Raw genomic sequence first — 122,600 nt, forward strand, 5'->3', positions numbered from 1 at the left:
CAGCATCCCATGCTAAACCTGGTGCTGTATAATACCAGGCAGAGTTAGGTTATAGTTTGTTAAGCATACATTACGGAAGGTCTCAAATACATCTGCCAGAAGCAATACATCTGACGTGAGATACAGATTGTGATAGTCTCTCATTGTCTTACATTCAAACTCTTTCCAGACCTGTTGTGCGTGTACATAGTCGTCGTCCGAAATGTCATCTCCACTCAGCTTCTAGAATTCTTCCTTTGGAGGTAACTGCGTTTCAGCCAACTTTTCAAGACCATCGACGTAATCATATGGATAGACACCCTTACGTTTTAGCAAACTCAACTGCTTACCTTTATATTTACTTTCCAAGTTTACAAATTGATCTTTTTGAAGGTAACCGACCAGTTTATCTAGACTAGAAGCCATGAACTTGAAGCTGTCAATAAACCGCAGCTCATGTTTACTTCATTTTCTTCCCCCTTTTTGTCAGTATAATGGTCAATTACATAATGTTTGGTGAATGAGATGTATTTTTCTTCGTTGTTAGGGATGCAGTTAATATTACCCTCGGATTTGCCTAAGTTCTTAATGAATAGGTGGGAGTCATACCCACTCAGGTTGTGAAAAACAACGGGGGGAAAACTTATGTTTTCGGTACTTGAGGTTGCAATCGTTGTGAGCAGCTCCTCTGTACTTACCAGAAAAATGGCAGTGATCTCTTACCTTCTTATCATTTTTATCAAAAACTCCTTGACATATCCAGCATACTGTTTCCTTTCGAAATCTCTGCTGTTTTTTGGAGATGATCATCTTAGCACGTCCACATTTTGTGTAGATGTCTTTAATGCTTTGTTCCAGGCTGTCAACAAAGATCTGAGATACATCCTCATCTTCAGTTTGCTTCGTGTAAATGACAGGATTTTGCATGATGTTAATCCGTTTGTAAACCTCATCATCAAAGCATTTGATGTAGTAACACAACCCACTAGGTGTATGCTTTTGATACTGTTTGGTGTAAGAATCGTAGGGGTGGGGTTGGGCAGTATCCAACTTTTGTGTGAAGCTTTTAAAGTCAGCATACACAATAAAGGGCACTCTCATTGACTTGAAAAAGTGTTTAAAATTTAAGGTTGATCCTTTTTTTGGCATTTCAATCTTTACAGCTTCATTGGAGTCGCGGTACTCTTTATGCTTACTTAAGAAATCCTCTGAGATGAATGAGTTAAGGCAACGGAGACAGTAATGTCTTGTATGTTCGTTTTTACTCGATTGAGCGGACATCAATCTGCTCATGCTCTTAATGAGACAGTAGTGTTGTTTTTCCCCATCATCTATAAGTAAAAGGTTAACGCAAGTGTTATGCTCATGCTTGCTAACTCTAAGAGGATAGACGTCTCCATTTTCATAGCCGTAGACATTGACAGAGATGGTGGCATTTTGTCTTTCAAACCTATCTATCGCCTTTAGGGTAACCGGATACTCAATACCATTCATATCTAAGAGATCTTTATGATCCTTTAGTGATTTATCGATACGTTCTGCATGCTTTGCGATGGGATACCATGTTCGTGGTAGCCTTTTTCGATGCAAGCTTTTGGGGGAGTCGAATATAAGAGTTACCTCGCAGTGGTTCATACTTGACTGTATGAATCTCCAGGCTGATGATATCTTTGAACATCCAATTACTACCATCTCTTTGAAAGTTTGATATTGCTTCCATAATCCTATCAGTCATTGTGGTATACAGATCGCTCACATCTGTTCCTTCTAGATTAACCTCAATATTAGAGTGAAATGATGCAGGCTCTGATATAACATCACCTGTTAGTATACTAGTTCTCTATTACTTTAATTATTGTCATACGGTTCGCGGAAATAAGTCTAACAACATCGGGTCTTACAGTATCTAAAACTGTTTGTGGAATGTAACCGCTTCTTCCCTCAATCTTCTTAAAGCCGACCTACTTTCCTTAACTTCGAAAGGTTTCACTTTCTTGTATGTCTTTTTCAAATGCTCTTTGACCTTATCCAATGTTTGGCTGAAGGTTTGCGGCTCAACATAATGATTAAGCCATTCAGTAAATTGTGTTGCCTTGTTTTTGATAAACTGAGGCGTCACACGTGTTGCTGCGTTTTGGTAAACTGAGGTGTTACACCCAATACAGCATTCAAAGCTGTATTACCGATTCTCTTGAACATATCCATTTTTATTAGAGATATATTTTTTCTTTAAGTCATTTTCATAAAATTCAATTTTTTCATAAACTCATCAAGATTGGCATGAAGTGCTCCGCATTACATATGATGAATATATTACATCATATGTAAATAACCTATCCTGATTTGGCACGAAGTGGCACGAAGTCTTTATCCTCCCCCTCCTCAACTTTAACTAGGTACTTTTTATTCCAAACCCTATTATTCCAAAATGTTATTGTTCTTGGTGACTTTTTGATGAAACGAGCTGCCTTGTAGATGGATGGAAATTTATACTCCTTATCTAATGTGACATCCGTTAATGTCACATGCTTCGGGTTGTTTCTGATTGTCTTTAGTTGCGTCTGCAACTCCATAACCTCCTCAGGTAGAAGACCTCTTTTTTCCAACAGCTCTATCAATTGAGGTTTGTTACAGCGAAAGTAGCCTTCTATTTTGTTGTCTTTCAAGATCTGTCTTAATACTGATAGTTTGGTTGCCATTTTATATCTAAAATACATTTTCTTTAAGTCATTTTCAAGATTTTTTTTGGTTAGGCAAGCTCCCTTAATAGATAACACTCATCTTCTCTCCGTCTGACTGAAATGATAGCATCTTATCCGAGATGACTAGAGCAAATGCTTGTGTATCCGCGGGTACATTTGCATTGAACTGCGCTTTGACCTTGATGTCTGTCACAGAGGTTTTTAGCCTCTCACTCTGCTTGCTCACATCAAACAAAAAGAGTGGGTATAACTCCTTGTAATCGCTCGGAGTGATGTTCGGATTACTCAACAACTCATCCATGTGAAAAAAACTTGGATCTGAATACCGCAGCGTCACCATATACCCGACTAAACTGTTGCTTAATAAATGAAATATTGTAGTCAATAGCGGGGTATCTAGTTTCATTTAACGTGACGTGCATGTTACTCACACTAACGTTGTCAAAGATAGCCAGATTCTTCACCTGATTGTCATCTTTTTCAGTCTGGAATCAAACAATAATCCAACGAGGTTTTTCTGGTGAAGACTTGACACCCAGTCTCCAGGTAAAGCTGGTGCTCTGAGGGACGGTGATGTTTTCACATTGTCTCATTCGGTAACCAACCTTAGATTGAATCGTCTTGTATAGCTGAAACTTTTTAGCATCAGCTGGTAGCACGTGTGGCATAAGCCATGAAAGCTTATCAAGAGTTACTTTACCAGCCCCCGCATCTGCTACGCGGAATATTACATCATTATTACCCTTTCTGGTGAGGGTCAACGTTTGCCTCATCCCATACAGGATTTTATTGTAATCCTCACAAAATCCGAAGATATGCTTGAGAGGTATCCTGAAACTAAAGGTTCCTTTAGGATTTGGAGATTTAATGATGTACAGTTGTCGAATACCAAACCCCATATCATTTTTAACAGTGTCTTCAATATTGTCATCTAGAGCAGCCGCCGTGTTTTTAAACCACAGCTGATTTAACCCCTGACTTTTGCTAAAGTCATCGGGATATTTTAACAAACCTAACATGGTAGTCCCCTGTCCCGGAAAATTGATAGATTCAATCTCTTGCGAAGAGATCTGATATTTGATGTTACTAAATACATAATTGCATTGTTTGTTAGAGAAACGACATCGCCATTACCATATGCTGTGCCATTAACATCAGCCTTTGTGAGTCTACCTTCGACAAGGAGATAAGACTCATTCGGATGTGTGAATATATCTTGCGTCTCGATACTGATTCTGATCTCACCACCTTCTCTAGCAATACCTAAGCTGACATCTCCTATAGCTTTTGCTCCTGTAGATGAAAACACTCTTGAAAGCATACTCGCAACAGAATCAAGGATTCCGGAGCCGCCAATAACATACCGACGTTTAAATCCGCGATTTTTAATAATCATGATGCTGTTTTATAGTTGTGAAAAAATCTTTTTAAATGTATCATTGTTTACTACTTTTTGACCCTTCAACTGATTTAAAATTAATACTATCTCATCTTTTACTCCGGTATTTTCCGCCTTCATGCTTGCCAACAGTAGTTCAACCCGGTCTAGTATTACGTCTGTGGATGATGGTTTTCCCACCTCTTCCCCAAACTGTTGGTGCTGCAATCGATCTTCCCAAATATCTTTCAAGAGAATTTTCCACTTCCAACTCTTACTCGCTTTTGGTTGATTAACAATAGGGTTATTTCCTCTGTGTAATGTGTTCGTGTTGTACATTATATCAGCATACGTATCATAGTCTTGATATGTGTAAACCTTAACATCTGGCACTTTACTTATCAATACTTTCCATAGACCGGGTGTTCCATCATACTCTTTATCTCCAATAACTATACTGTCATCGACTATCGTTATAGGTTTATCACCAATGAAAAAGATTCCATGTTTATCATATATCCCATACGTCTTGTCAACACCATCCTTTGATGCAAACTTTCTCAAGTACTGTTCCGCAATAGGACCAATAAAGCTGGTTCTTGAGTTTGAGAGACTTCAGGCTCCAGCATCTTGATACTTGGAAACTGAGGAAATGATAAGGACTCGTTCCTCGCTTTCGCAGTTGGAATCTCTTCAACTCCCTTTTTAATAGGTTTAAGCTCACTAAGAATATCCTCCGTCATCTCCCGCTGAGTCGATGTCACGGGTTTAAAAAACTTTGAGAGTTCACCTTGCATATTTCGTTTATCTACACGCTCGGTGATATTGTTTTGCTGAATGTTTCGTTTGGTTTTTAGATACTCTTGAACAATAAAGTCCCTCTTCTTCGGGTCTGTTATTTTTAGAAACGACATTTTTTATAGGGCTAGATTTTTTTTCATCACGCTTTTCATCACGCTTTTCATCACGTTTTTCATCACGTTTTTCATCACGCTTTTCATCACGCTTTTCATCACGTTTTTCATCACTCTTTATTGTTTGCACTCTGATTCTTTTCAAACATTTTACGAAAAGACCTTCTCGCTTCTAATAATGTGTTTTTTTATCTCGGAATCCATGGTTGTCTTACTGCTACGTCTCAATCCTTCTTTCATCTCCCTAAACTTTCTCAGCTCACGGTGAACTCTTCATCATATATATAATAGCTTTAGAGATGTGTTCTTCGATCGTGTTTAGTTTTGATTCCGCCATTATTTGAATCTGTAAATGCTTTTCTGCTTTTAATGACAGTTTCTTACTTATAAAACCTCCAACGATGCTAAGTAATCCTATACCTGTAGCAGTGGCTTCCATAACAATTACCGCAGGAGTAGCAATAACGGTTGAAAGTAGACCTACCCCACCTATACCAAGACCCATATTTACGGTTATGAGACCTGTATCAATTATCTGTATGATGTTGCTTGCGCTGTGATACTTTTTACTTAGAGCTTGTTGCTTATCACGCTCATCCTCAAGCAGTCTTTGAATTTCACTAATTTTCTGTAATCGATATCCTTGTCCTTTATCTAGTGTATGTGCAGAAACTATTACCGAGCCCGCGAGGCTTAAGGGCTCGTCCCTCGCTACCGAGCACTCGAGGCTTACACCAACATTATCGAGTGATTGATACAGTTTGTTGTTCTTTTGCTCTATTTCCATATTTTTAATATGGATATATTTTTTTTAACCCGCTTGTGGGGCGCAGCCGCACCCTTGTGGGGCGCAGCCGCACCCTTGCGAGGGACGAGCCCTTGCCATCATCGTTCGTGGGGTGCAGCTGCACCCTTGCCCTCCAAGACAGAGATCCTATTTTTTAACTCCTCCATGCACCGTCTGAGCTCAGTATATGAATCTGTATCCAGAGCATCCGTATACTTGTTAGCAGCATCTCTAACAGCTAAATCCGTAGCCTCATAATCTTTTCTAACGTCTTCAAGTTCAGTATCTACATACCTTTTAACCTTTTCATCACGATTATTCGCATATTTTTTAGCACGTTGAAAGATATCATCAGCATCATACGTATATTTTTCAAGGGTGGTATCTACTCCAGTAAGGATGTTTTGAAGTTGAAGTATTTTTTTACCGATAGAATCATCAAGAACACTAAGACTATTATTTACATACTTTTTAGTTGATGCATCTTGATCAGCACTCGGGTCAACTAAATTCAGAATTTTATTTGTGCTCATATTAATAGGACCGGTTGCCGTACTTGTCCCATCCCTTCTTAAATTTTTTTTGTTTATGTAAGTAACTGAAACTCCAGAGTCTTCTGTAGGCCTATCCCTACTACTACTACCAAATTTATCAACAGGCATTTTTATAATGTAGTTTTTTTTTAAATCAGATTGTTGATAAGGTTTTGCAAGCTGTCTCCATCTGACAATAGTTTCAAAACATACAAGCATAGATGCCCACATATAACTGTTCCAGCCTTTTGAACTTGATGAATGTTGTATGTAATTGGCATTCGGGTGCTTTGCATCAATTATTTTATCAACTCAGTAGGTGGTTGTAAACCATAGCTATCAAAATAGAGCTTGTTTTTTTCATCTGTCCACCACGCAACCCAATGTGTACCACCACCAGTCCTAGTTCCATGTTGATCATTTAGGTTGTCGTTGTCATCCAGGTTGAGTATACCACACTCCTTTTTTGTCCAAGCCCCTGGCGAGGCTTTAGACGACCATCCAACTCATTGCGCATAAACACCCCTTTAAAATGTGGTATTTTTAATAACTCCACGGCATCTATCAATTCTAGATTGCTTAATGGTTTGTTTGGTAAGACCTTGTCAACTGATATGTTCATTTTATAAAAACTATATTTTTGTTAAAATTATGTCAGAAAGGTCACTTCGTTCCACCCATGAATTAAAAGACTCTGGATAACCGAGCCACTTTACAAGAGCCATTTTACCCTTGTTTTGTATCACCCTCTCAATTCTAAAAATCTCTTGGTCAGTCTTTTGAAGCTCCTGCTCGTAAAATGTACCTTGAATTTCTTCTTTGTTGTAGTCTTTAATTTTGTATGTTATAGGGTTGGTATACTGAATCTCTGATACTGTAAACACCTCCTCAGTCCATCTCGGTGTGTAACCCTTTTCAAACGTTTTCTTTTTCTTGGTAATCCTAACCCTATCACCAACAGCAAATTTTGGTTTTGAGCTTGTTGGCATCGGTGCTTTGGAGTCGCTGACGCAACTTTTACGTTCGGTAAGCCTCGCCAGGGGCTTGGTATACAGATTTTTAATTTTTTATACACACGATTCTCATTCTTTTTCATACTAGCTTCTACAGGAGTCATCTCTATCGAAGAATGCTTTGTGTCGTTATATTGATCTACAAGATCATTCAATATATCAATGTACTTGTTGGTAGAATTAGCGCTAAAGTACTTCCACATTTTCTCCTTCATTGTTCTGTTCCATCTTTCAACCACAGATGAATTCTCTTCATTTTCCGTACTGTAGACCTCAACAAAGTTTTGTACATCCTTGTTATAGAACTCTTTACCCTTGTCCACCCACATTTTCTTCGGTTTCCGCTCCTTTAAGATCTGTTTCAATGCATCTGCAACAGACTTCCCAGTCTTATCTTTTAGCGGTATCATCCAACCATACTTTGAGAAGACGTCAATTACAGTCAGTAGGTACTTGACGTTTTTGTTTTCCCTGGAAAAGCTCTGCATGTCTACTTAATCAGCGGCCCAAATTTCATCTTCACTCTTAACGTAGACTCTTCTTTTTTGAAACGTTGTATTGACTGGCTTGTATAGTTCGTTAGCTAATTGGTTAGTCCAAACTATTTGGGCTTTTTTTAAGTTGTTTAACACCCATCCCAAAGTTCATCTTAGTTCCAATTATTTTTTGGACGATGCTTTATAAATTCAATATTAGATTATCGGCTAATCCCAACACCCTTAAATCCAAACTCACGCTGGAAAACAACTACCAGGTTGATTTTACAGTAGAAAACTCTCTCAGAACTGTTTTAGGGTTTGACAGTAAAATTTACACTGATGTCTACAACGAGTCTGAACATGTGGTCAACATCTTATCTCTCAACAGCATATTAGTCAACACAAATATAACTGCAGGCTCGATTTTAAACGGATTATCGTCACCTATAATATATAGCTTTTTTCCCAACGTCTCACCCGGATATTAAATCATTTAAAACCCAAAATACCTAGTCTATCTTCCTATTACGATGGACACAATCAATAGTATGGAAACAGTGTTAACTGATCAAGACGGAAAACAGCGTAATCTTCGAGGAGAACACGGATTACATAGTTGACTATACGATTTCATATTCGAGAGGCTTAGGAGGTCGCAGAGCTCCCTTAAGGGCTCGTCCCTCGCTACCGAGCCCCTGGCGAGACTTAAAAAAAATAATGTTGTATTAAAAATGAATTATACGAACGTAAAAGTGTCAATTTCGGACGGACAAAAGGAAAAGCTCAAATCAGCTCTTCAATCTGGAGAAGCTGTTTCCATAAGATTAAGTCATCACGACCTTAATGGGGAAGATGTTCTTGCACTAACAAAAGCTCAAGTCACTAAATTGACAAAAGCATATCAAAATGGAAAAGGGGTAACAATCAAAATGAGTAAGACTCAAATCAGACATAATCTTAAAGAGGTTTTTTTTTTTCTTCCTATGCTTGCAGGATTAGCAGCTACAGTAGCACCCATTTTATTCAAAACAGTTCTTCCAGCTTTACACAAGTACGGGTGTGTCAAAGTTAATGGGTAATGGACTATACCTTAAAAAGGGTGGATGTTTTTGTCAGGTTGAGACGGATGGTAAGGGGTTATATTTAGGACAAGCAAGCGGTTCTAATTTTCAAGCGGTAGGGGACGGCTTGTACTTAAAAAAAGAGGGTGTGACTTTTGATGGGCGAGGGTTATTGCTTGGTAAAAACAGCCCCTTTAAAAGTATCCCGATCTTAGGAATGCTTTTGTAAGGGAGCTCTACACTAATGTATTTAAAAAAAACACTATTTAAAGAGCAGATACGAAAAATGAATGTAATACGCAGCCACGGTCATGAAATATTCACGGAGGAGGTAAACAAGATAGCATTGAGCGCAAACGATGACAAGCGGGTCATTCAGGAGGATGGGGTGCACACGCTGGCCTATAGACACTGGCGCTTGAGGCTTAAGGTAGCTCTGCGACCTCCTATCGGGCTCGCACGCTTGCCTGACCGTTTAGAATTACGGGGGCGAATTTAGGTAGAATCATACATTGATGTAACCGTTACCTTGAAACGATGGTCATTTTTTCGATTCCTCAATGGAGAATCGAACGATTTTCATGTTTTTCATGTTTTTTCATATGTTTTCAGATTTTTGTCCCAGAACCGGCAATATACTACTACTTCTGCCGTTCCTCAATTTGTATTTCAGTTGTAGATAAACGACTTCCCACATTTCGTTTGACGGTCTGTAACACCTCAAAGACAACTCTGAAGCGCTGTACAATAAAAACAGTTGTGATATTATTCCTACAGACATTGATACCACATTTGGTAAGGATTTGATGGTAAATGCTCAGAGAGCGGACAGACTGTTCTAAGTCAAATTTTTACATTTTATTGGCCATGGCTTTGGAATAAATAATGGAAACTGGGTCAAGATATTATGCCAATTACCATATTCACTTTATTTGGTAAAGATGAGAAGAACTTAATTTAAAGAGCGGCTACGAAAGTATGACGCCGCAAGCGACGACGACTGACGACGACGCCGGATATACTCACACCATAAAGAGATTATACCAGGGAATGAATATATTTCCTATTTCTGTTTTTAGTCATTGAATAAACAATCGATTTTACACATAGAACTATTTAAAAAAAATATCGATTTCCATATCATAAAAAAGTATCTATTTGCGGAATATTGAACATGTTATTGTCTGCATTATATTTTTCTCATTTCTGCGGATAGGGGACACATAAAACGTCAATGTATTATGAATACCAGACAATGTACATAACGATACATGAGACTTTACCAAACTCCACATTATAAAAGCATGAATACTTTACGCATAATTCAAATCCACCTATTGGTTGCGTGTTTGACGCGCCCCATGCACCAGCACGTGCAAACCGTAATTGCATCGTTTTCGTTATAAAACACGCATGGACTTTAACTGTGATCAGTTGTATGTGGTCTGTGTGCAAGTATGTATTGCCAGTTTATGTCGTCTGTGTGCCAGTATATGTATATGTCGCCTGTGTGCCAGTATTTGTCGTCTGTGTGCAAGTATATGTTGCTATGTGCCAATATATGTCGCCTGTGTGCCAGTATATGTCGCCTGTGTGCCAGTATATGTCGCCTATGTGCCAGAATATGTCGCCTGTGTGCCAGTATTTGTCATCTGTGTGCCAGTTTATGTCGCCCGTGTGCCAGTTTATGTCATAGGTGTGCCAGTATATGTCGCCTGTGTGCCAGTATATGTTATCTGTATGCCAGTATATGGATATGTCGCATGTGTGCTATTAAATGTAGTCTGAGTACCGATGTATGTCATCTGTGTGCCAGTTTATGTCGCCCGTGTGCCAGTTTATGTCATCTGTGTGCCAGTATATGTCGCCTGTGTGCCAGTTTATGCCATTTGTATGCCAGTATATGTATATGTCGCATGTGTGCTTTTAAATGTCGCCTGTGTGCCAGTGTATGTCATGTGTGCCAGTTTATATCGTCTGTGTGCCAGTGTGTCGCCCGTGTGGCAGTTTGTGTCATCTGTGTGCCAGTTTGTGTCTTCGACTGTGTGCCATTTTTTGTCATCTGTGTGTCAGTTTATGTCATAAGTGTGCCAGTTTATGTCACCCGTGTGCCAGTTAACGGCATATGCCAGTTTTTGTCATCGGTGTGCCAGTTTATGCCATAGGTGTGACAGTTTATGTCACATGTGTGTCAGTTTATGCCATATGTGTGCCAGTTTATGTCGCCCGTGTGCCAGTTAATGCCATCTGTGTGCCAGTATATGTCGCCTGTGTGCCAGTTTATGCCATATGTGTGCCAGTTTATGTCGCCCGTGTGCCAGTTAATGTCATCTGTGTGCCAGTTTATGTCGCCCGTGTGCAATTTTATGTCGCCTGTGTGCCAGTTAATATCATCTGTGTGCCGGTTTATGTCGTCTGTGTGGCAGTATATGTCGCCCGTGTGCCAGTATATATCGTCCGTGTGCCAGTATATGTCGTCTGTGTGCCAGTTTATGTCGCCTGTGTGCCAGTATATGTCGCCCGTGTGCCAGTAAATGTCGTCTGTGTGCCAGTTTATGTCGTCTGTGTGCCAGTTTATGTCATCCGTGTGCCAGTTTATGTCGCCTGTGTGCCAGTGTGTGTCATTCGTGTGCTAGTATATGTCGTCTGTGTGCCAGTCATCTGCGTGCCAGTATATGTCGCCTGTGTGCCAGTATATGTCGCCTGAGTAACATAACATAACATAACATAACATAACATAATGTTTATTGTAGTACAAGGCAAGTATATGAGTATCACGTTCTGTACTTTAAACACTATAGGACTCGGCAATAAGCAAAAACGCCTACATGTATTTAAATATCTAGAGTCGAAAAATTATGATATAATCTTTTTACAAGAAACCCATTCAACAAGTCAATCTTGGAATAGAGAATGGACGGGTTTTTCATATTTTAGTGAAAATAAATCTAATAAGGAAGGCGTTGCCTTCCTTGTAAATAAAAAATCCAATGTTAAATGCTTAAACTCTTATGAGTTAGTAGCTGGTCGGCTAATTACCTTAAACATACAAGTTAATAATAAAGATATTACTTTAGTTAATGTTTATGGGCCAAATGATGACAAAACAACGCTATTCGACAGATTAGAAATGTTTGTCGCTGACAATATTGAACAAAATATAATAATTGGAGGTGACTTCAACACTGTGCTTAACCCTTCCATTGACAAAAAGAATGGTAGGACGGACACAAATAAAAAATGTAAAGCAACACTTAACAAAATAATATCTGATTATAATTAAATTGATATTTGGCGCAAAAACAATCCAAATTTACACCAATATACTTGGCATTTTAATACAAAACCAGTCATATTCTCTCGTCTAGATTATTTTCTCATTTCTGATTACTTATGCAATACAATACCTAAAAGTAGTATTAAACCAGGATTTAAAACAGACCATTCAACAGTAATACTAAATCTTAACACACATGAGCAAATTAGAGGACCAGGCTACTTCAAAATCAACAACAGCATTATTAATGACACTGAATATCAACATCAGATAAAAAATGCAATAGGGGAAATTATAGAAATAAACATTAACTGTAACCCAAATACACTATGGGAACTAATTAAAGGGACTATAAGAAACATTTCAATCAAGTATTCAACTAATCTTAACAAAGAAAAAGTAAAAAAAGAAAACGATTTAATCGAAAGAATCAATAAACTAAAAGAAAACACACAATTTAGTAATAATGACAATCAGATAGAAGAAATAAGTCTTCTTAAACAAGAATTGGATATAATAACTACAGAAAAAGTTAATGGAATTATATTAAGGTCAAAAGCACAACATGTAGAATATAATGAAAAAAACAGTAAATATTTTGCAAGTCTTGAAAAACGCCACTATGAACAAAAAACAATTACTAAGCTCAAATCGAACCAAACCATAATTACAAACATAAAAGATATCTTAAATGAGCAACGAAATTTTTATGAAAGTTTATACAAAAAAACAAACACAAACTAACAGTAATATAAACTTTTTTGGTGTTCCTTCAACAAAATTAAGCAATGAAGAGAAAATAAAATGTGAAGGTTTACTAACTGAATCCGAGTGTACAGATTCTCTTAAAGAAATGAAACTAAATAAAAGCCCTGGTTCAGATGGGTTAACAGTTGAATTTTATAATGTATTTTGGGATATCTTAAAGGAACATTTCGTTAAATCAATCAATTTCTCATTCCATAACCAATCTCTAACTGAATTACAAAAAACAAGGTCTAATTTCCCTTATACCTAAGCTAGGTAAGGACCTCGAAATACTTTCGAACTGGCGTCTAATTAGTCTACTTAACATAGATTATAAAATTGCAACTAAGGCAATTGCAAACAGAATTAAGAAAATAAAAACTACATTAATATCACCAAATCAAACTGGATTTATCAAGGGAAGGTATATTGGTGAAAATATAAGGTTAATACAAGAAGTCATTGGACATCTGAATAACTCTAACAAGGCAGGGTTACTCATTTTTGTCGATTTTGAAAAAGCTTTTGATAGCATTGATCACAATTTCATAATTAAATGTTTAAATCATTTTAATTTTGGAGATGAACTTATGAAATGGATAAAGCTGTTTTATACTGATATTAAAGGAATCATTCTAAATAATGGTCACCTTTCTAACAGTTTTGCAATAGAACGAGGTGTACGACAAGGATATCCGTTGTCTTCCTTCATTTTTCTTTTATGTATCGAAATACTTTCAAATTATATTGACTCATGTCCTGAAATTGAAGGAATTAAAGTAAAAACACTCATATTAAACAAACACTATTTGCCGACGATGCTACATTTTTTAATAATGGAAGTGAATTATCATATAAAAAACTTATATATTCAATCCAGGAGTATGGTGCAACATCAGGCTTAAAAATTAATTACTCGAAAACGTTAGTTCTCCAAGTAGGCAGCTTAAAATAAAATAAAATAAATTTTAGTGAAAGGAGTCGATTCACATGGACATCCAGATCAGCGAAAACATTAGGAATTACATTTTCAAATGACTTCATCTTTTTCAAACAATAATATCATACCTAAAATACAGCAGTCCAAAAAATGTCTTAAACAGTGGCAACACAGAAAATTAAACTTGCTAGGAAAGGTCTCTGTAATTAAAACGTTCGCACTTCCAAAATTAGTGTTTCCATTTACTGTGCTACCAAATCCTCCAGGTCAACTAATAGAAGAAATAATAAAATGTATTTTTGCCTCCTTATGGGATAACAAACCGGATAAAATAAAGCGAGAACAATTATATCATACCCGAGAAAATGGTGGATTGAACCTTCCAAATTTAAAAACATTTCTACATGCCATAAAAGCAAGCTGGATAAAACGATTTATCGATGAAAAAAATCATGGTAAATGGAAAACATTCTTTTCTTATGTATTAGATAAAAACGGAGGGAACATTATATTTGAATGTAGTCTGGATGAAAACGATATAAAGGGTATATGTGGTCATAACGAATGTATTCATGACATCCTTAAATCTTGGAACATACTTAAACCAAAACAAGAACAAGTTGATATCAGAAAATTCATCATATGGAACAACTCAGAAATTAAATGCAATAATAAGACTATATATTATAAAGAATGGCATAAGAAGGGAATATTGTACCTAGAACACATATTTGACTTCAGGAAAAAGAAATACTACTCATTTGATAATATGCAATTTTTATACCAAATTCCTAATGGTGATTATTTAATTTATCAGCAACTAATCCACAGTATACCACACTATATGAAATCAAATCTTCAGTGTTCAGATATCACGATTCCAGCTGCATATACATCGATCCTTGAAAAAATAAAATCCAGAAAGAAAATATCTAAATTCCTGTATAATACACATACCAAAAATAACTTTTTAGAACTTAAGCACAAACAGAAGTGGGAAAGCTCTGTAAATAAGGTTTTAGTCTGGAAAGAAATTTACACAATGCCATACATTGCAACAATTGATACATGTATACAAGCTTTTCAATTTAAGCTAATAAACAGAATCATACCTACAAACGAATATTTACTCAAATGCAAATTATCTAACACTAGCTTATGCGACATGTGTTCTAGCAATATAGAAACTATTAATCACTTATTCTGGGAGTGCCATATCATACAAGACCTATGGAATAACATGAAGACCTATCTCCAAACAAGAGGTATATTTATTGAACTCAACCTGGTTAACGTTCTATTTGGAACAAATGTAAGTAGTAAATATAGCAGTATTAACTTCATTATTCTACTCATGAAATATTACATATTTTGTTCAAAATACCGACAAGTAATTCCAAACTTTTCTCATTTTGAAAAAAATACTTGCACATACGCATTCAAATTGAACGTGAAATAGCTATCATGAAAAACAAACTTAATGTCCATACAAATAAATGGGCATTTTTATCGTAAAACATCAAATTTGGAATATCAGTATGTCTCTCAAAAACGTATTTTTTTCAATTTGTCTTAGTATTTTTCTTTTTATATATTTTTTTTCGCACACCCTCTTTCTTTTAACAAAAAACCATTACAATACAATATCGAACAGAACTTTGTTGTTGTTTGTTACGTTATAAACTCTACAACATGTTTTTGAAAATATCTAGTATATGATTACTATAGTTAGTTCTGTATTGATATTGTTTTGTTGATATTAAGTGAATAAAAAAAAGTATATGTCGTCTGTGTGTCAGTATATGTCATCTGTGTTCCAGTATATGTCGTCTGTGTGCCAGTATATGTCGTCTGTGTGCCAGTATATGTCGTCTGTGTGCCAGTATATATCATCTGTGTGTCAGTATATGTCGTCTGTGTGTCAGTATATGTCGTCTGTGTGCCAGTATATGTCGTCTGTGTGCCAGTTTATGTCGTCTGTGTGCCAGTATATGTCGTCTGTGTGTCAGTATATATCATCTGTGTGTCAGTATATGTCGTCTGTGTGCCAGTATATGTGTCAGTATATGTCGTCTGTGTGTCAGTATATATCATCTGTGTGTCAGTATATGTCGTCTGTGTGCCAGTATATGTCGTCTGTGTGTCAGTATATATCATCTGTGTGTCAGTATATGTCGTCTGTGTGTCAGTATATTTCATCTGTGTGTCAGTATATGTCGTCTGTGTGTCAGTATATATCATCTGTGTGTCAGTATATGTCGTCTGTGTGTCAGTATATGTCGTCTGTGTGCCAGTATATATCATCTGTGTGCCCGTATATGTCGTCTGTGTGCCAGTATATATCATCTGTGTGTCAGTATATGTCGTCTGTGTGCCAGTATACGTCATCTGTGTGTCAGTATATGTCGTCTGTGTACTAATTTATGTCATCTGTGCGCCAGTGTATGACTTGTGATATCTCTTGATCCCGGATGTTCCGTGTTTGTACGGGTAAGGTGTGACTGTAGCTTTATGCTGATACTTAACCTAGAACGTTAAACCTGCGGTCACAATAATGTATAGAAAAGTCGGAAAGCAGAAAGAACCCCCGCCTGGACTCGAACCCGCACTCCCCGGCGCAGGAGTTATAGTTGTACTCATGGTTGACTTTTTACGCCATGAAGGCGGTGTGTGTCATTTGAAAATAATGTTTCATTGGAAGGCATTCTGGACAATTCCGAACGGAAAACAGGTGTGATGATTTTTGTTTGTTTTATTGCGTGATGACTAAAAAGCTTACACCGATCTGAGAAATCCTGATGAACAGACGTATAACTGCATTGTAGCACAATGTGCAGGTATTTGTCCACTCCATCACATCTGTGACTAAGTAAATTATCTATTTTGTGTTTGTCCCGTTGTCTTCACGACCGATATGGCTGTCAGATAGGGCGGCGATATCAACACTTATGTTCGTAATTGGGTAGAAACTTACGGACTAGCACCTGGTACCGAATCTTTGTTTTATCACAAATTATTAACTTGAATACATCCGTACAACTAGCAAGACATTTTAAGATCCACGCTTGTATTAAAGTTATCTATGGATTTATTAAAAGTGCTTTCACGTAAGGACAACACTATTTATATTTCTAGTGTTAATTCCAAATGTTCGTGGAAAACATGACATGTGACACACTGCTTGAGGATTTGGTTTATTTTCGGTTTCTTCTCAAACAGATTCAAAATGTGCAGCAGAAACATATTCATCAACATCCCTTAAGTTGTACTAAGGCTTAACTGGTTTATTGTTACGGTTCATTAATGTTTGGGCAGTGTACGATATTATGTTTCATACAATTCTGGTACAGTAATAACTGTTAGAAGCTAACGTATGTTAGACTGGACTATGAAAAGTCTTCAATTTGTGTGTGTCACCGTGCTACTTGGATGTTACGTCGCGTGTCGTGGTTACAAGATTGGACTACTGTTGCCGGCCAAGACCCCGTTCCCGGGGTTCCCCGATATCTCGACTTCCGGAGGGGCCGTCGTTCTCGCTCTGGAGGAGGCACGTGCTAGATATGGTCTGGTAAGCCTTTCACAATGTTTTTATTTCAAGAAAATTAATATGTCAAACATGATAATAATGGTTCTTCAATATGTTGTAAACATGCAGCACATGTTCACCAACAGAAACTTAAAGGAAAACAATGCGAATAAGACTTAGATAATATGACATGACATAATTATAAATACTTAAAAAGGTAGCCATGCCTATTTATGTAATTGTCCAAGGTCAAAGTTACGTTAAGTACAGGGAAGTCGAACTAGTATGGATTGAAGGAAAACAAACACCGCCTGTGCCCTTCTGTATTGGACAATCAGCTCCTGTTCTCTTTGTTCTCCGCGTGTAGCGTACATATGACTATGTTTTCTGTGTGCAGCGTACATATGACTATGTTTTCTGTGTGCAGCGTACATGACTTTGTTTTCCGTGTGTAGCTTACATACGACTATATTCTCCTGGTGTAGCGTACATATGACTACATAATATGACCATGTTCTCTGTGTGCAGCGTAAATATGACCATGTTCTCTGTGTGCAGCGTACATATTACAAATTATATTTACTGTGTGAAGCGTACATTTGACTATGTTCTCTGTATGTAGCGTACATATGACTATATTATCCTCACTACTGTGTTTAAAGCGCTTCACGGACAGGCCCCTACTTACATACGCAACATGCTAGACATTTATATCCCATCCAGACAACTTAGGTCCCAAAATGATTGTTTAACACTGGTTGTACCGCGTAGTAGGACTGTGACTTATGGTGATCGGCAGCCCCTAAACTCTGGAATGCCCTACCTAGAACACTTAGAAGCTGTGAAACTCTGCCAGTGTTTAAAAGAGCACTTAAAACTCACTTTTTTAAGAAGTTTTATCTGGACTAATTACTTTGATAACCTTGTCGCTTTAGAGTCTTGAGTCTTATCTGTATCTTATTTTTATGTGTGTCTTTTTAACTCTTATTTTACATTTGAATTAAATCTGTGACTTGAGTAATATTGATGTTTTAATTTTTTTAAATATTTTTATTTTTATCTTTTTAAATATTGTAACATTCTAGTAATTCTGTACAGTACTTTTGAACGTGTTAATGTACATGAAAAAAGTGCTTGAGAAGTCTGGTAAATAATAAATAATAATAATATTATCTGTGTGTAGCGTACATATGACAATATTCTCCGTGTGTAGCGTACATAAGACTATATTATCTGTGTGTAGCGTACATATTACTATGTTCTCCGTGTGCAACGTACATATGACTATATTCTCCGTGTGTAGCATGCATATGACTATATTCTCTGTGTGAAGCGTACATATGACTATGTTCTCTGTGTGTTGCGTAATATGACTATATTCTCCGTGTGTAGCCTACATATGACTTTGTTCTCTGTGTGTAGCGTATATATGAATATGTTCTCTGTGTAGCGTGCATATGACTATGTTCTCCGTGTGTAGCGTATATATGAATATGTTCTCTGTGTGTAGCGTACATGTGACTATGTTTTCTGTGTGTAGCGTACATATGACTATGTTATCTGTGTGAAGCGTACATATGACTTTGTTCTCCGTGTGTAGCGTATATATGACTTTGTTTTCTGTGTGTAGCATGCATATGACTATGTTAGCAGTGTGTAGCGTATATATGACTTTGTTTTCTGTGTGTACCATACATATGACTATGTTCTCTGTGTGTAGCATACACATGACTATGTTCTCCGTGTGTAGCGTATATATGACTATGTTCTCCGTGTGTAGCTTATATATGACTATGTTCTCCGTGTGTAGCGTATAAATGACTATGTTCTCCGTGTGTAGCGTATACTAGTATATGACTATGTTCTCCGTGTGTAACGTATATATGACTTTGTTCTCCGTGTGTAGCGTTTATATGACTTTGTTCTCCGTGTGTAGCGTGCATATGACTTTGTTCTCCGTGTAGCACACATATGACTATGTTCTATGTGTGAAGCATACATATGACTATGTTATGTGTGTGTAAAGTACCTATGACTATGTTCTCCGTGTGTAGCGTAATATTACTTTGTTCTATGTGTGTAGCGTACATATGACTATGTTCTCCGTGTGTAGGGTATATATGACTTTGTTCTCTTTGTGTAGCGTACATATGACTATGATCTTCTTGTGTAGCGTATATATGACTATGTTTTCTGTGTGTAGCGTACATATGACTATGTTCTCCGTGTGTTGCGTAATATTACTATGTGCTCCGTGTGTAGCGTACATATGACTATGTTCTCCGTGTGTAGCGTACATATGACTATGTGCTCCGTTTGTAGCGTAAATATGACTATATTATTCGTGTGAAGCGTACATATGACTATGTTGTGTGTCACGGTAGCATACATATGACTTGTTCTCCGTGTCACGGTAGCGTACATATGACTATGTTCTCCGTGTGTAGCGTACATATGACTATGTTCTCCGTATGTAGCGTACATATGACTATGTTCTCTGTGTCACGGTAGCGTACATATGACTATGTTCTCCGTGTCACGGTAGCGTACATATGACTATGTTCTCTGTGTGTAGCGTACATATGACTATGTTCTCCGTATGTAGCGTACATATGACTATGTTCTCTGCGTGTAGCGTACATATGACTATGTTCTCTGTGTCACGGTAGCGTACATATGACTATGTTCTCCGTGTGCAGCGTACATATGACTATATTCTCCGTGTGTAGCGTACATATGACTATATTCTCCGTGTGTAGCGTACATATGACTATGTTCTCCGTGTGTAGCGTACATATGACTATATTCTCCGTGTGTAGCGTTCATATGACTATGTTATCCGTGTGTAGCGTACATATGACTATGTTCTCTGCGTGTAGCGTACATATGACTATGTTCTCCGTGTGTAGGGTATATATGACTTTGTTCTCTTTGTGTAGCGTACATATGACTATGATCTTCGTGTGTAGCGTCTATATGACTATGTTCTCTGTGTGTAGCGTACATATGACTATGTTCTCCGTGTTTTGCGTAATATTACTATGTGCTCCGTGTGTAGCGTACATATGACTATGTTCTCCGTGTGTAGCGTACATATGACTATGTGCTCCGTTTGTAGCGTAAATATGACTATATTATTCGTGTGAAGCGTACATATGACTATGTTGTGTGTCACGGTAGCATACATATGACTATGTTCTCCGTGTCACGGTAGCGTACATATGACTATGTTCTCCGTGTGTAGCGTACATATGACTATGTTCTCCGTATGTAGCGTACATATGACTATGTTCTCTGTGTCACGGTAGCGTACATATGACTATGTTCTCCGTGTCACGGTAGCGTACATATGACTTTGTTCTCTGTGTGTAGCGTACATATGACTATGTTCTCCGTATGTAGCGTACATATGACTATGTTCTCTGCGTGTAGCGTACATATGACTATGTTCTCTGTGTCACGGTAGCGTACATATGACTATGTTCTCCGTGTGCAGCGTACATATGACTATATTCTCCGTGTGTAGCGTACATATGACTATGTTATCCGTGTGTAGCGTACATATGGCTATGTTCTCCGTGTGTAGCGTACATATGACTATATTCTCCGTGTGTAGCGTACATATGACTATGTTCTCCGTGTGTAGCGTACATATGACTATATTCTCCGTGTGTAGCGTACATATGACTATGTTATCCGTGTGAAGCGTACATATGACTATGTTCTCTGCGTGTAGCGTACATATGACTATGTTCTCTGTGTCACGGTAGCGTACATATGACTATGTTCTCCGTGTGTAGCGTACATATGACTATATTCTCCGTGTGTAGCGTACATATGACTATGTTATCCGTGTGTAGCGTACATATGACTATGTTCTCCGTGTGTAGCGTACACATGACTATGTTCTCTGTATACAGAATGTGAGTGTGGTGTACAAGGACAGTGAGTACTCGGAGAGCAGGTCCATCGTGGTGGGCTACGACTTGGGCAAGAACGACAACGTGCACGTGCTTGTGGGACCAGCATGCGCTAAATGTAAGCACCGATTCAGTTTTAGAATTATGGTTGATCGTTCGATTGCTTTAAACTTTATTTATGATATCTGTTTGAATACACATACTACATAATCTTGGAAAACCAAACATATTGTTGCCAGCCGCTTTAAAGTTTAAGAAATGAAAAAAAAATCGGTTTAAGCAGAAAATATAATTGTGTTTGATTTTGATATTTATATATACATGTATTCACAATTTGAAGGTGAAGATAAATTACATTGTATTTATTTTCTGCACGTCTCAATATTTACATTAAATAACTCGCATCCGGGACAAAGATCGCTCTCTGTCATTTACGTCTGCCAATTTCAATATCTTGTTTAGATATTTTGTGACAATTCGTCTTTTTAAAATCAGCTGGATACAAAAAAAGTTCTTGTTACGACAATCTTCATTTTATAAGCACATAAAGCTGACAGACGTACACCATGGACACATTGTTGATATATATGGACGCCGCCTAATTCCTTCATTTGTCCAGCTTTTGAAAAACAATTTACATTAGATTTGTCTAAGTGGCGCATTTATCTTCATCTGACTGATCATGCCTCAATTGACTGATAACAATCGTATGATGTTAAATCTCTATTTATTTTGACAAACTTGCCAAATATCAAGTTATGAAGTTTCTGACAGCTCTATTCAAGTTTTTACTGAAAATCCTTCTATATTAGGACGTATGGACGACGACACACTGAGATCATGGCCGTGCAGTGCTCAATTCACGAATTGTTCATAAAAGCCATTAAACCTCTTCTAAACAAAGGAAAACGTAACTGATTTAAATTTGCCCGAATACCTTCCGACAGGCATGGAGCTGACGTCTACTCTGATGTTTCGTTTCAACCCGACCGTTCCAACATTAACGTGGCTGCCTCTCGCCGAGAAGACGTCATATCCGCAGAACAACTCGACGGCAATCAGCACGTACATGTCACTTGACAGGATAACGGCCGCTCTCGTGGCCACCTTCAGACACTTTAAATGGCATAAACTGGGTACGCTCAACCTACCTATTTCATGTTGCATTATGTCGCAATCCATTTGTAGCAGGTCATTTTTATATGGACTTTAACGTGGTCAAATTTCACTGTTTTCTTTCTCTTCTTTTTCACTTTCACAGTGAATATAAATCAAACATCAAATCAAAAATAATGTCTTACAACAGTTAACGAATCAAGCTCAAACTTGAATAATGTCACTTAACGACATATCAAGCAATGCAAATGCAATGACCTTTGAGCTTAAACGGAAAAGTGTTTTAAAGTGATACTCGTACCTAAAATCAGTACATTCACATGTATAACAAACAGAAATTTTGAGCGATAAACCTTTAACTAATTAGTAAATAATGCATTTATGGAATATATTAATTACTGATAACAAGATTGTAAGGCTGTGTTTAATCGATCAAAACGGACAAATATCAAATGACTGGTGGGTCCTAAAAGATTTACAGTGATCAACTGTTGTCTCATGAGGAAGAAATAACACGTTTCTGCACCGTCCTTTTAAATCTAACACGGTGTCCTTCACAAAACCCATTGTTTTCGATATGTATTCATCCTTTTCGGTAAACTAAAACAAATGTTTTAATGATGGTACTGAATACTTGCGAGTAAGAGTGCATCTTCAAATTTAATAAAAATTACAATGTTGGTCAACAGATAACGTATGGAATGTGTTGTTTCTTTTGAGCTGGCATTCACTGATGATATTATTTTAAGGGTTTATTATTTTTTCTAGTTTCAATTGAAGGGAGGTAATTTAACATGTATATACTTTGACGCTATTTTTTTGTCCAACTACACCTGTGTTTATAGAAAGGCCAAACAATTTGACTATTTTGTACATGAATGTATTTTCTTATAATCTTATAAGAGGAAAATGTTTATGAATTGAACGAAAATCCTGTTCTGTACATAAAGGGTAATACCTCATTATACTTGTTGGAAATACGCCTAGAAGTGTAATGTATGCTATATATATACATATACGGTGTGTCATCTTCATCATTGAGATGGATTTTCTATTTTTATTTTCAAATATATTGAAATTTGAGAACTGATATATAAACGGTGTGTCATCTTCATCATTGAGATGGATTTTTTATTTTCATCTTCAAATATATTGAATTTTGAAAACTATCCATCGGAAATGTTGTTAAGTGTATTTTTACAATAATAAGTAAATCTTTGTAAATGTTTAAAATCATCTGTTTCTACGTGATGCCAGCTGTAATTTCGGCCGCTAAGGAACCGTGCTCCGAACTAGTGGACATGGTGAATAGCGTCTTCCCAAACATGGATCTGCTCACCACGCGTGTCAAACTCCTCCAGGCGCTTGTCCACAAACATCTCACAGACGCCCTCACCGAAATCAGGGACCATGCCAGAGGTAAATGTGTTATACAATATTAATATATAAGCTTAAGGGTTTGCGCACATATCCCTGAGAAAAATCAACAACAAAATAAATATACTGCAAGTAATTAAGGGACATATTTATTCGAAGGAAAGCGCTTCTGTGTTACAGGACAATACGAAGAATGACTCAAATACAGTCTGTGTCCACGATAATGTTTCAGTTGTGCTGGTTTGCCTTCCACCGACGGCCCTGTGGCAACTGCTGGTGGTGGCGGACGAACTAGGGATGTCAGCGAAAGAGTACGTCTTCCTGTACATCCGGTGGGGAGCCTCGCCCGCCACTGGGCTGCTGGAGCACACGACTGCTTTGGACGCCGGTAAAAGCAATCCATGTATTACAAGTTTTAGTATCACGTTAACGCATTATATTTATAAGTGCATAAATTAATAAATAATTTGAATATTAATTAAAAGGAATCATAATATCCAGTCGATTTAACTTTTTCAGTGGAAGTTTCCCGAGTGCTCTCGCCCCTCCTGCAAGTATCTGTGTTTGCCGTTGATAACGACCGTTTAAAGAACTTTACAGCCGCCTTGGCAGCTGCTTCGCTTCCTGAACTGCCCGGTACACCCAGCAATCAGGTTTGAGACACAATTATATAGGTGTTTGTTATCAACAAAGAGGAGATAAAATCTTTCCGTTTTCAGGGACAGTTAAAGATGCACTCTTAGTCACAAATAAAATTTACCATACTTATTAAAACTGTTTTAATATTCCAAAAAGGATGAATAAATGTAAAAAACAATGGTTCTTATGAAGGATACCGAGTTAACTTAGACAGAAATTAGCATAAAAAACGGTATTTCAACATTATGAGACTATAGTACACGCCGGGTAATCATTGGAGCCATGACATTTTGTTATGTGTTGAAAATGCTCCAACGCGTCTTCCGTTGTAGTATCAATGAGTGGAATATGGATGTAGACAGTGAGTTTGATTTCTTATTTTTCATTTTTAGAGGTTAATACGATTAAATTTAAAAATTTGGAGAATGTAGTTCCACATAGGAATGGCAATTCGTTTCCTACTAAATTACTATTCATGAGCACCACAACCTATTCATTGGCACCACAACGTTCAGAAAACCGAGCATAGTGCAGCAAATATAACAAATTAAGTTCTAAAATTTGTAACGCGGCAACCTTTTGACAATAAAAAAGCCACACACATGTAAAGAAAATGCTTAAACCTAAGGTACGAGAACAATTCTCACGAAAATCCAGATGTTTACGTTGTCAACACTAACGTCTAGCAAGTTATGCAAGTTCTAGACGATCAGATATTAAATTTTATTCAGGACTTTCACATTTAGAACAACTCATGGCCATTCCTATGTGGAACTACATTCTCCAAATTTTTAAATTTAATCGTATAAACCTCTAAAAATGAAAACTAAGAAGCCATACTCACTGTTTACATCCATATTCAACTCATTGGCACTATAACGGAAGACGCGTTGGAGCATTTTCAACTCATAACAAAATGTTATGGCTCCAATGATTACCCGGCGTGTCTTAATATTTTTGCGCTTTCAGTTTTTGAATAAACGGTTACAATCTTGTTATCAGTAATTGATATTTTCCATAAAAGCATTATTTAGTAAGTATTTATGGTTCATCACTCAAAATGTATGTTTGTTATACATCTGTATGTATTGATTTTGAATAATAGTGTTACTTTAAGCTACTAATGATACAATAATTGTGGTAAAATGTGATGTAAGTTAGTTTCGTAAACAACTTAAAATGGAATGGGATTTTTTGTGTGTTTTTTTACATACATGCTGAAACATATAACGGATAATTGTTTGTTTCAGTATAATATCGTAATATATTTCACAGAGTGGGCACCAAAACAATCGTTCACGAGTGGCGTAGACACGAATGAAATACTCACCTTTGGTTTTCAACCGAGTGCGGGCTCAAAATTCAAAATAATGATCAATATCAAATTGATATTTTCACTGTTTAAAACAATAAATTATTAATCTTACTTTACTGATGAATCTCTATAAACCACCGGAAGGCATAATAAATACATATATTATGTTACACGAATGGTCAGCCAACACAGACTTAATTAAATCAGTTTAATGTATTTGGTAATGAATTACCAGAAATGTGATATTCAATTTATATCACTTTCAACGCTTTAAAATTATGACGATACGTCGAATATGTAGAGGATATTTGTTTATTTCAGTGTAAGATTGTATTTTATTTCACGAGTGTCACGAGTGTCATATAAACTATAGTTCTTCTATGATCACGAGCTGATATAGCTGATGACGTAGCTGCAAATTTTCTACTTCCGGATTTTTGAGAAAAAGTTCTCTGATATTCTTTTTTTTATAGTTTATTATTTGCTCTTTTTTAAGTGGGAAAATTTTATGAACATTAATCATGAAGTTTTATTAGTGCATCTATGTTCCAAAAATAACGAAAGCAATTTTATATTAAACAGGGCATGAATGCATAACCAATTTACTACGCCGCCATTTATTGAATGACAATTTGAAAAGTCAAACGTGTAAGGAAAATAATTGCGGATAATCATTGGATGTATAACAGTTTCCGTAGTTTTAGAGTGTGTTTCATGATACATGGGTGATCAGTCATCTCATTGTTACTGACAAACAGTTCAAAATATAATTGAACGATAATTTAGCAATCTATTCATGTCCGAGCAATTGTTTTCGTCCGTAATCCGTTTGGCATGAAAGCAAATGTTCGAACATTCAGGAAATCATTTGAAAAACGGGATTACCGTTTCTTTATTTAAAGGTATGTAACATCTATTTAAATTTCATATTATTTTTCGTTGGCAACAATTTCTGATTCAAGGTTTTGTTGTGATGAAGGGGAAGTAACGACAATGAATTTTCAAAAGTAAATTTTAAAGTTTATATTTTCACTCCCTATTTTGCAGTGAAAATATCAGATTGATATATTCACTGTTGTTATTTCACTGATAAAACTCTATTTCATCGAAAAAGATGAAATAATATATAACCCTACCAGTTGTTATATATGTTATGCTTTTCGATGAAATAAGGGGTTTAATCAGTGAAATAACAAGAGTGCAAGTTTGATATTTTCACTGCAAACAAGGGAGTGACGAAACATCAACTTCGAGTACTTCTTTTGAAATCTGTTGTAGTGATCTCCTCTTCAACCAAAATTAATTCACCTTAGATCAAGTGAATTTTCAAATTTTTTTTATATAAAACAAGTTGCCCATGTTTAAATAATTTAAAGATATTGATGGAAATAAACATCTAAATTTGGTCAATATATTCATGTCATGTACAATTAAAAGAGAGCATTCGTGCATTAACTGTTATTATTTGGATCATAAATCCATTTATAAAAGTTTATTGATGAATGTTTATAAACTGTTGACACTGGAACACGAGTAATTAATAAACTTTAAAACTCATCTTGGAGAACTATTTCTGTACAAACTGGCGTATGAACTACAGTTTACATGATCGCAGATCAGAACTTCACGAGAAGGGATCCCACGAATGGGTCGCAAAAGTGTTTCCAAAAGTGTTAATTTAGAAAAAATAAATTGAAATACCAAATATTTCCGAAAAAACATGAAATAAACTGAAAACTTGATGATTCAACGTAAGATCGTGTTTCATTTCACTCGAGGTCATGGAACAACTATATTTTGTTCGCCAGTCGTTAAAAGGTGACACTCGTGAAATGAAATACGATAATACAATGAAAACCACACGAACAAGCACAGTAGTCGTAAATTTTAAAAAAAATGCCTAAAGCACAGCGCAAGGGCAAAAGCGACAATGAACTAGAAACACAAACGTATAAACATAATATAACATATACTGTTAATATATTTAATGAGGCTTATACAGAAATGAGCAAATGCCCCCTATTTCGTGACGGCAACGTCATTTATTATAAAAAAAGTTATTAAGATATTTCCCCGTGTCCTGCAGACGGACGAGTTCTCCGTGTCGCTTTACGAGACGGTGCTGCTGGCTGCCGACATGCTTCACACGGCCAACATCACTTCAAGTAGCCCCTTAGCGACGCCGTCTCATGCCTTCAACTTCACACTTCTGAAGAGAAATTATACGAGTAAGAGTTTCTTGTGAACGCGTCAGTTTTGCATGTTCGCCATTCTAATAGCCATGCACTATCGATCATCATTTGCTGCACGCTGACTGATCAGGATCATTGATTTATTTCAGCAATGTTCGGTGAAAAAATAGTTTCCACTAGCGGTAAAATATCCCGGTCCATCGTGATAAAACACTACCAAGATGGCGACTTCTTCACCGTTGGTCACGTGGCCGGCAATTACCATCCAGCTGCCCAGATCCGGTGGCCGGGTGGGAACGTACCACCGGATTCCCCGCAATGCGGCTGGCAGGGGGAACTCTGTGACCGGGAAGGTATGTCATTTGCTAAATAACTTAATCGTTTGCATGCTCGTGATGCTGCATGAGGCAGAATTGAAAGCTTGAGAGTCTATACAATATCGTAAAAAATAAAAAAAAATAAGCAAAGTTCTTGGACCTGCATGATCTAACACGAGCACAAGTCAATTTATGATAAAATGAAAACATTCTTCCAACCCCCAACTAGGCACATTTAGTACGTACGTTTTTATGTTGACAGTAAACACCAGTTCTACTTCCCCTGTCATCATCGGAACCTGTGTAGCTGTTGTCATACTGGGAGTGGTCGGAGTGGTGGTCTTCATCGTGTACAGGTTAGTGAAAAGAAGTGTCGACTCTCTTGTCATACACAGCTTGCCAGCTCTTAATATTCTTCATCAATATTTCCACCACCACGTTCAACGAGCTATATGCATTCATGCATGTTTACAGGAAGTCTCGCTTGGAAAAAGATCTGCTAAGTACGGGCTGGAAGGTGAACGCAGCCGATATTCGTGTCCGCCGCACCCGTCATGCCGCCCACAATCCACTCCTGGACCGCGACACCAACGCCAATCCGCGCGCGAAACTAGTCCGCATGGTAGCGAACGTTTCTCTTAACATTCCTGAGCATTACACTGAAGTACAATTGTAGTTGTAGCAATAGAACCCTAAGGTCTTTTCTTTTTCTTATTAGTTTTAACTTCTTACTCAGTGACCGCTTTTTGTCCCTTCTGTAGGAGACGAGAGGGACGCTGGGACTAGGGTCCACCAGCAGTATCGACAAGACGCTTCTGTTTGCACCGGTCGGCAGCTACAAGGTATACCACAAATAGTAAAATCAAAATTTATAAATTTGACGTGGATATTTCGGCTAAATATCTAATATTTACTCAAAGTGTCACTTACATTTATTATAATGTAAGCCTTTAATATTTAAAGATAAATAAATTATCAAAAACCCCGCCAAAATATCCCTAATATGTGATGTATGTATATGTACATAAATCTTTTATTTTTGGATCATATAAGTCAATCGATGATTATGTATTAAATAACAATAAAAAAATCATGAACCTTTAATGTGCGCCTTTAATGCCCAAATGTTTTTATCAGGGCTCAATCGTGGCATTGAAAACCCTGCGGAGACGGTCCATACAACTCACACGGGAAACCCTCAGAGACTTCAATGCGGTAAGTATGCAAGATAAACGCTGAGAAATTTCGCTGTCTCGTATTTGTATATCTATCTGAATTTGAAGTATTTAATATGTTTTCGTGTTAAGCTGCGTGAGTTGACGCACGACAACCTGAACCCTTTTATCGGCGCGAGCATGGAGCCGGGGCAGTCGTACGTGCTAATGAAGTACTGCTCCAAGGGAAGCCTACAGGTGCGTGCCACCTTATAAAGTATGTGTAATAAATGTATCGATCTTCGCAGTTGTCAGTAAAACTGAAGTCTCCGCGCCTCGTTGGTTCTTTATTTTGACTTATTGCCCTGGAAAATTGACGTATTTTTAGTTTTAAACTAATAAAAAAAATTGCTTTTAGGATGTGCTAGAAAACGACGACATTAAGCTGGATAGCATGTTTAAAATGTCGTTTCTGATGGATCTTATCAGGGTATGTAAGACTTTTTAAAATTATTTTGAAACATACAAGCAATACAGTGCCGATTGTTTTAGATATAATTTCAAGTTAACAAAAAATAACTCTTCAGTTTATATTTATAATATCTTTAAAGTTTCATTCTGTAGGGAATGGATTTCCTGCACAAGAGCGTAGTTCGTTCTCATGGCAATTTGAAGTCGAGCAACTGCGTGATAGACAGCCGCTGGGTTCTGAAACTGACGGACTATGGAGCCCTGTGTTGCTCACAAGAGGATGAGGTCTGTACTTCCTCCGGCTCTGACGTGGATCAGGATATCGACGTTTATGCAAGTAAGTTAATTATGTGAGAAAAAGAGTACATGTATGTCCTTATCAGTATATTGTTGTTATAATTGTAGCATGAACGCGCTGTCTAATACTAAATACACCCCTTAAACAAATTTAATGTTAGCCATTTAATAGTAAACTTTTAAGAAAAATATCTAACTTAATGATTTGAAGGTTTAAAGAGTTAGAAATGTTTTGTAATCATGCCATAACTCCTCCGCTTTTATTAGCGCGACGTTTACTTTAGTCAACATGTAGCCAATGTGCGCAGACAGACCTTTACAAACTCTAACAACAGCAACAACAACAAAACCAACTCAATTAAGCCAGACAAACGCCCCAAAAGCTCAGTGGTAGATCGCCCTCAGCGATGGCAGAAGGGGTCCCGGGTTCAATCCCGACCACACCTTACCGAAATATACCAGCAGGGCCTTTGCCTGACGTGTGACATAAGGGTGAGTACTGGGAAATTTGGAGTATTCAGTACTGGCTAAAACTCAGGAACATCCCCCCGTAGCGGTCCTTACACCGGGAACGTCTCCCCCCGTAGCGGTCCTTACACCGGGAACTCAGGACCCCCCCCCCCCCCCCGTAGCGGTCCTTACACCGGGAACGTTAAAGAATTCGAAAAGCGCAAGGGTATCCCATCCGGGTATCCTTGTATCTCATTCTGTTTCGAAAATTGGAAATTGCGGAAACTTCTGTTACGCGCATCAAACAGAACAGCGAAAGAGAAACCAGCAGCCCACTATTAACAGCAGTACAAATAATTTGAAAATTGGTTACCCGGAATAAAACAACAACAACAATAATCTCAAAAAGTTAACAAATTATCTTTATTGATCATGGTATCTATAAATGTCCACCATAATTTTTTGGGGGATAACATGGAGTTATGTTGCCTAATTGTGTGATGGCCGTCAACAAATTTTTGATGTATGAAATGAATTGAATGAAGGGAATAGTTGTTATTTGTGAAAATCCAAACTTGCTCTAAAACTTTAACCTTACACAATGTGCCCTAAAATTATCCCTTAAGTCCCAAGTCAATCAGGGGCCATACTTTTTATTTAGGATGATAACGAGTTATGGAACCTAATTGTGTGGTGGCCCAAAGCATCTGTGTGGAGTATGAAGTGAATTTAATGCACAGCATTGGAGTTATAAGTGAAACTGCCAACTAGCCCTAAAACTTTGACCGGACGCCGACGCAGACGCGGATGCAAACACCGATACTACTCTGCTGGCGGCAAACTACTGCCTTAACTGGTACCTAGGCCTAGTCGGCCTAGGAGCATTTCGACCTGTGCGCTGACAATGATTCAGTGCAAATGTTTTATGACAGGACACCTGCATCTGGTGCTTCAGTTGGCCTGAGATTATTGAAATCCGTCTGCTGATGAGAATCCAGGAGTGCTGTGCGTGATAGAAGCCAACCCTTGGTTAAACCATCAGAACTCCACTTTATATAAAGTTTATAAACAGACGCAACTAACTTCCCTTTCTGACCATTGGTTCCCTAACCAGACAAGGAAGCCTGGGGAAAATTATAAGTAAGCTCTACGACACCGATTGAACATACAACCGGCACGTTACGCAATGACCGACACGTTTTTTGTGATTAGACAGTGAATGATAACCGTAAACCAGTGTCTTTGAATGTGTACAAGTATTTGGCATAGGTTGTGTATTTAAGGACTGCTGTGGACGGCCCCGGAGCTGCTGAGGATGTGCCGGCGACCACCCAAAGGCAGCCAGCGGGGAGACGTATACAGTGTCGCCATTATAATGCAGGAAGTCATCTTCAGGTGCCCTCCCTTCTTCTTTAATGGCGCAGTTTCTAATAAAGGTATAAGCTTCACGTTCAACAATTAATTTCTTACAGTATCAGAGTCGTTTTTGCAAAGACTCTGAATCAGTTTTTTACCAATCTCCTGACGCCTGTTACAGAGATAATCAGCAAGGTACAGGCTGATGAGAACCCACCGTACCGGCCCCGGCTGGCGGGGGACGTGGATGTCGCTGAACGTCTCATCACCCTGATGTGCGCCTGCTGGAACGAGAACCCGGACACGAGGCCGGATGTCCACACTGTGCTGAAAACGCTCATGGAGATCAACGGGAAGGGGTAATATTGGCGCCGCTCTGTCTCGTTTTCTGGTATTAATATTCATTATATCTTCCTGGTGCAAGCGTTTTGAGAGGAACAAAGCCGAATATTGAGGAAGTTTACGGGTTACGCCAGATGCAGTTAAGTCCTATTTCATACTTTACTATTTTCCCTAAACACTTACAGGAAGAGGACGATGCTTGACAACATGTTGGCGATGCTGGAGACGTACAGTAACAACCTAGAGGCGCTGGTGGTGGATCGGACAGAGGAACTGGCTCTGGAGAAGCACAAGACTGACACACTCCTCTGCCAGATGCTACCACCGTACGTACCTCACCGGCACTTCACATATATAGGTCTCACACGCGATAGACACAGTAATTGTTGTCTATGACAACGTGGTATAAATTTAATACTTTTCCTGTGGGGAAGACGGTACATGAACTAGTTTTTTTTTTGTATGAGCGAACTATGTTTTCCTTAACTGCTTCAAGATATGAATGTTCTTTATGGAACCCCTTTCTTATCAGACTTCTATATACAGCCTCGTTGCGGAGCAGCTGAAGCGTGGCGAGCACGTGGTTCCGGAGACGTTCTCGGAGGCGTCCGTTTTCTTCTCGGACATCGTGGGCTTTACCAGCCTCTCCGGCGCCAGCACGCCCCTACAGGTCAGCTTCTCACTTAATATGCCATATGCAATACACGCGGGTTTTGTTGACGATGTCTTTTTCTCGAGTTAGCGGGTCTTTTTTAGTTCAGGTAATAGTTTGAGTTTTTTTAACATCAACGAGGGAGCCCTGCTCATTTAATAAGATTGTATTTAACATGTTCTATAAACTGACTAAGCTAATTACGAGTTTCATCAGTCGATGAACTGAATTATGACGACATATCTATTTAGATGTAAATATGCAATACTAAACGATTTAACGTTGTACTTATTGAAAGTCATTAGGCGATTTCATTGGCTTGAAAAGAAGGTTATAATATAAATTATAACCATATTTGACGAATTGTATGTATGTGCTAACATATATGTCCCCGTGCTATTTTTTCAGGTGATCGATTTGCTCAATGGTCTCTACACAACGTTTGATGAAATCATAGAAATGCACGACGTGTACAAGGTACGTGATAATAAACAATACGCTGAGAAATATACTTTTAACAATCAAATGATATGAAATCAATTATCGCAGTACGTTTAAAAACCCAAATGATAGCTAAAATATCATACCGGGATATATTTTTTTAACAAAAAAGTTCTGGAAATATTCATATACAGTAAAACTGCGGTCGCTCGAACAAGCGGTCGTTCGAGAACCGGCGTTCCCTCGAGGTCGGAGCTTGGTCCCGAACTTTTTTCCTTCTATTTTCATATAAAATATACCTACGCTGCATCGAAACCTTATTAAGTCGAGGAGTCGAGCAATATACTCGGTCCCAAGTACACAATTCATGCACAAAACCTTATGGCTCCCTCGAGGTAATAATTTCACACTTTGTACATCCATTCGCATTTGTTTTATATTTCAGGTTGAAACGATAGGGGACGCATACATGGTGGCGAGTGGCGTGCCTCGCCGGTGTCCCCAACACGCGGCCGAGATCGCCAATATGGCGCTGGATCTCCTGAGCGCCATCACCAGCATCCGAGTTCGGCATTTGCCGGAAGCACGACTGCAGCTGCGCATTGGCTTGCACATGGGACCATGCGCCGCCGGGGTGGTCGGGCAAACGATGCCGCGATACTGCCTTTTCGGTGACACCATCAACATGGCATCCAGGATGGAGTCTACTGGCAAAGGTTAGACTTTTGACACTCACCACCTCTACTAATTCCCTAAAGTCCAAGTGAATGTGCATTGTGCATGTTAGAATGGCATGAACGACAACACGAGGGTATTGTTTTATGCGGGTATCAGCGGACTCCTAAAAGTGCATGCTGTTTCCGTGGTGTTGTGGTTATCACTGAGTTCATTCTTCAGACATATAATATTGCGTGGTGCCCTTATAGGGAGTGAGGCATATTATTATAGCATTTAATTGGCGAAAATTAACTATAATGCACCTAATCATTTTGGCTGTGAACTTACTGTTGACAATGAATGCTATTTCCCTTGTGTAGTGGTTATCACATCCGCTTAACACGCGGAAGGAGTTCAATTCCTAGCGGAAACATTATATTTTATATTCGCCTTTTTATTTTGATTTTAAGGACAGTATATGAAAGTTACTGCGGCTTGTTTTATGTCAAAAGTTTGAACTAACCTTAGTCGATTCTATTTTTTGTTTTAATTGGTCGATTGACTTCGCATCTTCGATATATGGGAGCAGTTTTCTGACTTTTAGTGAGCCTGTTCTAATATTGATTTAGTTACCGATTTTGACGTTTTTATTAACAAATACCCACGAGTAAAATTGTTTTATTCCATTCCGTTCTGTTTCAGCGCTGCACATTCACGTGAGTTCTGACTTTGCAGCCGCTCTTCGGGAACTCAATCAAGGTTTCCTGTTAATGGAACGCGGGGTTATCGAGGTCAAGGTCAGCAAGATTTCATTGTGTAGTCTTACAATGCTTAAAGTAAATCTCATTTGAATTTGGTGAACTTACTGGCAAGTTTTAAATGTATACCTGTGTGGTTATTTATTATATGTACCAAAGGTAGTCTTACTAAGAAAGGCTAATGCCTGTAACAGTTAACGTTCTTGCTGATTTAGCCCGGCATGTTTATTCAGGGTAAGGGTCAGCAGAAGACGTACTGGTTGATCGGTAAGGAGGGATACACACAGACCTTACCAGAGGAAACACAAAGGTAAGGTATTTTGCTACAAAACACATGTTTAAGATTAAATAATATTGGCATATTGTATAACCAATAATAAAATATTATAAAATAGAAACTGCGGAGAGACGACTTCATGTACCTCGTACTGACTTATGCGTTTTTCTAATTTCAAGAATTGATGATCTAGTTTAATATATAGATTTCACGTTTCAGATTACGGGAAAAATTTAATGAGAGTGTGGAGCGCGGGAGGCCACCGTCACCGACAGACACGTGCATTTCGAGCGGAAGTCAGTTCGAGAGCACGAGCATGTATGGAAACGCTTTCAGGAGAGCGTCCAATGCCATCCTCTTCATCCGGCAACTATCAAATCAGTCTAATTACAGTGGCCATTCCAAGAGCAGGCTCGTTATAAATAACTGCGACGAGGAGAAAGATCCTGGCGACATGTTGACTCTACCCGTCACTGATGGCAAGAACAGTTCAATGATATTGCCACGGTCGGAGAGTGGTCGGCTTTCCGCTGACGGACACAAACATACTCACGGTTCTAGTGGACACAGGAAAAGGAAGAAAGCAAAAACACGGCACAAGTCACCAGATGTCACATCAACAGATCACAAGTTTCTTATCCCGAAAATAGAAGTGACAAACCAGAGTGTTTAGCAATGCACCCAATAATTACGTGCCCGCATTGGTGTTCACTTTACCTCTGTCGTAGTGCAGACTGGATCTACGGTACAGAATGGTTAGCATGTACAGATACATGCACATACTGACGTTGTAAGCCACTACAGTTAACAGGAATAATCCGAGAGTTAAAGCGCTGCAACACACTATGAAGAAGTGCATACGTGCATAAAATAGCTGTTTTAACATTACTGCAGTAACAATGGTTATATATACATAAGCTTTTGCAAGTTGATAAATAACATTAGCAGTATTATCTATATATCCATTACTCTATAATACCCTTCTCTATATCTAGATAACTGTTCATCGGATGTTTAAGGAACTTAACTTACTTGAAGCTTTCATTATTGATACAAACTTTTCTAAGCAGAGTCAAATTCCTGAGTGGACAAGAAATGCTGTTTTCGAATGGTTGCATTCGAAAAATTGATGTTTCCACTGAACAAGAGCATGTTCGAAGATATGTTTAGTAAGAGTGAAAGCATTAGGAATGAGCAAACTGAAGTTTAAGCAATGCCCTGGACAGATTTGACAAACATCTATTAACAAATGGGAGACAAATGCACGAATAATTGCCCAGAAAAATACAGTTTCTTGCTCAGTGTGCAGCTTATTAACTGATCAAAGTATTTATTTTTTTAGTTATTCTGAGTTGTGTTTCAGACAAACATTGCTCCTGTGCTGTGTATAGCTGTGCTTTACCATATATGTTCAAAGTTTCATTTAATTCTTACCAGTAGTTTCCAAATTTTGCCTATTGTAAAGAAAATTTAAAGTACAAGCGGAGATAACTCTGCAACAATGTGACCAAAAGCTATCATGTTTGCGCTGTGCACAAATTGAAATTCCAATCTACATATTGTAACGTTCAAAAGTTCAATTAATATCTTTGATTAGTTTGTCAAGCCGTTAATTGTTGAAATGGATTGTTGAACATTTGACCAAGTCCCAAGTTCTAGGTTCAAAAGTTTCAAATATTGTTTGTATAGAAAATGTAGTCTATTTATAGCGTGAAAGAAGGGTAATTGAACACTAGACAAGCGACTTACTTATTTTACTGGCACATCATATGTAAACGGGTGAATCTAATTTAGATATGCGAAAAGGTAATTTCACCGAAAATGTTAGTTACAGGCTTCTTGTGCCAATTTGACAATTTCATATTTGACTGTTTACAAATGTTTTATAATGGCAATGAAGGTAACTATTGTCTATACCCGTACATTTGGACAGTACCATGAAGGTAACTAGTGTCTATACACGTACATTTGGACAGTACCATGAAGGAAACTATTGTCTATACCCGTACATTTGGACAGTACCATGAAGGTAACTATTGTCTATACCCGTACATTTGGACAGTACCATGAAGGTAACTATTGTCTATACCCGTACATTTGGACAGTACCATGAAGGTAACTATTGTCTATACACGTACATTTGGACAGTACCATGAAGGTAACTATTGTCTATACACGTACATTTGGACAGTACCATGAAGGTAACTATTGTCTATACACGTACATTTGGACAGTACCATGAAGGTAACTATTGTCTATACCCGTACATTTGGACAGTACCATGAAGGTAACTATTGTCTATACCCGTACATTTGGACAGTACCATGAAGGTAACTATTGTCTATACCCGTACATTTGGACAGTACCATGAAGGTAACTATTGTCTATACCCGTACATTTGGACAGTACCATGAAGGTAACTATTGTCTATACCCGTACATTTGGACAGTACCATGAAGGTAACTATTGTCTATACCCGTACATTTGGACAGTACCATGAAGGTAACTATTGTCTATACCCGTACATTTGGACAGTACCATGAAGGTAACTTTTGTCTATACACGTACATTTGGACAGTACCATGAAGGTAACTATTGTCTATACACGTACATTTGGACAGTACCATGAATGTAACTATTGTCTATACCCGTACATTTGGACAGTACCATGAATGTAACTATTGTCTATACCCGTACATTTGGACAGTACCATGAAGGTAACTATTGTCTATACACGTACATTTAAAACTTTGCCATGACTAAGCGCCTACCTTCTTTTTGCATTTAATTAAATTTAAAAAAAAAATCTAAGAAAAGCTGAAAGGACAAGCGAAACATGAGTTGGATTATCATCCGAAATCCCGTTTTAAGAGGCCGATGCCTTATTCATTGGCACAAGGAGGCAAACAATTGTGTCTTTCTTTTAGTATTTAATGGGTGAAATTTTATGACTATAATACATCTAAAGTACTTGGTTGTGGACACTCTGTTAGCAATAAGTGTTGTTTCCGCAGGGTAGAGGTTATGACATCCGCTTAACACGCGGATATATATATTTTTTTCATTTCGTTAACGAAGTTAAATACCTGCAGCAGCCAATTGTTTAAAAATGTGAACAGATTCCGTAAGTTAACTTCCGGCTAGTTTTCCATATTAAAGAATTTGATTGGTTAATAGTAAATTTTGGATAACTTTTGACCAATCGATGAACTTTTTGACCAACTATGTCTTATCCAAAGAATGAACCAGTTTTACACTACCTACCTGGTACTAATTCTGTTGGTCGTCTTAAACAGTTTTCACTGATCTGTGATATGGGTTATATATAAGATACCCATCAGGTTGGTCGAATGAGAGATTTCTACAACATCAGAAATAGTGTTGTTGTCCATATACCAAATTTCTCTTAACAAGACCTATCAGGCTGTTTACTTTGTTAACAGGTCTTTTTTATGTGTGACGAAAGACTGAGGCTATTCGATAAAAACAAGTCTTTTTCTGAGACTTCTTCTTCGATTACAGAATATATATTTTTTGAGTTAATCTTGACGTAGTCTGCGTCGAATTGATCGTAGCAGCTAATAAAGAAAACCTTACACTTTTTATATTGAATTTCAATAGCCAAGTGTCGCTCCATCCACACATGCGCTGGATATCTCAATAGCCAAGTGTCGCTCCATCCACACATGCGCTGGATATCTCAATAGCCAAGTGTCGCTCCATCCACACATGCGCTGGATATCTCAATAGCCAAGTGTCGCTCCATCCACACATGCGCTGGATATCTCAATAGCCAAGTGTCGCTACATCCACACATGCGCTGAATATCTCAATAGCCAAGTGTCGCTCCATCCAGACATGCGCTGGATATCTCAATGACCAAGTGTCGCTCCATCCACACATGCGCTGGATATCTCAATTACCAAGTGTCGCTCCATTCACACATGCGTTGGATATCTCAATTACCAAGTGTCGTTCCATCCACACATGTGTCGCTCCATCCACACATGCGCTGGATATCTCAATAGCCAAGTGTCGCTCCATCCACACATGCGCTGAATATCTCAATAGCCAAGTGTCGCTCCATCCACACATGCGCTGAATATCTCAATAGCCAAGTGTTTCTCCATCCACACATGCGCTGGATATCTCAATTACCAAGTGTCGCTCCATTCACACATGCGCTTGATATCTCAATTACCAAGTGTCGTTCCATCCACACATGTGTCGCTCCATCCACACATGCGCTGGATATCTCAATAGCCAAGTGTCGCTCCATCCACACATGCGCTGAATATCTCAATAGCCAAGTGTCGCTCCATCCACACATGCGCTGAATATCTCAATAGCCAAGTGTTTCTCCATCCACACATGCGCTGGATATCTCAATTACCAAGTGTTGCTCCATCCACACATGCGTTGGATATCTCAATAGCCAAGTGTCGCTCCATCCACACATGCGCTGAATATCTCAATTACCAAGTGTCGCTCCATCCACACATGCGCTGAATATCTCAATTACCAAGTGTCGCTCCATCCACACATGCGCTGGATATCTCAATAGCCAAGTGTCGCTCCATCCACACATGCGCTGAATATCTGCGCTGAATATCTCAATAGCCAAGTGTCGCTCCATCCACACATGCGCTGGATATCTCAATAGCCAAGTGTCGTTCTATCCACACATGCGCTGGATATCTCAATAGCCAAGTGTCGCTCCATCCACACATGCGCTGGATATCTCAATAGCCAAGTGTCGCTCCATCCACGCATGCGCTGGATATCTCAATAGCCAAGTGTCGCTCCATCCACACATGCGCTGAATATCTCAATTGCCAAGTGTCGCTCCATCCACACATGCGCTGGATATCTCAATTGCCAAGTGTCGCTCCATTCACACATGCGCTGGATATCTCAATTACCAAGTGTCGCTCCATCCACACATGCGCTGGATATCTCAATAGCCAAGTGTCGTTCTATCCACACATGCGCTGGATATCTCAATAGCCAAGTGTCGCTCCATCCACACATGCGCTGGATATCTCAATAGCCAAGTGTCGCTCCATCCACGCATGCGCTGGATATCTCAATAGCCAAGTGTCGCTCCATCCACACATGCGCTGAATATCTCAATTACCAAGTGTCGCTCCATCCACACATGAGCTGAATATCTCAATTACCAAGTGTCGCTCCATTCACACATTCCCAATAATACATAGAAAATTAAAAACTCCCACTATTATTAAATCTTGTGCGATCGAACAAATTCCTGTTTTAACACTTCAAGCAAGTTCTTTTGGTTTTCAAGAGAAGAATTTGGGCTCTTGAATATGGCTCCTAGCAATGCTTTCTCAGATTTATTTATCCTGAATTTACCAAGATGATCTTAAAAATGGTAGATCATTCAATATCTGGCAAGTGGTCAAAATAAATCGAATCTGCCACATATATAACAACACCTCTAGAGTTTGCATTCACCTTCCAATAAAACATGTATATCTATTCATTTTTGTGTGCATTCAGACGAATCACATATTTTGGGAAGAACTTCCGTCACAACTTTGGTATCTTAACATGTTCACTGCGTATGAAGTTATCTTAATTCATTCAATTAACAGGCAGCATTTGTATAGTAAACTTTCAACTTATTCACATCTGGTCCATAAATGACCTTTTCAAGATCAGCATGACTAGAAATGTAAGAACCTTTTTCAGAACTAATAGAACGGTTCTAACTGCTGATAATCAACAGTGGCACTGTTTAACCGTGTTAATATATGTACAGCCAGTATTATCTGTTTCAAAATCAATGAAAAGTACCCCAACAGCTTCCCTAGGGGTGCGACTAGGAGTACAGTCGTGATTAGAGCAATGCGATACGAACCTTTCGGTTGGCTAAATTTACCACTCCATTCGTTTGTCCGCGGAGCTTCTCTTCGCGTAGTGGTTCTGTGTTCATCCTCAGCGGAAACAAAATATTTGAATATTTTTCTTTGATTTTAAAAAAGCATTATCGCAAAGTAATTTGTTTTGTTGTTATGATGCAAATGTGCTGTGTTTTATTCCACGAGTAATAAAGTTTAGCCATGAACCAACTATTTTGAGAACGCATCGTTTGCGTTATTTGTTCTAAATTCCTTACGCGAAAAGTGTATTTTTATGCCAAGGTAATCATGTTCATTTCCGGGCTGATTACTATTGTCTGTAATCGAAAACTTGGAACTTGATGTTTTCATTGATTAAACGCTTATCGACTTGCGTATGTCAATATAACCAAGCATATGAAGTAAAAGAGGTGAACGGACAAGCGAACCTCCGGCGGGATTCGAACCCGCAATCCCCGGCTTAGGAGGCCGATGCCTTATCCATTAGGCCACGGAGGCGGTGTGTGTATACATTTTAGTATGTAAAAACACATATAGCAAAAACATTTCGCTCAATAAATTTGCGAAATGTTATAAATATAAAAAAAGATTCATACTTGCTTGTGAAATTACTATCCACAATAAGTTCGTTTCCGTGGTGTAGTGGTTATCACATCCGCTTAACACGCGGAAGGTCCTGAGTTCAATCCTCAGCGGAAACATAATATTTTGAAGGGCTCCTTTTCTTTGATCTTTAAAGTACAGTATATTAGGGTAACTTTGGTTTGTTCTTATCATTAAAATGGATATTTCTGTAATTTATAAGGTTTTGATGTCCGAAAAATTAAAAAGAAGCATTTTCTCATTTTGCATTTCCTTACCCGAAAAGTTTAATGTATTTGCGAAGGTTACCAGGTTCAACACCAGGAAAATAACTATTGTCTATAAACGTACGCTTGGAACTTGGTATTTTCAATGATTAAACGCCTATCGACTACCTTTTGTCAATATGAACAAGCATAAGATATGTAAGTTAAAGAGTTGTAATGACAAACGAACCTCCGGCGGATTCTAACCCGCAATCCCTGGCTTAGATCAATTAGGCTACTGAGGCGGTGTGTGTCCTCCGTTTTAGTATTAAAGATTGGAATATATTTGCTATGATACAATTTATGTACTTGGCTTTAAACTTGCTGTCCAGAATGAATGCTGTTTCCGTGGTGTAGTGGTTATCACATCCGCTTAACACGCGGAAGGTCATGAGTTCAATCCTCAGCGGAAACATAATATTTTGCCTTGCTGAAGGGCTCTTTGATTTTTAAAGAACAGTATATCAAAGTTAGATTGATTTGTTCTTATGATGAAAATAGATATTTCTACAAGTAATAAAGTTTTTGCATCGACCAAAATATCTTAAAAAGCAACATTTGCGCTATATATTTTTTTCAATTTGTTACGTGAAAAGTGTAATCTTTTGGTAAAATACCGGTTGCAGCCAATTGCATAAAACTGAAAAAACGTCTGCATATTAACTTTAGAACTGATGATCACTTTTATTGGTTAATAATACATTTTGTATAACAACTGACCAATCATTAAATATTTTGGCCGATTCTCTCCTAACTAAAGAATGTACCAGTTTTAAACAATTGGCCTCAGAAAGTTAAGTTATCGCCCATAAACAGACACTTTACGTAACGATTTTAATGATGAAGCGCATACTGACCTCCCTTTGTCAATTTGAAAATGCAAGTGATATGTAAGAAAAATAGCTCATCTGACAAAAGAACCTCCGGCGGGACTCGAACCCGCAATCCCCGGCTTAGGAGGCCGATGCCTTATCCATTGGGCCACGGAGGCGTTACATACCAGATTGCATAGTATTTCAAGAATTAAATGTTTATGCTATAATACAACTAATGCACTTGGCTTTGAACTTTCTGTAGATAATGAATGCTGTTTCCGTGGTGTGGTGTTTATCACACCCGCCTAACACGCGAAAGATCCCGAGTTTAATCCTCAGCGGAAACAAATTATTTTGAAGCGATATTTTCCCTTAATTTTTCAAAAGCAGTATCGCAGTTATTTATTGTTTTTTGTTATGATAAAATTGTTGTTGTTTTCTGCGAGTAATAAAGTTTGGGCATGTACCAACTATTTTGAGAATGCATCGTTTGCGCTATTTGTTCTAAATTCCTTACGCGAAAAGTGTAATGTATTTGCCAAGGTAATCATGTTCAATACCGGGCAGATTACTATTGTCTGTAATCGAAAACTTGGAACTTGATGTTATCTTTGATTAAACGCTTATCGACTTCCGTATGTCAATATAACCAAGCATATGAAGTAAAAGAGGTGAACGGACAAGCGAACCTCCGGCGGGATTCGAACCCGCAATCCCCGGCTTAGGAGGCCGATGCCTTATCCATTAGGCCACGGAGGCGGTGGATGTACACATTTTAGTATTTAAAAATACAAATAGCAATAACATTTCGCTCAAAAAAATTGCGAAATGTTATTAATATAATAAAAGATACATACTTGCTTGTGATATTACTGTAAACTATAAGTGCTGTTTCCGTGGTGTAGTGGTTATCACATCCGCTTAACACGCGGAAGGTCCTGAGTTCAATCCTCAGCGGAAACATAATATTTTGAAGGGCTCCTTTTCTTTGATCTTTAAAGTACAGTATATTAGGGTAACTTTGGTTTGTTCTTATCATTAAAATGGATATTTCTGTAATTAATAAGGTTTTTGATGTACGAAATATTTTGAAAAAGCATTTTCGCATTTTGCATTTCCTTACTCGAAAAGTGTAATGTATTTGCGAAGGTTACCAGGTTCAACACCAGGAAAATAACTATTGTCTATAAACTTACGCTTGGAACTTGGTATTTTCAATGATTAAACGCCTATCGACTACCTTTTGTCAATATGAACAAGCATAAGATATGTAAGTTAAAGAGTTGTAATGACAAACGAACCTCCGGCGGATTCTAACCCGCAATCCCTGGCTTAGATCAATTAGGCTACGGAGGCGGTGTGTGTCCTCCGTTTTAGTATTTAATGATTGGAATATATTTGCTATGATACAATTTATGTACTTGGCTTTAAATTTGCTGTCCAGAATGAATGCTGTTTCCGTGGTGTAGTGGTTATCACATCCGCTTAACACGCGGAAGGTCCTGAGTTCAATCCTCAGCGGAAACATAATATTTTGCCTTTCTGAAGGGCTCTTTGATTTTTAAAGAACAGTATATCAAAGTTAGATTGATTTGTTCTTATGATGAAAATAGAGTTTTCTGCAAGTAATAAAGTTTTTGCATCGACCAAAATATCTTAAAAAGCAACATTTGCAATATATATTTGTTTTCAATTTGTTACGTGAAAAGTGTAATCTTTTGGTAAAATACCGGTTGCAGCCAGCTGCATAAAACTGAAAAAACGTCTGCATATTAACTTTAGAACTGATGATCACGTTCATTGGTTAATAATACATTTTGTATAACAACTGAGCAATCATTGAATATTTTGGCCGATTCTCTCCTAACTAAAAAATGTACCAGTTTTAAACAATTGGCCTCAGAAAGTTAGGTTATCGCCCATAAACAGACACCTTACGTAACGATTTTAATGATGAAGCGCATACTGACCTCCCTTTGTCAAATTGAAAATGCAAGTGATATGTAAGAAAAATAGCTCATCTGACAAACGAACCTCCGGCGGGACTCGAACCCGCAATCCCCGGCTTAGGAGGCCGATGCCTTATCCATTGGGCCAAGGAGGCGTTACATACCCGATTGCATAGTATTTGAAGAAGTAAATGTTTATGCTATAATACAACTAATGCACTTGGCTTTGAACTTTCTGTAGATAATGAATGCTGTTTCCGTGGTGTGGTGGTTATCACATCCGCTTAACACGCGAAAGGTCCTGAGTTCAATCCTCAGCGGAAACAAATTATTTTGAAGCGATCTTTTCCCTTAATTTTTCAAAATCAGTATCGCAGTTATTTGTTGTTTTTTGTTATGATAAAATTCTTGTTGTTTTTCGCTAGTAATAAAGTTTGGGCATGTACCAACTATTTTGAGAATGCATCGTTTGCGTTATTTGTTCTAAATTCCTTACGCGAAAAGTGTAATGTATTTGCCAAGGTAATCATGTTCAATACCGGGCAGATTACTATTGTCTGTAATCGAAAACTTGGAACTTGATGTTTTCTTTGATTAAACGCTTATCGACTTCCGTATGTCAATATACCAAGCATATGAAGTAAAAGAGGTGAACGGACAAGCGAACCTCCGGCGGGATTCGAACCCGCAATCCCCGGCTTAGGAGGCCGATGCCTTATCCATTAGGCCACGGAGGCGGTGGATGTACACATTTTAGTATGTAAAAATACAAATAGCAATAACATTTCGGTTAAAAAATTTGCGAAACGTTATTAATATAATAAAAGATACATACTTGCTTGTGATATTACTGTAAACTATAAGTGCTGTTTCCGTGGTGTAGTGGTTATCACATCAGCTTAACACGCGGAAGGTCCTGAGTTCAATCCTAAGCGGAAACATAATATTTTGAAGGGCTCCTTTTCTTTGATCTTTAAAGTACAGTATATTAGGGTAACTTTGGTTTGTTCTTATCATTAAAATGGATATTTCTGTAATTTATAAGGTTTTTGATGTACGAAATATTTTGAAAAAGCATTTTCGCATTTTGCATTTCCTTACTCGAAAAGTGCAATGTATTTGCGAAGATTACCAGGTTCAACACCAGGAAAATAACTATTGTCTATAAACGTACGCTTGGAACTTGGTATTTTCAATGATTAAACGCCTATCGACTACCTTTTGTCAATATGAACAAGCATAAGATATGTAAGTTAAAAGGGTTGTAATGACAAACGAACATCCGGCGGATTCTAACCCGCAATCCCTGGCTTAGATCAATTAGGCTACTGAGGCGGTGTGTGTCCTCCGTTTTAGTATTTAATGATTGGAATATATTTGCTATGATACAATTTATGTACTTGGCTTTAAACTTGCTGTCCAGAATGAATGCTGTTTCCGTGGTGTAGTGGTTATCACATCCGCTTAACACGCGGAAGGTCCTGAGTTCAATCCTCAGCGGAAACATAATATTTTGCCTTGCTGAAGGGCTCTTTGATTTTTAAAGAACAGTATATCAAAGTTAGATTGATTTGTTCTTATGATGAAAATAGATATTTCTGCAAGTAATAAAGTTTTTGCATCGACCAAAATATCTTAAAAAGCAACATTTGCGCTATATATTTGTTTTCAATTTGTTACGTGAAAAGTGTAATCTTTTGGTAAAATACCGGTTGCAGCCAACTGCATAAAACTGAAAAAACGTCTGCATATTAACTTTAGAACTGATGATCACGTTCATTGGTTACTAATACATTTTGTATAACAACTGAGCAATCATTGAATATTTTGGCCGATTCTCTCCTAACTAAAAAATGTACCAGTTTTAAACAATTGGCCTCAGAAAGTTAAGTTATCGCCCATAAACAGACACTTTACGTAACGATTTTAATGATGAAGCGCATACTGACCTCCCTTTGTCAAATTGAAAATGCAAGTGATATGTAAGAAAAATAGCTCATCTGACAAACAAACCTCCGGCGGGACTCGAACCCGCAATCCCCGGCTTAGGAGGCCGATGCCTTATCCATTGGGCCACGGAGGCGTTACATACCCGATTGCATAGTATTTGAAGAACTAAATGTTTATGCTATAATACAACTAATGCACTTGGCTTTGAACTTTCTGTAGATAATGAATGCTGTTTCCGTGGTGTAGTGGTTATCACATCCGCTTAACACGCGAAAGGTCCTGAGTTCAATCCTCAGCGGAAACAAATTATTTTGAAGCGATCTTTTCCCTTAATTTTTCAAAAGCAGTATCGCAGTTATTTGTTTTTTTTTTGTTATGATAAAATTGTTGTTGTTTTTCGCGAGTAATAAAGTTTGGGCATGTACCAACTATTTTGAGAATGCATCGTTTGCGCTATTTGTTCTAAATTCCTTACGCGAAAAGTGTAATGTATTTGCCAAGGTAATCATGTTCAATACCGGGCAGATTACTATTGTCTGTAATCGGCAACTTGGAACTTGATGTTTTCTTTGATTAAACGCTTATCGACTTCCGTATGTCAATATACCAAGCATATGAAGTAAAAGAGGTGAACGGACAAGCGAACCTCCGGCGGGATTCGAACCCGCAATCCCCGGCTTAGGAGGCCGATGCCTTATCCATTAGGCCACGGAGGCGGTGGATGTACACATTTTAGTATGTAAAAATACAAATAGCAATAACATTTCGCTCAAAAAAATTGCGAAACGTTATTAATATAATAAAAGATACATACTTGCTTGTGATATTACTGTAAACTATAAGTGCTGTTTCCGTGGTGTAGTGGTTATCACATCCGCTTAACACGCGGAAGGTCCTGAGTTCAATCCTCAGCGGAAACATAATATTTTGAAGGGCTCCTTTTCTTTGATCTTTAAAGTACAGTATATTAGGGTAACTTTGGTTTGTTCTTATCATTAAAATGGATATTTCTGTAATTTATAAGGTTTTTGATGTACGAAATATTTTGAAAAAGCATTTTCGCATTTTGCATTTCCTTACTCGAAAAGTGCAATGTATTTGCGAAGATTACCAGGTTCAACACCAGGAAAATAACTATTGTCTATAAACGTACGCTTGGAACTTGGTATTTTCAATGATTAAACGCCTATCGACTACCTTTTGTCAATATGAACAAGCATAAGATATGTAAGTTAAAAGGGTTGTAATGACAAACGAACCTCCGGCGGATTCTAAACCGCAATCCCTGGCTTAGATCAATTAGGCTACTGAGGCGGTGTGTGTCCTCCGTTTTAGTATTTAATGATTGGAATATATTTGCTATGATACAATTTATGTACTTGGCTTTAAACTTGCTGTCCAGAATGAATGCTGTTTCCGTGGTGTAGTGGTTATCACATCCGCTTAACACGCGGAAGGTCCTGAGTTCAATCCTCAGCGGAAACATAATATTTTGCCTTGCTGAAGGGCTCTTTGATTTTTAAAGAACAGTATATCAAAGTTATATTGATTTGTTCTTATGATGAAAATAGATATTTCTGCAAGTAATAAAGTTTTTGCATCGACCAAAATATCTTAAAAAGCAACATTTGCGCTATATATTTGTTTTCAATTTGTTACGTGAAAAGTGTAATCTTTTGGTAAAATACCGGTTGCAGCCAACTGCATAAAACTGAAAAAACGTCTGCATATTAACTTTAGAACTGATGATCACGTTCATTGGTTACTAATACATTTTGTATAACAACTGAGCAATCATTGAATATTTTGGCCGATTCTCTCCTAACTAAAAAATGTACCAGTTTTAAACAATTGGCCTCAGAAAGTTAAGTTATCGCCCATAAACAGACACTTTACGTAACGATTTTAATGATGAAGCGCATACTGACCTCCCTTTGTCAAATTGAAAATGCAAGTGATATGTAAGAAAAATAGCTCATCTGACAAACAAACCTCCGGCGGGACTCGAACCCGCAATCCCCGGCTTAGGAGGCCGATGCCTTATCCATTGGGCCACGGAGGCGTTACATACCCGATTGCATAGTATTTGAAGAAGTAAATGTTTATGCTATAATACAACTAATGCACTTGGCTTTGAACTTTCTGTAGATAATGAATGCTGTTTCCGTGGTGTGGTGGTTATCACATCCGCTTAACACGCGAAAGGTCCTGAGTTCAATCCTCAGCGGAAACAAATTATTTTGAAGCGATCTTTTCCCTTAATTTTTCAAAAGCAGTATCGCAGTTATTTGTTGTTTTTTTGTTATGATAAAATTGTTTTTTTTTTTTCGCGAGTAATAAAGTTTGGGCATGTACCAACTATTTTGAGAATGCATCGTTTGCGCTATTTGTTCTAAATTCCTTACGCGAAAAGTGTAATGTATTTGCCAAGGTAATCATGTTCAATACCGGGCAGATTACTATTGTCTGTAATCGGCAACTTGGAACTTGATGTTTTCTTTGATTAAACGCTTATCGACTTCCGTATGTCAATGTACCAAGCATATGAAGTAAAAGAGGTGAACGGACAAGCGAACCTCCGGCGGGATTCGAACCCGCAATCCCGGCTTAGGAGGCCGATGCCTTATCCATTAGGCCACGGAGGCGGTGGATGTACACATTTTAGTATGTAAAAATACAAATAGCAATAACATTTCGCTCAAAAAATTGCGAAACGTTATTAATATAATAAAAGATACATACTTGCTTGTGATATTACTGTAAACTATAAGTGCTGTTTCCGTGGTGTAGTGGTTATCACATCCGCTTAACACGCGGAAGGTCCTGAGTTCAATCCTCAGCGGAAACATAATATTTTGAAGGGCTCCTTTTCTTTGATCTTTAAAGTACAGTATATTAGGGTAACTTTGGTTTGTTCTTATCATTAAAATGGATATTTCTGTAATTTATAAGGTTTTTGATGTACGAAATATTTTGAAAAAGCATTTTCGCATTTTGCATTTCCTTACCCGAAAAGTGTAATGTATTTGCGAAGGTTACCAGGTTCAACACCAGGAAAATAACTATCGTCTATAAACGTACGCTTGGAACTTGGTATTTTCAATGATTAAACGCCTATCGACTACCTTTTGTCAATATGAACAAGCATAAGATATGTAAGTTAAAGAGTTGTAATGACAAACGAACCTCCGGCGGATTCTAACCCGCAATCCCTGGCTTAGATCAATTAGGCTACTGAGGCGGTGTGTGTCCTCCGTTTTAGTATTTAATGATTGGAATATATTTGCTATGCTACAATTTATGTACTTGGCTTTAAACTTGCTGTCCAGAATGAATGCTGTTTCCGTGGTGTAGTGGTTATCACATCCGCTTAACACGCGGAAGGTCCTGAGTTCAATCCTCAGCGGAAACATAATATTTTGCCTTGCTGAAGGGCTCTTTGATTTTTAAAGAACAGTATATCAAAGTTAGATTGATTTGTTCTTATGATGAAAATAGATATTTCTGCAAGTAATAAAGTTTTTGCATCGACCAAAATATCTTAAAAAGCAACATTTGCGCTATATATTTGTTTTCAATTTGTTACGTGAAAAGTGTAATCTTTTGGTAAAATACCGGTTGCAGCCAACTGCATAAAACTGAAAAAACGTCTGCATATTAACTTTAGAACTGATGATCACGTTCATTGGTTACTAATACATTTTGTATAACAACTGAGCAATCATTGAATATTTTGGCCGATTCTCTCCTAACTAAAAAATGTACCAGTTTTAAACAATTGGTCTCAGAAAGTTAAGTTATCGCCCATAAACAGACACTTTACGTAACGATTTTAATGATGAAGCGCATACTGACCTCCCTTTGTCAAATTGAATAGCAAGTGATATGTAAGAAAAATAGCTCATCTGACAAACAAACCTCCGGCGGGACTCGAACCCGCAATCCCCGGCTTAGGAGGCCGATGCCTTATCCATTGGGCCACGGAGGCGTTACATACCAGATTGCATATTATTTGAAGAACTAAATGTTTATGCTATAATACAACTAATGCACTTGGCTTTGAACTTTCTGTAGATAATGAATGCTGTTTCCGTGGTGTGGTGGTTATCACATCCGCTTAACACGCGAAAGGTCCTGAGTTCAATCCTCAGCGGAAACAAATTATTTTGAAGCGATCTTTTCCCTTAATTTTTCAAAAGCAGTATCGCAGTTATTTGTTTTTTTTTTGTTATGATAAAATTGTTGTTTTTTTTCGCGAGTAATAAAGTTTGGGCATGTACCAATTATTTTGAGAATGCATCGTTTGCGCTATTTGTTCTAAATTCCTTACGCGAAAAGTGTAATGTATTTGCCAAGGTAATCATGTTCAATACCGGGCAGATTACTATTGTCTGTAATCGGCAACTTGAAACTTGATGTTTTCTTTGATTAAACGCTTACCGACTTCCGTATGTCAATATACCAAGCATATGAAGTAAAAGAGGTGAACGGACAAGCGAACCTCCGGCGGGATTCGAACCCGCAATCCCCGGCTTAGGAGGCCGATGCCTTATCCATTAGGCCACGGAGGCGGTGGATGTACACATTTTAGTATGTAAAAATACAAATAGCAATAACATTTCGCTCAAAAAATTTGCGAAACGTTATTAATATAATAAAAGATACATACTTGCTTGTGATATTACTGTAAACTATAAGTGCTGTTTCCGTGGTGTAGTGGTTATCACATCCGCTTAACACGCGGAAGGTCCTGAGTTCAATCCTCAGCGGAAACATAATATTTTGAAGGGCTCCTTTTCTTTGATCTTTAAAGTACAGTATATTAGGGTAACTTTGGTTTGTTCTTATCATTAAAATGGATATTTCTGTAATTTATAAGGTTCTTGATGTACGAAATATTTTGAAAAAGCATTTTCGCATTTTGCATTTCCTTACTCGAAAAGTGCAATGTATTTGCGAAGATTACCAGGTTCAACACCAGGAAAATAACTATTGTCTATAAACGTACGCTTGGAACTTGGTATTTTCAATGATTAAACGCCTATCGACTACCTTTTGTCAATATGAACAAGCATAAGATATGTAAGTTAAAAGGGTTGTAATGACAAACGAACCTCCGGCGGATTCTAAACCGCAATCCCTGGCTTAGATCAATTAGGCTACTGAGGCGGTGTGTGTCCTCCGTTTTAGTATTTAATGATTGGAATATATTTGCTATGATACAATTTATGTACTTGGCTTTAAACTTGCTGTCCAGAATGAATGCTGTTTCCGTGGTGTAGTGGTTATCACATCCGCTTAACACGCGGAAGGTCCTGAGTTCAATCCTCAGCGGAAACATAAAATTTTGCCTTGCTGAAGGGCTCTTTGATTTTTAAAGAACAGTATATCAAAGTTAGATTGATTTGTTCTTATGATGAAAATAGATATTTCTGCAAGTAATAAAGTTTTTGCATCGACCAAAATATCTTAAAAAGCAACATTTGCGCTATATATTTGTTTTCAATTTGTTACGTGAAAAGTGTAATCTTTTGGTAAAATACCGGTTGCAGCCAACTGCATAAAACTGAAAAAACGTCTGCATATTAATTTTAGAACTGATGATCACGTTCATTGGTTACTAATACATTTTGTATAACAACTGAGCAATCATTGAATATTTTGGCCGATTCTCTCCTAACTAAAAAATGTACCAGTTTTAAACAATTGGCCTCAGAAAGTTAAGTTATCGCCCATAAACAGACACTTTACGTAACGATTTTAATGATGAAGCGCATACTGACCTCCCTTTGTCAAATTGAAAATGCAAGTGATATGTAAGAAAAATAGCTCATCTGACAAACAAACCTCCGGCGGGACTCGAACCCGCAATCCCCGGCTTAGGAGGCCGATGGCTTATCCATTGGGCCACGGAGGCGTTACATACCCGATTGCATAGTATTTGAAGAAGTAAATGTTTATGCTATAATACAACTAATGCACTTGGCTTTGAACTTTCTGTAGATAATGAATGCTGTTTCCGTGGTGTGGTGGTTATCACATCCGCTTAACACGCGAAAGGTCCTGAGTTCAATCCTCAGCGGAAACAAATTATTTTGAAGCGATCTTTTCCCTTAATTTTTCAAAAGCAGTATCGCAGTTATTTGGTTTTTTTTTGTTATGATAAAATTGTTGTTTTTTTTCGCGAGTAATAAAGTTTGGGCATGTACCAACTATTTTGAGAATGCATCGTTTGCGCTATTTGTTCTAAATTCCTTACGCGAAAAGTGTAATGTATTTGCCAAGGTAATCATGTTCAATACCGGGCAGATTACTATTGTCTGTAATCGGCAACTTGGAACTTGATGTTTTCTTTGATTAAACGCTTATCGACTTCCGTATGTCAATATACCAAGCATATGAAGTAAAAGAGGTGAACGGACAAGCGAACCTCCGGCGGGATTCGAACCCGCAATCCCGGCTTAGGAGGCCGATGCCTTATCCATTAGGCCACGGAGGCGGTGGATGTACACATTTTAGTATGTAAAAATACAAATAGCAATAACATTTCGCTCAAAAAAATTGCGAAACGTTATTAATATAATAAAAGATACATACTTGCTTGTGATATTACTGTAAACTATAAGTGCTGTTTCCGTGGTGTAGTGGTTATCACATCCGTTGAACACGCGGAAGGTCCTGAGTTCAATCCTCAGCGGAAACATCATATTTTGAAGGGCTCCTTTTTTTATCTTTAAAGTACAGTATATTAGGGTAACTTTGGTTTGTTCTTATCATTAAAATGGATATTTCTGTAATTTATAAGGTTTTTGATGTACGAAATATTTTGAAAAAGCATTTTCGCATTTTGCATTTCCTTACCCGAAAAGTGTAATGTATTTGCGAAGGTTACCAGGTTCAACACCAGGAAAATAACTATCGTCTATAAACGTACGCTTGGAACTTGGTATTTTCAATGATTAAACGCCTATCGACTACCTTTTGTCAATATGAACAAGCATAAGATATGTAAGTTAAAGAGTTGTAATGACAAACGAACCTCCGGCGGATTCTAACCCGCAATCCCTGGCTTAGATCAATTAGGCTACTGAGGCGGTGTGTGTCCTCCGTTTTAGTATTTAATGATTGGAATATATTTGCTATACTACAATTTATGTACTTGGCTTTAAACTTGCTGTCCAGAATGAATGCTGTTTCCGTGGTGTAGTGGTTATCACATCCGCTTAACACGCGGAAGGTCCTGAGTTCAATCCTCAGCGGAAACATAATATTTTGCCTTGCTGAAGGGCTCTTTGATTTTTAAAGAACAGTATATCAAAGTTAGATTGATTTGTTCTTATGATGAAAATAGATATTTCTGCAAGTAATAAAGTTTTTGCATCGACCAAAATATCTTAAAAAGCAACATTTGCGCTATATATTTGTTTTCAATTTGTTACGTGAAAAGTGTAATCTTTTGGTAAAATACCGGTTGCAGCCAACTGCATAAAACTGAAAAAACGTCTGCATATTAACTTTAGAACTGATGATCACGTTCATTGGTTACTAATACATTTTGTATAACAACTGAGCAATCATTGAATATTTTGGCCGATTCTCTCCTAACTAAAAAATGTACCAGTTTTAAACAATTGGTCTCAGAAAGTTAAGTTATCGCCCATAAACAGACACTTTACGTAACGATTTTAATGATGAAGCGCATACTGACCTCCCTTTGTCAAATTGAAAATGCAAGTGATATGTAAGAAAAATAGCTCATCTGACAAACAAACCTCCGGCGGGACTCGAACCCGCAATCCCCGGCTTAGGAGGCCGATGCCTTATCCATTGGGCCACGGAGGCGTTACATACCCGATTGCATATTATTTGAAGAACTAAATGTTTATGCTATAATACAACTAATGCACTTGGCTTTGAACTTTCTGTAGATAATGAATGCTGTTTCCGTGGTGTGGTGGTTATCACATCCGCTTAACACGCGAAAGGTCCTGAGTTCAATCCTCAGCGGAAACAAATTATTTTGAAGCGATCTTTTCCCTTAATTTTTCAAAAGCAGTATCGCAGTTATTTGTTGTTTTTTTGTTATGATAAAATTGTTTTTGTTTTTTTCGCGAGTAATAAAGTTTGGGCATGTACCAATTATTTTGAGAATGCATCGTTTGCGCTATTTGTTCTAAATTCCTTACGCGAAAAGTGTAATGTATTTGCCAAGGTAATCATGTTCAATACCGGGCAGATTACTATTGTCTGTAATCGGCAACTTGGAAACGCTTATCGACTATAAGTCAATATAAGTTATATGTCAATATAACCAAGCATATGAAGTAAAAGAGGTGAACGGACAAGCGAACCTCCGGCGGGATTCGAACCCGCAATCCCCGGCTTAGGAGGCCGATGCCTTATCCATTAGGCCACGGAGGCGGTGGATGTACACATTTTAGTATGTAAAAATACAAATAGCAATAACATTTCGCTCAAAAAAATTGCGAAACGTTATTAATATAATAAAAGATACATACTTGCTTGTGATATTACTGTAAACTATAAGTGCTGTTTCCGTGGTGTAGTGGTTATCACATCCGCTTAACACGCGGAAGGTCCTGAGTTCAATCCTCAGCGGAAACATAATATTTTGAAGGGCTCCTTTTCTTTGATCTTTAAAGTACAGTATATTAGGGTAACTTTGGTTTGTTCTTATCATTAAAATGGATATTTCTGTAATTTATAAGGTTTTTGATGTACGAAATATTTTGAAAAAGCATTTTCGCATTTTGCATTTCCTTACCCGAAAAGTGTAATGTATTTGCGAAGATTACCAGGTTCAACACCAGGAAAATAACTATCGTCTATAAACGTACGCTTGGAACTTGGTATTTTCAATGATTAAACGCCTATCGACTACCTTTTGTCAATATGAACAAGCATAAGATATGTAAGTTAAAAGGGTTGTAATGACAAACGAACTTCCGGTGGATTCTAACCCGCAATCCCTGGCTTAGATCAATTAGGCTACTGAGGCGGTGTGTGTCCTCCGTTTTAGTATTTAATGATTGGAATATATTTGCTATGATACAATTTATGTACTTGGCTTTAAACTTGCTGTCCAGAATGAATGCTGTTTCCGTGGTGTAGTGGTTATCACATCCGCTTAACACGCGGAAGGTCCTGAGTTCAATCCTCAGCGGAAACATAATATTTTGACTTGCTGAAGGGCTCTTTGATTTTTAAAGAACAGTATATCAAAGTTAGATTGATTTGTTCTTATGATGAAAATAGATATTTCTGCAAGTAATAAAGTTTTTGCATCGACCAAAATATCTTAAAAAGCAACATTTGCGCTATATATTTGTTTTCAATTTGTTACGTGAAAAGTGTAATCTTTTGGTAAAATACCGGTTGCAGCCAACTGCATAAAACTGAAAAAACGTCTGCATATTAACTTTAGAACTGATGATCACGTTCATTGGTTACTAATACATTTTGTATAACAACTGAGCAATCATTGAATATTTTGGCCGATTCTCTCCTAACTAAAAAATGTACCAGTTTTAAACAATTGGCCTCAGAAAGTTAAGTTATCGCCCATAAACAGACACCTTACGTAACGATTTTAATGATTAAGCGCATACTGACCTCCCTTTGTCAAATTGAAAATGCAAGTGATATGTAAGAAAAATAGCTCATCTGACAAACGAACCTCCGGCGGGACTCGAACCCGCAATCCCCGGCTTAGGAGGCCGATGGCTTATCCATTGGGCCAAGGAGGCGTTACATACCCGATTGCATAGTATTTGTAGAAGTAAATGTTTATGCTATAATACAACTAATGCACTTGGCTTTGAACTTTCTGTAGATAATGAATGCTGTTTCCGTGGTGTGGTGGTTATCACATCCGCTTAACACGCGAAAGGTCCTGAGTTCAATCCTCAGCGGAAACAAATTATTTTGAAGCGATCTTTTCCCTTAATTTTTCAAAAGCAGTATCGCAGTTATTTGTTGTTTTTTTGTTATGATAAAATTGTTGTGTTTTTTTTCGCGAGTAATAAAGTTTGGGCATGTACCAATTATTTTGAGAATGCATCGTTTGCGCTATTTGTTCTAAATTCCTTACGCGAAAAGTGTAATGTATTTGCCAAGGTAATCATGTTCAATACCGGGCAGATTACTATTGTCTGTAATCGGCAATTTGGAAACGCTTATCGACTATAAGTCAATATAAGTTATATGTCAATATAACCAAGCATATGAAGTAAAAGAGGTGAACGGACAAGCGAACCTCCGGCGGGATTCGAACCCGCAATCCCCGGCTTAGGAGGCCGATGCCTTATCCATTAGGCCACGGAGGCGGTGGATGTACACATTTTAGTATGTAAAAATACAAATAGCAATAACATTTCGCTCAAAAAAATTGCGAAACTTTATTAATATAATAAAAGATACATACTTGCTTTTGATATTACTGTAAACTATAAGTGCTGTTTCCGTGGTGTAGTGGTTATCACATCCGCTTAACACGCGGAAGGTCCTGAGTTCAATCCTCAGCGGAAACATAATATTTTGAAGGGCTCCTTTTCTTTGATCTTTAAAGTACAGTATATTAGGGTAACTTTGGTTTGTTCTTATCATTAAAATGGATATTTCTGTAATTTATAAGGTTTTTGATGTACGAAGTATTTTGAAAAAGCATTTTCGCATTTTGCATTTCCTTACCCGAAAAGTGTAATGTATTTGCGAAGGTTACCAGGTTCAACACCAGGAAAATAACTATCGTCTATAAACGTACGCTTGGAACTTGGTATTTTCAATGATTAAACGCCTATCGACTACCTTTTGTCAATATGAACAAGCATAAGATATGTAAGTTAAAGAGTTGTAATGACAAACGAACCTCCGGCGGATTCTAACCCGCAATCCCTGGCTTAGATCAATTAGGCTACTGAGGCGGTGTGTGTCCTCCGTTTTAGTATTTAATGATTGGAATATATTTGCTATGCTACAATTTATGTACTTGGCTTTAAACTTGCTGTCCAGAATGAATGCTGTTTCCGTGGTGTAGTGGTTATCACATCCGCTTAACACGCGGAAGGTCCTGAGTTCAATCCTCAGCGGAAACATAATATTTTGCCTTGCTGAAGGGCTCTTTGATTTTTAAAGAACAGTATATCAAAGTTAGATTGATTTGTTCTTTTGATGAAAATAGATATTTCTGCAAGTAATAAAGTTTTTGCATCGACCAAAATATCTTAAAAAGCAACATTTGCGCTATATATTTGTTTTCAATTTGTTACGTGAAAAGTGTAATCTTTTGGTAAAATACCGGTTGCAGCCAACTGCATAAAACTGAAAAAACGTCTGCATATTAACTTTAGAACTGATGATCACGTTCATTGGTTACTAATACATTTTGTATAACAACTGAGCAATCATTGAATATTTTGGCCGATTCTCTCCTAACTAAAAAATGTACCAGTTTTAAACAATTGGTCTCAGAAAGTTAAGTTATCGCCCATAAACAGACACTTTACGTAACGATTTTAATGATGAAGCGCATACTGACCTCCCTTTGTCAAATTGAAAATGCAAGTGATATGTAAGAAAAATAGCTCATCTGACAAACAAACCTCCGGCGGGACTCGAACCCGCAATCCCCGGCTTAGGAGGCCGATGCCTTATCCATTGGGCCACGGAGGCGTTACATACCCTATTCATAGTATTTGAAGAAGTAAATGTTTTTGCTATAATACAACTAATGCACTTGGCTTTGAACTTTCTGTAGATAATGAATGCTGTTTCCGTGGTGTGGTGGTTATCACATCCGCTTAACACGCGAAAGGTCCTGAGTTCAATCCTCAGCGGAAACAAATTATTTTGAAGCGATCTTTTCCCTTAATTTTTCAAAAGCAGTATCGCAGTTATTTGTTGTTTTTTTGTTATGATAAAATTGTTGTTTTTTTTCGCGAGTAATAAAGTTTGGGCATGTACCAATTATTTTGAGAATGCATCGTTTGCGCTATTTGTTCTAAATTCCTTACGCGAAAAGTGTAATGTATTTGCCAAGGTAATCATGTTCAATACCGGGCAGATTACTATTGTCTGTAATCGGCAACTTGGAAACGCTTATCGACTATAAGTCAATATAAGTTATATGTCAATATAACCAAGCATATGGAGTAAAAGAGGTGAACGGACAAGCGAACCTCCGGCGGGATTCGAACCCGCAATCCCCGGCTTAGGAGGCCGATGCCTTATCCATTAGGCCACGGAGGCGGTGGATGTACACATTTTAGTATGTAAAAATACAAATAGCAATAACATTTCGCTCAAAAAATTTGCGAAACGTTATTAATATAATAAAAGATACATACTTGCTTTTGACATTACTGTAAACTATAAGTGCTGTTTCCGTGGTGTAGTGGTTATCACATCCGCTTAACACGCGGAAGGTCCTGAGTTCAATCCTCAGCGGAAACATAATATTTTGAAGGGCTCCTTTTCTTTGATCTTTAAAGTACAGTATATTAGGGTAACTTTGGTTTGTTCTTATCATTAAAATGGATATTTCTGTAATTTATAAGGTTTTTGATGTACGAAATATTTTGAAAAAGCATTTTCGCATTTTGCATTTCCTTACCCGAAAAGTGTAATGTATTTGCGAAGATTACCAGGTTCAACACCAGGAAAATAACTATTGTCTATAAACGTACGCTTGGAACTTGGTATTTTCAATGATTAAACGCCTATCGACTACCTTTTGTCAATATGAACAAGCATAAGATATGTAAGTTAAAAGGGTTGTAATGACAAACGAACCTCCGGCGGATTCAAACCCGCAATCCCTGGCTTAGATCAATTAGGCTACTGAGGCGGTGTGTGTCCTCCGTTTTAGTATTTAATGATTGGAATATATTTGCTATGATACAATTTATGTACTTGGCTTTAAACTTGCTGTCCAGAATGAATGCTGTTTCCGTGGTGTAGTGGTTATCACATCCGCTTAACACGCGGAAGGTCATGAGTTCAATCCTCAGCGGAAACATAATATTTTGCCTTGCTGAAGGGCTCTTTGATTTTTAAAGAACAGTATATCAAAGTTAGATTGATTTGTTCTTATGATGAAAATAGATATTTCTGCAAGTAATAAAGCTTTTGCATCGACCAAAATATCTTAAAAAGCAACATTTGCGCTATATATTTGTTCTCAATTTGTTACGTGAAAAGTGTAATCTTTTGGTAAAATACCGGTTGCAGCCAACTGCATAAAACTGAAATAACGTCTGAATATTAACTTTAGAACTGATGATCACGTTCATTGGTTACTAATACATTTTGTATAACAACTGAGCAATCATTGAATATTTTGGCCGATTCTCTCCTAACTAAAGAATGTACCAGTTTTAAACAATTGGCCTCAGAAAGTTAAGTTATCGCCCATAAACAGACACTTTACGTAACGATTTTAATGATGAAGCGCATACTGACCTCCCTTTGTCAAATTGAAAATGCAAGTGATATGTAAGAAAAATAGCTCATCTGACAAACGAACCTCCGGCGGGACTCGAACCCGCAATCCCCGGCTTAGGAGGCCGATGCCTTATCCATTTGGCCAAGGAGGCGTTACATACCCGATTGCATAGTATTTGAAGAAGTAAATGTTTATGCTATAATACAACTAATGCACTTGGCTTGGAACTTTCTGTAGATAATGAATGCTGTTTCCGTGGTGTGGTGGTTATCACATCCGCTTAACACGCGAAAGGTCCTGAGTTCAATCCTCAGCGGAAACAAATTATTTTGAAGCGATCTTTTCCCTTAATTTTTCAAAATCAGTATCGCAGTTATTTGTTGTTTTTTGTTATGATAAAATTGTTGTTGTTTTTCGCGAGTAATAAAGTTTGGGCATGTACCAACTATTTTGAGAATGCATCGTTTGCGCTATTTGTTCTAAATTCCTTACGCGAAAAGTGTAATGTATTTGCCAAGGTAATCATGTTCAATACCGGGCAGATTACTATTGTCTGTAATCGAAAACTTGGAACTTGATGTTTTCTTTGATTAAACGCTTATCGACTTCCGTATGTCAATATACCAAGCATATGAAGTAAAAGAGGTGAACGGACAAGCGAACCTCCGGCGGGATTCGAACCCGCAATCCCCGGCTTAGGAGGCCGATGCCTTATCCATTAGGCCACGGAGGCGGTGGATGTACACATTTTAGTATGTAAAAATACAAATAGCAATAACATTTCGGTTAAAAAATTTGCGAAACGTTATTAATATAATAAAAGATACATACTTGCTTGTGATATTACTGTAAACTATAAGTGCTGTTTCCGTGGTGTAGTGGTTATCACATCCGCTTAACACGCGGAAGGTCCTGAGTTCAATCCTCAGCGGAAACATAATATTTTGAAGGGCTCCTTTTCTTTGATCTTTAAAGTACAGTATATTAGGGTAACTTTGGTTTGTTCTTATCATTAAAATGGATATTTCTGTAATTTATAAGGTTTTTGATGTACGAAATATTTTGAAAAAGCATTTTCGCATTTTGCATTTCCTTACTCGAAAAGTGCAATGTATTTGCGAAGATTACCAGGTTCAACACCAGGAAAATAACTATTGTCTATAAACGTACGCTTGGAACTTGGTATTTTCAATGATTAAACGCCTATCGACTACCTTTTGTCAATATGAACAAGCATAAGATATGTAAGTTAAAAGGGTTGTAATGACAAACGAACCTCCGGCGGATTCTAACCCGCAATCCCTGGCTTAGATCAATTAGGCTACTGAGGCGGTGTGTGTCCTCCGTTTTAGTATTTAATGATTGGAATATATTTGCTATGATACAATTTATGTACTTGGCTTTAAACTTGCTGTCCAGAATGAATGCTGTTTCCGTGGTGTAGTGGTTATCACATCCGCTTAACACGCGGAAGGTCATGAGTTCAATCCTCAGCGGAAACATAATATTTTGCCTTGCTGAAGGGCTCTTTGATTTTTAAAGAACAGTATATCAAAGTTAGATTGATTTGTTCTTATGATGAAAATAGATATTTCTGCAAGTAATAAAGCTTTTGCATCGACCAAAATATCTTAAAAAGCAACATTTGCGCTATATATTTGTTCTCAATTTGTTACGTGAAAAGTGTAATCTTTTGGTAAAATACCGGTTGCAGCCAACTGCATAAAACTGAAAAAAAACGTCTGCATATTAACTTTAGAACTGATGATCACGTTCATTGGTTACTAATACATTTTGTATAACAACTGAGCAATCATTGAATATTTTGGCCGATTCTCTCCTAACTAAAGAATGTACCAGTTTTAAACAATTGGCCTCAGAAAGTTAAGTTATCGCCCATAAACAGACACCTTACGTAACGATTTTAATGATGAAGCGCATACTGACCTCCCTTTGTCAAATTGAAAATGCAAGTGATATGTAAGAAAAATAGCTCATCTGACAAACGAACCTCCGGCGGGACTCGAACCCGAAATCCCCGGCTTAGGAGGCCGATGCCTTTTCCATTGGGCCACGGAGGCGTTACATACCCGATTGCATAGTATTTCAAGAAATAAATGTTATTAATGTTGAAATACCTGCTACCGCCGATTGTATAAAACTGTAGTTTCAACTGTATTCTTTTACTAACTCTCTAAAAAATAAAAGTGGAAGGGGAGATAGCTCTGCAACTCTGTGAGCAATGTTCAAAGTTTCAATTTATTCCTTTTAATAATTTTCGAGTATTGGCCTGGTGCAATGAAGTGACCTCGAGTTGGTTGTGTGTTACATTTGCAACTTGACATTGTAATTTATTTATGTTACATGTTTCCATCAATTCCTGCAAGTAGTTTCTGTCAAACTGTAAAGAGCGTTAACAAGCATTATTAAACATTGGATCAAGCGAGCTTCTTATTTTACTTTCACCGTATACATGTATGTGAACTGGTCAATCTGATATAGAAATGCAAAAGAAATGATTTCACCTGACTATTCGACTAATTAAAGTGACACTTATATTCAAAATCAGTACATACACAAGCATAACAAACATACATTTTGAGTGATAAACATTTAACTTCTTACTAAATAATAATTTATGGAATATCTTAATTACTGAAAACAGAATTGTAACCGTGTATTTAATAGCTAAATACGCAAAAATAATCAATGATTGGTGAATGCTAAAAGATTCACTGTGATCTACTATGGTCTTCAGAATTCTAATAAACTTTGATTAACAATTTATTCATATTACCTATTAAATCATTTATACTCAGGAAAATAAACTCTGAAACATAATATTACATTAAGAGAATATTCCCTATATAACATATAGATGGTTCACTTCGTCTCACCAAGTGGTTCACTTAGTCCTGGTTCACTTGGGAAGTGGTTCACTTCGTCCTACATTCGTCTCATAAAGTAGAAATAGCCTGTTTTCTGCACCTCTCTTTCAAAATTAAATTCGGTATCCTTCAGAACCATCATTTTCAACATGTATTCATCCCTTTTGGTATATTAAAACAACTTCATTAATTTTGATAAATCTTATTTGGGAGTAAGAGTGCATCTTTAAGCTACATAGATTCCATAGAGACATAATTTATTCTGACCAAGCTTCCTAGAAATTAAATAGTCAAGGTGGCCTCAGGTGTAAACAATTTTGAACTGTTGACATAGTGAACTATTTTAAGACCAGACATGACCCAATGCCCAATCAACCTTGACCTAGATTTCATGCAAACAAACATTTAGACCAAGTTTCATAAAGCATGTGTAGAAAATACAGTCCGAATAATAATATAGCGTTAACACTTTTCTTCTATATTTTAAGTAAACAATTTGTTACATAATAAATAGTATGTCCTTTAAAATAACACAGTTTATATTCACAAAGCAACAATATAGTTCACTGTGTCAGATTTATGTGGAATGAAAGTAGTGCAACTGCATTCACATTTAAACTGCTGTATTAAGAAAAAATACACATAACAACAATGTCTTATACTGCTCAGTAAGCCCGTTCCTAGGCATACGCACGTGTGCATACTTGCTTTGAAAATTCGAAAACTTAAAAACCCCAAAAATGCATTGAAAGCTGATGCCTAACCAGGGTAAGGTCTCCTAGTTATTAATTAAATTATTCCATCGTTCATTTCTGTAAATCTAAAAAAATAAATATTTGGAATTATGATAATCTAATCGATATACAAGCCTTTCTGTTCCTTTTGAGAAATTCCGGTGTAAACATGGACAAGCTTCGAGGCCAAGGCTACGATGGTGCATCCAATATGTCGTGACATTTTGGGGAGTGCAGGCCCGAATTAGAGAGAGATTCACCCCCAAGCATTATATACACACTGTCATTATTTGAACTTAGCCATATGCGATGCGTCTGAAGAACCAAACGTTCGCAATAGGTTGAAGAGGGTTCAAAAAGTAGCATTTTGCTTCAATTACTCAGCGAAGCGGCTACTTCGATGCATGAATGCTCTTGAAAACGACGCCGAAAATCGCGAGGCAATGGAACGTACGACAAAACTTCATTGTGCGAAACGAGGTGTGCGACAAAATTTGATGCCCTGCACACATTCAGGTGATTATGCATTATGAATATTTTAAATTCACATATTTCTTGCACGCCTCAACAGGCAATTCTAGTGAATTCTCATGCCAGATTAGTCAAGCGCAACAACTTCTGATCTTTTTTATCTTATGAAAACAAAGGTATCACATTTCCATAGAGCTCAAAAGGAAACATTTTACAATTTATATACAGTCGAAACTCGATGGCTCGATATTCTAGGGACCGGCCAAAGTACTTCGAGCCTCGAGAATATCGAGCCAAGCGGGATTGCTTACAGAATGTTATTTTTTCATTTGTTACATAAAGTCTTATTTACCTCGTTTGTTATTGGCTACGCTATCTCCGCAAGAGAAGGAAGAGTATTTATTGGGCATAGTTACGCACCCTAAATTTCGTAATATGACTTATTCGATTATTAGAAAATATCATTTTTTTTTTATTTATAATAAAAATACTTTTATGCGAAAACAAGCAATTGTAAACAGTGGGTAACACAAACATAGCTTAAAAGTTATATCAAAATGCATAGTAATTTAGGGATGGATAACAATTAGAGACATAACTCAAAGTGATGGCATGTTCATTCAAACTGTTAAACCATTTAAATTCGACAATAATTATAATATCAGTCAAGCAATTTTAATCGATTAGCGCCTTGTGCTAAATGAAGCCAATCAAACAAATGAAGGCGTGAGATTCTTAACTGAACCCGCGAAAATGACATCAACCCAAGAAACCAAATCAAAGTGCGAAATTCTTGTTTGGGACCGCGAAAACCACTTCGAGCGTGGAGAAATATCGACCCTCAAGATATCGAGCCATCCGATCGAAATTTATATGAACAAAGAGTAAATAAAAATCGGTCCTTTTAATTTGGTTCGAGCCATGAGATATCGAGCCAACGAGTTTCGACTGTAATTACAAAACAGCACTGTTTTAGAGAAAGCATTTGACGTCAACATCTAACTACAATTATTATGCATCATGCATAATGACATCAGTGAACAAAATCATACATGCTGTTTTCTGAAATGCACAAAAATGTGTTTTCTATGTAAATTTTCACACCAATTGAAAATTATGGTTTGCAACACAAAAAAACCATCATGAGTTTTCGGTTTGGGTAATAATTTCTAGATTGATAAAACCGACCCTTGGGCATGCTGCGTGGCTGGTTACTCGGCATACATCGTAACCATTTTCTGCACTTGCCATCGGGTCAGATTTTTCGCACCAGAATGAAAAAACAGGATGAATATTATCATCACACTTTATAAAAAAACATGCCAATCAACAATTTTTAAATATCGCAATCAATTATAAGCAACCAAATTCATTTTCTTATCAATTTCGCAAGTTCTCAGTAACAGTTTTATACCCGCTGCACACCACAAATCGTTCAGTGTAAAAGGAAAGAGTCTTGAAAATCATATAAAAGTGTTTATATAGGTTTGTGTACCAACTTGGAATTGTTTGTCAGTAAGTCACATCAAACCACAACACATACTTTTAATACATTGTAATTTTGGTAATGTAAGTTCTTTTTTCAGTACTTGCTCAATGTACCAACATACTGACATGCTTGATCAAGCAAACTTAACCTTAGGTGAACTTTACGTTTGTTCAAAAGCAGCTATTGTATTGATATGACTATATGATTTCCATATAATAATTTGCACCGCAGCATCAACTCTCCTAGCGTTCACATTGCAGCTATCCCAGTGTTCATTCGAGCTGTTTGAGCATGTTGGTGATCTCCTGATTGGTGACATCCAGTTCCCGTACACCACCCATTGCCTCACACAGTCTCACAGCCAGCACATGCTTGCACTGAAACACATGTAACATACTTAACATGCACTTAATATCTATAGTTAGGCACATCTAAAGAGATTAATCCCATACTTCCTGGGTAGTTAAATATGTACCAGGAGTACGCTGGTCTGTATTTCAATATTAAATACAGTTGTCACAAATTACGAAGAATTTCAAGAAGCCATTAACAGTATTTCTCTGTTAAACTAGTTGCGTTCAGGTTTGGTCATTAAATACGTACCATGAGGTGGTCCCCCTTCTTGAGGCAGGAAAACTGGTAAGAGGGGCAGGAACAGTAGCGGCTGCTCAGGAAGCATGTGTATGGTGTGCCTGAACTGCCAATTACCTGAAGATCATACAGACAGGATATGTGAACTGTGCCAGTTTTACTACTAATCAACTGAATGTACAGATACCTGCACACTGACAGGACTTTTTTCAGTTACCTACACACTGACAGGACTTTGTTCAATTGCCTGCACACTGACAGGACTTCGTTCAATTGCCTGCAGGCTGACAAAACTATGTAAAATTGCTTGCACACTGAAAGAACTTTTAGTATAGACACACAAACAACAAACAGTGCACCATCCAATAAAATCAATAAACTGCCTTAAGCTCTAAAAATCAAATATCGGTACATATTTAGCACCTTCGACTAATATTTTCTGCCACCTCAGATAAGTAGATCCATTAATTTAACCATGCTAGAAATTCTTATCTTGCCCACGGGCGAAGACAAAATGCCCGTATGGATCTTCTTTAAATGGTCACCACATTGTAATTACCTCCCTTGTTGAAGACTGTCGTCTGTAGCGCATCATGGAAACCTTGTCTGGTGGCAATATTTAGAACGCGAGGTAATTATTTCTCGCTTCAAATGTCACCAGAAAACAGTTTTCACGCACCTTTCAAGAAATAATGCTTCACTCTTCTTAGAACTATTTAAAGACCGATCAGACCATTTACATACTCTGAATCACTGCGCGAATATCCATGACAACCACGAATTATTGCATATCCGTACGCAATTATTTTCACTAACCACAAAAGAGTTCCGGCAAAAAAAATACATTTTCACTTAATTTTGTTTAACTGAAGTGGGAGAAAAAGCATCTACCATAGCCGCTCGTGTAAGAAAGATTCATCCCTTGAACCTATCTTACACTCTCGGCCATGGAAGATACTTATAATCTCTTCTTCCATCTAGGACAACATCACCCTTCTTCACATGTGTACAATCAAAATATTCTGTATATAAGGCTTATTCACTATCCACACAAAAGATAAGATTGTAGCTTAGAATAATCTACATGAAGTTTACAATAATCTACATGTACAATAATTACCTTAAAAATATGTTGAAGACTTAATAAAATTTAAAATCTATTCCCTTGTTACTAAAATAGAAAGTAGTGCAATCTCCAACAAAAAGGGAGACCATATAGCAAAACTTGCTGCCCTTGCTTCAAGAGTAAACTTTACATAACTATCAGATTTTAACAAAATGTATTTATAATGAACATTTTAACCCACGGGGTGAGGCCAATTTTTCTCCAAGGTCATAATTTGAATAAACATGGTAGATAACCAATAGACAATGTTACACACCAAATATTTAAGCACTAGGACTCATAGTATTTGCCAATTTTTTTTGTAGTTTTTCCTGTAGGTTGCCATGGCAACCAGAGTTCTGAATGGAATTCATTTCTTTGAACAATTTTGAAAAAGCACCAACCAAGGATCACTCCTTTGAACTTTGAAGTTTCATTAAAATTGTCCTAGCGGTTTAGGAGAAGATGATGTTGATTGTTGATGCCGGACGATGGACGACAGAAGCTGGACATAGATCGATCACAATAGCTCACCTTGAGCACTTTGTGTTCAGGTGAGCTAAAAAGGGATCTTTTATAAAAAATACTGGTATGTTGTTTTTCACTAACTTTAGTATACATGTAGATTTATGAACAGTTATAATATGTGTTTTGCATTGAATATGCTTTTAGTTGTATTGTTATATGTCTTGATGTGTAACCATCTGAAGATAAAGATGTTATTATTACAAATAATACTTTTATTGTTATTACAAGGTGAAGCTGACACCATAATCATTGTTGCAGCTCACACCTCTCATGCAAAATGCATTACATTTAAGGCACACATATAAATAAATTTTGCAGTTGAAAGATAAATCTTTATAATTATGACAGCTTTGACATTAACTCACAAAATGATAAAACTACAACTACAAAATTTAAGTTGAACCAGACATGTGTACCCAACCTGGTAGAGGGCTCGGCCAGCGGGGCAGGTAACTTTGGTGACGTTATGACTGTCCACCAGCTCCAGGGCTGGTAGCAGGCTTGACTGGAACACATTGTTCAACCTGCAGATGGGAAATAACTTCTTAACAACAGCACTGTTTGCATTATATGTGGGCTATCAACAACATTTCATACAAATATCATCGCCGGATATGTGCTATGAGTTGAGCCATGTTGACTGTACATTGCAAGAGAATATAATTCAGAAACAAACATAGTAACTGTTTGCATTAGAGCTATTGAACACTTCTTATTACCAGACACCTTCTACCTGATAAGAAGAAGTGTTCTGAAGTATGTTCGTTTAACCAGTAAAATAAACATAAGCATTAACATTTGAATGTTGACACATTTTGCTGCAATGTGGAGATATTCTGATGAAATCATGAATTGTGTTTATCTTGTTACAAAACACCCATTAGTCATTACATATTGAATTTTAAATAACTCAGTGGTTGGGTGGTCACATATTCATCTCGCCATCCAGGGATTCAATCTAAACATTTTTATTTCTAATTTTCTTTGTTGTTTGTTTTAATTTTTAAAATTTATTTTGTTTTTATCAAACTTTCATGCTTGTGAATGAATTTCAAAATAGTTTTATTTGACTTGTATCTTTATACGAAATAATGGTGTTTTTGTGTGAAAATTCTATATTACTTACGCTGATAGAACTTCATCTGGAACTGAAAAGAAACAAATAGAACTAAATGTCAGTTGTCACACAAACATCTGTATACATATATACACATGAAACGCTCACAAGCCTCATAACACATGCACATCAAATGCTCACAAGACTCATTTTACACATGCACATCAAATGCTCAGAAGACTCATTTTACATGCACATCAAATGCTCACAAGACTCATTACACATGCACATCAAATGCTCAGAAGAATCATTTTACATGCACATCAAATGCTCACAAGACTCATTACACATGCACATCAAATGCTCACAAGACTCATTACACATGCACATCAAATGCTCAGAAGACTCATTTTACACATACACATCAAATGCTCACAAGACTCATTACACATGCACATCAAATGCTCACAAGACTCATTACACATGCACATCAAATGCTCACAAGACTCATTACACATGCACATCAAATGCTCACAACACTCATTACACATCCTCATCAAACGCTCACAAGACTCATCTTACACATGCACATCAAATGCTCACAAGACTCATTACACATGCACATCAAATGCTCACAACACTCATTACACATCCTCATCAAACGCTCACAAGACTCATTACACATGCACATCAAATGCTCACAAGACTCATTTTACACATGCACATCAAATGCTCACAAGACTCATTACACATGCACATCAAATGCTCACAAGACTCATTACACATGCACATCAAATGCTCACAAGACTCATTACACATGCACATCAAATGCATGCAAGATTCATTACACATGCACATCAAATGCTCACAAGATTCAGTACACATACACATCAAATGCTCACAAGATTCAGTACACATACACATCAATTGCTCACAAGATTCAGTACACATGCACATCAAATGCTCACAAGATTCAGTACACATACACATCAAACACTCACAAGATTCATTACATATGCACATCAAATGCTCACAAGATTCATTACACATGCACATCAAACGCTCACAAGATTCATAACACATACACATCAAATGCTCACAAGATTCATTACACATACACATCAAATACTCACAAGATTCATTACACATACACATCAAACACTCACAAGATTCATTACACATGCACATCAAATGCTCACAAGATTCAGTACACATACACATCAAATGCTCACAAGATTCATTACACATACACATCAAATGCTCACAAGATTCATTACACATGCACATCAAATGCTCACAATATTTTTTACACATACACATCAAACACTCACAAGATTCATTACACATACACATCAAATGCTCACAAGATTCATTACACATACACATCAAATGCTCACAAGATTCAGTACACATGCACATCAAATGCTCACAAGATTCATTACACATGCACATGAAATGCTCACAAGATTTTTTACACATACACATCAAACACTCACAAGATTCATTACACATACACATCAAATGCTCACAAGATTTATTACACATACACATCAAATGCTCACAAGATTCATTACACATGCACATGAAATGCTCACAAGATTCATTACACATGCACATCAAACACTCACAAGATTCAGTACACATGCACATCAAATGCTCACAAGATTCAGTACACATGCACATGAAATGCTCACAAGACTCATAACACATGCACATCAAACACTCACAAGATTTATTACACATACACATGAAATGCTCCCAAGATTCATTACACATGCACATGAAATGCTCACAAGATTCATTACACATGCACATCAAACACTCACAAGATTCAGTACACATGCACATCAAATGCTCACAAGATTTAGTACACATGCACATGAAATGCTCACAAGACTCATTACACATGCACATCAAACACTCATAAGATTCAGTACACATGCACATCAAATGCTCACAAGATTCAGTACACATACACATCAAATGCTCACAAGATTCAGTACACATGCACATCAAATGCTCACAAGACTCATAACACATGCACATCAAATGCTCCCAAGATTCATTACACATGCACATCAAATGCTCACAAGATTCAGTACACATGCACATCAAATGCTCACAAGACTCATTACACATGCACATCAAATGCTCACAAGATTCAGTACACATGCACATCAAATGCTCACAAGACTCATTACACATGCACATCAAATGCTCACAAGATTCAGTACACATGCACATCAAATGCTCACAAGATTCATTACACATGCACATCAAATGCTCACAAGACTCATTACACATGCACATCAAATGCTCACAAGATTCAGTACACATGCACATCAAATGCTCACAAGATTCAGTACACATGCACATCAAATGCTCACAAGACTCATTACACATGCACATCAAATGCTCACAAGATTCATTACACATGCACATCAAATGCTAACAAGATTCATTACACATGCACATCAAATGCTCACAAGTTTCATTACACATGCACATCAAATGCTCACAAGATTCATTACACATGCACATCAAATGCTCACAAGATTCATTACACATGCACATCAAATGCTCACAAGATTCATTACACATGCACATCAAATGCTCACAAGACTCATTACACATGCACATCAAACACTCACAAGATTCATTACACATACACATGAAATGCCTACAAAAATCATTATTGTACTTTTCAATAAAAATAGTGTGGTTTTCAGACATTATAAACTATATATATATATATGTTTAAAATGAAATCTGATCAAACCATTCATTTTATTTTGAGTTTTACGAAAACATTTACTTAAGTATTGACTTTCAACAGATGGTTTTCAATTTTCTCTAACATTTATTGAGTTTAAAATATATAGTGTGACAACCAAGAATCATCTTTTGATCTACATTACTTTTCCCATTGTCCTTGTATGTTCTACCGACCTCCTCGAGGAGCTCATCCACCACGGCCTCCACAACAGCTCCTGCAATGTGACATCAACAACAACTTATACATGCGCAACGATCTTGAACTTTCTCAAATTCCAAATAAAAAACAAAAACATTTATGTATGAGATTACATATGGCTATTATTTGGAATTTGTTCCAAACCAATAAGGGAAGGGGGAGAGAGAAGCCCTTGTCATTAAGGTGGTTAGGTCAACATAACTGCCACCTGTGCTGTGAATTAAGTATGCAAACATGTTTCAAATAACAAAAAAGAAACACCACAAAGTAACGAAACCAGGTTTTCATGATTGACTGAAGAAAATAATGTCTTCCTACATACCAAGTTTGGTCACCTTATTTCAACCCTAACTAGTAACCCTATGTTATTCAGCTTTGACCAATTTTCTTTTTAAGTAACAGTGGCCTTGACCTTGGCCCTATGGGCTCCAAATGCAATCTCATGAAAGGTCCCAATAAACTCTTCCTATATACCAAGTTTGGTCACAATATGTCAACTCTAACTAAACTTTTTCAGTACCAACCATTTTTCTGTTTTTAGTAACAGTGACCTTGACCAAACACAATATCTATATTTAGTACCCGTAGTTGTAAGCTTGACCTTTGACAGAACTGAATCAAAAGCAGTCCCAAGCATGCACTCCACTTGTTCTTTTTATACACAGAGGTTGGTATCCATGTGATGAAAGAAACTGTATTTGTTCTCTGGATTTTTTTTTCTAGTTTTAGTATGGTGACCTTGACATTTTGATGGAGTAGACCCAAAAGCAATCCCAAGCCAGCTGTCAACCTGTTCTAACTATACACCAAGTATGGTGTCCTTATGATGGAGTCCTGGAAACCCCTAGTTTGATGCCACCCTGTCAGCCCAACAACTTACACCATTCCTATGACCCGTTTTTGTTGAAAACCTGGTTAATAACAGGATAATGCCTTATGTACTAGCCTTAAGTTATCTTGATATGAACTTCATCTTGATTTCCTCCAAAGAGGAATGCATTCAATCTAAGTGTACTTTTGTTTGAAAGTAAAATTGTTTTTCTTAATGATTCCATCGTTATCACAATTTCTTTCACTATGAGTAAATGGCACAATCAGAAGATGTGTGTGCAACTAGTTTCTTAACTGAAATTACTTTATGAATGGAGGAACTTGAGTGAAAGCCATTTGTATACTTGTGGATATGATCATGTCTTAATCATTTTTTCTAGTTCACTATTGTCCTGTTTTGACAGTTTATATCTTCTGTAATGTTAACATCAGGAATTTTTGTTGGGACAACTTTAGGTACATGTACATGTTTATGACAATAGAAAACATTCAAATACAGCATTATTTGCACCCTTTTTTTAGAATTTTACAGCACTAAAGTGAAGTGCTGTCATGGAAGTAATGTTTCAGAACATGAAGATTACATTCACTTTATGATAATTTGAGCCTTAAATGAGATTTGAGAACATGCTCATAATATTATATGTCATCAGGCAGATCTAAAGCGTTAATAAAACATTGTTGTTTTTTTATTTAATAATATGTGTACATTTATGCAGCAGTCAATTGTAACCACGGCCTATATTATTAGGCGACAACTCTCAAGTGACTCGAGCTAATACTGACTATTTTTTGAGGCACCCGCAAAACTACTCCTGTCAAACTAGAATTTGACCCCTTCTTTAACTGGTACAAGTGGCAAAGAAAATCATGTTAAATTATTCTTAACGCTTAATTTTACATAAAATCAAGAGAAGAATAGCTGAAGTTAAATATCCCTTTTATATAAGGTCACAATCATATAATGATATATAAACAATAGGTGAATATTCCGAATTTCAAAACGATGAAAGAACCTCTTAAAAGTGTCTGAGAACTAGTCGCCTACTGTACTGGTACCATGGTACTGAGTATGTGTATGTGCAAAATCTATGTGACTTGATTGTTCAGACAAAATAAATGGACAATCTACATACCCTTTGGGTCTTGACAATCGTCATTCAGCATCACTTCCGTGTTTTTGAAGCAGCCGCCATAACTGGCCGGATCCATTATTGAAAGGCAGAGTCAACTAAGAAACAGCAGAAATGGAAAGAAAAGTAAAATATTCAGAATTTTCTGTCGACTGTTGAATTTTAATTTTAAGTTATTTTGTATATTTTATGGTGAACACACAAATTTATTACTATAAATGATTTCTTTTTATTGTTTTAAACACCCTACCAACCCTCGTAGCCTTTAAAGGTAGACTCATCCATCTTCATATTGAACATCATGTCGGCCGAATTTCAGAGCGTCGAAAAATCGCTTGAAAAACATCTTCCAGAGAATGAACTAGCAGAAGTCAGACGGATTCTCTATGGAAAAGAGTTGAAGTAAGTGGCAGTAGAGTTGTCATGTCTTTTTAGGTTTAAGTAACCGTAGAAGCTCTATATCTCATTTACACAATCATGTATCATATTTGGTTCTGTATTTGGCACTCGTCACAGTAGTAATCAGTGAGTGTAGTGCGAGTATTTACAGTGTGATAAGACTGATGCATGTACATTATTTTAATAAGCACTTCATGTACACACATGTATATATGGAAAAGCCAAATACGAACGCATGTTTCTTAAATTTTAAACGTACCCAGTGATGCACCAGTCAATTGTGGCCACGCCCCCCCCCTCCCAAGGTCCGGGGAAATACCGGGGATAGCCAGGGAAATGGGCCGTGTTTTTACTTTAAAGGTGGCCCCGCAGTGCCGGGTGAATGCAGTGGTTTCAGTCTTCGCGCCAAAAAAAGCGGGGAATGGGCTTAACCTAGGGTCCCTGGGGTGCAGGGGCATTTGGCGGGGATTTTACCAGCAGTTTTTCCCATCCGGGCTTGGCTGAACTGAAAGTTAAAGTCCCCACTATTCCCCGGGGGGTGAGGGGGGGGGGGGGGGGCGTGGTTACAATTGACTGGTGCATAACAGTTAGCACAAATTGCTACAAGTGATGCTGAGAGCAGTTGGTGGGTATTAAATTGTGAACCAATACACAGGGCATAAACTGCATTGTCGAAAAACACTGTTGATATAAGTTCATAACATACATCTACTTGTATACATGTATGTATAATTGATATTCAACACATGCCTATTATTTAACCGTCTCCATGGCTTATTGGTTAAGGCCTCTGCCTACAGAGCGGGAGGTCATGGGTTTGATCCCTGGCTGCGTCATACCGAATGACATCAAAAGTTGGCACAAGTAAGCCCCCTTGCCTGGCGCTTGGCATTGAAAGGGTAGTGCTTGGAAAAGTGGTGAAATCAGTTCTGGTTTAGCCCAGGAAAGATGGACCCTGTGTATTTGAAAAAGACCTAGGGTATCGCACCCAGATTTCCTTTTATCCCACCACTCTTTTTTCCGCGTGCTGTCCCTTCAGCAAAAAACCAAGGGCCCAGTTGGAAATAAGTGCTTGCACTTTTATGGGTTATCCTTGATGACGATCCCGACTCGAGCTGACATGACCAGACCGGACCGTACCGTACCGTACCGTACCGTACCATACCATACCATACAATGCACAGGCATTTGTTACATTGCTTAGACACTAAAATATGGCCTTTCAGTACTTTGATATACTTTAGATAGTGATAGTAAATTCAATAAATATCCTCAAGTTTTCTTAAAAAAATACTTCTAAATATATTTTTTATATATCTACATGTATATAAAAGTATCTTTTTAATAAAACTCAAGCATATTAGTTTTACATGTGCCGTTTTTTCAATGTCTAATTGGCTGCATAGACTTGGTGTTAGTGTTTGGTCATGTTTCTGTTATATTATTTTTTTAATATATTCATCAAATTTAATTAAATTGATATCTTTGCAAGGAACACACCAGTAAAGACATTCTTGAAAGTACTGTCTGTTGATTATTTGCACTTGTTTTTTATCCCTGTAAATATTGGTCCCAGATCTCAGAACCCATCATATCTCACCCGCTGGAGGACAAACCTCCCATGTCTTTTTTGACTAGGTGGACGAAACCTCACGCATCATTTTGAAAGGGTGTACAAAACATCCAAGATCATAAAACATGGTGGACAAAATTCTTATTTGCTCAAATGTATGCAATGTTGAATGATAATTTCTGTTCACCTATTTAAGAAGAGATTTTCTTTTACTTTGAGTGATTGACCTATAAACCAACTGTTCTATTCTGTACACTTTTATCAAGAGTAAATCTTCCACAGTGTTTATTATGCTTTTAGTATTTGAAAAGCCTTACTGATAACAGAAACAGTTCAAACATGTATACATAAATCTTCCATGTATAATACTGTACATTTTTGTAAAGCAACTCATTATTCTTAAGCACACACAGCTGTATGAAGTTAAATATATTCTTGACATATTTTATCTCTAATTTACATTCAGTGTTTTTCGCCTTTTTGTGAATGGGGCCAGAGCTGTTTTGATAATAGTGATAAAATGCCTGTAATCAGTGATTTTTTTAAAATCATTTTCACCGCCTGTTCCTTTCAAATTGGGATTTTTATTGGGAAAAATACAAAATCATGCTTACATAGCAAAAATAATAGCAATTATACATGTTTTTACTTTTTTATGCATATGCTGTAAAAGAGCTATTCTTGTCAAGATTTTGTTTATTTGTTAATAAATTCATTGCTTAACTTTATTCATTCACAGGATCTGACATTATTTGGGAAAACATAATCAATATTTGGGAAAAATGAACACTTTTATGCTAGGGGAAACAGCCTTTAGAAGGCAGTAAATTGCACAAAAAAAAATCACTGATAATTTACCATAGTATATTTTAAACAAAAAAAAGGTCATGGACTTGAAGAATTTTCAGAGAATAGGACTGCATTTATATGATTATTTCTACTTTTTTGAAATGTTTTATTTGTTTAGGAGATGGAATTTTGGCCCAAATTTGTTTAAAAATTTTTGATACTGCTAATGCTCCCAGTTCTGAGTTGAACATGTAATTATGAATCTGAAATAAAAAGGAAATTTATTACATTTCTTTTTACAAGATTTTGTTCAAGACTAGATTTAACCCCCATACTTTCAGGCAGCTGGATTTAGCAGGGGATGCCCTAGCTGAAGCTGACTCTGGCGACTTTGAGCTTGTGGGCTATCAGTTTGATGCCCTGGAAGAGGAGACAAGGCCCCCGAGGGTGGTTCGTGTTGGCCTCATCCAGAACAAAATAGTTCTGCCGACGGACGCCCCCATAGCGCAGCAGGTACACCCATACTTTACCTGTGCACAAAGTGCTAAGGGTGAGCTATTGTTGATGGTAGGTTGCCGGGCAGCATCCATCGTCAAAAATAAGTTTATTTACGGTACACTGTAGACCTTTTTCACAGTAAAATGAGGCTGTTTTTTTCATCTGTAACATCAAATTCTGGTCAGAATTATTGTGTTGATAAACTATTGTGTAATTTTGAATGTGGGTCATCCGATAAAAACTTTTAAACAGTACAGGTAGGTCACAAGGACAAATGTTAAAAAAAACTTTTTATGCAATAGAGGATCCTGGTGAAACTTGGTAAGAATGTTTGTCAAAGGTTTTGAAGAATCTTTACAACAATTTATTGGCACATACTAGTATGTCTGATTCAGCAAAAATGGCAGTGTACTCCGGTGAGTGATGTAGGGCTGTCATTGTGCTTCTGTTTTTGTTCTATTATTTTATAAACATGACCAATATCTGTCAAATTGGGATTTTTTGAGTGTAGATATTATCCTTTGGGGTAATAGACTCAAATTGTACAATAATCTTTAAGTTGCAAAAACAATTAATATGTTGTATTATCATCTTGTTTTGACAAATTTTATCAATTATTTTTGAAAGGTTTTATTGGGAATATTTGCATTCAATATAACTTTTCAGCATTTGGATAATAGCAAAATAACTGTTATATAACAGACAAAAAAGCCCTGGAAAATGTGATCATTGTAAGCTAAACATGAAGGCAATCATCGATTTGTAATCCCATGCACGTATCTGTTATATTAACCGCTGTGTTAATGTACTAAGAAACTGTGAACATTAAAACTTGCATGTAATGATACTGATTTAGTGTTGTCGCATATATATTCCTTTGCAGATTGAATCTCTCCACAAAAGAATCTCAGATATCATTTCTACTGGAGCAAAATGTGGAGTAAATGTCATGTGTATGCAGGAGGCCTGGAGTAAGTTGGCCATAATATGAAAAAAAGTCTTTGGTACCTTCTTTTTTTGATAAACGTCAAAATTTGTAAATATGGTACACAATTCTGTTCAGCTCTGTGTAAAAATGTTCTTGATAATAATTTCAATATTGCATATGATACCATATTAACTGGGTGGTTGATGTTTAGCAATGCCATTTGCCTTCTGTACACGGGAGAAGCACCCTTGGTGTCAGTTTGCGGAGTCTGCAGAGGACGGCCCGACCACCAGACTGCTGCAGGAGGTGAGCAAGAATCATAGAATGTAATTATCCCGCTTAGGGTTGGAAATGAGATTGTACTCTGCTTTAGGCAATCTATGTGTACAATAGTTTTGAATTTGATATGTTTGTGTATCCTTGCACTATCTGTTTAGTGAAATTTAAGTAATGTCACTTGAATAGTTACTGTTTGAAGTATTAAGATTGTTCAATAATTGTAAAATAAGAGCCATTCTGACAAAAACACCTGTAGGACATGAAGAATAATTAGTTAGTATCTTGGTTAAAGTTTGATATTTCTGACCAACAGCTTGCCAAAAAGTATAACATGGTGATCATATCTCCGATCCTGGAACGTGATGAGAACCATGGTGATGTCTTGGCCAACACAGCAGGTAGATGCTCTGTCTAGCTGAGTGAATGGAGACTTAATCATCAAGACATTTTGTAGAATGTATTTGTGTTTCTGGATATTTCATCATTTACCTTTATGAAAGACTTATTGAGTTGAAATGAAGTATTTCATTCTGAATTGTTTATATAAAAATTATGTTGTTCTGTTGAAGATCAACTTGATGGTTCACTGTTTCAGTGGTGATATCAAACACGGGAGCATATCTCGGGAAGTCCAGGAAGAATCACATTCCTAGAGTCGGTGACTTTAACGAGGTATACCTCTTGTTAATACATGACTACAACACTTCAAGATACAGCAATAGCTGGCATCATCTCACTTAGTAATCTTATCATGATTTTATGAAGAGAATTTTGACTAAGAAAATGATTGCATTAGATTCTATTGAGCTTCATCAATTGACTATAGTAATAAGTATGAATATGTACCTATCTGCCTGTCCTAGAATGCACAGTGTAGAGGTCAGGAAGTTTTCTTTTGCGCGCTACATTGCTCAAAGGTCAAGGTCACTCTTGGCAGTTTTACTGGTCAATGCAGCCTAATATAGACTTCAAAGTAACACTTAATGCATCAGTGCTAACATTGTTACTGCCTGTATTTCCAGTCGACATACTATATGGAGGGTGACACGGGCCACAGAGTCTTCCAGACACAGTTTGGTAAGATTGCCCTTCTTGTTCTCTAGGTCAACATCTGGTTCTGTATTTTTTTGTTCATAAAAGAATATGTTAAATAGTGTAATTAGTGTATCAAAAATTTACTTTATTTTTCTTTTGATAAAGCTAATTGTTGCCTTAGAGCTCTATTCTCACTCCTTTTTTGCATTTTTCAGAAATCTACTTTGAAAATATTGGTTCTTCAAAAAGTGTTTTTGTAGTAATCAAAGCCTACAGAACTTGAAAGATACAGAAACAGATTAAATCTAGGACATTCTTAAAGCCCTATTGACTGAATATCATTACTAGAAGATATTTGAATTTTGGTATTTGTCATCTCCAAATGAAAAAGAAATCGGGTATCTTCAAAAACTTTAGAGAACAATGTTATCTTTGTTTTATATTGAATTATTAACACTTCATTTTTATCAACAGTAAAAGTCAGTTCTTTGATTTTTTTAGGTGGAGAATTTTTTTTGTATGATATACTTTTATTATATGCTTTTCGGTGGTTTATAGAGATTTATCAGTGAAATGAAATTGATACTTGACTGTTTTTAAGTGTGAAAATATTAATTTGATATTTTTCATAATTTTGATTTTTTTGCCCATTCTCAAGTTCATATCAAACTTCAACTCGCACAGGGCTGGGACACAATTTCATTGATGTAATTTCAGAAATGATGTTTCATGGGCAAACAATTAGATATAATTTTTATATCTTTCAGGATTTGGCATATTATTTAAAGAAAAAAGGTTGGTTTTAGTGTAAAAATGCAATTTATTTCACCTTGTGAATATCAATAGTAAATATTTCACATGTGGCTATCCTACTCGTGCAATGAAGCTTTTTTTGCTCACTCGATGGAATAAATTGCAATCTTACGCTGAAACAAACAATTATCCTCTATTTATTCTCTTTCTATTAAATAATGTAAATGGTTTTTTTGCTTTATTTAAACTGTAAAAAAGGAAAAAAAGAAATTAAATACGTGTCTTTTTTCAGAAATAATTGCTTTTTATGTCACTGGATTGCACTTTAAAATGTTAATACATCATTGGTTAAATTGCACGAAAGAAAAGAAGCACTTAATAAAATTGACATTTTGGAGACAGAAGAAAATGCACTGCATATTACTCAAAATTTAAGCACTATACACGATTGCGAACAACCCAGATATAAAGAGCTCAAAAAGAGCTATTTAATGGTATGCATACCTCATACTTCACAAAAATGTAGATAAAACTCCAAAGCACTCAGCTCACGTAATGAAGTTTGTTTGTTAAAGGCATTATTGAAAGTTTTTTTGCTAGTCTTCAGGATTCGCATTTCAAGATTTGGTGCCATTTTACATCCTGGGTTAAAGAGTTTCTGTTTTTAGGAATGTTTATTATGTTGTGATAGTGAATACAGTATTACAATTATCATCACCAGTTGTAGCGCAGTTTTCTCCATATTAAGCTTCTTGACTGTGATATTTCAGGAAGGATAGGGATTAACATCTGCTATGGTCGCCACCATCCTCCCAACTGGATGATGTATGGTGTTAATGGGGCTGAAATTGTCTTCAACCCATCCGCAACTGTGGGAGCACTAAGGTACTCACTGCACAATACATGGTCTTGAAATTGCATGTTCCAAGAATTACTCACTTTCTTTCATGCAGTCTCCCTTTTGAATATTTTTGATTGCACAATTTTGTATCAATATAAAATGGTTTTATTTAAGGACTGATTTTGAATAGACTTTGTATTTTTTACCCCACAATATCTGATTTGTGCTTTGTGCTTGGTTAGAAATGAGAAATGATACACTCTAATTCCTGTTGTATAGTGAACCCATGTGGCCAATCGAGGCAAGAAATGCGGCCATAGCCAACAGCTACTACACATGTGCTATTAACAGAGTTGGAACGGTATGTCATAAGAGATGGTTTACTAGGTATTTAAGGGATTCATGTATTGGCTTTCTTTGGACAATAAATAAAAACAAATATCACTGTGTTTAAATTTTTCAAACCAGGAAAACCTGCTTTACCAACTGAGCTCAGAGTATTTGAAACAAGCATTGTAACTCTCAGACATGTACAAGATAATAAATTTCAGTTAAGACACAATTTGTATATTTAATGAATTATATTTCACATTATAGTCATGCATGTGTATGTTATAACTTCAGGAGGTGTTTAAAAATGAGTTCACATCTGCTGATGGCAAACCAGGTAGGATACAATACATTTGTACATGTTGTTGGTATTTACATCATGTTTAGCTGTGATCTACACATGAACCAACTACCTATTGTTGTTGAGTTGTTATTCACACTTAGACTGGCTATGTCTTGTCATTTAGCTGTGATCCACACATGAACCAGCTACGTATTGTCATTGAGTTATTATTCACACATAGAGTGGCTATGTCTTGTCATTTAGCTGTGATCCACACATGAACCAGCTACGTATTGTCATTGAGTTATTATTCACACATAGAGTGGCTATGTCTTGTCATCTAGCTGTGATCCACACATGAACCAACTACATATTGTTGTTGAGTTGTTATTTACACTTAGACTAGCTATGTCTTGTCATTTAGCTGTGATCCACACATGAACCAGCTACGTATTGTCATTGAGTTGTTATTTACATATTGACCATCTACATCGAATCATTTAGCTGTGATCCACACATGATCCAGCTACGTATTGTCATTGAGTTGTTATTTACACTTAGACTAGCTATGTCTTGTCATTTAGCTGTGATCCACACATGAACCAGCTACGTATTGTCATTGAGTTATTACTCACACATAGAGTGGCTATGTCTTGTCATTTAGCTGTGATCCACACATAGACCGTATATGTCTTGTCATTTAACTGTGATTCACACATAGGCTGGATATGTCTTGTCATTTAGCTGTGATCCACACATAGACCATATATGTCTTGTCATTTAGCTGTGGTCCACACATACACCGGCTATGTCTTGTCATTTAGCTGTGATCCACACATAGGCCGTGTATGTCTTGTCATTAAGCTGTGATCCACACATAGACCATATATGTCTTGTCATTTAGCTGTGATCAACGCATAGGCTGGATATATCTTGTCATTTAGCTGTGATCCACACATAGGCCGTGTATGTCTTGTCATTTAGCTGTGATCCACACATAGACCATATATGTCTTGTCATTTAGCTGTGATCAACACATTGGCTGGATATGTCTTGTCATTTAGCTGTGGTCCACACATAGGCTGGATATGTCTTGTCATTTACCTGTGGTCCACACATAGACCGTATATGTCTTGTCATTTAACTGTGATTCACACATAGGCTGGATATGTCTTGTCATTTAGCTGTGATCCACACATAGACCATATATGTCTTGTCATTTAGCTGTGGTCCACACATACACCGGCTATGTCTTGTCATTTAGCTGTGATCCACACATAGGCCGTGTATGTCTTGTCATTAAGCTGTGATCCACACATAGACCATATATGTCTTGTCATTTAGCTGTGATCAACGCATAGGCTGGATATATCTTGTCATTTAGCTGTGATCCACACATAGGCCGTGTATGTCTTGTCATTTAGCTGTGATCCACACATAGACCATATATGTCTTGTCATTTAGCTGTGATCAACACATTGGCTGGATATGTCTTGTCATTTAGCTATGATCAACACATAGGCTGGATATGTCTTGTCATTTAGCTGTGATCAACACATAGAACGGACATGTCTTGTCATTTAGATGTGATCCACACATTGGCCAGCTATATCTTGTCATAAGGCTGTGATTCACACATCGGCCAGCTGCTTCTTGTCATCATATTGGTATCTATCCTGTTTCATCTTTAACGGTAATGTTTGGACAATTAAACTGATATAAAGTTTGGAGAGGATTCAAATAGTGAACATGAGCTGCACCTCACCTCACAATTCCAGTGAAGTTATCAATAAAGAATGATACATGTATTTCCTTCAGTCCAAGACAGTCTTGTTGCCATACATGTTATGTCTTTCATTTTCTCGTATTTCTTGATGCATTGATCATTTCTTAAATTGATTTCTACATTATTACCGTAGTTATTAATCGCCACCTTTCTAACAATTAATCGCCACCTTTCTAACAATTGCTCTGAGCCCTTGAAACAGGTTTCTAGTAAAGACTTATTTTAGCATGACTTTATTTTGTAGAATTGTTCTTAATATTGTAGTAACATTATTTTGGAGCATTTCATCTTAATTCTCTTTATTTTCAGCCCATAAAGACTTCGGACACTTCTATGGTGAGTAAAAAATAAGATTACGATTAAAATGATGAACTAGCAACATTAGATGAAAATGTTCAGAGTAAGTTAGTATACTGTTTGAGAATATTGTTTTGTTATACATGTACATAGTTTCACATGTAAGGTTGTACAATGAATCAAACTAAAATAAAATCTTATGTTTCTAGGTTCTAGCTATGTGGCAGCGCCGGATGGAAGCAGAACGCCGGTATGGTAAATGCTATCAGTTGTGTCTGCCCAACCCTGGTTAACCAAGTTCCCCTGGCAGTCTGTCTGTCTTACTTAATGTGTGCCCATCATCTCTTGTTCCGTTCAGATTGGTCCAAGGTCAGTCAGAGTCTTGTTCTAACTCTGCTCTTGATCTCTGCGACCATATTAGGAGTTCATTCTCTTGTTCATTGTCAAGAGGCAAGGCCTTTACTATCGTTTCGAACAAATGTTCAGCACTGTAAATATTCCAGAGTTGTAACATAGGCACACATGCAAACTTGTCCTGCTCAGTGTCAAGGTTAAAAGGTCATATTTGCGGAAATAATTAGTGATTACTTTTAACATTTATATTAAAATATGATATATCAAATTTAGTAATCTGTTAAATTCTGTTTACTCCTCAGTGTATACGTTTTCACCATCTCCTTCTTTAATGTTTGAAACAAATATTTTTAGGAATGTCTACATTACATGCATGTATGCAGACATATTGTTATAACTGTATGTTGAGGGGTTTAAAACACTTCTTTCATTTCCATATTGGGGTATATTTTGTAGTGACCTATCATTTTTAAGACTCTTTTTAAGCCTTTATTGTTGAGATGTTTCGTTGATTATGTTAAGTTATCATAAACACAGTACACTCAGATTTAAAAAAAATGACAACAGTTCACTTAATTTCTGACAATGAAATAGTTTTTAATACAAACATGATGATTTGTGTTTTCTAGTCTCCGTCACAGAATGCTATCTTAGAAAATTAAGATGTAGAGACTAAGATCATACTTAAGTTTACTTGTTATAAAAAAAATAAAAATATGACCATAAGTGAAATAATGTTGCGCTAATATCAACATTTGCTATGAAAGCAAAGTAGTGCTGCTCTTCATAACCATTACTTGGCTGTTCTTTATTCAATTTATTCTATGAAACCTCACAAAATTGTTCAGCAAAATTTAAGCCTCATAAAGGTAAAGGTCTTTGAAATTCATGCATTTCTCAAGGTTCTTTAATCACTGTTAGCCAGCACGCTTCATCATCAAAACCCCTGGCTGGATCTGGATGAAACTTCAAATGAGTGATTTATATTGAGCTCTTACATGCCATCGACAAGCTTTGCTCAGACACAGTTATGGTCCTTTGTTGTTGTTATTACAATGAAGTGAACATAGAGATAGCCTAGTGGAACATGTCGTCAGCAGGGTTCATTTTGCTTGTTCAGTTTTTTGCACAGTTAACGGCATTCTTTTAAGTATGTTTTGAACATAAGTGATCCATGCGCACTTGGTCCCCAAAATCCCTGTCCACGTAGAGACAGGGTTGACTAATATATCAAGCCAAGTGGTGGGTGGCAAACATTAATGCCAAGTTATAATAAAAACTCTATATGCATGGCCAAGTTAAAGCCCGGACAAGCCAGAATCAGATGGATGGACTAACTAACACTAAAACTAATCCAGGGATGAATGCACACACAACGAATCACCATTGTGGCAAGTATTTTGAGCTCACCTCAAGCGGGCTTGGCAAATATCATCTTGTGTCAAGTTTGAGTGTAGGGTGTAGTCTCATTACTCCTGTGATAGACAAGTTGGTTCAAGGTCAATGTTAGTGGTCAATTCACTGTTGAATGAAATTTTAAAATGGTTTAATTTTACAAAAATGCTCACCATATTAACACAATAAATTGTTTTCCCTACTGGATCCATTTTTTACTGTATGTAAAAAAATGATAAAAAAAAAACATTCACTATACTTGAAAAATATTGTCGACCCAGCTTAATAAGCTTTAATTCGATCCGACAGAGGTATTCTTCATTCACTAATCAGCAGGGTTCTAAACTATTAAACTATCAAATGTGGGATGTTTTACCAGTTTTTACTAAATTAAAAAAAATCCTAGAAGTCCTTCTTTAAATATGTTTTAAGTGGCTCCATGTCTGTCTCCGAACAAATTTAAATAGTTTCAATATTCAATATTTTCAGGCAGACAAATTTGTTAGCTTTCAAATTTATACTGCTGTGGAAGTTTAATGGATACACTTGTGATTCTAGTATTTCCAACAAGATTTGAGACAACTGTTGTTTATATTTAAATTTGTGAGTTCATTATCGTATATTTCATGTTCAAAAGTTAACAATAATGTTGTTATCACCTTGTTTACCTTTACAAGTTGAGAACAATCTCCACATTGTCTTACAACATTTACAGCATGTTTGTTATACGATGAGGTTCTACCTAGCTCACCATAAACAAATTAAGTCCGAATTTGAGTTCTTACCCCTTGTTATTTTTTACAAAAAATGAACATATATATGTCTGACATATTTCTCACTGTAATTAAAACATTCCCTTTAAAATGTCAAATTTATAAATGCGCACGGATTATTTGACACACCTAACCACCAAGTGTATATGATATTTGCAAGCATAGCTACCATATACATTTAATTTCAAATTAACATAAGGCCGCACAAATTTCATTTTTTGTTCATAGGATTTTGGACTGACAAAATTGGAGAGAGCAGACAAAATAATTCAGTTCAAAAACAGAAGCAGTATGAAGTGAAACTGTTGTTTTTCTGTTGTACAGATGTATTGAATGAAGATGTGAAACAATGCTGACATTATTATCCCTGCTTTGTATATTATAATGGTAAGACCCTCATCAAAGTACTCAATTATAGTCAGAGACATATTGTTACTTTATGCAATATAGCTTGTATAAGTAGGAGTTTGGGATATTTAAGAGTGAACAGATATGCAGATATATTAATATTTTGGTAAAAAAAATAGAGTGGTTGCTTATAAAAAATAAAAATAGGTGTAGTAAATACGACAAACGGTTTCCTTAGGTGTGGTCTAATATGCAATATTTTTTAAGTATTGTTATTTTTTTATACATGTTTTTTTCTATGCACATTCAACGCTCAATGGATTATCCATCTTCTTTAAATGTATCTGTTAAAATCAAATATTTTCCCTGTGAACCCAAGCCAATAATTATGTTGTTGCTCTCAGCCAGTCAACTGTACCATGACTAACACCATCACTCCAATGTGCCTGTTTAGAGACAGGGGGAGCAGCTGGTCCTATTTCCACTCCAGCCTATCCCCAATATTGGACATTCCCTCCCCAGCCTTACCCACTTTCAGGACAAGTCCAATGTGATTCTGCAGCCAGTTATATAATACTGGTAAACTCTTTGGTTTGGTCAAAGTTAGCCAAAAACTTTATGGATTGGTCAATGCTTACTCAATAATTGCCATTAATCAATGTTGTTATTTAAAGATAACCTGCCAACAAGAATCCAAGTTTTATACAATTACTGCAGTCAACTAGCATTTGTTTCATTTAACAGTATACAGATACTAGTAGCAATATAATCACGAAGCATGTTATCACACAAATACTTCTATAATAACATGAAATAAATAAAATAAATACATGATTTCAAGGAAAAACAAGTCTTTTAAGACATATTTCAGTTTAAGAACAAATTTAATTCATATGTGAAAACCTGTTGTGTCCAATTATGATATGTGCTGATACAGAAACATTAACATATGTGAAAATTAGGGATGGTGCAATGATCGAATAATATTCTAATCACGTAATTGTTGATGGGTGACCAACGGTGGTGACAATCAGTTATGGTCATCAAACAGAATTTTTTATTTTTTTAAAAACCCATAAACTTCAACCACTTGAAACTATTAATTTTTATTTAGGCATAACAACAAAATTAAACACAAAATCAATTGATTTTTTAATTTATTCCTGGAAATTCTCAAACTGTCACTACTGTACCGTGTATTCAAAATTAAGAATGAAAAAAAACTTCAATTGTACTATGGTTTTATCTGGATCTGTCCATCATTACCATGCATTCTGAACAAACTGAAACACAGATGACAATATGTTAAACAAGAAGAGAAGATATTAGTGGATCTACCCACATTGAGTTGCAAATGTAACAAATTGCTATGTTGAGGATTGAACCCATACCCCTGGCTCTGCAGGCTGACTCTACAGCGCCGCTATAAAAGCTAGCTCCAGAGTGAGACAGTGCTGCTTTATACATTTCAAATACGCTCAGGACAAGCTGGTTCAGAATAAATGTATTTTGGTATGACTGCAAGTCAGTATATATGATTATAGGTAAATAAGTGTGGCTTTCCTTCCTAGCAAGGCTAGAAACTGTGCTCTCCACATTCAACAACTAGGTTTATAGCTTACTCAGGGGGGAAGTCTGGTTCAAGTTGTTGATCAATAAACATGACTGTGCAGTGCAGGATTGCATTTATAATCTGATTACATTTAGCAACTAAAGAGGGAAACTAAGGAAGGTTATAACCTTCAATATATTTCTGCATTTCAAATCATCTTGGGTGCGTAGTGCCGTTAGTGCACAACTGAATATAAAACATTTAATAGTACATGTATGCTCAGGTTCAGTTACACTTAGCAGTGGTAATTAAAATGAAATACTTCATACATTGACTTGCAATGATTTACAAAGAATTAACAGTTTGATAGACACATTTACATAATTAATGTACTATTTTAAATGGGTACTGTAACTTGTTTATTTACATTATTTTTATGAATGATTCAGTATACTTTTTAAGTGTGATAAATTGAGAGTATTAAATGGCCACTTCAATGTTTAACTTTGTTTGGCTTTGTGTAACATATGTCCTCTAGGAGGGCAAATAAACTTGTGAAGTGCATCTGTCCCAACACAAGTACAGCCATACAGAACTGATAGAAACCAACATCCAGGCCAGACTAGGAGCTACCATTATCAGAGGGAGGGAAGTATAGGATAGTCCATTGCTATATTGTGGTTGTCCTCTATCTGGTTCAGCATAGGGGAAATCAGTGTTATAATTGTAAAGGCAAACAAAAATCATTTGATGTTTAACTTTATTATTGATCAATGTTTTACTGACCGCTCTTAAAGGTTGAATGACCAACATATTGGTCATTTATAATGAAGGTGTAACTGTATAGATTGTCTCATTATCATCAAGTTAACTGGTGTATATAGGATAGCTTGCTGGTTGATTTGTTTGTCATAAAAGTGTCAAATGCACAAAATGACAAGAACTTTAAACATAAATTCAGGAATAAATATCAATCGCTAAGTGGGTGTACACTGCATTTACTTTTCACTGCTTATTTTTTCTTAATTTGACTAAATTGCTCTTGTGGTCATTTTCAATCCAGAGCATGTATGTATGGGTAATAGGTAACAAACATATAGTTCATGTTTTGTGTTTGGGTTAGCTGAAAATGTTGCACGTTCAACATCTGAGGACAGAAAGTGTAAGCAGATTAGTTGCATGAACTATTTTAATATGTGCCAAGTAAAGGTCATCTGACGAAAAAAATATTTGCTTTCAAACTGTACTCGTGGTCAAAATTTCAATTCTGTAGCTTTAAAAATAAAAAAGTTGGATCAAAAGGTCAAAGTCAAGGTCATCCGAGGACAACATTGATGCTTGTTTGCATAACTGTACTCATGTCAAAATTTCATTGCTGTAGCTTTAAAAATAAAAAAGTAGATTAAAAGGGGTTGGGCCAGCTTTGGCCGTGGGGCATAATTTCAACTGTTTTGTTAGACGGTCATCATATGATGCTCCACAACAAATATCAAAGGTATGAGCCTTGTGGCTTGAAACAAGAAGATTTTGATAATATTTCTTTAAAATTAAGTCTCTAGGAAACTTGTGACCCCTGGGGCAGTGCCAGTTTTGACCCCAGGGGCATAATTTGAACAACTATGGTAGCAGACCACTAAATTATGCCTTATTTAAAATAGCAAGGGTCTGCATAGCTGGTTCAGACAAAAATATCTTTAAACATTCCCAATTTTAGTATACCAAACCTGTGGGATGGCCAGTCATGACCCCAGGGGCATAATTTGAACAAACATTCACAAGCAGTTGTGTTTAGATGGATGCGCGAACACACAAAAAGATTTTCAAACATTTCCCAATTTAAGTATACCAAACCTGTGAACCCTGGGGCATGGCCATTAATGACCCCAGGTGCATAATTTGAGCAAACATTCACAACCAATTGTGTTAAGATGGATGCGCAAAGACAGACACTTTGGCCAATAGAGCTAATCAAAGCGCGAAGCGCTGAAAGACTATCTGCGGGCAAATATGTGAGAGTTGCAAATTTTATTTGAACTATGGGAATGGGTGAAGGGCACATAGATAAAAGTGAAAATGTGCCGAGGGTCAAGAGCACTTGTGACCACACTGGGCGAGGAAACAAACATATCTGTATCTATTATATGGCATCTTGTGTCATTTTGTTTATGTAAATGTCACTTCAATCGTCGTAATAACCCTTCCGCATGTATTTAATGTTACAATGCACACCCCTTTCAATCGTTTCTAAAGTTTTTTAGTTGCTTTGATTAAATATCATACGATTGAAAAATATCATTTCCTTTTATGAACATACATGTTTTGTTTAAGGAAAATCATTTTTTTACATACAACTTCAGCAATAATTCCATTCAAAATGCACAGCGTATCACTTCGGTCGACGTATCCCCATGTATTTAAAGTTACAATGCATGCCCCTTTCAATCGCTTTTAAAGGGTTTTCGGTGCTTTGATTAGATATCATATGTAAGGCAAGTTTTATGAACATACACGTTTTAATTGTTTAAGGAAAATGATTTTATTTTTACGAGCAACTTTAAAAATAATTCCTATCAAAATGCAGAGCTTATCAGATGGGTCGTTTTCCTGCGGTGAGGACAAACATGTGGTCAGTTAATGTATGTAGAAAATATTTTTAGAAAATCTGTCAGTTTATGATGTTGAAACTATTTTTAGATTATCGGAAATTGTCTGTTTAAAGAATGGGAATATGATTGTGCTTTTTCAAGTTTTATTGATAAATATATGTTATTTATGTGTTACGTAAATATCTGTGTAGAAATAATACTAGTGCTGTTATGAAGGCTTTCGCATACTTCAGATGTTTTACAGGTTAAATCCGAACTACTTTGCTTCATCAAACGTATGAATGACTCACTGTCGTATCAGGGCATGTGTGTTAGAATAAATTGAAAGCCTTATGTACAAAACAATGGCAAGAATACACCGGAACGAAGCTACTACGCAAAAAAAATGAAAACATCTTAATAGAAAAGTATACGCCTAAAAATCATAGAATGAATAGTATTTTGTAATTGTATAGCAGGCAAATCATAGTATTTGAAGCATTAGCAACGCGAAACTTGAGATACAACTATTTTGACTTTCAGACAATGATTTTTGATTCTTATCTCATAAAACGGTAATATAAAAAATTCACCATTACAAATAAGCGTACTTTAGGGTCACACCAGGTTATAACAACAAACCATGCAGACGATGGGACACTTGCGGTCGGTAATACATCTTGGGCTAAACTCAGAGTGGATATCAGTATGTTAACTGCCTACCAGCGCCTCCATTATTTTGACCCATTAATCTTGTTAATATAACAATCTAAAAATAGTTATGTCCTGCTAAAAATAAAACGCCGGGATACAGAAATACAGCGCAGAAATAGCCGAACAAGCAAGAACTCATACTCGGAACGCAATACAACTTATCTATTTTTATGATTTTGTCGTCATTCTGCTAAACATAGAGCACATGGAGACAAAAAATGGGTTAAAACGACATGAATAGAAGTAGTTCTTCGGAATTCGTGGTCTTAAGGCTACCTGCACGCATGCGCAGATTGTCTAAAAATGGCCTTTGGCCTTTCAACAAGAACAAGGGAGAGTAATTCATAAAAAACAACTGCAGAACCAAAAAGCTAGTTGTCTCCCTTTAATCCTAGACTTGACTTTACATGTAAACTTGGCTAAAAATAGACTTCGCTCATGTACATGTAAACTTGGCTAAAAATAGACTTCACTCATGTAGACTTGGCTAAAAATAGACTTAGCTAAAAATAGCATTTTTTTAAACTTTCAAGGCCCATAATCTAGGCATGCATGGGCGGATCTGGCTGGTTTTCGAAAGGAACCAAGCTCTAATTTGATATCTAAATACTGTTCAAGTTTCATCAAGATACAATCAAAACTGAAGACTGTATCGTGTTCACAAGCAATTGTTTACAGATGCACGCACGGACGTACATATGACATACACATTACCATCACATAAGATCTTCTGGCCTTTGGTAGAGCTAAAAATTGACTAAAAGATAGATCTTCTAAATAATTTTGATTACACAGGTTTAACAACATAAAATACAGGTAAAGTTCGACTTAGATAACAAACAACTTTTTTTATGGAGTTAAGGCCCCTTTTCTATTTCAGTATTTGGAATTTGCCATAATAAGGTGTCCAGCCAATTACTTGTGAAAGATTTGGACAGATTTAAATAAATTTTAATACACATGTTCTCCATTTCACACTCCATTTCATTGCAAAACGAAGGTGACAGTGATGGTAGTGTATCACTTCATGTGTATATGTTTCAGGGTTTGTCTAGAACCCGGGATGGCCTGATTGTGGCAGAGATGGACCTCAACCTTTGTCGCCAAGTAAAGGATCGCTGGGGCTTCCGGGTAAGTACAGTAAGCACTTAATTAAGAAAACAATTTGTGAAGGAAAGCCATTCAGTACATGTTTTGTTTAAGTGTGCGCTTTGGTACAAGTTCTTCAGGTGGTGAGTACCTAGATACTTTACTTCTGTTGGGCTGTCAGCAAATCATTACTAAAAGAACAGGCAGTGTGCAGGTAAAAACAGGTGATGTGCAGGTAAGAACAGGTGTTGTGCAGATAAGGACAGTTGGTGTGCAGATAAGGACAGGTGGTGTGCAGGTAAGGACAGGTGGTGTGCAGGTAAGGACAGTTAGTGTGCAGATAATGACAGGTGGTGTGCAGGTAAGTACAGGTTGTGTGCAGATAATGACAGGTGGTGTGCAGGTAAGGACAGGTGGTTTGCAGATAAGGACAGGTGGTGTGCAGGTAAAGACAGGTGGTGTGCAGATAAGGACAGTTGGTGTGCAGGTAAGAACAGGTGGTGTGAAGGAAAGGACAGGTTGTGTGCAGATAAGGACAGTTGGTGTGCAGATAAGGACAGTTGGTGTGGAGGTAAGAACAGGTGGGGTGAAGGAAAGGACAGGTTGTGTGCAGATAAGGACAGTTGGTGTGCAGATAAGGACAGTTGGTGTGCAGGTAAGAACAGGTGGTGTGCAGATAAGGACAGTTGGTTTGCAGATAAGGACAGGTGGTGTGCAGGTAAGGACAGGTTGTGTGCAGGTAAGGACAGGTGGTGTGCAGGTAATGACAGGTGGTGTGCAGGTAAGGACAGGTGGTGTGCAGGTAAGGACAGGTGGTTTGCAGGTAAGGACAGGTGGTGTGCAGGTAAGGACAGGTGGTTTGCAGATAAGGACAGGTGGTGTGCAGATAAGAACAGTTGGTGTGCAGGTAAGGACAGGTGGTTTGCAGATAAGGACAGGTTGTGTGCAGATAAGGACAGTTGGTGTGCAGGTAAGGACAGTTGGTGTGCAGGTAAGGACAGGTGGTTTGCAGATAAGGACAGGTTGTGTGCAGATAAGGACAGTTGGTTTGCAGATAAGGACAGGTGGTGTGCAGGTAAGGACAGGTGGTGTGCAGATAAGGACAGGTGGTGTGCAGATAAGGACAGTTGGTGTGCAGATAAGGACAGGTGGTGTGCAGGTAAGGACAGTTGGTGTGCAGATAAGGACAGGTGGTGTGCAGGTAAGGACAGGTGGTGTGCAGGTAAGGACAGGTGGTTTGCAGATAAGGACAGTTAGTGTGCAGATAAGAACAGTTGGTGTGCAGGTAAGGACAGTTGGTGTGCAGATAAGGACAGGTGGTGTGCAGGTAAGGACAGGTGGTGTGCAGGTAAGAACAGGTGGTGTGCAGATAAGAACAGTTGGTGTGCAGGTAAGGACAGGTGGTGTGCAGATAAGGACAGGTGGTGTGCAGGTAAGAACAGGTGGTGTGCAGGTAAGGACAGGTGGTGTGCAGATAAGGACAGGTGGTGTGCAGATAAGAACAGTTGGTGTGCAGGTAAGGACAGGTGGTGTGCAGATAAGGACAGGTGGTGTGCAGGTAAGAACAGGTGGTGTGCAGGTAAGGACAGGTGGTGTGCAGTTAAGGACAGGTGGTGTGCAGATAAGGACAGGTGGTGTGCAGGTAAGAACAGGTGGTGTGCAGGTAAGTACAGGTTGTGTGCAGATAAGGACAGGTGGTGTGCAGTTAAGGACAGGTGGTGTGCAGATAAGGACAGGTGGTGTGCAGGTAAGAACATGACTGTGGTGTACATATAAGGACAGAATAAGGTGGTGTGCAGGTAAAAACTTCAGTACAGGCTGCGAACAGGTAAAAACTTCAGTACAGGTGGTGAACAGGTAAACAAGTCATACAGTTAGATAGCTGGTTGGTACTACAGTACTGGTGGTGGTCAACAGGTAAGCAATTCATACAGTTGGTGAGCTTATTAGGAATACAGTACTGGTGGTGGTCAACAGGTAGGCAAACCATACAGTTGGTGAGCTTGTTAGAACTACGGTTCAGGTGGTCAATAGTTATGCAATTTATACAGTTGGTGAGCTGTCTAGGACTACAGTACTGGTGGGGTCAACAGGTAAGTAATTCATACAGTTGTTGAGCTGTCTAGAACTACAGTACTGGTGTTGAGCAGGTCAAGACTTCAGTTCATATAGCGTTAAGATATATCAATTTTGATCCTATTATTATCAATACTCAATCATCATTTTTATGCCGTCGGAAGTGGGCATATTAAAATCGCACTCTCCGTCCGTCAGTCCGTCCGTCCATGTGTCTGGTTCAAAAACTCATGTCCAGGCTGTAACTTTCTCTTGTATGGACAGATTTTAAATTAACTTGCCACATGTGTTTGACATACCAAGATGACGTGTCGCGTGCAAGACCCATGTCCCTACCTCTAAGGTGAAAGATACACTTAGTGTTTATTCACAATGGAATGCTGAATATAAGGACATAAGAGTGTAGGTTGTCAAGTATGGGTGGTATTTTTTTAAGGCTCAGTGGCAATTTAAAATAACTTGCCATATTTATTTGACAATAAAGGCAAGATCAACTTTTCATGTACTGACCTTGTTCATAGGTCAATGTCACATTCGGGGGCATTCATCACATACTGTGACAGCTCTTGTTTCCATTGTCATAAGTTAAGGTTATGAGAAGTTAATCACAAATGGAACAGTCATATATTCGTTCTTTAGTTTCTGCCTATTACAACTTCTTAATTAAATCTGTTGCTTTACAATTATATGTACTGGCACTGAATTGTGATGAAAAAGTGTATATCTGTGTTTTTCAGATGACTCAGCGGCTTGACATGTATGCAAGAGAGCTGACTGAAGCTGTGAAACCAGACTATGTTCCAGACATTGTCAAGGAAAATTGGTAATATTCACAATGGCACTTTTAGTATGAAGTTTGCGCCTGGAGTGTATGATACTCAAATGAATTACACTTTGGAGCACATTGGTTCACTAGTCTAATGCAATAACCCCTCATACTTATTTGGACTTTTCTAAACCAGACATAAGATTTATGGCTTTAGTTCATGGTTGTTATTTAAATTTAATTTTATGTCATATATTTGGATACATTTAATTGAATTGAAGTTTCATATAAGAGCGAAACTCTCGCTGTCCACTAAGATTTGTACATCCCTTCCATTTAATCTTGAATTATTCTGTATAGATTCAGCATTTTTAGCTCACCTGTCACTTTGTGACAAGGTGAGCTTTTGTGATCGCCTTTTGTCCGGCGTCCGTCGTGCGTCGTCCGTCAACAATTTACTTAAAAGACATCTCCTCCTTAACCGCTGTGCCAATATTAATAAAACTTCATAGGAATGTTCCTTGGGTGGTCTTCTATCAAAGTTGTTCAAAGAATTCAATTCCATGCAGAACTCTGGTTGCCATGGCAACCAAAAGGAAAAACTTCTTCTCCCAAACCACAAGGCTTAGGCCGTTGATATATGGTAGGTAGGATCACCAAATGGTCCTCTACCAAGATTGTTCAAATTATGGCCCTTGGGTCAAAATTGGCCCCGCCCCGGGGGGGTCATGGGTTTTCTCTATATGTTTATAGTGAAAACTTAAAAAATCTTCTCCTCTGAACTTACTTGGCCTAGAGCTAAGATATTTGGCATGATTCATCGTCTAGTGGACCTTTACAAAGTTTGTTCAAATTATGGCCCTGGGGTCAAAATTGGCCCCGCCCCGGGGGGTCATGGGTATTCTCTATATGTTTATAGTTAAAACTTCAAAAATCTTCTCCTCTGAACTTACTTGGACTAGAGCTTAGATATTTGGCATGATTCATCGTCTAGTGGACCTCTACAAAGATTGTTCAAATTATGGCCTTGGGGTCAAAATTGGCCCCGCCCTGGGGGGTCATGGGTTTTCTCTATATGTTTATAGTAAAAAAAATAAAAAATCTCCTCTGAGCTTACGTTGCTTAGAGCTTAGATATTTGGCATGATTCATCGTCTAGTGGACCTCTACAAAGATTGTTCAAATTATGGCCTTGGGGTCAAAATTGGCCCCGCCCCCTTGGGGGTCAGGGTATTCTCTATATGTTTATAGTTAAAACTTCAAAAATCTTCTCCTCTGAACTTACTTGGACTAGAGCTTAGATATTTGGCATGATCATCGTCTAGTGGACCTCTACAAAGATTGTTCAAATTATGGCCTTGGGGTCAAAATTGGCCCCGCCCCCTTGGGGGTCATGGGTTTTCTCTATATGTTTATAGTGAAAACTTCAAAAATCATATCCTCTGAACTTACGTGGCTTAGAGCTTAGATATTTGGCATGATTCATCGTCTAGTGGACCTCTACAAAGTTTGTTCAAATTATGGCCCTGGGGTCAAAACTGGCCACACCCCGGGGCTGATGGGTTTTCTCTATATGTGTTATAGTGAAGAATGTGCAATATATGACAGGTGAGCGATTCAGGGCCATTTGGCCCTCTTGTTAAAACTGGGACCTGATTTTTATAACCCTACTTGACAGTGAAGTGGGCACTATATTGTTTATCATCCATAGTCCACATCATTCCTTCCCGTTTTTGTCCATCTGTCTAGTTTTTGTCCGGTCCATATCTTTCTCCTTCATGGTTGGATTTTAAAATTATTTGGCAGAAGTGATCACCATAGTATGGGGACGTGTCACGCTGAAGACCAATGTCCCTGCCTTCAAAGTCAATGTCACAGCAACCTATATGAACTTCTGAACATTTGTTTTGCTATGTAAGCCTTATTGATAATTATTTGTGTCCAGTCCAGATCTTTCTCATTGATGGTGGAATTTTCAAATAATATGGCAGAAGTGACCACCAAAGTATGAGGATGTGTTGCCCTTCAACCTGTTGTCCCTACCTTTTGAGGTGAAGGTCACACCAACCTTCTGAACTAAGTATATTTTGCTGTATAAGCCTTACTGATTATATTATGTTTCAGGTTCATATCTTTTGTCATTTAATGTTGGATTTTAATATCATTTGGCAAGAGTGACCATTAAAGTATGAGGACATGTTGCCCACAAAACCCATGTCCCTACTTTTAAGGCCAAGGTCACAGCAACCATCTGAACTTAGTATGTTTCTTGGCCGGTCCATTTCTTTCTCATTCATGGTTTGGTTTTAAAAAAAAATTCCAAGAAGCCTCCACAATAGGATGAGGTCACACACAAGACTGGTGTCCCTTCCTTTTAAGATCAAGGTTCAAGCAACCTTACCCTAAACCACTGAGTAAATTGAGTTTTCCTGAAAAAGCCTTACTAATGATAGTTTGTGTGTGGTCAATATCTTTTTCAATCATGGTTGGATTTCAATACAATATGGCAGAAGTTGCATTCATAAGATAAGGATGAGTAAGTCTGTCTGACTAATCTGTTAGTCATGTTTCAAGATTGCATTCGGGCAGTATTTCCGACATTTTGGTGTGCTGTGGTATTTATCACATTCAAGTTTGAACCAGGTGTCGTAATTAAACTGAATATTATCTCTATTAATGCACATGATTTTGATCCTCGCTTGATTTCAATTGCATTTATTTTTATTTTTCAGAAACAGTTCTGTGGAGGTGTCTGCATGAAGATAAGGAAAAAAAGACTTCAAAAACACATTCCTTTGCTTCACAAATTTGTTAAAATATATATTTGTTAATGCTGAGTGTAGAGGGTTGTATAGTTTCTGAGTGTTAGCTGTACTGCATTATGTCCATACATTTTACAATCTGTTTTTAATATGTAAAACTTATTTAAGACTTTTGCAGTATTTTTACAGCCAAATTTAGTGCCTATGAAAAGAATCTCCTTTCCACCTTCTGCAATGTACCAATTTCCTTTATGAAAAATTATTCACCCTGACACCTTTAGTTAGTAACAATCGGCAAAGTGGTTTTAAATCATCAACTGAAACCTCTTAGCATATGAGAACATATTTAGATGTTTATATTGTTCATGTTTATAGCAATCTTTATACAATGATTTCGTTAGTATAAGCTCTTTACAAACATCAAGATTGTACTCACATGGGATTGTCTTCTTTGTTTGTACATAGGTACATGTATTACACATTTTTCCACAAGGTGCGCTCTATAAATAATCATCTTGAATTTGGATTGGTAAATGCACGTAATTGATTCTGGTCCATGTTGGTTTTTGTGTAATAAGATAACTTGCTTTTGTAGTGAAGTTTTCTGAAGTCAACCCATTCAAATTTTAACAGTCAATTCCTAAAACATATTAAAATATACTTTTAATAGCATTGACAATTGTACCTCATATACTCAGACTGATCTGGTTTGGTTTTAGATCTATAATTTGCTAGTCACAGGAATATTTGTATTTATGTTTATATATACATGGTGCTTGATGTAATAAAGCTAAACATTTTTTCAGTGCTGTATCAAAGTTTTTGAGGCATGAAACGGAAAATAATTTTGACAAATCTTTCAAACAATTTGACAGCAATAATTATGAAGCCATAGTTTCTCAAATATAACAAAGATGCACAAGGCCACATGTGAAACAATATACTGACAAAGTTTAAATAGCCTAGGACAGATACTCTTGGTGATCTACTAGTTCTTGATTTGAGATGCTAAGGACCATCTTTTACTAAGTCGACATCTATAACTATCGTCTAACTTTTGGTACAAGAAATTTAACAAATCCCCAGTGGCACGAGTTCCCATCTTCAACAATATTCTGTCAAAGAATGAATAGTCTGGAACAAATACTGTTGGTGATCTGACCTTGAACAAAGGGAAATGGGGGATGTGCCTGACACATTATCATGCTATGTTGGTCACTTCTGCCAAATTAATCTAAAATCCATCGATGAATGAGAAAGATGTGGATGGTACAAGAACTATTATCAGTTAGGCTTATATAGCAAAACCAACAAGGTTTGGAAGGTTGCTGTGATCTTGACCTTGAAGGAAGTGACACGGGTCTTGTGCCCGATGCATCCTGATGCTATGGTGGTCACTTCTGCCAAATATTTTCAAACCATGAATGAGAAAGATATGAACCAGCCAAAAACAGGACGGCCACAACAAAAAGATTGATTCCTATATACCCACTTCACTAGGGGGAGTTTAATAAATTCCAAGGTGCACAATTTCTTGTATTGAAAATTGTCATAGATCTGGGGGGGTTCCATGAGGCTAGGTCAAAATATGTTGCGAAATACAGGCTATTTTTGGAAGTGGGGGCTTAGAAATCAAAGGTTATAAACCAGGTTTTCACAATGTGAACCTGGTTTTTAGAATGAGGAACATCAATATTCATCAAACTCATGGTACGAAATAAATTAAGTGAGAGATTATGGAGAACTTACATGGGCTAACGTTTGGTGCCTTCGGGTCAAGGTCACTGCTACTAAAAATAGAATTTAGGATTGATATATTGTGACCAAACTTGGTATATACGAAGAGTTTATGGAGATCTTTTAGGGAATTGTACTCAGGGCCACTAGGGTCAAGGTCCCTGTTACTTAAGATAGACTAGACGCAAAATGGCGACATGAGCCTTTGACCCAGACATTATGCTCTTTTAGGCATTGAACAATACATGTACCCGCGATTCTACACCTCAGCATGGTGAACCTTCATGCAAAGTTTTTTTTTGAAATCCTATAATGTATGATTAAGATACAGCCCATACAAGGATCATTTCACCATTTGACCTAAGCATGACCTTGATCTTTGAGGTGCAGACCTGGGTCTTGGGCATGACACGCCGCCTCATCATGTTGAACCTTCATGGCAAGTTTTTTTGAAATTATATAATGCAGTCAAGAAACAGCCCAGACAAGGATCATTTCAACCTTTGACCTCTTACCTTGACCGTTGAGACCTAAAGCCTGGCACGCTGCCTCATCATAGTGAACCTTAATGGCAAGTCCTATAATGCATGGTCAAGAACATCCAAGACAGGGATCATTTTGGCAACCTTTCATGGAATTGAATTTGGAGTCCCTAATGTCATGGTCAATGTCACTTAAATAGAAAAACGGTTGAATCTGAACCTCACAGTTAAGGCTGAAGTTATTCCGTCAATCAATGAAAACCTGGTTCTGTCGCATTGCATTGTTTGGTTACATTGGATTGATTTCATTTGCATGTGACTGTACAATGTTACATTGCTAGTAAAGATTATGAATTGATACGCTACAAGTTAATTCTAAACTCCATTTTGCAGAACAAAGTAACAACCTTGACCTTCATGACCTATTTGTCAAGAGTGTGTTGCTGGATCTATGCTCTTGGTGTTAAAAGGTGTAATTGTGTCGGTGACTTTAATTTCAGTTCTTCACACAATTCGTTGAGGTTGAAGCAATATTTCAGCTATATACACATGACCCCAAAACATTTGGCAATTTGGAGCACTACAAAGCTTTCAGCTCAGCAACCCCAGTTAGATTAAAACAATTTACAGATACTGTACACAAAGCGTCTATCTGCAAGCCGCGACTTCTCTAGGACTCCATGGCCCATGTTCCAGCAAGAGTCCCATCATCAATTTGCTGAATAGTTGTACAGATCATGATGCTTTGTAAGACTATCACTGCCACACTGTTGCTCACACCAAGTAATCAAAACTTTTTAACCTCCCCTTAACAAAGATCCAGCTAAGGTGTTTGGTAATTAATCTTTACCACCAGATTTCCCTTTTAAGCTAAGAATATTTACCAATAAAATCATTTCAACAGAGTATTCAACAAAAAAGTCTTACCTGAGGTAGATGTTACAGTGGTTGCTTAAAATCAAATGTAGTGACTTCTTGAAATAAATAGGATTCAGTAATGTCTAGGGAATCAGTGTCTTGCATTGGCCACCCTTCACACTGCTTACATCTTATTCATCGATACACAGGCCAACCGATCAGGATGTTATTTCTAAACCAAATGGTTAAAAATCCGTTGCTTTTTATCATATTCATTAATGCATAATTATGCACCGTATCGGACTGGAGCTGTTTATAATGATTATAGACCAATCAATAGTGAAACTAAAAGGCCTTGTGTCCGAAATACAGACAAGCTTGTATTAAAATTTTGGAAATTATCACTTTTTTAAAACATACATTGTGTTGATCCAATACTTCATCAAACATAATGGGTTATTATCTAAGTTGATAGATTATATTAACTAACAAGAGCTATTATAAACACTATCATACTGCTATTATGCTATTACTAAAATACCTACATTCAAGAAAGCCATTATACCTGAACACAGTTGCCCAATATACGATATAGGGACGTGGGTCTTGCTCTTGAAACATCATCTTTAAGTACTGAACACATGAGCCAATTAATTCTAAAATCCCTTTCTGCACGACAGTTACAGCCTGCACACCACTAAACATACTATTATGTGCATATACGCAACATTCAGAATTTCCATAAAGATTTAACTCCAGGTGTGACCTTTGAGGTAGGGTATTGGGTCTTGCACATAACACTTAAGTCTTTATGTACCAATTTATTTTAAAATCCCTCACTGCATGACAAAGTTTCAGCCATGGCACAACAAACTACACCCTGTGCATAAATGCAGCATGACTAGTGTGACCTTGAACTTTGAGGTAGGCATGGGTCATGCACATAACACATCTTTATATACCGAATACATATCGGGTATGCCAATTTATTTTAAAGTCTCTCTGTGCATGACAAAGTTACAGCCGTGACATGACCAACTTTAATGTATATGCATACAATCAGCTTTCTATAATGATAAACCTTTTTGTGTGACGTTTAACTTTTTAGGTAGGGAGGTAGGTCTTCATGCAACACATCGTCTTTATGTATTAAACACGTGCCAAGTAATTTCAAAATCGCTCCACGCATGACAAAGCTATAGCTTTGACATTAAAAACCAGACAGACGAATGAACAGACGGTACAGTTATAATTGGGAAAAATTAATTCTTTACACCACATCTCATAAGGGCAGTAAAACATTAAAGTATCGCCAAAAAACAATAACATGAAAGGGCAAGCACCTAGTTCTGGTTCGAAGCTTTTTAGGTATTATTTTATTTATAAAATTAAGCAAGACATTATCTTAAGAATGTCTATGATATACTTGAGCCTATCACTAAGGCATATTTGTGCAGCAGTGTTGACATGCCTTGATTCAGATAAGTAGTAAAATTCTCAAGTAATTGACAAGATTTATTCGCCAAATATTTACAACATCTAAAATGTATACAAGAGGATGTTACATGAAAACATGATTTAAAATGGAAACAAATGAGAGACAAAACACAAGGATGATGTTTAAAGACAATGCTACAAAATATCAGACAGATATTTCCATTGGCAAAACCAATGAATACTACACACAAGCTAACTTAGTCTATCCTTAATCAGGACTTGACACCTTTTCTGTATGACAAATATATCGCTTACAAATTGTTCATGTTTTAATAAAAATAACACATATGTCCATTGCTGTAAAAGTGATTGTTAGGCTATCATGACCCAAGTTTATGTTTAAGTAAAAGCACAGTGGTTTCTGTTTAAAACTGTCTGATGTCGGCACTTTGAGCAGGAGTGGAGAGCTCGTAGAGCAGCCATGTTGACTGTGATGGGTGGAAATATGACTGTATTTATGCCTAGTATGGCCTTGATCGTCTATCATCACGACCTCCCCTGCAACACAAAATTCATGTTAATATGCATCCACTAAAATGGTCTTGAACAAAATCTGTCGAAGAATCATTGAATAACAAATCATGAACTTGAATGTTAAGACTTAAAATTTTAAATATATAACAAATGTTTTAACAAATAATTTTGCATCTACCTGTCGCCACCGCGGCCACCACCGTATCCGCCACCACCACGGCCACCACCACCACCACCACCGTAACCGCCTCCACCGCGGCCACCACCTCCACCTCCACGACCACCCCGGCCACCTGAAATACCACAAATATGGTCATAAACACTATCAAACTGCAGACTTTGGATTCTATTTGAGTGCAAATGATACATGTTATACTAAGTTTTGACAGGCAAGATAAGTCAATAACTTCACAAATTGTGACCCAAAAAAATCTCAGATCAGCAAGTTCAGTACAACGATTGTATTGAATGATACAACATGAGCTTTTCCTATGTTCCTGTATTAACACTCCTACAGTATAGTCGAGAGTGGAGAGTCTCACCCCTATCTCTGTCTCCACCGTATCCACCGCCTCCACCACGTCCGCCGCCACCTCGACCTCCAAACCCACCTCTACCTCCTCGACCGCCGTAACCTCCACCTGTGCACACGGGGACCAAATAATGCTTACTCTGTCAACCATGATAATTTCCAACTTCAATGTAGTATTAGTGATAGTCTCTACCTAGAGTGCTTGGCAAATTATTTGGCAAATCTAATTCTTGATGAAGAATAAAGGTTTTGTTTTATACCACTGAATTTGACATTTTTTTCATAAAATATTATATAAGGATACTGACAAAATAGACGTACCAAAATCTCCACTATCATCTCCGCCGTCACTACCAGGTTTGGATGTGTTACAGAGGTTGCAGGCGTTCCTCCAGCCAAAGTTGTTGTTTCCGCATGTCTCGTTGGGGCACATCCAATCTCCCTGTCTGGCTGCACCTCTATCACCACCACCACCACCTGGGTAGAAAAAAACAGACAGTTCAAACACTGCAGTTGCAAACCTCACTTTAATTCTAGAGCATTAGATATTTATATTGAATTATGAAACATTCACACAAAAGAAATTGTTTTGCCATTTCAATTTGTCAAGGATAAGTTCATTTCTTGTGCCAAAAACATATACCGCTTTGTAGTTACTATTCCTGCATCAAATAATGTATGCCATAGCTGCAGTATATGCAATGAATGGTTTACCTCCACGTCCACCGCCACCACCGCCGCCACCCCTGGGTGCTCCACGACCCCCGCCCCTACCTCCACTAAACTGGGTGTTCACCTTTCGCTGGGCAATCTGTACCTTGATTATGTTCCCTTGGAAATCTTTATCTGAAAATGAACTAAGTATAGTAGAACAACAGTTTTTAGTAACTGAAACCAGAAAGTACCAGTTAGAGCTGTTACAGAAGTGATGATACACCCAAATGGTACCTGGACACAGGTATGGTTAAATGTCATGTCTAGGAAATAACGTTAGAATTTGTTTTATTAGCACTAATACAAGAAATTGGAAGTGTTCATCTTCAAAGTCTAATCATAAAGACTGCTTGAGTATTAAATCGTTGCTTTTAAAGAAAGTTTGGAATCTTATGAACTATACACAGTATATTGTCAAATTGACCAACATATTTTTACAAACTAAGGTGAAAAGCTTTAAGCCATGCCTACCATTGAACCAGTTGATTGCAGCCTTTGCAGTCTCAGGGTCGTCGTAGGTGACGGTGGCCTCACCCTTCGGCAGCCCGGTGTTCTTGTCCTTGTAGATCCACAGCTTGGGTTTATTGGTCTTCTTGTCAATCTGCAATGTTTATGCTACACTAAATCTTCCATCCATCTCTTTACAATCATGTATTACAAAAATACCTGTTGTAAAATTGTATGTGGCCACTGAAAGGGGCTTTTTTTTCATTTAAACATTGCATAGTACTGTTGTTTTGAGCCGCAATGAAATATCATCAATAAAAAATGCCAAAAATATTTTCTTACGCAAACCAATTTCTTGTCATTGGTGCATCATTTTCTCGACAATTTATGACCATTTGTTTACTCATGTTTCCAAAGCAATCATGGATTTTGTACCGAAATATTTTGACTGCATTAATAGTCTGTGTAAAGGTCAAATGTACCGGTATTAAAAATACAAAAATGATTCATTATTTTTATCTGATTTTATGTTCCATAAAGATTCTGTGTTAAGGAATTATAAGCTAGTTGTACTATTGATACATTAATTTTGCATGTCATTTGAATAATGTGCTTTTGTTACATACGACATCATATGAATGAAGTCAAATTTAGAATTCACAATGCGCCATACATGGTCTCACTTATTAACACGTATCTTGTGATATCAATATGCATTTTTCAGAATTTCTTCCTGAAATATCATTTAATTAAAAAACCATAAAACATTATAATAGCAAATATATGTCTGAAGGCCCAATATTGCGTGATGCGGTTCATATGTATTTAACTATGAAGTTTTCTTGTAATATAACTAAAATCTAAATAGCAAAGAGTGGTCCTGTCCTGCAATGCAGCTTGTATAGTAGACATGACTTTTGTAGACTTGTAACAGAAAACGGATGTTTCCACTGCCAACAACTAATTGCTATTATTGCCTTATTCATAACTTACAATCGTCAATAATCTGCAAGTTTTGGAGTTGAACAAGCAATATTGTTTACCTTGATGATTCCAATACTGCCAAAGAGTGCTATGAGGTCTTCCTCAACAATGTCCTGTGAGAGGCCGGATACAAAGACCGTGTCTGGGGTCTCCTGTAGCTCCCTGTCACCGCCCCAACCCCCACCTCCACCGCCCCCTCCACCGCCTGCAACACCACACAACATGTTAATGCCACACAAACCATTCCATCATGTCACCAGAATGCATCTTACTTTTACACTTGGTTATTTTGAACTTTTTTTATGTTGATCAATGGATCTGAGGCCGTATTCAATAATCCCCATAAGTTGAAGATTAGAATCTAAGTATTTTGGCATGTACATGAATATTTAAAGGCACACCACAGAATTTCAAGCCCAAAGTTACGAAAATATAACAAACTCTAATGCACAAATTTGAAAAGAAGAGCATTCTGAAGACAATAATAAAGTTACATCAAGATTGTATTTTAAGAGAAACTTATCAAGACAACTTATTTTGTTGTAACATTATTAGACTGTCCATAAAATATACACAGTACTTAATTATACCATCTTAAAAATATACACAGTACTTAATTATACCATCTTAATACCATACATCTTGGTAAATAGAGAAACGTATTCCTAGATTTGTCTTTAAAAGACATAACACATTTCAATGCATTAGCTGTTTAAATTTCTACTATTTTGTATAGCGAGCATGTTCTTGTGTAATTTATCTCAGCTATGATACCTTCAATATCATCATCAATCACTTCGAGTAATCTGCTAAAATGTTTTTCACTAAGAGAAAGTTGTCATTCACTATTTGCAACCTTTAAGACCATCTACATCAACTAAAAACACATGGTCAATATTTTTTTATTTTTTTTTTAAGTATTTGCATACTATGGGCAACAATGAATTACACATATTACTGTATTTTACAACTTTTTTCTTCTCTTTAAGCTTATTTCCTTACCACGATGTCAGAAATCATGACAGAGCATTTGATTTATACCATATCTAAGGGCTTGTTCAGCAATGAAGTATCTGTACCTTTTAGCCTTATGATAAACAGGATTACTTTTTACCCAAGATACCCATTGCAAGGATAACACACAACCTCACAATAATCTGCATTATGCATTTCCATACTCATCTTTAAAACCACATAAATGGTCAATATTCAGTGTATTCCTATACCTTAATACCTTTGCACAAACAAACACAGATTTTTTCATTTGAGTTTTGATTATAGAACACCTTCAGTAGTATTAAGTAACAACTGTTCGTTTAGCAGGACAAAGAAATTCAGTACAAATTACGCCCTGGTATCAGGGGACTTACCACCACCGAATTTGTTGAATCCTCCGCGAGCACCACTGGAATGTACAGCAGACATGAGATTCCAGCCCACACTCCCACCCGGCCTTCATACATAACTCAATACCTATCACTTACATCAGTTTCCTTGCAAATACTAGGAATCACCCTCTTATTGTATCAAATCAGGAAAAATGTCTACAATTATAGATGTATTACAATATGATAGTGAATTTTGTCAAGGCATAAAAATGTAAGCAATACCTCAAGATAATTATGTAACAGTCTTGTTTCTCTAAATTTGCGAAATTTGATGATCATTGATGTTTATTGCCAAAATCTGTCATTAGTTCTGAGGCAGCAATACTGTATTTATACAGTTAAAATCAATAGTATGTCATAGTTTAATATGGCAGAGGACAAATTAAGCGCTAGTTAAGGCCAGGGTGGGAGGGGGCTGCGTTTCATGTGAGTACACAGAATCATCCCCCGGGTTAGAACAATTCATTTCATCACCAGAAGATGCACATCTCACATCGGACTTCTAACATGTTGCTTAACCCTTCCTTCAAGTCAATTATACCTAGTTTTCATACCACAATTTTCAACCCTTTGCTTCCATTGTTATGAAAGCATCTAAACCAATGGTTCAACTATTTTACCCAACGTGGCTCTGGTACTATCAGGTAAACCCTTTACCAACAATATTGTAAAATCTTGCCTTAATGTGTCTAAACTTACCACTAGTAATTCTACAATGTTATTCACCAGTTACTGTTATTGTTAACATGAACATAATATTTTGGATGCTATGTGGAGTTTCACAACCATAATAAATGTATTTATTGTCAGTAACTTAGATTGCTGATAAGTTTCAATTTGTTAAAACAAATCCAACTGACACATTCAACACAATGGGAGTCTCAAAGTCCATATCTCCTTAATTTAGGCTTAATTTCAGATTTTTTGTTAGCTTGGGAGTCAATCACCTAGTTCTTGTACTGGTAAAGGTAGACTGTAATAGATTTTGCATCAATCAACAATTATCTTTCTTGTCAGTTTCTAAAAAAAACATTAAATCAAAAATTGTTGAGTGTTGCCTTGAACATATTTTCTCATTTGAATGACTTTGAATTTATGTTCAACAGCTAACTCCATGCTAATGACTCAGACTTTAAATTTGTTAAGTTAGTATTGAAATGGACTCCTATGTAAAACAAGTTCTAATTGTCTCATGTTTAAGCAAAAAGAAAAGAAAAAAAGGAAAAAAAGTTTAAACTGCCTGAAGACCAGAGCCACAAGTTAACACCAGTGTGGGTTTCACCACAAAATAAAACACTTGCCTAGTATTTAGAGACCAACCGGTCCGGTACCCTACCTACAGACTCACTGGACATAAACCACTCAATGTGTCACATTAACATATTACTGCTTTTACCTTATTTAAAACCTTTTGTTTGTTGAGCTGTTACTCATTTTATTTCACTTTTTTTTTCCTTTCAATATTATTTTTGTTGAATGATAATATTAATATGTTAGGTTTTTTTAGCCAAAAAGAGTTACAAACACAGGATCACTTTTCACACTTGTCTTGGACTTGGACAATTTCTTAACCCCTAGTGATGGGCAAACATTTAGTGTAAATTGATCCTGCCAACCATGCGTGTTATTGGCCGACATTCAGTGATAATTGATCCTGCTAACCAGCTGTCTTATTGGCCGACATTTGTTGATAATTGATCCTGCCAACCAGCTGTGTTATTGGCCTACATTCAGTGATAATTGATTCTGCCAACCAGCTGTGTAATTGGTCGACATTCGGTGATAATTGATGCTGCCAACCAGCTTTGCAATGAAAAACTTTCTGTGATTGGCCGAAATTCGTTGATAATTGACCCTGCCAACCAGCTGTGTTATTGGCCTACATTCAGAGATAATTGATTCTGCCAACCAGCTGTGTAATTGGCCGACATTCAGAGATAATTGATTCTGTCAACCAGCTGTGTAACTGGCCGTCATTCGGTGATAATTGATCCTGCCAACCAGCTTTGCAATGAAAATCATTCGGTGATTGTCCGACATTCGTTGATAATTGATCCTGCCTACCAGCTGTGTTATTGGCTAACATTCAGTGATATTTGATTCTGCCAACCAGCTTTGTAATGAGTCAACATTCAGTGATAATTGATCCTGCCAAACATCTGAGTTATTGGCCAACATTCAGTGATAATAGATCCTGTCAACCAGCTTTGTAATGAGCCAACATTCAGTGATAATTGATCCTGCCAACCAGCTGTGTTATGGGCCGACCTTCAGTAATAATTGATCCTGCCAACCAGCTGTGTTATTGGCCGACATTTGACATTTTTCACCAAATTGTGTCCAAGCCATGTGGTTTGGACATGAGAGCAGGAAAAGTGTATGATGAAAAATCAATGATGTTTTATATGGTCTGAAGCAATGATAAATATTTCGATTTCACTGACAATTCCATAAGCCACTGAAAATAATATAATAAAATATTTGTCTCACTCACACTGATACTAAAAGAGGAACAGGCATACTGAAATGGACACAACTAATTTGTTGCTGTTATTGTGCTCCTGTTTAGTGGACTATTACCTGTTTTCACAAGTAAATCATATTGATGATATAGGTTAGAATGGCACTGCACCATGAAAGTAACTCTATTGCGGTTGAGCCAGGGTAATGTTGTTCAATTTACAGCAGTTCAATAAGCTTGAAGGATTTCACTTCAACCCTTAGTGCGTAGCCACAAAATTTTGATGGCCATTGGCCACAGCCCAACCAAATGGATTGTCCTCGCCTGTATGTACATTTTTTTAAACATTTAACCATTTTGGCGCCATTGAAATCATGTGACGGCCAAAAATAGTATGGCAAGTACTCTTACTTATACATTTGGTGCCAAAAGGGTTAAAAATAGAACTCAATTGCCCATTTCAAGTGATCTGCTTTTGTGGCAGCAGTAGTGTACACATTGGTTCCTTAACCCTCAACCATAGAAGTATTATCTAGAATTTAAAACCCTTTCATTTAAGTGTTTTACAAATTGTGTTCTTGTCTCCTTCACCTTTTGTGACAGGTTTAACATAAATTACCCACTAATAATACATATATATGTAACTATACTACATTTCATTATATTATTATATTATTCTTCTCGCCAAAATAGCTTCTCCTTTCCACTCGTGGGGGCGGTTATTGATTATTGCATGATTGCCTGATGAAAACAACTGATGTCATTGTCACGAAGATGAAAATGGCTGACGGTGAAGCAAAAGCAACCCTGAGGATTTATCCGTGAAAGAAGTGAGATTAGACTTATCTTAGGAACTCTTTGTTGCTGTAATGAGTGCTACCGAAAACCAGTTTTTACAAGTTTACTGGAATTTTACATCCGGTGCTGGTCACAAAGGGAATTCAAGTTTTGTTGATTTTTTCTCTCACTTTATTCTGTTAATAAATGTCAATTATTTCAGCAAAATGACAAAGGTCATTCAAGCAAAGATTCTGATGAAACTATTTCTAAGCTTGGTGGAACCTTAGCTGTGCTCGACATATTGAAATGATAATCCCATGTAATCAAGAAATATTTGAACACTTGAAGAATGGAAATGTTGACTTCTAAATGCAAAAAAAAACACTGTAACATGTTGGTTACAGCTCTTAAGTTTTTAAAGCCCTTAAACAATTCTTTTTCTAACTGGGGCATTTATCAACCTAAAGTCATGATCAACCATATATTATTTTGTCACAATGAACACTTTCATACAAGTACATGCAAAATACAAATGTTTGTCTGGAAGTTTAAGAATGTTGTTACTTTATGAGTGGATGACAAGACCAGAACATGGGTAAGGCTGTTCATCTTGTACAAATAGTTTGTTTTTTTACCATTGTACACTATGAATACACTGTCTTATTCTGTACTCATTTCAAGTTCTTGTACACTCAACTTTGATAATTTCTATTTTGTATTTATAATGATCATATTTTACCAACTTTCATCCTTGTTTACAGTGGGCAATCTGCCAGAAGCTGTTGAATATAATACAAAAACCTTGAACGATGTGCGCAACCGTATGAATTTCTATCTTAAGAACACCATTTTTACGTGTACACAAGTACTGTTCACCTTTTCATACCTTGCAACAACATTAACAACAACAACAACCACACACTATCTCGGTAAAGATTATTATGTTTAAGCCTAAGTCCAGTGAGTCAATAGTTTTTGTTAACTTAGTAACACATTATTTTTATTTAATACCCCTTGTATTAGCAACCTTGTTAATGTCGCCAAGTCATATACCTGCTAGAATAAAGAAAGACCAGAAATTTGGCATTACATTTGTACATACATGTAAATCAAACATAAACTCAGTTGTACCAAATTGTGATGCACATTCTTGTTACCAAAATTCTCAACCTTGCAGTACATTTTGTGATACATTTGTAATGGGAAACTAACTTTGTGATAAATTTTGAACCAATGATTTCACAACCATGTACAAGGATTAAATTCCACCAATTTTGTTCACCATAGAAGCTTAGTTATTGTATATCTTTATGAGATCAGAGAAACTATAAAATCTCACCCTCCGTATCCACCCCCATCGCCTCCACGGCCACCACCACCACCACCATCTTGACCACCTGTTTGAACATGAAAAACTGCATGTGTTAGTCAAAGCTTCTTAAAGACTCCTCTTCACTTGTAATGGGGAGTTCAAAATTGATCAACATTCTACCAAAGTCTGGTCGACAGTGACCAAACATCCAATGAGCAGACACTCAAGACTAAATTAATCTTTATTATCTGTAACATTTCAAATATGATTTAAAATATTCATTGATTATGCACACCAATCCACAACAAATTATTCAACTTAATCAAGGCAAAACTTGATTTAATGTAGAACTATTGAATGAGACCTTTACTAGATGGTATAGGTGATGATTATTCAAAGAAAGACTTCACTAACCTCGGCCTCCTCCATAGCCACCACCACCACCACCACTGCCGCCCCCGCCACCATAGCCACCTCCTCCTCTCTGGCTCCCATATCCGCCGCCGCCTCCACTTCCTCCTCCACCACCAGCACCACCACCACCACCAGCAGCCTGGCCCCCATAGCCCCCACTCTGTCCATCGTAGCTGCTCTGGCCATACCCTCCAGCCCCACTCTGGCCGTAACCGCTCTGGGCCCCTGACCCTCCACTCTGACCGCCATATCCACCTGAAAGAACATCATAAGTAAGTATGGCTGTAAGCAAAAAAACCTTCAAATTTATGCTAATGCAGCTGGGCGGTTCCAGGGCAGTGCCTTGATGGGTGTCCTAGCAGGCTTTGCACTCTGAAGAACTTGGTTTTGAAGCCTTTTAAGAGCCTAAATTACATTCAAACATATCAGTGCTAGTTGTTATTAAGCATCAGTACTAGTTGTTAAGCCAAACACTTACCTTAAAGTCACTCTTTGACAAAATATATTTATTCCATTAAAACACTGTTAAAAGACAGAACATGTTTTCTTCATACGCCAAATCCTGGATACCCTTAATCATGTTACAATTTGCTTGTATATTAGGATAGCAATTGCTTTTATTTATAGGGATCATAAAATATAGAGACAGCTTTATGTACATTGGGGAAAGACAAAATGTTAGATTGGTTTTCTTATGCACAAAAATAGATTGAAGGCTCAACAAATATGAAGATCAAGATGTAAATAAAATAGAAAACTATCACTAAATATTTACATACTAAAATACATTACAAAAGACATTTTTTTAGAGGAATAATGTATCCAAATTTTATATTTGTTTTGCAACATTGACATTATGCAAAGATTCAGGTTTTTCACCAGAATTATTTTGGTTAAATATACTCAAAACATCTTTTTAACCATTTTTTGTGGGCCTCCAACTTCAACAACAATAGTGTTTGAAACTTATTTGTTAGGGTTTTAGCTAGGCAGTTTTAAAATGGGGCATCCTGCCCTCTTTTGCCCTAATGAGATCAAAAGGAACACAGGGATCGACATTAACCACTGCCAGATTGCCCGGGGCAAGTAATTTTTGCAGGCGGGCAGTAGTTTTTAGAATCTAGCTGCCCGATTGGGCAGTAATTTTTTTTTGTCATATTGGCGACTTTTCTGCTAAAAACATAGTAGTCCGTACTCTCTTTCTTGGAGAGTATTTATTAAACCGAAACTAATTCACTCATTGGTTGTTGACTCGAAAAATCGGGTCAAACTGAGCGCCTCTGACATTTTCATTCAAAACTACGATGGCAAAGACTGCCGAATATTTTCCGATAGAGCTCGAGTAATTCCGTCTAGGTTACAAAAAACAGGCTATGTCATCCGTGAAAAAGACCAGCTTTGAAAAGAAACGAAAACGACGCTGGGTCGATTCTTGGGGAAACAATTTTCCTGGACTTAGAGACAGCGAGAATGGTACTTTTGGCTATTTTTCGGACTGCACCAATTTTCGGACGCTCGGTTTTTGGAACTTTACGATTTAACTTTACATTGCGATAAATTGTAATTTACTTAAAAAAAAATGTAAGATTACAAGGCTAAGATAATAAGAGGTTGACTGTTCGTTCTTATAATTCAATTTTATTTCATCCTCCTAGTACTTATATGTGCTTATTGCTTATTTTAATTTTCATTTTGCTATGTGCTAAAGATGATGAAAGATATTAACCTATGTGTGCTTACATGCAAAACCTTAACCAGAATTTCTAAGTCAAATAATAAAGGCCCATAATTTGCATTATATTCAAAAAAAGTGTTACCTTACATCATTAATTTAGTAGGTTATATAGTTGGGAAAACATATCTCAAGTTTCAATGCAATACATGATATATTTTATTTAACCAGAATTTCTAAGTCGAATAATAAAGGCCTATTATTTGAATAAAATGCAAATTAGAATTATCTAACTTGTTCAATTAAGTAGGTTGGATGGTTGAGTACCATTGTATCAAGTCTCAATGCAATACCTCAAGTAGTTGCTGAGATATTAACCTATGTGTGCTTGCACGCAAAACCTTAAACAGAATTTCTAAGTCGAATAATAAAGGCCTAGTATTTGCATTAAATGCAAAGTAGAGTTATCTAACTTGGTTAATTAAGTAGGTTGGATGGTTGAGTACCATTGTATCAAGTCTCAATGCAATACCTGAAGTAGTTGCTAAGATATTAACCTATGTGTGCTTACATGCAAAACCTTAACCAGAATTTCTAAGTCCAATAATAAAGGCCTATTTTTTTCATTAAATGCAACCTAGAGTTATCTAACTTGGTTAATTAAGTAGGTTGGATGGTTGAGTACCATTGTATCAAGTCACAATGCAATACCTCAAGTAGTTGCTGAGATATTAACCTATGTGTGCTTGCATGCAAAACCTTAACCAAGGTGTGACGCCGACGCTGACGCTTGGATGAGTAGTATAGCTCTCCATATTCTTCAAATAGTCGAGCTAAAAATCAAATAACATACAAATTAAACATATTTGGCTGTTGAAACATCAACACAATTTCAAAAATGTTTTGTCAAATTCAAGAGAAATTATTCTTTACGGTGCAATACAATTTGCTCTTTTCTACCTTAGCGCCCTGATATTTTTTTGAAGCACTGGAATGTTTATGATTGTGTATCGACTGAAGGCCTTTGTATAATAAACACAATTTAATTGACAAGTTTGGTGAAGTTGAAATTACTTAATTCTCTCAAATTGAGAGTCTCAATGTCTAAGTTAATTTTTCACACTTTTGTCGCATTCTTTCATCTTAATAGCATCTTTGGGATTTAAAGTCACCATGTCAAGGGAATTTTGACTGTCATTACCATAATAAGTTTTGATGAGTGTACCCCATTTCCCTAGAATATCTTTGCTTCAAATTTACATAATCTCAAAAATCGTCCAGACAGCCATGAAATCTTCAAAAGATTCTCATCCCTGGTACGTAACACAGTTACATACACTTCATATAGCTGGATTAATCAGTTGTCTGACCACACCAGGGCACCATTCTGTTGAGTAATGCTGTAAATTTAACACTTAATACTGTCTGTTTAAATCTGATACTGTCAACTCTGTAGTATTTATGATATGTATCTGAAATAAGAATCTGCCTGAGATTAACCCTAAGGCCTAAAAAAAAAATGTTTGGTTAGGGTTACATCCTTTTCAAAAATAGGTAGGGTAGGTAGGCTTTTTTTTTTTTTTTTTTTATTAGGCTTTATATAAGAATGTCATTTTTATCATTGGAGAATGGTGTTAAAGTTATCTTCTGTATAAGCATTTAAGGTTTTAAACTACATATTGAAAAGCAAAAAAAATAAGTAAAAAAAAAAATATATATATATATATATTTTTTTTTTTTTTAGTTTTTCATTTTTTTTTTCAAACTGACTATAAAAACGTTAGGGTCGGCGCCTATTCCGTAGGTAGGGTCGGGTAACCCGAACCAAATGTATTTTTTTTTTAGGCCTAACCAATGTACATTGAATTTTAAACATTTACAAATGCTCAAAGATTCCAGCAGGTCAACAGCAACACACCTTAAAGCATCCAAATACTTACAGTTACATGTAAGTACTGATTTTACAAATATAAAGTAAACAGCATGCCAAATGAACCTTCTACCACTTGCACTGCATCACATCTATTGCCTGAGAAATTATACATGACACTGACACCTACCCTGGCCCTGAAGCTGACCATAGCCTTGTTGGCCCGATTGTTGCTGACCATAGGATCCATATGCCTGGTTTCCTTGTCCTGAAAATTAAGAAAGAGCCACCCCATGAAAACAGCATCCAAAATAGAATAAGAGCTAGAATCTTTGGAAACACACACAAGTGTTGTTACACATCTGTCATAAAGATGTTGATAGATCACCTGACTGTTGTCCATATTGCTGGGAGGCCTGTGATGTCTGGCCTGGCTGCGTCTGTTGGTAGGACTGGTCGTACGAGCCATAGCTGGCTACTCCCTGACTCCCATAACTTCCTGAGCCAGTTCCCTGTTGTCCACTGCCTCCCTGAAACATGCAAAGTTGACTATTCAAGAAACAATTCTCACTCGACATTTATCACTTGCAACTGTTTATTCTTGCTTACAACAATTGAGACTCATATCTCAATAGAGAATAACATGAATGTTAACAATGCAGAGAAAAATGCAATTTAAATACAAAACAACAACAAAGTTTTCTGTTGTTCTTCAGTAAATGTAACATGTTTTTCTAAATTATTCATAAATGCTTTTTTTGTTGCTTACCTGTTGTGTGGAGTAAGCAGCTGCTCCTGGTTGCTGACTATAAGCGGAGGTATCCTGGGATGAGCCATATGCACCCGCATAATTATACCTGAAAATTCATCAATTTTTAGGGCAATGACAGTAGGGTTATTCTTTCTCAAATTGAATGCGCCTGCCAATTTTTACTAAAATAGGGCATTTGTTAGCATCTACTGGCACTGTAGACAATTCAAGCCCTCAAGACAGTAAACATGTGTATTCAGACCGAGGCTTTTTGGCATGCTCTTGCTAAATTGACATTGTCGTTATACTTGTAAAGCATAATAACACTTGTTGCCAACACTTTCTCTTCTCAATTTTAAAGCAAAGCCACTGAAAATTTCAAAAATTGATCAGGGGCTTTCTTCGCTAACCCTAAAATAGCCCTGATGTTATTTATCATGGTACAATAAATAATCCTGATAAATGAAAAACCCATACCCAGTCTGTCCTCCTGTCTGATATTGTGCAGCATATTCTGAAAATATAAATGTTCTTGCTATTTAATGACTTCAACATCTTATAGATGGTATAATGTCTATCATTTATTTGGTTTTGATGGTGTAGTGTTTTTGAGGTCTGTCAGGTTTTGCAGTGTCAGGGTACAACTACCATTACAATTTCCTGTATATTTCTCCACAAAAAGTTGTTTACCCTATTAAAGTTGAAGAGAATACAGACAAATAAAATCATACATATTCTTATAAGGCAGCCTTTAACCCTTTAGCACATAGACAAGTGGCCAGATTACACCTCCCAGTCAATAGCCATCTTACTGATAAGCAGTCCTTATCTGCATAGGTACTTTACTGGATATTTGAAAATGAGAAAATGAATACAGCAGTATGACCTTAAAATCAATGTTACTCCAAATAATTGTGTCCAAATCTTTTTTATGTGAATTCATTTTTTTATAGATAATTAAATTATCTAATAAATGGTGTCAATGAAATATTAAATTATTTTATTTCAGCTGTGAATGTATTTTCAAGATGGATTTGTAACATTTCTTTGAAATGTCATAATTGCATTAAATCAAAGGGTAATAAAATGCTGGGATCGATCTAATTTTTATTACCCCTATCATAAAAAGACCCATCTGGATTAAAAAGCTGACAATTTATGTTCTTGTGTATTAATACACAGAAATATGTCAAGAACATCCGGTGTCATCCAGCTGAGAGATCCAGTCCAAGGTGTCTGTTTAACTTTATTACCCCCTCATAAAATTGTTTACAAAAAAAGAAAGCCGATAAATGATTTTCCGGTATGAATAAAAAGATCTAGATCAAACAAAACGCTTGCACATGACCTATTTTACAGCCAAAACTATGATGGACATTATATAAGCTTCACAGAAAATTTACCCATCATTTTCTCATTTACTAATTGTTTCTTTTGTTTGTAAACAAAATATTACCTTTAAGTAAATATAATCTCAATTGATTTTAATGGTAAACTGAACTGACGTAATATATTTAATGATTTACGCATCAATGAATTTGGGGGAAATTCCATACAGTACTTAGCTCGTGGTCTTATTACGTCACAATGGGATATCACACCTGCGATTGGGAGTATAAACACCTTCTCAATTTAGCAGACGATATTTTCAAGGGAAAATCAATACACAAAAGGTTAAACTTTAATTTTATAAACATCCGGGATATTGTTTACAAAAAGAAAGATGCAAAATTGAAATATTGAAATGACCCTATTGAAATATGCGGGCCATGCGTTTACATCCAGTAATGGATACGGTCGGCCAAATGCGTATACATCTGGTAATGAGCTATGTCGGCCTATCTCGTATACATGCGCTAAAGGGTTAACCTACTTACAACCCAATAAAACAGGGGGCTCATGTGATTCCATATAGATGTATCTCTTATGATTCAACACCAAGTCTAATTTGTGTGTAAAGTAAATATTTAGGGACTATGAATGGGGCAGATAATCAGTCGAAAACAAAAACTGCCAAATGAGAAAATCTGGCTATTTGGACGGAATGCCTGTGACCTTTCAAAGGAATCCACATTTAAAAAATTTAATAAAAATAGATCAGATTCAAAACAAAGGAGACCTTTTGGACACATTAAATAAGAATTCAAAATAAAACTCCCATACAGACACTATCCCAGAACTGTACATACTGGGTAGAGCTGAAAGGATTTGCGAACACAACAGAGGCATAAGATAACAATAGTCCACCTAAATGGCCATCAACGAGCCTTTTGACGCTTTATTTAACTAAGGCAGACTCGAGACGTCCACCATCCAAGCAAAAAGTAGAAAATGGTCCTTGCAAAGAGAATCCTCATGGCCAAAATTTTGTAATAATCTCAGTGATATTTTCAAATTTCTACGAAAATAGTTTTGCTTACTATTAAACACATATTTATTTATGTCATTATGCAAAAAAAAAAAGATGTTCAGATATCATAAAACACATGTGTGGATTGATTATCAAATATTCCGATATCTGTAAAACAGACAGGTTGTGTTCATGTATAAAACGGTATTCATGCCCCAGAATATATTTATGTGAAAATAAAAGGGTATATACTGAACAATTTTGTCATTATTATTCAACATCAATGCATAATATTACTATATATTTTTTCGCCCAGTGTTAAATGGTAGAGAGTTGTAGCATTACAGGGATACATAAGACATGTCAAAATAATAAAAATGTATCCCGAATTGCTCATTATTGTAGCTAAAGACAACAATAGAACTACTAAATACTCTATTTCTATTTGGAGACAATATAAGATATATTTCAATATAAGTAACTTCACTTAGCCTTTCAAAGGCAACACTATGAGACTCGGGACATGTAAGAAGGTTACATTTAACAGCGAAAGGATGATTTTGAAGAAAACACACGAGGACGGCCACAGGCGATTGTTATGTGACCGCGAAATGCAGCTCAAGTTACGTTACTTATTGCTGAAAAATATTAAGAGGCATCAGTGGATTTACTATATTGTATTTTATCTGTAAGAGATACGATAAAAGAACAACTAGATTTAGTTTTAAGATTTTGAACACAGCTTACGTTGGTCTGCCATTTTTCTTTTCTTATCACGTGACAAATGAACGCGTGCCGCAAAGCTTGCGCCTATTACCTAAAAAGGCTAACTTAAACCAAAATGTGAAAGATGTCATTCATCGCAGGTTTCGTGGCATTTTGGGTACAAAAGTACGAGTGTCTATCAAAAGCCCCCCCTATCAAAAGCCCCCCGTTCAAAAGCCCCCCCTATCAAAAGCCCCCCCGTTCAAAAGCCCCCCCCTATCAAAAGCCCCCCCGTTCAAAAGCCCCCCCCTCAATATAATTTTGTTCCATAAGTTTAAACCAATTGAAGAATGTTGTCATATTTTATTGAGTAGATCCAGATCAGACATTTTAACCCTATTTTACGTTAATTTCCTGCACTAATTCGATAAATTAGGCTACTTTAGTGCTTTAGTGCTTTCGGGTCAATTTTTTGTTGGAAATCTTATTCCTGACGAAACACCAAGTAGCTTGGAGTTTCATTTGGATAGAATATTAGCATATTGATAGAATATTAGCATATTGACTTGGTAATCAGCAAGTGAACGGTGTGTTTGATCTGGCTCAACTCAACTCGGACAAGGACTCATACAAGGACTCATACAAGGATAAGGAATTGAAAGCATCGAGCATACCACAGTACAACTTGATTTCATCATCTCTCTTGTACAGCTCTACAAGCCCAAGGCGTTGGATGCACCTCCAAGTGTTCTGTGTGAGATGAAAGAAGCACCCCTTGTGATCCACGTGATCACCAAACGTGGCTCGAAAAGCGTTCAACACAGCCTGCTCGAAGTCTGTAATCACTGTTGTTGGGTCAGGTGTGAGTCCCATCTCCTCGCACTTCTGGTCCAACGATTGGAAAAGTTCCTCATAGATTTCTTGGGATTTTCCAGGCAGAAGAGCGTAGACACACGTCACAGCTGTGTTCCCAAGAGGTGCGCGAATGACGTATAACTGTCTGAAGAGACCTGGAGTTGGCGGGTGTGTTCCATCCATGTACCACTTGTTGGACGCACACAGGTGTCTCAGGAAATTTTCAGTTTGCTTACTTGTGAAAACCATTTATTTGATGTTGCTCGTTTGATGTTACACAGAATTCAAAGATGTAACTTTAATAAATTGTAGTTAATTCTTTAATTATAATTAGCAGGTTAGCATGGCCATGTTTGTAATTAAATAATTGGTACATCAATAGCAGATCAAAGAAACAATCAATATCATTATCTGACACAGCTAACAACATAAAATCATAAAACAGCAATTATTCAAAGCTTAGTTAACACATTCATCACTGATTATTGAAATAATTGATACCTCATGAATATTTATTAGCTAAAATGTCAATCGTAATTAATGATAAAATATTGCCAAATTGAGTAAACCAATCGCCTAAAAAATGACAATAAAACAAATATATTTTTTATTGCTTCGAAGAAAATTGCTTGAAAATTTAAAAGTAAAAAAGTACTGTACATGTTATACATTAATTAACGGTATTGAACAGTTTTGTAAACTAAAAAAAGTGACCATTGAAAAAAACATATATATATATTAATGGTTATATTAAATTTCATCATAATATTTAAAAAAAATGTTATAAAAATATATATATATGTATTTATTTTTTTAGTGGGGGGGCTTTTGAACCACTTGCCCATTTTGAGGGGGGGCTTTTGAACGGGGGGCTTTTGATAGGGGGGGCTTTTGATAGGGGGGCTTTTGATAGGGGGGGCTTTTGAGTGTACCCCAAAAGTACTCCTTTGGCTAATATCCCATCAACCAATGGGGATAAAAAAAACCTTTGTCTTCAAAATTATGTTTAAGTCACACTTGGGGATGTGACGGGGTCAAGCCATAATGCAGCCATTATAGAGCGCGGGCAGAACTTTATAAACTCAACAACAACAACAACAAAATGTAAAAAGCGCACACAGTTTTCAGTTTTTATTCAAAAACTAGGCCCATGTGGGCATCAGTTTTACAAACAAAATACAGAATGCAAAAACATAAATTTGCATGATGAACATACAAGTAGCAGCAAAACTTGAACACATGTATTCACAAATACATTGTCATGATATGTTAATTGAGGAAATATTATATCTACATTATGAAATTATATTTTACCGTACTTCAATGGAAAGGGAAGGCGGGATTATAGTAGAACTTGCATTATAATTCTCACAAAAATAGACAATATAAGAAGGATAGTAGTGTCATTGTTTTGAAAAAGTTGTTGTAAATGTATGTTATTCGGCCTTGGAAAAACGAGGGACATATACTTATTTCTAGCAATACAAAAATGTGAACATTCAAATATATAATGGAATTCGTCACCTAAAGCATGTGTAGGACACAGGTGACAGAATCTGTTACCACCTTCAATATTATTAAATCTACCTTTCTAAAACTTTTGACTACAACACCTATAATGAAAGATCGAGAGACAAAAAAAAACCATTTTGTGTAATATCTTTAGATAACTTGTTGAGTTCCATATTATACTCAGGAGTATTTAGATAGTCAAATTAAGTCATTCACTTCCTCAATATTTTCTTTCAGCTTACTAAAATGTTCAGAGCTTCAGAAGAAATTTTAGCACAATTGGCAACAACTTTTTAAATTTAAGGCCCTCGGGGGGAGTTTATTCGGCCGAAGAATTATTAACATTGCGTTTCTCAGAGGGTTCAGACACGGATTCAAAGTTCAAAGCGCATCGTTGTGTGTGGAAAATTCCCTAAACCTGTATATATAGCTATTTTTAACCACCAATGATAAAGCATATAACTATCATATTCTACATTGTTTTGATCATGCATCCACGAACGTGATGTCAAAGTATCATGAAAGTTCTTTTATTTTAACAGTCGCAATTGTTTTTACTTTCACAGATACCGGAAAATGTTTCATAAGCAGGCCTTAATCAAACGTTAAAATTGAACAAAAATCAATTCAAAGGGTTCAGTCTTCGTATGTTTCGCTGTATGACAAAGTTTTTTCCTGCATTTTAGTTCAATAAATTTATTTGTTCATAAGATGGCGGTCGATCCTTTTGGCGGTTTATGAGCTGTCCAGTATGGAAAAATAACTAAAATACGGCATTCTGAGATAAATGCCCATATGTCAATTCAAACACGTGTTGTTATTAT

At 36.9% G+C, this 122,600-nt stretch overlaps 5 protein-coding genes and 52 non-coding genes across 57 annotated transcripts; 33 read left to right on the forward strand and 24 right to left on the reverse strand.

The window, feature by feature from the left end:
* Positions 1 to 17,113: 17,113 nt before the first annotated feature.
* Positions 17,114 to 35,903, forward strand: LOC128232337 (atrial natriuretic peptide receptor 1-like). The gene is made up of 24 exons (XM_052945838.1): positions 17,114 to 17,378; positions 21,257 to 21,374; positions 22,204 to 22,392; positions 23,630 to 23,791; positions 23,982 to 24,152; positions 24,284 to 24,363; positions 27,790 to 27,931; positions 28,045 to 28,248; positions 28,475 to 28,568; positions 28,687 to 28,834; positions 28,974 to 29,054; positions 29,350 to 29,427; positions 29,520 to 29,624; positions 29,785 to 29,856; positions 29,991 to 30,174; positions 31,868 to 32,020; positions 32,122 to 32,299; positions 32,468 to 32,608; positions 32,829 to 32,952; positions 33,343 to 33,411; positions 33,821 to 34,091; positions 34,735 to 34,829; positions 35,024 to 35,100; positions 35,287 to 35,903. The coding sequence occupies exons 1-24, from the start codon at positions 17,184 to 17,186 to the stop codon at positions 35,738 to 35,740; spliced, it is 3,585 nt and encodes a 1,194-aa protein (XP_052801798.1). The 5' UTR covers positions 17,114 to 17,183; the 3' UTR covers positions 35,741 to 35,903.
* Positions 35,904 to 41,377: 5,474 nt separating this feature from the next.
* Trnar-ccu (transfer RNA arginine (anticodon CCU)) lies at positions 41,378 to 41,450 on the reverse strand. The gene has a single exon. It is a non-coding gene; the product is annotated as a tRNA-Arg (tRNA).
* A 130-nt stretch (positions 41,451 to 41,580) lies between these two features.
* On the forward strand, positions 41,581 to 41,653 carry Trnav-aac (transfer RNA valine (anticodon AAC)). Its single transcript has one exon. It is a non-coding gene; the product is annotated as a tRNA-Val (tRNA).
* Positions 41,654 to 42,142: 489 nt separating this feature from the next.
* Positions 42,143 to 42,215, forward strand: Trnav-aac (transfer RNA valine (anticodon AAC)). The gene has a single exon. It is a non-coding gene; the product is annotated as a tRNA-Val (tRNA).
* Positions 42,216 to 42,718: 503 nt separating this feature from the next.
* Trnar-ccu (transfer RNA arginine (anticodon CCU)) lies at positions 42,719 to 42,791 on the reverse strand. Its single transcript has one exon. It is a non-coding gene; the product is annotated as a tRNA-Arg (tRNA).
* A 510-nt stretch (positions 42,792 to 43,301) lies between these two features.
* On the reverse strand, positions 43,302 to 43,374 carry Trnar-ccu (transfer RNA arginine (anticodon CCU)). Its single transcript has one exon. It is a non-coding gene; the product is annotated as a tRNA-Arg (tRNA).
* A 131-nt stretch (positions 43,375 to 43,505) lies between these two features.
* On the forward strand, positions 43,506 to 43,578 carry Trnav-aac (transfer RNA valine (anticodon AAC)). Its single transcript has one exon. It is a non-coding gene; the product is annotated as a tRNA-Val (tRNA).
* A 491-nt stretch (positions 43,579 to 44,069) lies between these two features.
* Trnav-aac (transfer RNA valine (anticodon AAC)) lies at positions 44,070 to 44,142 on the forward strand. The gene has a single exon. It is a non-coding gene; the product is annotated as a tRNA-Val (tRNA).
* Positions 44,143 to 44,646: 504 nt separating this feature from the next.
* Positions 44,647 to 44,719, reverse strand: Trnar-ccu (transfer RNA arginine (anticodon CCU)). Its single transcript has one exon. It is a non-coding gene; the product is annotated as a tRNA-Arg (tRNA).
* A 98-nt stretch (positions 44,720 to 44,817) lies between these two features.
* Trnav-aac (transfer RNA valine (anticodon AAC)) lies at positions 44,818 to 44,890 on the forward strand. The gene has a single exon. It is a non-coding gene; the product is annotated as a tRNA-Val (tRNA).
* Positions 44,891 to 45,228: 338 nt separating this feature from the next.
* Trnar-ccu (transfer RNA arginine (anticodon CCU)) lies at positions 45,229 to 45,301 on the reverse strand. The gene has a single exon. It is a non-coding gene; the product is annotated as a tRNA-Arg (tRNA).
* A 131-nt stretch (positions 45,302 to 45,432) lies between these two features.
* Trnav-aac (transfer RNA valine (anticodon AAC)) lies at positions 45,433 to 45,505 on the forward strand. Its single transcript has one exon. It is a non-coding gene; the product is annotated as a tRNA-Val (tRNA).
* A 492-nt stretch (positions 45,506 to 45,997) lies between these two features.
* On the forward strand, positions 45,998 to 46,070 carry Trnav-aac (transfer RNA valine (anticodon AAC)). Its single transcript has one exon. It is a non-coding gene; the product is annotated as a tRNA-Val (tRNA).
* Positions 46,071 to 46,574: 504 nt separating this feature from the next.
* On the reverse strand, positions 46,575 to 46,647 carry Trnar-ccu (transfer RNA arginine (anticodon CCU)). Its single transcript has one exon. It is a non-coding gene; the product is annotated as a tRNA-Arg (tRNA).
* A 98-nt stretch (positions 46,648 to 46,745) lies between these two features.
* Positions 46,746 to 46,818, forward strand: Trnav-aac (transfer RNA valine (anticodon AAC)). The gene has a single exon. It is a non-coding gene; the product is annotated as a tRNA-Val (tRNA).
* A 339-nt stretch (positions 46,819 to 47,157) lies between these two features.
* On the reverse strand, positions 47,158 to 47,230 carry Trnar-ccu (transfer RNA arginine (anticodon CCU)). Its single transcript has one exon. It is a non-coding gene; the product is annotated as a tRNA-Arg (tRNA).
* A 131-nt stretch (positions 47,231 to 47,361) lies between these two features.
* On the forward strand, positions 47,362 to 47,434 carry Trnav-aac (transfer RNA valine (anticodon AAC)). The gene has a single exon. It is a non-coding gene; the product is annotated as a tRNA-Val (tRNA).
* Positions 47,435 to 47,926: 492 nt separating this feature from the next.
* On the forward strand, positions 47,927 to 47,999 carry Trnav-aac (transfer RNA valine (anticodon AAC)). The gene has a single exon. It is a non-coding gene; the product is annotated as a tRNA-Val (tRNA).
* A 504-nt stretch (positions 48,000 to 48,503) lies between these two features.
* Trnar-ccu (transfer RNA arginine (anticodon CCU)) lies at positions 48,504 to 48,576 on the reverse strand. Its single transcript has one exon. It is a non-coding gene; the product is annotated as a tRNA-Arg (tRNA).
* Positions 48,577 to 48,674: 98 nt separating this feature from the next.
* Positions 48,675 to 48,747, forward strand: Trnav-aac (transfer RNA valine (anticodon AAC)). Its single transcript has one exon. It is a non-coding gene; the product is annotated as a tRNA-Val (tRNA).
* Positions 48,748 to 49,087: 340 nt separating this feature from the next.
* Positions 49,088 to 49,159, reverse strand: Trnar-ccu (transfer RNA arginine (anticodon CCU)). The gene has a single exon. It is a non-coding gene; the product is annotated as a tRNA-Arg (tRNA).
* A 130-nt stretch (positions 49,160 to 49,289) lies between these two features.
* On the forward strand, positions 49,290 to 49,362 carry Trnav-aac (transfer RNA valine (anticodon AAC)). The gene has a single exon. It is a non-coding gene; the product is annotated as a tRNA-Val (tRNA).
* Positions 49,363 to 49,853: 491 nt separating this feature from the next.
* Positions 49,854 to 49,926, forward strand: Trnav-aac (transfer RNA valine (anticodon AAC)). The gene has a single exon. It is a non-coding gene; the product is annotated as a tRNA-Val (tRNA).
* Positions 49,927 to 50,429: 503 nt separating this feature from the next.
* On the reverse strand, positions 50,430 to 50,502 carry Trnar-ccu (transfer RNA arginine (anticodon CCU)). Its single transcript has one exon. It is a non-coding gene; the product is annotated as a tRNA-Arg (tRNA).
* A 98-nt stretch (positions 50,503 to 50,600) lies between these two features.
* On the forward strand, positions 50,601 to 50,673 carry Trnav-aac (transfer RNA valine (anticodon AAC)). The gene has a single exon. It is a non-coding gene; the product is annotated as a tRNA-Val (tRNA).
* Positions 50,674 to 51,012: 339 nt separating this feature from the next.
* Trnar-ccu (transfer RNA arginine (anticodon CCU)) lies at positions 51,013 to 51,085 on the reverse strand. The gene has a single exon. It is a non-coding gene; the product is annotated as a tRNA-Arg (tRNA).
* Positions 51,086 to 51,216: 131 nt separating this feature from the next.
* On the forward strand, positions 51,217 to 51,289 carry Trnav-aac (transfer RNA valine (anticodon AAC)). The gene has a single exon. It is a non-coding gene; the product is annotated as a tRNA-Val (tRNA).
* Positions 51,290 to 51,781: 492 nt separating this feature from the next.
* On the forward strand, positions 51,782 to 51,854 carry Trnav-aac (transfer RNA valine (anticodon AAC)). The gene has a single exon. It is a non-coding gene; the product is annotated as a tRNA-Val (tRNA).
* Positions 51,855 to 52,358: 504 nt separating this feature from the next.
* On the reverse strand, positions 52,359 to 52,431 carry Trnar-ccu (transfer RNA arginine (anticodon CCU)). The gene has a single exon. It is a non-coding gene; the product is annotated as a tRNA-Arg (tRNA).
* A 98-nt stretch (positions 52,432 to 52,529) lies between these two features.
* Positions 52,530 to 52,602, forward strand: Trnav-aac (transfer RNA valine (anticodon AAC)). The gene has a single exon. It is a non-coding gene; the product is annotated as a tRNA-Val (tRNA).
* Positions 52,603 to 52,941: 339 nt separating this feature from the next.
* On the reverse strand, positions 52,942 to 53,013 carry Trnar-ccu (transfer RNA arginine (anticodon CCU)). The gene has a single exon. It is a non-coding gene; the product is annotated as a tRNA-Arg (tRNA).
* Positions 53,014 to 53,144: 131 nt separating this feature from the next.
* On the forward strand, positions 53,145 to 53,217 carry Trnav-aac (transfer RNA valine (anticodon AAC)). The gene has a single exon. It is a non-coding gene; the product is annotated as a tRNA-Val (tRNA).
* A 489-nt stretch (positions 53,218 to 53,706) lies between these two features.
* On the forward strand, positions 53,707 to 53,779 carry Trnav-aac (transfer RNA valine (anticodon AAC)). Its single transcript has one exon. It is a non-coding gene; the product is annotated as a tRNA-Val (tRNA).
* Positions 53,780 to 54,283: 504 nt separating this feature from the next.
* On the reverse strand, positions 54,284 to 54,356 carry Trnar-ccu (transfer RNA arginine (anticodon CCU)). The gene has a single exon. It is a non-coding gene; the product is annotated as a tRNA-Arg (tRNA).
* A 98-nt stretch (positions 54,357 to 54,454) lies between these two features.
* Trnav-aac (transfer RNA valine (anticodon AAC)) lies at positions 54,455 to 54,527 on the forward strand. Its single transcript has one exon. It is a non-coding gene; the product is annotated as a tRNA-Val (tRNA).
* A 335-nt stretch (positions 54,528 to 54,862) lies between these two features.
* Positions 54,863 to 54,935, reverse strand: Trnar-ccu (transfer RNA arginine (anticodon CCU)). Its single transcript has one exon. It is a non-coding gene; the product is annotated as a tRNA-Arg (tRNA).
* A 131-nt stretch (positions 54,936 to 55,066) lies between these two features.
* Positions 55,067 to 55,139, forward strand: Trnav-aac (transfer RNA valine (anticodon AAC)). The gene has a single exon. It is a non-coding gene; the product is annotated as a tRNA-Val (tRNA).
* A 492-nt stretch (positions 55,140 to 55,631) lies between these two features.
* Trnav-aac (transfer RNA valine (anticodon AAC)) lies at positions 55,632 to 55,704 on the forward strand. Its single transcript has one exon. It is a non-coding gene; the product is annotated as a tRNA-Val (tRNA).
* A 675-nt stretch (positions 55,705 to 56,379) lies between these two features.
* Trnav-aac (transfer RNA valine (anticodon AAC)) lies at positions 56,380 to 56,452 on the forward strand. Its single transcript has one exon. It is a non-coding gene; the product is annotated as a tRNA-Val (tRNA).
* Positions 56,453 to 56,787: 335 nt separating this feature from the next.
* Trnar-ccu (transfer RNA arginine (anticodon CCU)) lies at positions 56,788 to 56,860 on the reverse strand. Its single transcript has one exon. It is a non-coding gene; the product is annotated as a tRNA-Arg (tRNA).
* Positions 56,861 to 56,991: 131 nt separating this feature from the next.
* On the forward strand, positions 56,992 to 57,064 carry Trnav-aac (transfer RNA valine (anticodon AAC)). The gene has a single exon. It is a non-coding gene; the product is annotated as a tRNA-Val (tRNA).
* Positions 57,065 to 57,555: 491 nt separating this feature from the next.
* On the forward strand, positions 57,556 to 57,628 carry Trnav-aac (transfer RNA valine (anticodon AAC)). The gene has a single exon. It is a non-coding gene; the product is annotated as a tRNA-Val (tRNA).
* A 504-nt stretch (positions 57,629 to 58,132) lies between these two features.
* Trnar-ccu (transfer RNA arginine (anticodon CCU)) lies at positions 58,133 to 58,205 on the reverse strand. Its single transcript has one exon. It is a non-coding gene; the product is annotated as a tRNA-Arg (tRNA).
* A 97-nt stretch (positions 58,206 to 58,302) lies between these two features.
* Trnav-aac (transfer RNA valine (anticodon AAC)) lies at positions 58,303 to 58,375 on the forward strand. Its single transcript has one exon. It is a non-coding gene; the product is annotated as a tRNA-Val (tRNA).
* Positions 58,376 to 58,708: 333 nt separating this feature from the next.
* Trnar-ccu (transfer RNA arginine (anticodon CCU)) lies at positions 58,709 to 58,781 on the reverse strand. Its single transcript has one exon. It is a non-coding gene; the product is annotated as a tRNA-Arg (tRNA).
* Positions 58,782 to 58,912: 131 nt separating this feature from the next.
* Trnav-aac (transfer RNA valine (anticodon AAC)) lies at positions 58,913 to 58,985 on the forward strand. Its single transcript has one exon. It is a non-coding gene; the product is annotated as a tRNA-Val (tRNA).
* A 492-nt stretch (positions 58,986 to 59,477) lies between these two features.
* Trnav-aac (transfer RNA valine (anticodon AAC)) lies at positions 59,478 to 59,550 on the forward strand. The gene has a single exon. It is a non-coding gene; the product is annotated as a tRNA-Val (tRNA).
* Positions 59,551 to 60,054: 504 nt separating this feature from the next.
* On the reverse strand, positions 60,055 to 60,127 carry Trnar-ccu (transfer RNA arginine (anticodon CCU)). The gene has a single exon. It is a non-coding gene; the product is annotated as a tRNA-Arg (tRNA).
* A 98-nt stretch (positions 60,128 to 60,225) lies between these two features.
* Trnav-aac (transfer RNA valine (anticodon AAC)) lies at positions 60,226 to 60,298 on the forward strand. Its single transcript has one exon. It is a non-coding gene; the product is annotated as a tRNA-Val (tRNA).
* Positions 60,299 to 60,636: 338 nt separating this feature from the next.
* Trnar-ccu (transfer RNA arginine (anticodon CCU)) lies at positions 60,637 to 60,709 on the reverse strand. The gene has a single exon. It is a non-coding gene; the product is annotated as a tRNA-Arg (tRNA).
* Positions 60,710 to 60,840: 131 nt separating this feature from the next.
* On the forward strand, positions 60,841 to 60,913 carry Trnav-aac (transfer RNA valine (anticodon AAC)). The gene has a single exon. It is a non-coding gene; the product is annotated as a tRNA-Val (tRNA).
* A 492-nt stretch (positions 60,914 to 61,405) lies between these two features.
* Trnav-aac (transfer RNA valine (anticodon AAC)) lies at positions 61,406 to 61,478 on the forward strand. Its single transcript has one exon. It is a non-coding gene; the product is annotated as a tRNA-Val (tRNA).
* A 506-nt stretch (positions 61,479 to 61,984) lies between these two features.
* On the reverse strand, positions 61,985 to 62,057 carry Trnar-ccu (transfer RNA arginine (anticodon CCU)). Its single transcript has one exon. It is a non-coding gene; the product is annotated as a tRNA-Arg (tRNA).
* A 2,154-nt stretch (positions 62,058 to 64,211) lies between these two features.
* LOC128230235 (zinc finger SWIM domain-containing protein 7-like) lies at positions 64,212 to 73,842 on the reverse strand. Its single transcript, XM_052942332.1, has 6 exons — positions 73,781 to 73,842; positions 71,758 to 71,829; positions 68,909 to 68,930; positions 68,204 to 68,306; positions 66,162 to 66,266; positions 64,212 to 65,935 (listed from the first exon to the last, which is right to left on the reverse strand). The coding sequence occupies exons 1-6, from the start codon at positions 73,809 to 73,811 to the stop codon at positions 65,831 to 65,833; spliced, it is 438 nt and encodes a 145-aa protein (XP_052798292.1). The 5' UTR covers positions 73,812 to 73,842; the 3' UTR covers positions 64,212 to 65,830.
* A 227-nt stretch (positions 73,843 to 74,069) lies between these two features.
* On the forward strand, positions 74,070 to 98,781 carry LOC128233050 (beta-ureidopropionase-like). Its single transcript, XM_052946921.1, has 15 exons — positions 74,070 to 74,179; positions 76,880 to 77,051; positions 77,920 to 78,007; positions 78,176 to 78,270; positions 78,557 to 78,641; positions 78,839 to 78,915; positions 79,266 to 79,320; positions 80,802 to 80,916; positions 81,152 to 81,233; positions 81,497 to 81,539; positions 83,581 to 83,607; positions 83,778 to 83,818; positions 92,334 to 92,420; positions 95,192 to 95,277; positions 97,952 to 98,781. Coding segments are annotated over exons 1-15 (1,155 nt in total). The 5' UTR covers positions 74,070 to 74,078; the 3' UTR covers positions 97,953 to 98,781.
* Positions 98,782 to 102,560: 3,779 nt separating this feature from the next.
* Positions 102,561 to 106,415, reverse strand: LOC128231257 (RNA-binding protein cabeza-like). Its single transcript, XM_052943838.1, has 7 exons — positions 105,766 to 106,415; positions 104,747 to 104,876; positions 104,276 to 104,407; positions 103,883 to 104,038; positions 103,572 to 103,670; positions 103,208 to 103,322; positions 102,561 to 103,053 (listed from the first exon to the last, which is right to left on the reverse strand). The coding sequence occupies exons 1-7, from the start codon at positions 105,928 to 105,930 to the stop codon at positions 103,017 to 103,019; spliced, it is 834 nt and encodes a 277-aa protein (XP_052799798.1). The 5' UTR covers positions 105,931 to 106,415; the 3' UTR covers positions 102,561 to 103,016.
* Positions 106,416 to 106,562: 147 nt separating this feature from the next.
* LOC128231258 (uncharacterized) lies at positions 106,563 to 119,501 on the reverse strand. The gene is made up of 8 exons (XM_052943839.1): positions 119,452 to 119,501; positions 116,832 to 116,868; positions 116,373 to 116,460; positions 115,992 to 116,133; positions 115,794 to 115,871; positions 112,062 to 112,316; positions 111,675 to 111,732; positions 106,563 to 107,111 (listed from the first exon to the last, which is right to left on the reverse strand). Exons 1-8 carry the CDS (start codon positions 119,462 to 119,464, stop codon positions 107,051 to 107,053), a joined length of 732 nt encoding a protein of 243 aa, XP_052799799.1. The 5' UTR covers positions 119,465 to 119,501; the 3' UTR covers positions 106,563 to 107,050.
* Between the last annotated feature and the right edge of the window lie 3,099 nt (positions 119,502 to 122,600).

Source organism: Mya arenaria, chromosome 4, assembly GCF_026914265.1.
Source record: "Mya arenaria isolate MELC-2E11 chromosome 4, ASM2691426v1".
Classification (NCBI taxonomy): domain Eukaryota; kingdom Metazoa; phylum Mollusca; class Bivalvia; order Myida; family Myidae; genus Mya; species Mya arenaria.

What these genes read in the sequence shown, in the direction of transcription:
- LOC128233050 (XM_052946921.1), top strand. Translation starts at nt 74,079, where the DNA reads ATGTCGGCCGAATTTCAGAGCGTCGAAAAATCGCTTGAAAAACATCTT. An exon ending in GCAACTGTGGGAGCACTAAG is followed by an intron (nt 80,917 to 81,151) that starts GTACTCACTGCA and finishes CCTGTTGTATAG; the next exon opens with TGAACCCATGTGGCCAATCG. An exon ending in CGGATGGAAGCAGAACGCCG is followed by an intron (nt 83,819 to 92,333) that starts GTATGGTAAATG and finishes TATATGTTTCAG; the next exon opens with GGTTTGTCTAGAACCCGGGA.
- LOC128230235 (XM_052942332.1), bottom strand. Translation starts at nt 73,811, where the DNA reads ATGCTGAATGACGATTGTCAAGACCCAAAGG. An exon ending in CCAGATGAAGTTCTATCAGC is followed by an intron (nt 68,307 to 68,908) that starts GTAAGTAATATA and finishes TCCCATCTGCAG; the next exon opens with GTTGAACAATGTGTTCCAGT. An exon ending in AGAAGGGGGACCACCTCATG is followed by an intron (nt 65,936 to 66,161) that starts GTACGTATTTAA and finishes CATGTGTTTCAG; the next exon opens with TGCAAGCATGTGCTGGCTGT.
- LOC128231257 (XM_052943838.1), bottom strand. Translation starts at nt 105,930, where the DNA reads ATGTTGTGTGGTGTTGCAGGCGGTGGAGGGGGCGGTGGAGGTGGGGGT. An exon ending in GCAGTATTGGAATCATCAAG is followed by an intron (nt 104,877 to 105,765) that starts GTAAACAATATT and finishes TAAACATTGCAG; the next exon opens with ATTGACAAGAAGACCAATAA. An exon ending in CGGTGGAGACAGAGATAGGG is followed by an intron (nt 103,323 to 103,571) that starts GTGAGACTCTCC and finishes GTGGTATTTCAG; the next exon opens with GTGGCCGGGGTGGTCGTGGA.
- LOC128231258 (XM_052943839.1), bottom strand. An exon ending in TGGCTATGGAGGAGGCCGAG is followed by an intron (nt 111,733 to 112,061) that starts GTTAGTGAAGTC and finishes ATGTTCAAACAG; the next exon opens with GTGGTCAAGATGGTGGTGGT. An exon ending in GATGGGGGTGGATACGGAGG is followed by an intron (nt 107,112 to 111,674) that starts GTGAGATTTTAT and finishes TGTACATTCCAG; the next exon opens with TGGTGCTCGCGGAGGATTCA.
- LOC128232337 (XM_052945838.1), top strand. Translation starts at nt 17,184, where the DNA reads ATGTTAGACTGGACTATGAAAAGTCTTCAATTTGTGTGTGTCACCGTG. An exon ending in GGATATCGACGTTTATGCAA is followed by an intron (nt 30,175 to 31,867) that starts GTAAGTTAATTA and finishes TGTGTATTTAAG; the next exon opens with GACTGCTGTGGACGGCCCCG. An exon ending in TGGCGCAGTTTCTAATAAAG is followed by an intron (nt 32,021 to 32,121) that starts GTATAAGCTTCA and finishes CGCCTGTTACAG; the next exon opens with AGATAATCAGCAAGGTACAG.